Source organism: Girardinichthys multiradiatus, chromosome 17, assembly GCF_021462225.1.
Source record: "Girardinichthys multiradiatus isolate DD_20200921_A chromosome 17, DD_fGirMul_XY1, whole genome shotgun sequence".
NCBI classification, from domain to species: domain Eukaryota; kingdom Metazoa; phylum Chordata; class Actinopteri; order Cyprinodontiformes; family Goodeidae; genus Girardinichthys; species Girardinichthys multiradiatus.
The window spans coordinates 4,089,554-4,195,578 of record NC_061809.1 but is presented as its reverse complement, the minus strand read 5'-3'; the positions used below and the strand labels follow the sequence as shown (position 1 = coordinate 4,195,578).

Below are 106,025 nucleotides of genomic sequence, written 5' to 3'. Positions count from 1 at the left end.
GATGCTTCCCCAATAACAAACCTTGGATCACCAGTGACCTGAAGGACCTGCTTAACAAGAAAAAAAGAGCCTTCAGAGAGGGAGACAGAGAATTATTGAGGATTATACAGAAGCAACTTAAAGTCAAGATAAGAGACAGCAAGGAGGTGTACAAGGAGACGCTGGAGAACAAGCTCCAGCAAAACAATATCAGAGATGTGTGGACAGGGATGAAGAAGATCACGGGCTTCAGGCAGAAAGAAGATCAGACCGATGGAGGTCTGGACAAAGCCAATGAACTGAACACATTCTTCAATAGGTTCAGTTCAGAAACAAGCTTCGCATCCTCCTCTCCTGCTCACAGCCATATATATATTTATATATATATATATAGGTGGAAGATAAAAAATTTGAGGTGTTACTGGACAGCTGTGGGTCCTGTGGGTCAAAGGAGGGTGGAATGTCTGTATATATATATATGTACACACGTGGACAAAATTGTTGGTACCCCTCGGTTAATGAAAGAAAAACCCACAATGATCATAGAAATACCTTGAATCTGAATAAAAATTATATGAAAATGAACAAATAAAAGCCAGCCATTGCTTTTCAAACATGCTTCAACAGAATTATGTTAAAAAATTAACTCATGAAACAGGCCTGGACAAAAATGATGGTACCCCTGAAAATAATGAGACCAAAGGGACATGTTAAATCAAGGTGTGTCCATTAATTAGCATCACAGGTGTCTACATTCTTTTAATCAATCAGTGGGCCTATATATAGGGCTACAGGTAGTCACTGTGCTGTTTGGTGACATGGTGTGTACCACACTCAACATGGAGCAGAGGAAGCGAAGGAAAGAGAAGATTAGAAAGAAAATTATAGACAAGCACGTTAAAGGTAAAGGTTATAAGGCCGTCTCCAAGCAGCTTCATGTTTCTGTGACTACAGTTGCACATATTATTCAGAAATTTAAGATCCATGGGACTGTAGCCAACCTCCCTGGACGTGGCTGCAGGAGGAAAATGTATGAAAAAACAAAGAGACGGATAATACGAACAGTAACAAAAGAGCCCAGAAAAACTTCTAAAGAGATTAAAGGTGAACTTCAAGCTCAAGAAACATCAGTGTCAGATCGCACCATCCAACGTTGTTTGAGGCAAAGTGGACTTCATGGGAGACGACCAAGGAGAACACCATTGTTGGAAACAAATCATAAAAAAGCCAGACTGGAATTTTCCAAACTACACATTGACAAGCCACAAAAAGTTCACAAAACTGAACTTTTTGGCAAGGCACATCAGCTCTATGTTCGCAGACGGAAAAATGAAGCATATAAAGAAAAACACTGGTAGGGACAGTGGCTAAGAGGAAAACATTGGACTATTCTAAAGTGGCCTTCTATGAGCCCTGACCTAAATCCTATTGAGCATCTTTGGAAGGAGCTGAAACATGCAGTCTGGAAAAGGCACCCTTCAAACCTGAGACAACTGGAGCAGTTTGCTCATGAGGAGTGGGCCAAGATACCTGCTGAGAGGTGCAGAAGTCTCACTGACAGTTATGGGAATCGTTTGATTGCAGTGATTGCCTCAAAAGGTTGTGTAACAAAATATTGTCCAGGCCTGTTTCATGAGTTTATTTTTTTAAAACATTCTGTTGAAGCTTGTTTGAAAAGCAATGTCTGACTTTCATTTGTTCATTTTCATAGAATTTTTATTCATTATTACCATCGTTAGATTCAAGTTATTTCTGTGACCATTGTGGGTTTTTCTTTCATTAACCGAGGGGTACCAACAATTTTGTCCACATGTGTATATGTGTTCATTCACAGTTTTGATGCCTTCAGTGAAAGTCTACGTACAACGTAAAACATCATAACATCAAGAAAACCATTAAATGAGAAAGTGGTTATAAAACTTTTGACCAGTCAAAACCATAACCATTTTCTCATTTAATGGTAGATATATAGATATATATGAATATTAACAGGTACACTAATGGAGCAACAATGAGACAAATATTGGAATGGCTTTGGAGGTCATTTTCCCCTCATTTTCTTTAACTACTCTTCAGTAGTTTTGCATTTCACTAGGGTGAATATCTGGACCTTACAGACTGCACACACAGGCAGTCCAACCCCCACCAGAATGGCATTACCAGAGGGTTTGCTGTGTCTTCTAGCACAATCTCAAGGCCGTCGGAGGTCCTTAACCCATCAACAGAATCAATATTTGCTCCTTTGTCCAAGGAGGAACAGGTAGGCTGGCTCTGCAAAGAAGGATTCTTCATAAAATGCAGAACATTATGGAGAACCCTGAGCATCCTCTTCATCAGACTGTTATACAACAACAGTGTCTTCAGTCAGAGGCTTCTTCAGATCTGCTGTAAGACAGACGCTACAGGAGATCCTTTCTGCCCACAGCCATCAGCATCTACAATGGCTCTTTGAAGAAACCTTCATAATGAGCTACAACAACATTTAATTTCCCTTTGGGATTAATAACATTTTTTTTTTATTGAATTGAAACCAGGCAGAGCCCTATAAAGTGACTTCCATTGGGCCCCTGGCTTGAATGTCTGTCCAAACTATTAGAAACAGACTTCATAAGGGTGGCCTGAGGGCCCTGTGATCACTGCCTGGCATGTCTCAATGTTGTCAGCATGCCTACAAGCATGTGGGGGCCATACTAATTTCTAAGTACCATGCTGAGTTGCTGCAATGACATTTCAGCTAATCAGACTAGCCTGCAACAACAGTTTTTCAGTTGAAATTTCTCTGTGACTTCGGATCTGGCCCTCTGTGGGTTGATAATGCTCATTTTCATCAAATGATGTGGTATCCTTTTTTTCTAACACATTACTTATTACATATTCAATTCAGTTCAGTTTTATTTTTATAGTGCCAATGCACAGCACGTCATTTCAAGGCACGTCACTAGTAAATTAAGTTAATTCAATCAAATCATACAGATTCCAAGTCAGGGAAATGTATTCCAATTATTCCTAACTACCAAACAGTGCAGTCAGATTCAGTTTATTATTCAAATTGGTTAAAAGGTTTTTCTATCTAAGGAAACCCAGCAGATTGCAGAGTCAGAGACCTGTAGCAGTCACTCCTCTGTGATGAGCATGTAGCGACAGTGGAGAGGAAAAACTCCTTTTTAACAGGAAGAAACCTCCAGCAGAACCAGGCTCAGTGTGTGCGGCCATCTGCCACGATCGACTGGGGGTTTGAGAGAACAGAGCAGAGACACAAAAAGAATACAGAAGCACTGATCCAGGAGTACTTTCTATAGGAATGAAAACTGAAACATTAATGGTTATAGCTCCTTTAGTGGCTTCATCTAGGAAAGAAATACAGCTAAGCAGATGAACTCTGAGCCAGTTTTTAAGTTTAGAGTATGAGAGAGAGCACATAGAGTTAGTCACAGTAGAAGCTCAGGCAACAGCTATGTCTAGGAGAGAGAAAGGGTTAAACACTGAAAGACAGGGCCAAGAGTATCATCGGTAGAAGGTGAGCATTAAGTTGTTGCCAGCAGCAGCCAACAATTCCTAAGAATTTATCCAGCTGGAGACACAATTAATGAAGTGATTTATTAAAATCATACAGTTAGTCCCAGTAGATAGTATGTATGATTAGTTCCATTTTTGTGCTAAAAATTGGGACTAACTAATCATAGTTATTGCAGCCCACCATAAACTAATATCGGTGGGCTTCACAGTGGCCTTGAAGCAAGAAGGTCCTAGGTTCGACTCTGAGGTGACTGTGGCTCAGTAGGAAGAGTAGCCACAATCAGAACGTTGTGGATTCGATTCCAGCTTCCTCCTGCCATATGTCGATGTGCCCCTGGGCAAGGCACTTAACCTCAAGTTGCCTACAGATCTGCATATCGGTGGATGGATGTGTGGGTGTTAGTAAGTGCAATTGGGTGAATGTGGCTCTAGTGTAAAGCGCTTTGAGTGGTCTGTAGGACTGGAAAAGCGCTATATAAGTTCAGTCCATTTACCATTTACCATTCGACTCCCGGCCGGGGGCCTTTCTGCATGGAGTGTGCATGTTATCCCCGTGCATGCGTGGGTTTTCTCCGGGTACTCCAGCTTCCTCCCACAGTCCAAAGACTTGCCTGTTAGGTTAATTGGTTTCTCTAATTTGCCCTTAGGTGTGAATGAGTGTGTGCATGGTTGTTTATCCTGTGTGTCTCTGTGTTGTCCTGCGATGGACTGGCAACCTGTCCAGGGTGTACCCCACCTCCCGCCCATAGACTGCTGGAGTTAGGTACCAGCTTCCCTGTGACCCACTATGGAAGAGACGGTACAGACAATGACTGACATTTACATTTACATTGTAACCTTCATAAAAGGTATCTTAACTCGCTGTAATCCTTGATAGGTCTATATAGTAGGACAGTTCGATATGGCAACAAATGCATGATATGAAACATTTGTTTTAATGTAAAATCCACAGCCAGGTGAGACAGACGTCTTTGTCCCAACTTAGTGAGGAGAAAGTTTCTTTGGAAACATTTTCTTCACCATAACGCCCACATGCTTGCTCAGGGTGTGGGACACATGAGGATTCTGTGTAATATTCCATTAGACACTAAACTTCAGAATAATTAAATATGATTGTATTCTGTAAATATTTAATTGAAGCGGATCAGATGAAAACGCAGTTGATTCTGACTTTATGACTGTGTTGGATACAAAGGAGTAAATGATTTTCACTGAACTGGATGATAATAAATTTCAATATGAATTGTTTTGTCTTCTAAAAGTACTTTGAGATCATTTTTAAATGGTGACATATAAATTGCTTGAAATTCGGTTTTGACTACACTGAATCACTGCCTTACCCACAGAAATGGGTAAGGTAGGTGTCCTCATTCCCACAATGTCTGCAGAGGTTCTCCAGTAATTCAGCAGTAAAATAAAAGTTTTAGTCTCTTTCTAACCTTCAGGGAATGGTAATACGTTTTTGGTGCTTGCTTTTTTCCAAACTACCCATTTGTCAGCCTCATGCTGCATACAGTTCCCCTTTGTCTTATTATCCCTTGCTCTTTAGTTCTGGGGTTATACACAGATGCAATAAAAACTTTGCAGATGTAGCTTCTAAGTAATAAAAACTAAACACTATCTTTTCAGATCATGCAGGCTCCTGTTGTTTCTGTCATAAATCTTGCATTCAAACACATCTGTATTTACTGGTTTTTATTCAATCAGAGCTTCAGTATTTCTTTTTGTTTTTGCTCATTTACAGGAGAGAGAACAGGGCACTGTCATTCCTAGGATTTAGATAATGTTTCCAAATTAATGCATGTCTGTGTCTAGACTACACTACATGTGCCTTGTGTAAATGGTCAATGAGAAATTTCTGGTAACATTACAGTTGGTAAAAGGATGTTTTAATCATTAGACCACGTCTTCCTCTGTTGCACTGTGGACTTCGGCAACATCTCTATTTGGGGAGGACGAGGAGTAGCAACCATCTTTCAGTTCGATTTATTGACTAGTCCCAGACCAATCAATAGCTACAACTCTTTTGAATATTTAATCCTTAGTTTTCCTCATCCAAATTGTAAAGCACTAAAACCACTTCTGTTTGTTGTTTTGTACCGTCCACCAGGCCCTTACTCTCAATTTTTAGATCAGTTTTCAGACCTTTTATCTGATTTAGTGTTAAATACCGATAAAGTTATTATAGTGGGGGATTTTAACATTCATGTTGACACTGAAAGTGATAGCATTAAAGGCTATATTTAAGCTATCTTAGACTCAATTGACTTTGCTCGAAACGTTAACAAACCTACCCACCTTTGTCATCATTCTCTGGACCATGTCCTGTCAGATGGTATTGAGTGTAAAGACATAATATTTTCTCATAACCCTGTCCTGTCTGACCATTTTTTAATAACCTTTGAGTTTAATTTAACCGAGTACTCCACACCTGAAAGAAAATTTCATTATAGTAGATCATTATCAGGCGATGCTGTAACAACCTTTAAAGAACCTGTTCCACTTTTAATTTCCTCCTTATCACAGAAAAACACAGTAGAGGGCGATAATTTTGTTTCTTTCCCTTCACAAATTGATTCTTTTGTTCATAGTGTTACTTCATCATTGCATGGTGCATTAGACAATGCAGCCCCCTTGAAAAAGAAGGTAATTATTCATAGGAGGCTGGCTCCCTGGTTTAATTCAGAGCTGCGTACTTTAAAGCATAATGTTAGAAAATTGGAGAGAAAATGACGCTCTACACACCTAGAGGATTCCTACTTAATCTGGAAAAATAGCCTACAGTTGTATAAAAAGACACTTTGCCAAACCAGAACAGCTTATTTCTCATCATTAATAGAAGAGAACAAGAATAATCCTAGGTTTCTTTTTAGTACAGTTGCTAAACTTACACAGAGTCATAGCTCTGTTGAGTCATCCATTCCCTTAGCTCTCAGCAGTCATGACTTTATGGGATTCTTCTTAAATAAAATTGATTCTATTAAAAAGAAAATCTTTGACATACTCCCGAAGATGATTACTTCATCCTCAGCAAGTCAGACAACATTGGAAGTAACTGTAGAACCTGATCTGTGTTTGGACTGTTTTGATCCTGTGGAGCTTCGTGAGTTATCAGAAATATTAACTTCATCTAAACCTTCAACTTGTATTTTAGATCCAATCCCAACCAAATTATTTAAGGAAGTGTTCCCTCTGATTACCAGCTCCATTTTAGATATGATTAATCTATCTTTGGTGAATGGATATGTACCACAGGCTTTTAAGGTAGCTGTAATTAAACCTTTACGTAAGAAACCTTCGCTTGATCGAGATGACTTGAAAAATTACAGACCTATATCCAGTCTTCCATTCTTATCTAACATTCTTGAGAAAATAGTTGCTAATCAAATGTGTGAGCATTTACACAGCTATGACCTGTTTGAAGAGTTTCAGTCAGGCTTCCGAGGTCATCATAGCACTGAAACAGCTCTGCTGAAAGTCACTAATGATATTCTTATGGCCTCAGATAATGGACTTGTGTCTGTACTGGTTCTGTTAGATCTCAGTAGTCGATCACAATATTCTTTTAGAAAGGCTGGAATATGCTGTAGGGATCAGCGGAACATCGCTAGGCTGGTTTAAATATTATTTGTTTGACAAATTCCGGTTTGTTCATGTAAATGATAAATCATCTTTAAACTCCAGGGTTAATTGTGGAGTACCACAGGGTTCAGTACTTGGGCCAATTCTCTTTACTATATATATGCTTCCAATAGGTCAAATTATCAGGCAGCATAGGATAAACTTTCACTGTTACGCTGATGATACTCAGCTTTACTTATCCATGAATCCTGATGAGCCCAACCTGTTAGATAGACTACAAGCATGTCTTAAAGATATAAAAACTTGGATGACTTTAAATGTTCTGCTTCTAAATTCAGACAAGACAGAAGTTGTCATCTTTGGACCGGAGTCTTTAAAAAAGAAACTGTTTAGTCAATCACTTAACCTGGATGGCATTAAATTGACCTCCGATAATAAAGTAAAAAACCTTGGTGTTATTTTTGACCAGGACATGTCATTTAAATCCCATGTTAAACAGGTTTCTAGGATTTCCTTCTTTCGCACCCGGAACATTGCCAAAATTAGAAATATCCTGTCCAGGAGTGACGCTGAAAAAATAGTCCATGCATTTGTTACTTCAAGGCTGGACTATTGTAATTCTTTACTATCAGGATGTCCACAAAATGCAGTTAAAAGCCTTCAGCTGATTCAAAATGCTGCAGCAAGAGTTCTGATGAAAATTAAAGAGAGATCATATTTCTCCTACTTTAGCTTCCCTTCATTGGCTCCCTGTTAAATCCAGAATAGAATTTAAAATTCTCCTCCTCACATATAAAACATGGATCTAGCTCCATCATACATCAGAGATCTGATGGTTCCATATGTTCCTAACAGAGCACTTCGTTCTCAGACTGCAGGTTTACTGGTGATTCCTAGAGTCTCTAGAAGTAGAATGGGAAGCAGATCCTTTAGTTATCAGGCTCCTCTCCTGTGGAACCAGCTCCCAGTTTTAGTCTGTGAGGCAGACACCCTGTCTACTTTTAAGGCTAGGCTTAAAACTTTCCTTTTTGATAGGAAAAGTATTTGTATTTTGTGTTCACAACAAAGCTGGCCAAGCTTACTTTGTAGCCGAAACCACCTTTAAAACAGAAGCTGGGGATTACAAGTCACAACACACGTCTCAAGCCACTTTACAAAGTCAGTTCAATCAAATCATACAGATTTCAAGTCAGGTTCATACATTCCAATTAAACCTAATTATCAAACAGTGAAGTTGGATCCAGTTTATTATGTAAATTGGTTAAAAAGTTTTCTATCTAAGGAACCCAGCAGATTGCATCAAATCAGCTGATTGATGGACAATTAATGTGCTTTCCTTCCAATATACACTCTGCAAACTGTGAAAATACATAATTTCAAATATAACAACTATGACAATAGTAACAGTGGAAAGAGCATTTCCAAAAAATAGAAATAATTTTTCACATGGGATGATTGTGCCTTTCTTGCTCTATCTCAGAAGAGAGCTGGGAATCCTAAAACTCCTAATTCAATTTAAACAGCAAAGTACTTTTAATGTGACATTTTGTTAAAGTATTTAATATTCACATGGAAGTCTATATTCAATTGCCATTTATATTCTACTTTAAATATAACTTATGACATTAAAATGCATTTCTCTACCCCTCAGTTAAATATACATACAGTCTTGGGCAAATTACCATTGATTTCATTGTTTAATCTATTCAACAAGGGTTAACTAGCCGTTTCCAGTGCCAAGGATATTTTCGGATTTCCCAATTACATTTTTTATAAATCCACTAAAATGAACAATTTCTTTACTATGTACATTTATTCACGTTAATACTAGACCACTTTGTATACTTTTGTGAGGTGTTTGATCAACAAAGCACCAAGCAGTTTACTAATTAATATTTTGGAGAAAATGTACCAAGATTTTAATGTAAAGGTCCAACACTGATTCAATAGAAACATCAAGAAATGGCATCCTGTGTTATTTTCTGACCAGTGTGACCTTGAGGGGCTTGGATGAAAGTCCAATTAGATAGTGGTGTCCAAGAAGCAAGTGCTAACAACTTTTATTTTGAGATTTTTTCCAGGAAGACCAAAATGAGAAGCCTTTTCATTAAGTTGTTAAAAGAAAAATATTCTTATGCCCCAGAAATACACGGGCCATGTATGTAAACTTACAACCCTGCAGGAAGGTACACATAAATATTCACAATATAACAAGATGCACTTCTACAGACAGCACCTTCTCTGTATGAAGTTGGTACTTTGATACTTTTTGACAAATTCCAGACTTCTAAATGTTTTAACAACTTTGGTAGGATCCATGAACTGATTAATGGTCTAAGAGGTGAGGATCAGTTCATGACAACATTGACTAGTAAGAACAACCAAGACTAGTCACCTATGTACCATTTATGCCACCCTTACTGCGTATTCAGGAGTGCTGTTTATACCTCACCTTGTACATATATTTAAGATTTTTATTAAAAATGCAGCATACAAATGTTTTAATAATGTCAAATAATTCCAGGGACCTGACCTCCTCAGGGTAATGTCTAACTTTATGTTAGTAAAGATGTTAAGAAGTAAATGATTAACATCTGTCGTCTCAAGCCCCCAGCAGGTTGCTGTAGATGGCTGCTCACACTAAGCCGGGTTCTGCTGGAGGATCCTTCCTGTTAAAAGGGAGTTTTCCTTTCCATTGTCACCACATGCATGTTTGGTGAAGGATTGCTGTAAAGTCAATAAGTTGATGCAATTGGCTGGGCTTTTTTTAGATACAATTTTACCAGGTGCCATCATACAATTAATTTGACTGCATTATATCTTCCTGACTACCAGGGTAAAAATATTGTCCGTTCACATTTGTTTTTTAATAATTCCCCAATCTTTGTAAAGTAGTTAGAAAACTGAAAACATTTTTTGGGAAAAAAAAGTTTTTATTTTTAACACATCATATGTCTACTACAGTGGACATTGGAATGCAGTATGTGTGAAACTGAACCGTGACACGCCAACCAGTTTGTCAGAAAGAAAACACCAAAACAAAAAACTTATGAATGAGTTCAACATCCAGATTACTGTCCATCGTCACTTTTGTTTTGTTGTGCTTATTTGGTATGATACTCCAAAAAGCAATTCCGCTTCTTGGAAACACAAAGGAAAACCTTGCACTTCGTGCACTTCACATATGTTTTGCATCTGCAGCCAGATGTGTGACACCTTGATGCATATGTTTCATCCAACATCTCTGGAAGATGGATGGCACCATAGTGTCTCAGAGCTGCATTTGGCTGCAGTTTCCTCTTTTGACGAGGGGGAGTGTTGTCATCTTCGCTGTCGAGCCTCCTTGGGCCCCGAGTAATCAACTCTTCACCAGGAGCAGTTTCAAGTCAAGAAACTTCAGTGGTTTCTTTCCCAGAAATTGGCAGTCACCCTTATACTGAAGCCATGAGTTGGTGATTGCCAGGTCAAAAAAGTGGAAAACTGCATGCACTGTCCATTTCCAAGTGCGAGAGGCCATCCTGTAGAAACTCAATATTCGGCTAGCCAAGTCCACGCCACCCATGTTGGCGTTGTAGTGGCCTTGTCACCTGGACAGACCTTTTATCTTTCGTGGACCATCTTCTGGGTGTGTCTTGAGGTTCAATGCCATAGGCAGAGAATGCCATGTTCAAACATGGAGTCATTGATGTACTGCTCAAAATAATCCATTGGGGTCCAGTTTTGGTGTGTCATGGCAACACTGATCTGAACAATGGGAGGATCGAGTTGGAAATTTTAATCGTAAGGAAACCAATGAAGGGAGAGAAACAAAATCAAAATAAGTCGCAATTGTTAGAGAAAATACGTAATTATTTTTAGAATACAAACTCAAGGTGTACTTTGTATTCTTGGTCCACAGCAGACGCCTGCTGGACTTAGATGTGGACTGTTTTGCATGATCTGACTTCTCTGCATCTGCTTGCCCTGCCTGAATTTCATCCTCCGAGTTCTCTGAATCATCTTCCTCTGCCTTAAACACTGTATCTTGATCTTCTTCATCAGACATATCAGTATCTGAGTTTTCATCAACAAGCCGCATTAAAGGTTTTTTTTCCTCTGGGGAATGACTCCCTTTCTTGTCATTTGAAAAAACAGAACAAAATGGAGGAAATAACTACAAATGTCCACTATGAACGACATAGTGGACACTCAAATACTATGTTAAAGTTAAAATAATTGACAATAACAGTACTTGGGCCAATTCTCTTTACTATATATATGCTTCCAATAGGTCAAATTATCAGGCAGCATAGGATACATTTTCACTGTTACGCTGATGATACTCAGCTTTACTTATCCATGAATTCTGATGAGCCCAACCTGTTAGATAGACTAGAAGCATGTCTTGAAGATATAAAAACTTGGATGACTTTACATTTTCTGCTTCTAAATTCAGACAAGACAGAAGTTGTCGTCTTTGGACCGGAGTCATTGAAAAATAAACTGTTTAGTCAATCACTTAACCTGGATGGCATTAAATTGACCTCCGATAATAAAGTAAAAAACCTTGGTGTTATTTTTGACCAGGACATGTCATTTAAATCCCATGTTAAACAGGCTTCTAAGATTTCCTTCTTTCACCTCCGGAACATTGCCAAAATTAGAAATATCCTATCCAGGAGTGACGCTGAAAAACTAGTCCATGCATTTGTTACTTCAAGGCTGGACTATTATAATTCTTTACTATCAGGATGTCCACAAAATGCAGTTAAAAGCCTTCAGCTGATTCAAAATGCTGCAGCAAGAGTTCTGATGAAAATTAAAAAGAGAGATCATATTTCTCCTATTGTAGCTTCCCTTCATTGGCTCCCTGTTAAATCCAGAATAGAATTTAAACTTCTCCTCCTCACATATAAAGCCCTTAATGATTTAGCTCCATCATACATCACAGATCTGATTGTTCCATATGTTCCTAACAGAGCACTTCGTTCTCAGACTGCAGGTTTACTGGTGGTTCCTAGAGTCTCTAGAAGTAGAATGGGAGGCAGATAATTTAGTTATCAGGCTCCTCTCCTGTGGAACCAGCTCCCGGTTTTAGTCCGTGAGGCAGACACCCTGTCTACTTTTAAGGCTAGGCTTAAAACTTTCCTTTTTGATGAAGCTTATAGTTGGATTAGCTTAGGTTATCCTGAGCTATCTCTGTAGTTATGCTGCTATAGGCTTAGGCTGCTGGAGGACATAATGACCACTTTCACCCTCTCCGCTACATTCTCACACGACTCTCCAATTTTGCATTATTTGCTGTTATTTCAGCTTCTAACTTTATGTTCTCTCTCTTTTCTCTTCCTAGAAGCTACACCTGGCCTGACTCTGTGTCTACCTGTGACACGTTTCTGGAGAGGGGCATCGTCCAAGCTTCTGCTGGCAACAACTTAATGCTGACCCTCTATCGATGATCCACTTGGCCCTGTCTTTCAGTGTTTAACCCTTTCTCTCTCCTGGACATGGCAATTGACTGAGCTTTTACTGTGACTAACTCTATGTTCTCTCTTTCAGACTCTAACCTTGAAAACTGGCTCAGAGTTTATCTGTTCTTTCTTTCTAGATGAAACGACTAAAGGAGTTACATCCACTAACATTTACTTTTCCTTCCCATAGAAAGTACTCCTGGATCAGTGCTTCTTTGTTCTCTTTGTGTCTCTGCTCTGTTCTCTCAAACCCCCAGTCCGTCGTGGCAGATGGCCGCTCACACTGAGCCTAATTCTGGTGCTGCTGGAGGTTTCTTCCTGTTAAAAGGGAGTTTTTCCTCTCCACTGTCGCTACATGCATGCTCAGTATGAGGGATTGATGCAAAGTCAACGCCAGTGACTGTCCACTGTCGCTACATGCTCATCCGGGAGGGAATGTTACAAGTCTCTCGAAGTAACTCCATGCAATCTGCTGGGTTTCCTTAGATAGAAAAACTTTTTTATCCAATTTGAATTAATAACTGAATCTGACTGCACTGTTCGATGGTTAGGATTAATTGGAATGTATGTACCTGACTTTGTGAAGTGCCTTGAGACGTGTGTTGTGAATTGGCGGTATATAAATAAACTGAATTGAATTGAAATTCTTGGTCAGTAACCTTTCTGGAATGGGCATCAAAAACAAGCTCTGTACCAGGAAACCAAGCAATTTAAATAAACTCCACCAAAATTCACGAAAATATTCCAGAGAATTATTTTAAGATCTTAGGAATGGATATGAAGAGTGTGTGACAGATGTGCAATTTGTCAAAAGACATTTAGCCAAATATTGGGGGAGTATGTTTACAATTCAGCCTGTACAGCTGTGTTTAAAATAACAGCCGACCAACTAGACTAACCAGATTAAGCACAGGTTTTTCTAGAAATCATATTACCACATGGCAAATAATAAAATGGTAGGTGTGTACAGTCATAGAAAACCAACAGAACCAGCATTCATTATATGCATGTTCCTGTGTCTGTGTAACTGAATAATTGAAAGAGGCATGTTTAAAATAACAGCAGTGTGGAGTTCTATTACTGAGCTCATTGATTCTGTGAAGAAACATGCATCAATCAGGTGGTCCTCATTTAATTCAATTCAATTCAGTTTTATTTATATAGCGCCGATTCAAAACACATGTTGCCTCAAGGCACTTTACAAAGTCAATTCAATCGAATCATACAGATTTCAAGTCAGTATTTTTGAAATGTGGGTTAGTTTTTATGCCAGATGTAACAGTATGCACACTTCCCAAAAAGTTCCACTCATCAGTCCGAAGGATATGGAATATGGCATTTATTTAGTCTTTTTAGTTTATGTTTTGATCAGCAGCAGTTCTTTCCAAGGATGACACACGTGTTGCACAAGCATTTCTCTCTGAAAACCTGATCAAAATAGGTTGTTCAAGGCAAAAACCCAAATGGCTAGGCCTGAAGAGAAATGGAGAAACGCTTTGTGGACTGATAAAAGTAAGATTGTTATTTTTGGGTCAATGGGCCGCAGACCCAGATGACCCCCAAACACTAAATTAAAGTCACAGTAGTACACTCTGAAGACAGAGACGCATGGGGGCATGCATCATGATAAGGGGATGTTTCTTTACTATGATGCCGGGCATATTTATCGAGTACAAGGGATCGTGGATCAGTTTGCATATATCAAAGTACTTTAAGAGGTCTTGTTGCCTTATGCCGAAGAGAAAATGCCCTTGAAATGGGTGTTTCAACAAGACAACGACCCAATCACACCAGTAAGCGAGCACCAGCTTGGTTTCAGACCAACAAAATCAAAGTTATTGAGTGGCCAGCCCAGTCCAAGGACCTTAATCTGCCTGAAAACTTGTGGGATGACATGAAAAATGCTCTTTCAGAGGCAAAATCAAGAAATGAAGATTAATTGTGGAATGTTGTCAAATCATCCTAAACTGGAATACCTTTTCATTGGAGCCAGAAGTTGGTCGACTCCATGCAACACAGATGTGAATCAAAATCAGTGGTTATACAACTAAATACTTTAGTTATTCACAGGAATGATAAATCCTAAAGATTTTTTAGTTTATACACTAAATATTTGAGTTTGTGCTGCTATTTTGTTGAACAGCCGATGTATATTTTACTTAATTTCTGTAATGTGTTTAAAAGATTGATAGATTTCTTCATACATGGTTTGATTTAGGGCTGCACGGTGGCGCAGTTGGTAGAACTGTTGCCTTCCAGCAGGAAGATCCTGGGTTTGACTCCTGGCTGGAGGTCTATCTGCATGGAGTTCGCATGTTCTCCCCGTGTATGCGTGGGTTCTCTCCAGGTACTCCGGCTTCCTCCCACAGCCAAAAAAAATGACTGTTAACTGGTCTCTCTAAATTGATCTTAGCCATGAAGGGGTGTGTGCATTGTTGCTGGTCCTGTCTCTGTTGCCCTATGATTGACTGGGAACCTGTCCAGGGTGTACACTGCCTCTTGCCTATAGGCCGCTGGAAATGCAGTACTGTCCAAAAGTTTAAGGCAGGTGTGAAATTATGCTGTAAACAAAGAATGCTTCCAAAAATGGAAGTGTTAATCATTTAATTTCATCAATCAACAAAATACAGTGAACGAACAAAAGAGAAATCTAAATCAAATCCATATTTGGTGTGACCACCCTTTGCCTTCAAAACAGCATCAATTCTTCTAGGTACACTTGTACAGATTTTGAAGGAACTCGGCGGGTAGGTTGTTCCAGACATCTTGAAGAACTAACCACAGATTTTCTGTGGATGGAGGCTTTCTCGCATCCTTCTGTCTCTTCATGTAATCCCAGACACACTGATGATGTTGAAATCAGGGCTCTGTGGGACCATAACATCACTTCCAGTAAGTCTTGTTCTTCTTTACGCTGAAGATAGTTCATATTAACTTTGGCTGTATGTTTGGGTTTACTCACTTAGCATTTTGTAAATTGATCAAAATAAACAATCATTTATATTTCTGAAAGCATTCTTTGTTTACAGCATTTTTTCCACACCTGCCTAAAACTTTTGCACAGTACTGTAGACACCAGCTCCCCTGCCACCCTGTATGGAAGAAGCAGGTTTAGAAAATGGATGGATGGTTTGATGTAGAATATAATGTGCAGTGTCCCTAATGCATGAAAATAAAAACTATTTGAAGGATTTTGAGCTTCACTAATATTTTAAACACACTATTTACAACAAAGCTGTATGTATATTTAATATCTTTGTGGATTAGGGAAAGTTCAAACTATTTTCCTAAAATGTTGTTTAAATGTGTTTACTTTTGCTGTATGATCATTATAAATGGCTGTTCTAAACTCCATTATTACGTCAGTGTAAAAGTATATTTAAGGGGTCTACACAAGTGCTACAAGTGTTCAATCCAGTTACACCGATGTGTGTGCAAACGTCTGACCTGCATTGTAGCCTGCCTCCTCACTAACAGAGGTGTTTTATTGAGGAAGACCTTTTGTGTTAGAAAGTGAAAGGAAGCCTAGCATTTGTCTTCCACGTATTACAGATTGGGTGGGGGTAAGGCCCAGAGGGAAACCCAGATAGATATCCATCTACCAGCAACACTCCCCAGCCCATTTTGGGAGATCCCAAAGCGTTTCCAGAGTGTAAACGAAATATAATCCCTCCAGCAAGTTCTGACCCAGAACCCTGATTTATGTCTACCATTACATTCTTATTTTGCAATTCTCTCATACTGGTCCCATGTCTTCATGTAAGCAACTCACACTGAGATCCATTATAAATAAGGACCTAGATTGCAGACAAGATACAGGTGCAACTTAGCACATCAGGTTTGGTTTAATTCAGTTAATTCTGATGATTATGGCAAATAGTTAACCCAAAATATGAGAAACATGTTTTTTCGATTCAGAAATGCAATGACCTATGCAATCATAGGGAAACTGCTGACTTGACACTTGTTTAACGGTCACTGAGACCCAGTTCAATGAGAGCAAAGTGGTGAATAAAGCTCATTCTGAGAGGACACCACAAAAGGTAACTGCTGAAGACATTTGGCTGCTCAAAGTCCAGTATGCAAGCATTAAAGGCAGCCGTAGTTAAAAAAAAAAAAGATGTGCAAGCAATAGGGATAACCCTAAGCCTTGAGAGGATTGAGAAGCCCATTGAAAAGGTGTACGCTGCAGCTGGAGTTGATGCTTCAAGCGCCACTACACCCCAACACAGACTGAAACTGCTGCATTCCTTGTGTGAAGGACGTCCTAAACCAGAGAAAATGTCAGAAGCATCTTACCTGAGCTAAGGAGAAAAACAACTGTACTGGTGCCTAATGCTCCAAAGTCATTTTTTCAGATTAAAGTAACTTTTGAATTTCATTAGAAAATCAAGGTTTTAAAAACAAAAAAAGAGCGGAAACACTAAGTTGCTTGAGGTCCAGTAGGAAGTTTCCACAGTCAGTGATGATTTGGGGAGCAATGCCATCTGCTGGTGTTGATCCACTAGGTTTCATCAACTCCAAAGTCAGGGTCTACTAGTTAGAGCACTTCTTTCTGCTCCTGTCCACTCTGCAAAAAGTAGCAATACCTGCTTTAATAACCATAATATCACTCTGCTTGTTTGGCCAGTAAACAAGAAGACTGACCTTTACCCTCCAGGGTGAGACACCAGAACCAAAAAGGCAGACAAGCTGAAGGCAACCTGGGCTTTCTTAACACTCCAGCAGAGCCACAAGCTGATCCCCATGCTACGCTACACGAAGCGACGATTCATGCAAAAGGAGCCCCAACCAAATATTGAGTACACTTAGTGTACAGTACATGAGAATACCTTTCAGTAGGCTGTCTAAAATATTTTACTAGTGACCTGATAACCGTATCTTTATGAGAAACAGAACTTTGGATTTTAATTAAAAAAAAGCCATAATATCAACAATTCAGCTTCTGCTTTTTGAAATGAATTAGTACATCTAATGAAGATGGTATTTTTCAAGATGCCCATGTAATCCCTACCAGAGCACCCAAATGCCTCCAGTTCCCCCTACAGCTGCTGCAGCTGATCTGTAGCTCCATCTGACCTCTCTGTGGATTCATCTTCTCTGTCCTTGCAGCTTGAGGAATCTGATGGAAAGACAACATTCAAACTACCAGAGGAAAGCCTTTGGTATTATTGTGGTAAACCAGATGATTTTAATTTCAAAGTTTTAGTTTTGTTTTAGCCTCAATATCTGCAGACCAGCGCTTCTTCCAATCTTGTGGCTTAAACAGAAAAATCAAACTTAAACAGATAACCAAACATACAGCGTCAGATGCCCCTATTGCCCTGTGAAGAAGTGCTTGGTGGAGACGCACAGAGAGAGAAGAAACAGACAATAGATCTCAAAAAAAGCTTGTAAAATTACTTTTAAATGTAGATAATATTAGTATATAGGTAGATAATGTTTGGTTGATTTGTGAGGGATAGCAATCAGATTTTTAGATTCATTACAATCAGAAGGTCTGAGCTCACTAGCTAGGTCAACAGAGAACCTGAAATACATGCACTAAAAAGACAAAAAAGGAAAAAGATAGGATTTAAAAATCTGAAAAATAAGCTTGAGATTAGATCCAAATTTGTTTGCCCAATTCCATACCAAATATCACCATGGCTTGACTGTTTCTTAAAAAAATGCTCAATTTCTCTCTTTTTCAAATAAAATGGCAAACCAACATTATTGCACATGAGGAAAACAGTAATACTATTAGAGCACTGTTCATATCATTCTCCTCCTCCTCAACAGACCCCCTGAAACATGTCAGAACATTCAAACCTGGTGATGGATGACAACGTACGTTTCATTCCCAGCAACCAAAAAGATGGGAAAAAAATCCAAGCAATGAGTAGAAACACTGATGTGGATCAGAGGACAGATGAGACAGCCAGCAGAGATGAACATTGTGCTATTACATACAGCAAATGCTGACATAAGTGCTTCTGTAAGCTTAAAGAAAAATAGTATTTCAAAATAAAAACAGGTATTTCTGGTTGAGGCATTGTTAAAAGTTAGCCCGTGCTATCCATTCAGGCATGACCTTATAAAATCCCAATCAGTGGAAAGAAGGAGAAAACCGTCAGACTTTAAAAACATTAAGATGTTACCCTGCAGGTCATGTAGTCTCAAAGGTCGCTGCTACATTTAAACTGCACTGAATTATGTGCAACATCTGGGGGGGGGAAGCTGATTTCTCTGAACTTCGCTCTGTCTGTTGGGTTTTTCTTTTTTCTCTTGGTTTTAATGTTCCGCCTCCTCATTGTTGGTGTTGAGTGGCAGTGTCCAGGCCCAATAATGTGGCAGAGTGATACAGTAAAAACACTGGAGCTGCAGTGAGGCTGTTTGGGAGAGTCATTCTGGAGAAGGCTGACAGCCTGCGGCACCGTCGCTGATAGGGTTCTGTTGAACCTTGTCCTCACACCGGCCCATTGACAGACACTTCATGGGTCTGTGATGAGTCCTCTCTGTTCACACAACACACCTCAGTCAGTTAGAGCACTCAAATGTTCCCACTGCCCACATCCTCATTTTAACCACCATGTCTTTTGGCTGCATTAAAAACACTTACTTCCTTTCGGTCTGTGTGTTTACAGGTGAGTCTTCAGCAAGCTTGTGTGAAGGTGCAGGAGGTTCTGATAAAGAGAGTTTCTCCAGGGACACTGTACACTCCTCACTGCAGAAAGAAAATGAATTATGCTGGGATTTACTTCATTTAAATAACCAACTCACAAGCCATTCTTCAAATACTAACAAGCTGGGGGCGCGGTGCAGCCGGCCACCCGGGGCTTCCCTAGGTGGTTTTCTCTGGTTTTACATTTTCTGTTGTCTGTATGTCTGCAAAACGGGATATCAGATTTCTGAATAATGGAAGTTAACAACATTTGGATCCTGTTCCCCATCACGGTTTTGCTGTTTGGTGAGCAGCGTAGCTTCTAGTGATGGTGTCGCCTTTATTCCCTTCTCCAAAGAACAGCTGGTGACTTTGCAAACTCAAGCCGGGAGTTTTAAACATCAAATTCCGGCAGATTGTCAAGAGATTTTGAGGCACTGTGGCAAGAGAAAAGCTCAAGAGTTAAAACAAAAAGGAAGAGAGGAGAAGACGCAGCTCTGGGTTTCCTCTGCCTATTATTACTCTGTCAAATGGCCGATCTCTTAATAATAAAATTGAGGAACCGGCAGCAAGAGTAACATAAGAAAAAGAATTCAAGCTGTGTAACCTCATCTGCTTGACGGAGACATGGCTAAAGCCGTTGACATCGGTTTTTGTGGAGGGTTAGAGCAGACAGGGAGGAGCACCTGTCAAGGAAATCTGTTGGAGGAGGACTGTGTATATTTGTTTTCAATTATTGTTAGAAATCAAGTGGATGTAACAATATATATTTGGTGGTGGCTGGAAGCGAGACTGAAGACCTACTAATAGCATGAGAACAAAAGAGAACCATTTTAAGAACCGCCTTTGTTCACAGAGAAATGTGGTGACAGTGTCCACTCGCAAGGTGTTGACAGCAATTCAATTCAATTCAGTTTTATTTATATAGCGCCAATTCACAACACATGTTGTCTCATGGCACTTTACAAAGTCAAATTCATAATGACCTGAATATTTTCTATTCGAGGTTTGATAAGCCACCACATACTACATGCCAGGGGAATTATAGTTGCAACATTTTGAGTAACACCAAAGATCATTCCTTAATCATCATGTCTGAGGCACAAGTTGCAGCTAGTCTTGCAAAAAGTAAACCCAATAAAGACAATAAAAACATTTTGTTCCAAAAATGTGGAAATTTACAAATATAACTCCTGTCCCAAAGAGGCCCAAAGGGGTTGGATGATTTTCAACCTATAGCACTGACTAGTATTCTTTGGAAGTGCATTGAAAAGGTCACTGTTAATCATTTGTCTCTGAGTGGATGTTTGGACCCATATCAGTTTGCATACTAAAGAGGTAGAGGTACTACAGATGCTACATTGACTTTGATAAATACAGTCAGTAAACATCTGCAGCAGCCTAAGAGTTATGCCAGGTTATTATTTATTGATAATAAGTTCAGCTTTTAACTGTATGTAAACACATACATTGATTAAAAGGCTCAGTGATATTAACAGCAACATCATTCAGTGGATAAAGGAGTTTTAACAGATCGACCACAGAGTACGATGCAGTGACATCACCTCTGATATGGTCATTGTAAATACAGGAGCGACCCAAGGAAGTGTGATCTCTCCTGTGTTGTTCTCCTTTTATACGAATGAGACGCAACTTATGAATCCATACCGTCATCTTTATAAATATGCCGATGACATGGCACTTGTTGGTCTTATGCAGTCAAATGATTCTGGAAAATGTTCTGCTTATTTGAACCATATTGATGAACTCATTGAATGGTGTAAGACCAGTGATTTGTTTATCAATGAAAGAAAGACTAAAGAACTAGTGGTGGGAAAACATGTCTGTCAGCAGTTTTCATCAATGATCATCCTGTTGTTCATGAATTCATACATCTTGGAACCTTTATTGATAGCACTTTATGCTTTTCAGCTAATGTGGTCTACATTTTTTAAAGGTTACGCAGCGTATGTACAGGTCCTTCTCAAATAATTAGCATATTGTGATAAAGTTCATTATTTTCTATAATGTAATGATGAAAATTTAACATTCATATATTTTAGATTCATTGCACACTAACTGAAATATTTCAGGTCTTTTATTGTCTTAATACGGATGATTTTGGCATACAGCTCATGAAAACCCAAAATTCCTATCTCACAAAATTAGCATATTTCATCCGACCAATAAAAGAAAAGTGTTTTTAATACAAAAAACATCAACCTTCAAATAATCATGTACAGTTATGCACTCAATACTTGGTCGGGAATCCTTTGGCAGAAATGACTGCTTCAATGCGGCGTGGCATGGAGGCAATCAGCCTGTGGCACTGCTGAGGTCTTATGGAGGCCCAGGATGCTTCGATAGCGGCCTTTAGCTCATCCAGAGTATTGGGTCTTGAGTCTCTCAACGTTCTCTTCACAATATTCCACAGATTCTCTATGGGGTTCAGGTCAGGAGAGTTGGCAGGCCAATTGAGCACAGTGATACCATGGTCAGTAAACCATTTACCAGTGGTTTTGGCACTGTGAGCAGGTGCCAGGTCATGCTGAAAAATGAAATCTTCATCTCCATAAAGCTTTTCAGCAGATGGAAGCATGAAGTGCTCCAAAATCTCCTGATAGCTAGCTGCATTGACCCTGCCCTTGATAAAACACAGTGGACCAACACCAGCAGCTGACACGGCACCCCAGACCATCACTGACTGTGGGTACTTGACACTGGACTTCTGGCATTTTGGCATTTCCTTCTCCCCAGTCTTCCTCCAGACTCTGGCACCTTGATTTCCGAATGACATGCAGAATTTGTTTTCATCCGAAAAAAGTACTTTGGACCACTGAGCAACAGTCCAGTGCTGCTTCTCTGTAGCCCAGGTCTGGGGAATGCGGCACCTGTAGCCCATTTCTTGCACATGCCTGTGCACGGTGGCTCTGGATGTTTCTACTCCAGACTCAGTCCACTGCTTCCGCAGGTCCCCCAAGGTCTGGAATGGGCCCTTCTCCACAATCTTCCTCAAGGTCCGGTCACCTCTTCTCGTTGTGCAGCGTTTTCTGCCACACTTTTTCCTTCCCACAGACTTCCCACTGAGGTGCCTTGATACAGCACTCTGGGAACAGCCTATTCGTTCAGAAATTTCTTTCTGTGTCTTACCCTCTTGCTTGAGGGTGTCAATAGTGGCCTTCTGGACAGCAGTCAGGTCGGCAGTCTTACCCATGATTGGGGTTTTGAGTGATGAACCAGGCTGGGAGTTTTAAAGGCCTCAGGAATCTTTTGCAGGTGTTTAGAGTTAACTCGTTGATTCAGATGATTAGGTTCATAGCTCGTTTAGAGACCCTTTTAATGATATGCTAATTTTGTGAGATAGGAATTTTGGGTTTTCATGAGCTGTATGCCAAAATCATCCATATTAAGACAATAAAAGACCTGAAATATTTCAGTTAGTGTGCAATGAATCTAAAATATATGAATGTTAAATTTTCATCATGACATTATGGAAAATAATTAACTTTATCACAATATGCTAATTTTTTGAGAAGGACCTGTATATAATTAGGAAACTGAGTACGTACAATGTAAGGACTTGCATTTTGGATACAGCTTATAAAAATCTTATTGAAAGTGTTTTAACTTTTAACATGTGCACTTGATATGGACATTTGGGAGTGAGATCATTGGCACTAAGCAAAGGATGCTGAGAGATTTGTACAAAAAACAAAAGGGGAATATGTTAAGCTCCCCTCTGAGAGGAGATTTGGAGCAGTAAGAGCAACCAAGAACATCTATAAGAACTCTTTCTGACCAACTGTAATAATGTTCAACTGCTGACCATTAACTAGATATTGTGCCAGTTGTGTGTTCATGATTTTACTGTGCTTAGTCATTCAGTGTGAATGTTTCTGCTGTGCCTTGTTTTTTATGTTTTCCTTTAACCACCATGTGAAGCCAAAGACAAATCTCCACATATGTTGATAATAAAGATTAACTTCTCTAACTTCTTTAGCTACTGTGTTTAGGCTTGTAGCTCATAATAGTTCACATTAATAATATTCTAGCTGTTGTTATTGTTATGAGCAAAGACATAAGAACTCACATTTTCACAAACAACTTTTGTCACCACTTGTTCATACTTTTTGTTAGGGAGCCATGGAGTGATCATGAAGTCTCCCTTTCTCCATATAATCAGTTCATGTTTTACACATTGATGTTTATCTGCAATCCAGCAATGGAGCTTTACATGGTTGAAATTCTGTAAAAAAAAAAAGAAATCTCCTAAACACATTTTGTTATCCGAATATCAATCGAATAATCGTAAAAACGGTCGACAGATTAATTGATTAGCAAATGAATCAATAGTTGCAGCCCTACGGTGGATAAGTACTGTATATAACCATCGACAAGGCAGCGGTTGCCATTTGAGTTTGGTAAATGATTACATTTTTTATTTGCAGTTTTGAACATTTCTATCTATTGGCAATGTAAACATACCCAGATTATCATTCATTTTTTACATTCCTTTTAACACGACAGCTGGAGTGTATTATTTTAGTTTTTGTCCAACACAATGTTGTTTGATTTACCAGATGTAGAATTATTATTATTATTTTTTGAATCAACTAAATACTCTTTTGGGTATTATCTTAAAATCACTACATACCAAAAATCAACCAATATGATATTTCAGCATACATTAGGTCTTTTTTCTTTAAAATTAAAGTACTTTTTATTTTAATTTGAGAATAAAATGTAATGTTTCCTCAAATTATTCAATGTCATCTCAAGGTTGACATTCCAAAAAAACAAGAGGCATAAATTATGCTAAATTCTCTGTTTAGCTGTTTTTAATGGTAAACATATAGCAGTGATAAATGTGAAAAATCATTTGGCCAAATAAAATGACTGAGCATCTGCGGTTACTTGAAGTCAAGTATGACTGTCCTCCATCGTTGTTCTTGTGGGTCGTCATGTGTGTGAAAAGGCCAAATCCTGGAGCCAAAACGTTTTGTGTAGTGTGGACATGGGTGAATTGTTGTAGGTCGAGGTTGTGCCTTTTGGTGGTGGCTCTCTCCTGTGCTTGTCTTCTGCGACATGGTGGAGGCCGGCGTTATACAGCGCGCTGCCATGACGGACAATTCTTCTCCAGATCTCCTTGTTTGGTTGATGTTTCTTCCCAGCTCTTAGGGCCAGAAAGGCATTTTTTAATGTTTGTCTCGATGTTGCCCATACACCTTTACTTTTGACCTACCAGAGCACGTTTTCCAGTGGCTGTCATTTATCCTGTAAGGTCTATGCATCCCTTCATGGATATGCCTCTCCAGATCAACACTGACCCATCCTCAAGCCACTCATGCAGACATCATAAAGGCTCAGTTATAGTTGTGCTTCTGGGTGTTGCGCAGGACTGTGCTGACGGTGCGCGAGCCTGAACAAGTGCTGTAGGTGTTTATAGTGGAAGCTGCCGTTACTGCACTATACTCTGAAAACCCAGGGTGCAGTATGCTGGATAGCCAGTGGAAATGTAGTAAAAGAGTGAAGAAGAGCTTCATGTAACACCAAAAATGGCTGTGTGCACTATCGAAAACATTTCTCATCAACATGACATTGTTTCTTGCAAAGTTTTAGATTCATAGGAGTAAAACAATGAAGAGGAAACAGCTTTTTGACCTCTTTGTAAAGCATCTAAAACTGTACCTACATACAATTTCGGACTTTTACCAATAAAAAAGCTATAAAAACTTTATACACTGTTCATGTCGGGTATGAACAGTGAAATCTAATCTTTTTTCTGTTCATGAAGAAATGATTTATTTGTACATGAAATGTTTAAACCTTCAACTTCGTTCATTCTGAAAGGAAAATGGCGAGCGGTCCGCGGCAAGTTACAAAACCTCACGGCCAGGCGCCGCGACAGCGCACAGGACCCTCACGGAGGGGCAGAGATGGCGCAGTTGCGTCACTGTTGGTGCACGCACCCTCGCGCCATGTTCAAGGCGTCAAATATAAACCTAGCTTTAGCAGTAAGTTTTTGTCTATTTTTATTTACCAAGAGTGTTTACTGGTGTTATTTTGACAGAAGTTACATATACCTTTCGTATCAGCTGTTGCCATCTCTGTGATGTCATCAGCTCAGCTGTTGCTGATGACAGCCCAATGCAACTGGGAAAATATCTGGTGATTTTAACCATGATTCACTCTGTCAACCAACCGGTTTTCAACTACTCTACCAGGGAAACCAAAACACAGAATTTGCTTTATGCAAAAGTCAAGCATGCACACACCTCTGGTGCAAGACCTCTTCTTGGCAAATCAGATCACAATCATTTAAATAAAATAAAAATCTTATTGCTTTAAACGCAATTCCACATCTTCAGTGTACACTTGAACAAAAGATGCATCTGCAGCTAAAACAAAAAAAACCTCGGCATCCTCCTCATGAAACAGAAATTTACTTTTCAGTCGGAGGCTTTTCCAGCTCTGCTGTAACACAGACTGCTACAGGTCGGTACTGCCACAGCCATCACCATCAATAATTACTCTTTGAAGAAACATGGATAGTTTGAGTTACTACAAAGTTAATTTTCCCTTTGGGATTTGAAAAGTATCTTTCAGTTGAATCAAAATCACACAAAATCCACTGATATGACCAAATCACATTGAGCCTGCAAAACACAAAAGATCAACTGTTTGTCAGTGACAGCTTCCACTGAACATTTAAGTTTTCTGCACAGCTTGATTAACTGGAAGACATGATGTTTAATATATCCCATAAACTTACTGTTTTAAATAAAACCACGACATCCCAGTTGTTCAGAAGTGCAGCATTATTATATGGTGGATGTTGAAATGCACTCTAAAAGCTAAACAGTGGGATTCCTTTCTTGTTAAAAAAAAATATATGGCCCCGACCAGCTTTACCGTCGCTTCAGTATTTGAAATTTCCTCACTCTCTCTTTCATTTCTTGTTACAGACTGGATGGGATGGAGTCATGTGACTACAGACTGTACACGTAGCGCAGCGTCTTAAAGGGACATGAGCATTGCCTACCTATACAGAGCTAAAAAAGAAAAAAATGACTTCATTTTTTTTTAAACACCGAAAATACCAACATGGGCAAAATGACATCGGTCATTGTCGTAAATTTCAGTGTCTGTAAATATTTGGTTTATTGGCCGAGCCTATCCTCAACAACACTGTCTATGACTTGTTTGGGGAGCTACTTGGTCTTCATGGTGTGATGTCTCTTGCTGGGTGGTGTTGCAGCCTTTCAGAAAACGTGTGTTAATACTGACAGATCATGTGACACTTAGATTAGGTTATATGACGTTTGAAGGTAATTGGTTGCACTGGAACTTTTTATGGGTTCCATAGGAAAGGGGGTGGATAAATGGACTGAAATGCTAAACAGACTAAATTTATATATAAGCGCTTTAAACCTCAACACTCAGGAAAATTGAATTAACAGGCTATCAAAGAGACATAACCAGTCCTCATATGCGCTGTATGACAAGGTAGAATGGATCGACAGGTAGAGTATTTTCATCAACATACTAAGAATGTCTGTTAGAGCCAGGTGTGAACCAAGTACACAGTCTGCTGTTTTTTATAAATGTTTGACAGAAGAGATCCTCTTTTGAAACTTTAAACTGTTTGCAATATACTTGCATCATATATGATTTTGACCTGACCTATGTGAAGACAAATTTCAGACTTTGAGGTGAAAGGCACAAACCTTTTGAGGTCAGCTGTCTTGTTGCTAGGGGTAATTTCTGAAGTAACTGCTGAAGCAGGAGGAAGATTAGCATTTTTTTCCCCTCCTTCACTGTCGGATCCCCCAGAGGAACTGCTGTCTGAGGCCACATCTGGAGTGTTTTTTCGTTCTCCTGGTGGGGAAGGGCCTGAGAAAGCACGAATATCTGCAGTTACACAAATAAAAGGATTGAACTGTTTCAAAAACAGAGGAACCTGTACATTTTCTAAGTTGTACAGGTCCACTTAAAAAAATTTAAATATTCCAACATGATTGGTTCAGTAATTTAACTCTAAGTGAAACTTGTATTATATACGTTTATTGCACATAGAGTGGTATATTGTAAGGGTTAATTTTTATGATTCAGTGTAAGGGCTGAGGAAATCCCAAAGCTCTGTTTCTCAGAAAAACATCAATAGTGGTGATAACATCAAATCCAATTAAAGGCGCATTTGAAGGTGTAGATAACAGCTGAAGTTGCAGATGCTCACCCCCCTGCTCATGGTTTTGTCTGGCTTGTTTCTCAGTATCACTGTTGTCTACAGGAGAGCTGCATCTGCGATCAGTCTCAGTACTGGTGAAATAAAAAACAAAGAATCTTACCCTAACATGCTAATTTTGCCTATATAAAAAACGATTATTCAAAACAAGACTTCTTCATGTTAGATCAGTTTTGTGTTTTGTCTCTTTTCCATTTTCAAGCTGGGTCTTGATATTAACATGCTGGCTGCATATTAAATCAATTACAGATGAGTACTTTTTCAGATATGTTCTACTTCATGTCAACAGTCAGCTTCTCACCCGGTGAAAGGCTGGAACTCAGTGAAGTTGGCCCAGCCTTTTACTTGGTTTTCCCCTTCACCCCTGCCTGAGCTCTCCCACCCTGTTGGCACTTGGGACGGAACAGTCCCTCCAGAATCCCTGAAATTTTCCGTCCAGCCTAGAAGTATGGAACAAAATTAACTATTTTAATTAATAAGAAAGTTTTAGTTGTGTTCTACGGAGGGTTACCATCTTTTGTTATACCGGCATCTGATGTGCTCTGCTCAGAATCTTCTTCCTCATCTGATTGGGACCCATGGTCCTGCTCCTGACGTCCATTCTCCATGCTGCCCCTGGAGCCTCCTTCTGAGGTCTGAGACACCCCAAACCTGAAACATGGGAAACGAAAAGGTTACCAACCATCTGTGGCCAAGAAAAACACCTGTAGAGAGAAAACGGTTAGCTTCACCTTGTTCGGGATTTAGCTTGCGTTGCATAGTTTATCTCCTTCTCCTCCCAGATGTCCTCTTCCTCCTCTTCAGTATCATCAAACTGACGTATTCTCTCTTGACAGCAGGCTTCAAAAGCAGCTGCATTGGCCTGAAAAAGAAGCAACAGTTAAAACTGAATGGCAGCAGGAGTTCACAATGAACACACATTATATTTGTAGGATAATCAACTATAGATTGAAATTATTCATCACAATAAAAACTTTCAGACACTGACATGTTTTTTTTTTTTAAGTTTTCAACTAAATAGGAAATGTACTATTGAGTTTACAGCTAAAATTATTTCAAATATAGATATGTTACAAAACAGATTTCTTTCTGTTTGGACCTCCTGTTTCACAAAATGGATTATGTGGTGAAAAAATGTGTGATTTAAAGTTGAGAGTTTCTTAAAATTAATGTTTTGTGTATACATCTGAAAATCAGGAAATGAATGAAATGATGATCCAGATGTCCGCTTTGCACATGACAGTTCTGGCTTTCTGTGGTGGAAAAAGCTGCAACTGTGGAACAGACTTTAATTGACATGTGTCTCACTTTGTCCTGACTCTAAAACACTTAAGATCCAAGATAAAGAAGTTCATGACTGAGAAGAAAAGGTACATTAAATGAAAAAAGAGCTAAAACTGTTTTGGAAGAATCTTTAGCCTAGCACCACCTGAGGCATGGTCAGGATCATCTTTTACATTTTATTGTGGTTAAGGTTGGCGTTACCACCACCTGCTGGTACAGCTTTGATATTACTGCCTTTTTTTAAATGGGACTAGTGAAGGCGATTCATTAATAAACCACATTTTTAGAAAAACTTTACCGTGAAGGACTTTTATTCAATCTCTAAAAGCTTAATAACTATTGTTGATCAACAATAAAACAACTTACACTATTATCATCAGCATCTAGAGAGAAATTAATTTCTGTGATTCTGTCAAAGGCAGTGCTGTAAAAAGAGAACAGAGTTTTTACACGTGAGTCAGTATCAAGTAGCAGATAACATCGGAAGCAATACTGCTAAATGTCATTTTAGACGATTCACAAAAATCCACAAGGGTAGTATAGACCTGATGCTAAGATCCACTGTGAGGAACTTTGAATCCAGCTTACTTGATATTTTCATCATGTTCACTAAACTCCTCATCATTGAAACCAAACTGATCCACAAAGTTGGCAGTCATTTGTTGGATCTGATAGTCTGTGAAAGTCTGCAGAGAACAGCGAACATGTGATTTCACAAACAATGTTTAATGTTTGGAAGAGTGGGAGGCCTTTCGAGGTCTTCTTACCTGTTGCAGAGACATATCATTGGGGAAGTCGTCGTCCTCACTGGATGAATGAATGTTGTGGGTGCTTACCTGCAGAACAGAGCAGAAGCTCAGTGGCCTCACCTTTAGGGAGAAGACATGTTTCCACTATGGGTTCCAGATATTTTTTTCTGGCCTTCATTTCCCTGAACCTTTTTATCTTTCTTGGCAGGTTCTTGTGGGCCTTTACACTCTCTGGGACTAAGTGGCCTCTCCTTGGAGTAGTGTTGCTGCACACTGGTAACATAGATCTTTTACTTAACGCAACAGTAGAGCCCAAAATGCCATAAAAAACTGTAACATTAAACCAAAGTAGCAGTAGTTGTGAAACTAAATTAAAATCACTTCATTCTGACCAAGTTTTAAACAATCCCAGCTTTTTAATAATTAAAGCGTGCAAGATTTGTCTCGTAGAACCAGAAACCACACACGAGCGTGTCTGCTCCCTTCTAGCTTCTAATGAGCTATGACCAACAATCCTGGGCAATTGTGATTAGTTTTATCTGTATCTCAGAACAAAAATGCTGAAAAACATTTTATCCTCACTGGTCAAATTCTCTTAAAAGACTTTGATGAGAGCGTTATCCTCTCCATCTCCATGGGGACGCCATGACCAGAAGACTGTGCTGCCTTTATTTAAATATGTCCAATTAGGTTAGCTGACTCATCGAGTTCGAATGCAAACTATGCAAAACACTAATATTCAACATGGATTAAATGTAGTCTTTCCAAACAAAAGTCAGAGAATTACTCTTGTGTGAATCAAAGTAAACTGAAAAAGTGAATGGCAGAAAAATATAAACTGGGAGGTGACTGAAACAAAATGCTCAGGATATTTAACCAATAATAGATACTTGGTATCCTTTCACTAAAAAGGGCTGAGAAAACTGCCCCAGAAAAATATAATGGTTCTGGAAAAAGGTTGCTAGAGTGTTGACAAACCTATGGATATCTTGTTTAAGAAGGCATAGAACAAGAAAATAACACTGAAGCAATGAATATCTCCTTTTAAAAACATTCTATGAAGAAATACCTCTACTTAAACTGGATGGAAAACATCTTGTAGGTCAAATACCTTCAACTACATCTGCGTCAAGGCATGCTGCCAAGTGCAGTCTTCGACAAATACCATCCCTATTTTTTGTAATTAATGATTAAGCATACAAGTGCAGTATTTTTTATTCCATCTCGTGGGTTATCAAGTCATTTTTTACAATAGTGATCAAATTAGTTGAATAGCTGTTACTGCTGCTCTGGACTCCGGACTCTGTTGGACTGCATGGTCCTATGTCCTTCTTAACCACTGCTGTTATCACAACTAAGGCCAACCATAAAGGGCTTCAAAAACAGAAAAGAGGTTGCAATGAGGGCATATTCAAAGTAATTAATTTGAATGAAAACGGGAGTTCAGCTAAAAGATTTCTCACCAGCTCTATAGCGTTCCTCCTGTTGGTTTCTCTCAGCGTTTCATCAACAAAGCTCTCCCAGCGCCCTCTGCAGTCTTCCGGCAGCTCTGAGGTAAAATGAACACAAAGATGTTTATTTTCAATAATCTTTTAACCTAAAATGACAACTCACCGGCTTGTAAAAACTCTAAGGGGCATGGCCACCTTTGATAAGGTCAGTAATTTGGGCCTGTACTGGTCCCTTTTCCAGATTCTGGACCACCATGTTCGCAATCCTGGTCAGATGACCCATGTTGCCTCTTCTGGTGCCACCATCAGCCCTGACAGTCACATAAACACACTTGGATTGAAACAAAAGCAGTGTAATACACTACAGATTTTGCTCATTCTAAATCTCTTAAGGCAAAAAGCTAAGAATGTGTTTAATAAAAGTTCCTCACTGTATTTTATCATTCTCCTCCCAAGCATTCAGGATCCTCTGAACAAGCTGACACTTCTGGAAAAGCTTTGGGTCAATCACAAAAAAAACAAAATCAATACGTGGGAACAGACCAAACAAATACTTGGATTTTATTTTAGTATATCCTTGAACTGAGAGAGTCACTTACATGTGCCACAAGGGCATTAAAGACAGAGGATTTTAAGTCACTGTTTGTGCCCTTCTCTCCCTCCCTGTCAGAGTTGGATGCTGCTGGATCCCCGTCGTGGTTCTGGATGTCTAGGCTTGGCTGCTCCTCTGATGAAGGATGGTTCAGAATGGCTGCCACACACAGCTCCACTTGAAGGTGCAAAAAGTTATTCCAGGAATATTTGAAGAACAGATCCTATACAAAAAGCAAGAACGGTCCAAGTCAATGTGATACGCTATCGAAGAGGGCCGACAGGTCAGCATTAACGACTGGAAATGCACCAATCAATCATTCAGAGATTGATTGATTGGTGCAATTTTGCTTCTAGTCAGTTATTGGCAGGTCAAATACTAAAAGAATGACAAAATATGAGTTTTGGTTTCCTTTCCATTAAATGCATCTAAACTAAGAAAAGTAAGAACTCATTATTTTCAGTGCATACACACATTAAACCAACAGCCTATACTTTGTACTCAGCTTAAGTTTAATAAAAGGTAGCGGGCCTTATGTTTTGTTGCTGAAATGATATTCAAAGGCACTTCCTCTATCAAAGAACCATCAACACCTCTTTTTCTCTTATGTGTAATAGTTCTTAGAAAAAACAGAAACAAATACAAATCGGTATTGGGCAGGAAAAGCCTGAATGGTGCATCTCTCTCTACTAGTGTAACGTGTTTCTCAGTGTATCTTAAGATTCTTCACATAATAAATGTGATGAGAAAGTGTTGCTGCTGTCAACATGTTTTAAATAAGACCTGAAACTACCATATTGAGCCACAAATGAAATTATTTACCTACAATGAAGCAACAGACAACTTCTTTTGATTAGATAGTGTGATGGGGCTAGTGCTAGTTTAATATATCGCTCAGTTGGTCCCTGAAAACGTTTTGTATTTGTAAAAACGTGGTCTTCCTTCTCGAACTTGGACAATATTTGTTGAGTGGTATGCTGCCCAGATTATCTGGCCTTCTTGGAGTCTCTTAATGGTGTCCTGGAAGGGGTGCCACCTGGGGATTCAGTGGTGCTGCTGGGGGATTTGAGTGTCCTTGTGGGCAATGAGGGTGTTACCTCGACGGGGGTGATTGAGAAGAACAGCCTTCTTGATATGAACCTGAGGGGTGTTTGTTGTTGGACTTCTGTGCAAGGAATGTCCATAATAAACCCCACGTTTGAGCACAAGGTGGTTCATAAGTGTACTTGTTACCAAGCCACCTTGGACACTTGTTTTGGACACTCGAGTGAGGAGAGGGGCAGAGCTGTCAATTGATCACTACCAGGGAGGTCGTTGGATCCAGTGGTGGGGGAGGCTGCCGGAGAGACCAGCAAACCCACACGAGTGGTAAGGGTGAGCAGGGAATGTCTGGCAGAGCAACCTATCCAAGTGATCTTAAAGTCACAACTCCAGGAGAATTTCTATGTTCCACGAGATGTTGGGGATATGGAATCAGAATGAATCACGTTCTAGGCCTACATTGCAGCTTCAAAGAGCTGTGGCGTTATGGTTTTTGGTGCCTGTCGAGGTTGTAACCAGAGGACCGGCCGGTAGACAACAGTGATGATGAAAGCTCTGTATGTCCAGAGCTGTGTCTGGATTCTCGGAACAAAGTCCTAGTTCCGTCATCTGAGGGGAGCTTGAAGTAGAACGGCTGCTTCTCTGCATCAAAAGGAATAAGTTGATGTGGCTCGGACATCCTAATAAGATCTCAAGGTGTGGTTGTGCTGAGGGGGTGGTCTGGTTTGGGCACGTCAGGGTGAACTCCTTTCGGAGGTGTTCCGGGAATGTCTCGCTGGGAGGAGACTGGTGAAAACCCAGAACTCGCTGTAGGTACTATAAATCACCGTCTGGGCTGGCCGTCTGGCTTTGGGTTCACCAAGAATCAGCTGGAGGATGCTGTGAGGAGAGGGGTGTTTTTGGTTCCCTTCTGGACCGTTTGCCCCCGCGACACAGCTCTCTCAACTAAGCGGAGGACAATGGATAGACAAACAATTTCAAGGGACCTAGGAGGGTAAACCAATTTAACTAAAACCTGATGCACCTTTTTATCCCACATATTGACTTTTTCTTTGTTCCAAGGAATTTAAAAAGAGAAGCTGTAGAATACAAAGTCATGCCAGATGAAAAGTATAGCCTACCAGTAGTAGGTCCATGGTGTCAAGATTGCAAAGCTCCTGACAGATACTGGGTGCACTGGTCTGCAACAAGGCAGCCACCAGCCGCGCCACGTGAAGGCGGGCATTCCCCAGTGGCTGCTCCAGAATGCCAACAGTTGTTAATATTGCACTTTTCTGTGAAAGGAAAAACTAAACTGGTCAAAAATGTTTGTCATTCATATTTTTTCTCTTCCAATCTGTGCAATAAAAATGTGTAAGTTTTAATGTGGGTGATATTTTAGAAAAATATACTTAAATGTGAGTGTGGTTGTGACCATTTCTTCATTGCTCTCTTACCTTAGGGGGATCCAGAAGGAGCTGCTGGAAGTCCTTTAAATAGGGCTCAATGGCACTTAAAATACTGCTGCTGACAGTGTAAGACCTTTCGTAACCCTGAGAATACAGATCCATTAAGCCTTCCAACCTGGAAGAAACAAAAGGAGAAAAAACATAAAATCAGCTAATGCCACCATATTCATATAAAATAAAAGGCTAGTTTTGTTTTTCTTTATCTAAAAAAGGCTTTGAAGAAACTGCTGAAAGTGGAAGTTTGCACTTTCTTTAAATATTGCTACTAAGTTTGCCTGATCATTGTATTTGAATGTATAACCTGTAAAAACACTGATATTCAGCATGTGTGGCTGGATCTACACCCCAAATTTACACAGCATCCTGCTCAGCTCCACCCCAGCCGTCGCTGGCATTCATTTCCATTCTGATTTACATTGGAAGTGCTACGCTACAAAGTCCAGAGGTGCTATGGAAAGCATGCGTCAGACCAAAACACTCTCTGTTCATTCCTGGCAACATACTGCTTCATCACTGCCCTTTACCTGGAAGTCGGTGTACTCTTCTTCACTTGGAGGACGTCATGTTCCTTGCAGTCAAAGAGCAAGTAACTTACTCAGCTCAGCTACTATGTTTCATCTTATAAAATATTTTGCACAATCACAAGATATCACAATTATTCTTTCCACATAAGTCAATGTAATTTTTCCAGGTCCCTGTCACTCTAAACAGGTGACAGGAAGAAGAGGGGAGGATAGTGGGGACAGACAGCAGTACTGGGAAAGGATTTGAGCACAGGTGTGGTAAAGTGGCTTTTTGCTAAATTTGTGGGTGCAGCATAAGTGTAGTAGTTGTAAAGCGCTATAAATTGAGCTTAATCATTTTTTTTATGTATTTGATCAGGTGATGGATCCATATTTAAATGGTCTAACTGTCCAACTTGAAACTGGAGTTGTGGCTGCATTTAGGATACCTGGGCAACAAGAAGCTACCCTCCCCATCAACACTACACAGATGAGCCTAAAGATGCCTTGGGGAGAAGTTGTGTTCCCATGTAGATTTCACCAATACCCTGGAAAAATTAACCTCTTTCAAGACATGAGTGGTTTCTGGTCCATACAAGGTAACTTAAAAATGTGACATTTCACATTATCATGAAGACCTTACTATGTTAATGATATCATTTCTAATAAGACACAAGAAACAAGCCACAGCTGGAAATACTTTCTAACCTGGTCTCAAAATATGATGAGTTTGATTCACAACATCCAGCTCTCAACCTGCTGGCTTACATAGTCCCAATTAGAGCGTCAACTATGAGATGGACGTTTCCTCTATGAGCAGGGTAATTACTATTCACAATGACATTTGCTGCTTTAAGCTACCATTATTTGAAGCTATTACCCATCACTTTTAAGGCCTAACATTTAATGTATTTGCAGATCAAGACAAACATCTGCAACAGGCTACAGAGAGACCATTGTGCATTTTTATCATAAAGTTGCTGTTATCAGCATTAGAATTTTGATTTATTGTCAGAATGATAAACCTTCTAGAGATGCCAAGTTATTAGAGATGACTGGGAAGGTATGCTTGGACACAAAAATGCTTTTGGTGTTCAGATTTCTTTAAACTATGCTACTATGAGAGATATATTACCAAAATGGAACTGATAGGATAAAAAAAAAAACTCTTTAGTCTACTTACAGCAGCATGTAAGGAAACTACTACAAAAAAGGATTAAAAGTGGTGCCACCTACCATTGATTGTTATTGTACATGACCTTTACAAAATGCAAAAGATCCATTTATTTTTTTATTGTTCTTTCTGTAATCCCTTCCTTATTTAATATATCTATGTTCCTGATTTATTTATTGGCTAAAAATCAATAAAAAGAAAATTCAAAATAAAGAAAATAATGAATGTATATACAACAAAAGGTCATAACTGTCAATAGTCAGTCATTTTCTACCGCGTCTTCCATAGTGGGTCGCGGGGAAGCTGATGCCTATCTCCAGCAGTCTACGGGCGAGAGGCGGGGTTCACCCTGGACAGGTCGCCAGTCCATCGCAGGGCAACACAGAGACACACGGGACAAACAACCATGCACACACTCATTCACACCTAAGGGCAATGTAGAGACTGACTAACCTAATAGTGGTCGAACCCAGGAGAAACAGTGCTACTCCCGGCTGGGAGTCGGACCCAGGAGCCAACTGGGCCACCGTGCAGCCCCAATATAACTGTGCCAGAGTGAAATAGAAAAAGAATGCTCCCTGGTCTGATTTTATGTTGAATTACACTGAATCGCTTAACTTGGGAAACCATACGGTGAGCAGTGGGATTCTGGGAAAGCGTGGCTCTTTAATTATTGTTGTTAAGAACTACTTTGTTGTTTTTTGTAGTTCACACATGCCCATGTCAATGTGTGCTGATACACCAAAAGCCAGCATTGTGGGACAAACAAGTAGTTTTGTTTAAAACCGTGTGAGGCTAACATCACTTTACACATTACCGGCATCGTAACTCTACACCACAACAACTCATAGCTCCGAGAAGTATTGTTGGTGGATCAACACCTTTTTTTCATTCAGCCTCTGGACTTTTACACACAACAGCAAAAAAGGAGCGTCAGCACCGTCAGGTAAACTCCTTCAGGCACTTGATGGTAGTTCCTCCTTTCAGTGGGACAATGCTCCTTGCCACACAGCAAACACAGTTTAAAAACCAGCCATGCAAACAATGAGTTTAAGCTGTCAACTTTGATTTTAAATTCCCCAAACCACATCAAAAAAAAAAAGGGAACCACTCAACGAGAGGTGGTGTTATCACAGTATTATGGTTGACTGAAGGAGGAAAAGAATGGATATGGTACTCACGCAGACCTCCTGGTCTCCAATAAGGTAAGTAGCACTTGAGTTCCATTAACAATGGAGGCCTCACTCCTCTCACCCTCAAACATATTTTTGAGAAGCCCTGTTACAGTTTCCTGCCTGAAAGAAACAGAAATAGCAGGCTGAAAAAAGCAAGTACCCAAGCTCAAGTGTTTCAATGGCTCTCATAGCATAAAGAAACATTATGATGCAAAAATGATGCGTTCTCAAAATTAAAACTGTTGTCCAACAGACTCTACCAAAAGAATGCCCGTTACCCTTATTTACAGCTGTAACCCCTCAATAAAATATAAAGCTGCTTTTAAAAGTGAAACTCAGACTCATCACACTCAGAGATAAGTTTCAAGCAATTATTTCTGGTAATTTGGATAATTATGGCTTACAAATAATGAAACCCCTCAAACTTAGCTTCTAATTAAATTTGAATATTACACAAGAATAAAAAAATGCTTTATGCCCCCACAAGTATGGAGAAGTGTGCTGGCTCGACAGCTGTATAGCAGACATAAAAGCCATTGGTAAAGAAGTTGGCTGTTTCCAGAGTACAGTAGTAAACTGTTTAGTTACACAAGAAATGGATTTTGAAGCAAACCCGATTGAAAAGCAACTTTTGCATTCCATCTGGAAATCAGAAACTGGAAGACGAGTGGAGAGGCATAGAACCTCAGCTGCTTGAGGTCCAGTAGAACATTTCCACAGTCGGTGATAATCTGGGGAACCATCTCATCTGCTGGTCTATTGTGTTTTATTAAGCCCAAAGTATGTCTACCAGGACATTTTAGAGCTATTCATGCTTACCTCTGCTGGCAAGCTTAATGAAGATGCTGATTTCATTTTCAAGTAGGACTTGGCACCAACCCACATTGCCAAATTACAGCTTTAATGACCATGGTGTTACCGTGCCTCTACTGTACAGTGCATGGGCATACCTTTCAGTAGAATGACTATTAAGCATTAAAACAGTTTTTTTTTTTTTTTTTTTTTATCTGACTTTTGTGATATTCCGATTTCCTGTGGAAATTAGCTGAAAGCCATAGTCATCGACCTGAACAGAAACAAATCCTTTAAATATATCACTGTAAGGAATCTATAAATGGATACAGCATACTCCATTAGAAACAGTTATATTGAGGTTTAATTTCAAACAGTAGGTGACAAAACTTGTTTTATGATCTCTGGGATTTATAACACCTAGGGTTTCTACTTAATATTTGGTGATCACTACTGACATTGTAAGGTTTGTTTGCTTGCAAAGGCTAATTTTATTCAGTTAAATTAATAGTCATTAAAAACTTACGACTCCAGTACAGTCAATAGTGGGTCAGAATCCACATTATCCTGCATCTGATTGGCCTGATCTCGACTAAGGCGGATGATATCACAAAGTGTTTGGGACGCATTTGATTGTCTCTGAAAATAAAAACAAATGAATAAGAAAACTTCATTTCAGAGACTAACATTTCAATAAATACTGAAATAGTAAGCATTATTAAATTGAGTAGGTCTAGCTGAGTCAATTCAAAAACTATCCAGTTTTCCACTTACTTCTTCATCTTTACCAGTATGGATAAGTTCTATGAGTCTCTGCACCAGCTTCTCGTCATTCAGCCACTAAAAAGGATTAAATGCTTTAATAGTTTCTAATACTTTTACATCGAAAGAGTTTAATTAGAGAAATGAACAACTACTTTTGTTAACTTACATGAAGCACTTCCTGCCTTAAAGGGGCAGGTTCCACACAACTGATGAGGCGAAGCAACAGGTCCATCATGGCGGAGGCATCAATGTGTTTCAGCACCAAACTAATGAAGCCTTCTTTTTTCTTTAAAAACGCGATCACCTAAAAAAGAACATGAGGAGTCATATTTTGAATTTGCATTATGACCAAAATAAACTATTCTTAACTGTATTTGCAAACATGAATCATAATATTTCTTTAATGGACCTGTTCCGTTTTCCTGGCAATGAGATTGCCAATGGTTTTGCTGAAGAAGCTGGCAAGTAAAGGATTGAGGGGAGGATCCTTATCCAGGAATTTGTAGAGCATCTCAAGGAGAGATTCATCCCCACCAAGCTTATCGTTTATAATGGACACATCTGAGGTCAGGAGTTCACAAGCTATATTTGAAAACCTTAGAAGAAAAAACAATAACAATTAGAATACTTCTATGTGCATCACGATAAGAGAATCCAAGTAAACACTGTAATTACTTTAATCAAGTTAAATTAAATATTTGAAAGATTAACTGCTCACACAGAAATATATTTAAAGTGTTTATTCTGTCAATCTTGATAAAGAATATTTAATACTAAAAGCAAAATAAAAACCTTAAATTTAATTTTTCTGCTATTATAATACCAGCAAGTTAATGTTGTGGCCTACAATCAGGGCTGCTCAAGTCCAGTCCTCCATAGATACTATCTTGTTTTTTATTCTTTTGAGGTGCAGTTGAAGAGCTGTAGTTCTTATTTTAAACAGCGGCCGCCCATGCAGATAAAATCTGGCTGTATTCAACCAGAAGAAGCAGAAGCAGTAGAAGAGTCTTAAGAGGAAGTGCATTTCTAAGTCTAACTACATTGTTTGGCCTTACAAGTTTACATTTTTTGTTTTATCTTTACAAGTCTATCAAACATTTGGCAATAATCATATTCTCAGTGTTTATATTGAACCATGCATATGCTTGTAAAAACCGACTTGTTTTCAGACTCAGGCTGCTTGGTAAGCGCGGAAAGTGCACAGAGTGACCCCCCCAAAGAAACAGCCCACCTGAGTGCGATTCTGCAGAGAGTTGCCATGCGTGAGTACAGAAACAGCAAGTATTAACTGGTGTCAGAAGATCAGCCAGGCTGTAGGACGTGATGATGTGTCCCTCTCCACACTGTCCAAAGTACTCATACATGCTTTAATGACCATGGCATCACTGTGCTTGATTGGTCAGAAAATAGGCCTGGCCTATACCTTATATAGAATATAAGTAATACTCAAGAGAAACATGAGAGACACCAGAGCCAGCAATGCAGGCAAGCTAAATGCCACTATTAACACCTCAGCAGTGTCACAGACTGCTCACCTCCACACTATGCAGCACTGATGCAGTAATTCATGCAAAAGGAGCCCTGACCAACTTTGCAGCACATGTGCTATACAGCACATGAATATAACTTTCTTAGCAGGCTGACATTTCTGTGCTAAAAATGCTTTTTCTTTTTCATTGGGCCTATGTAATATTCATATTTTCTGAGAAACTGAATGTAGTTTTTATTTTCTAGTAGAAACTGTGGGCTGAACGGTGGCGCAGTTGGAAGCCCTTTGCCTTGCAGCAAGAAGGTCCTGTGTTCGACTCCTGGCCGGGGGTCTTTTCTGCATGGAGTTTGCATGTTATTCCCGTGCATGCGTGGGTTCTCTCCGGGTATTCCGGCTTCTTCCCACAGTCCAAAAACATGACTGTTAGGTGTGAATGAGTGTGTGCATGGTTGTTTGTTCTGTATGTCTGTGTGTTGCCCTGCGATGGAATGGCGACCTGTCCAGGGTGCACCCTGCCTCTCGCCCGTAGATTGCTGGACATAGACACCAGCTTCCCCATGACCCACTATGGAAGAAGCTGTATAGAAGATGAATAAATGAATATTAGTAGAAACCTACAAACTAAATTAAAGGAGACATATCATGTTTTTAAATTCGTTAATTTTTACCCTTAAATCATTCAGTTGTGGTCTAAATAAAGTGAAACTGCAATGATTTTGTCGGAAATTCTTGTTATTATAGGCCCCTCTTTTACCCGTTCTGAGGGGTCATCTGAGAGCCACTCGTTTTTGGTGCCGTCTCTTTAAATGCTGTTGAGACACTTCACACCCCGCCCCCCTCCACTTCAAAGAGCACTGCACTTTAACCCATTCAGCCATTTTTGTAGTTTGATAACAATTATGTAGTGGCGCAGAAACAAGACAGAAGGGCAAAAACAATGCAAAACTGTTTATGTATTAATAATATTCAAAAACACGAAGTACGGTTCTGTCCTCCAGGAGCTAAAAGGAGCACACAGCACTAACATCAGCAGAAGACACAATGGCCAGGATGTCATATTAATACACAATAAATTCATGTCTAAAATAAAGTTTGTTGTCCTTTTAGCGTTATATGCAGCTGAATGCTTTGCTGTGTCCGTCGTTTCCATAAACAGAAGGAACTGACCGCTTAATCAGAGGAGGTATTTCAGCAAATCCTTCTTGATACTGGCGGAGGTTGCTGAAGGCACTCATCCTTGAAGTGTGGAAATAGAAATTTCCCCACTGATGTGGAAACATTTCCATGAAAAATCAAATGTAAGCAGGTACTTCGAAGAGGTTCTGATGCTGGGGGATGATGTAATGAATTGTGTGGGTTGATACAACCAACAACCGAACCGAACTTATCCTCTTTCAGCGTAGGCATACTTGAGCTTGGACTATAAAATCGCAGCGAGAAATAAAAATGGTGGATACGCAAAATTGAACCCATGGCCGTATTTAAGTGTTCTGCAGCAAATACTGTGATGTAACAGCAGGAAAAAACGTAACAGATGACAGAGAACTGAACAGATTAAGAAATATGACCCAAACATAAAAAAAAAGAAATCTATGCAACACCTGGACAGACTAAATTAAATTGAATTAAATTTTCTGCACTCCTACAAACTCCAAGTACACAACAAAATGTATTTAAAGGCTAAAAATGTGGATTTTTCAATTATATGTCCCCTTTAAGAGAACTAAATATTTCAAATACACTGCTAAAAAAGATTAAACACTTTTTAATCAGAGTATAATATCAAGTCAGTTAAACTCCTCAAATGTTGATCTGATCAGTTCAATAGTGGGAGGGGTTGTTAATCAGTGTCAGCTGTTTCAGCGGTAATGACACTAACAACAGGTGCACTAATGGGGCAACAATGAGACCACCCGAAAAACAGGAATGGTTTTGTAGGTGGAGGACACAGACATTTTTCCCCATTCTTTTCACTGGTAGCATGAGGCCATACCTGGACCCTACAGAGGTTGCACAGGCAGTCCAACTCCACCAGGATGGCACATCAATACGTGCCATCGCCTGAAGGTAAGAGCTGTGTTTCCCAGCATAGACTCAAGAGCATGCAGGAGATTCCAGGAGACAGTCAGTTACTAGCTCTAGGAAAGCTGGACAAGACCGTTGGATGTCCTTAACCCATCAGCAGAGCCTGTATCTACCCCTTTGTGCAAAGAGGAACAGGCAGAAACCAGCCAGAGCCCTAAAAAAGTGACCTTCATTGGACCAGTAGCCAGAAGGTCTCTGACTAACCCATTAGACTTCATGAGGGTGGCCTAAGGGCCCAACGTCCTCTGGCAGGTTAGATCCTTTACAAAGAGGTCAAAAGTGGTTTCGTCTTCATTGTTTTACTCGTATTAATCTGAAACTGCACAAAACCAAATCACGTTGGTAAGATATGTTTTTGATAGTGCACACAGCCATTTTAAGCATTTTGTCCATCTTACTACATTTCCACTGGTTATCTAGCATATTGCCCCCTGTGTTTCCACAGAATACTGCAGCAATGTCAGTGACAAGTATAAACACTTGTTCAGTTTTGTGCGCCCTCAGCGTAGTTCTGCGCAACACCTTGAAGTGCGACTATAACTGAGCCTTTATGATGCCTGCATGATTGGTTTAAGGGTGGGTGGTCTGGAGAGGCATGTCCATGGAGGGATGCATAGACCTGTACAGGATAAATGACAGTATCCTGACCGCCATTAACTATCGAGATGAAATCCTTAGGCCCATTGTTTGAGCCTTCACTGGTGGGTCCTGGGTTCCTCCTGATGCATGATAATGCTGGATTCATGTGGCAAGAGTATGCAGGCACTTCCTGACCTAAATCCAACACAACATTTTTGGGATATTATGTTTAGGTCCATTCGATGCTACCTGGTTGCACCTCTGACTGTCCAGGATCTCAGTGATGCCCTGATCAGGATCTGGGAGGACATGCCCCAGGACGCCATCCGCCATCTCTAAGGTGCATGCCCCTGTGTTGACACAATGCATTCAAGCACATGGTGGCCTTACAAACAACTGAGGACCATGGTAAGTTGCTGCAATGACGTTTCAGCCAGTTAGACTAGCTAAAGCATCAGTTTTTCACTTTAAATTTCTCTGTGACATCAGATTAAGACCTCTGTGGGTTGATACTGTTCATTTTCATAAGATGATGAGTCATCCTTTTGTTTTGAAAACATTACCTAATCTTTACCAGTATGGATGTCCAGCATAATGTTTTCCAGTTCAGATCTGACGTGTTTTCAAAGCGTTCCTTTAGTTTTTTTTAAGTACTGTGAGCAATCATTCTTTATGAGTTTCAATTTATGAATTGAACTGAAATACAGAAATAAATTTTCAACATTTTTTTTTTTTTTGCAATGAGGATAATTTTCCAATTATCTGACTCTTTCCAAACAGACGCTTCTAATTGCACATAGATGTATTTTTCCCTGCTACCATTAGCACTAGGTCTTACTTGAAACGGCTTCTCTCCTCAAGGTCAGCAGGGGGCTCTGTCGTAATGAGGCTGACTAGCTCTCGCATGCAGTGGTCCTGGGATAGAAAGAGAAGCAGCCGTCTGTTTTGGGCCTTGCATTCCTGCAGGACGTCATCTTCCTCCATCAGCTCTCTCAACGTCACGTCTTCCTTGTCCAGCAACTGGTCAATGTGGGAAGTGGTGTGTAGGTCAAACTTCCAAAACATGTTGGCCGCTGGGATGGGGGGCTCAGCCCTTGACAATCGGAAACAACATAGAGAAGAAGGCAGCAGAGAAAAAAGAAAAAGAAAATAGTGGTGAATGCAGAAACCTAATAGTGGCCAGAAACAACAGGAGGATATAAGCATCCAAAGCTCAGATTCTACATGATAATCAGGAACAATAGGCATTGCTATATAATTAAAAATATGATAAAGATACAAAGTAAAATAGATTTAGAAAATAATAATGAGCGTCCCAGAAGACTGACAGGGATCCAGGACAGTTTACATTCCTTTTTATCTTTCTACAACTTCAACAGGCCGGGAATGACGCTATTAGGAGCTCACACATACCAGTGGACGAAATCTGGATCTCTTTAATCAGACCTCCCCCACAGGCAGGCAGGCATTGGTGTTTGTGCAGACAACAGAGAGTGTGGCAAGGTGTTGCATTATCAGCATGGGTCTTTTCTTAAAACACAGGGCTCTTTAGGAGATGACACACCATAACCTGTAAAAGACCAAAAAAATTCTTTTAGCACAACATTTGGAAGGGATTTTCAATTTGCGAATAAACGAGACATCAATAAGGAGATTGAGAGATTAAATATTTGCCAAGTCATGTTGTTTATCCTCTTGATAGCGGTTCAAAACAATAAAAGTCCTGGAGAGCAGCGGCAGCATAACGTGTCAGCGTTAACTGCACTGTGCTAGTCACTGCGTGTCAGAAGACATGCATCAGGCATGTTGTGGACTCTCCTAATCTATAACCTCAAATTTGGTAGAATGGGAGGAGAGGAGTGCTCAAACCTACGTAGAAATGATACTTCTAGTTTAATTCAATGGCATCAGTAAACCAGTAAATCAATAAACTTCAAAGTCTCCATGTCTCATCTCCTCTTCATGCACTACTTTCTTGGCGACAGACCTCAGGCCGTCAGATTCGGCTCTACCCCATCTCCTATATCATCACCAACACGGGTACACCACAAGGCTGTGTTCTGAGTTCCTTTCTGTACACTCACTATACAAATGTCCATCACTCATCACCAGGTACTTCAAATAATCAGATGACACTGCCATACTTACTCTGCTCTCAGACCAGGACTCAGTCACAGCTTGCAAAGACTCTGTTGCCCATTTTGCTCGGTGGGGCAAAGACAACCATCTTCTTCTCAATGTCACTAAAGCCAAAGAACTCATAATTGAGGACTGCAAAAACAACACCCCACATGATCCAACACACATCAACAATCAGCTAACTGAGACTGCAGATCACTTGATTCACCTTAGAATCAGTCTTGACAATAGACTGAACTTCAATCATCACACCATCGACATCATTTAGCACTGCTAGCAAAGAATCATCCGGAAGCTCAGATCCTTCTCTATCAAGCCACTCCTCCTGCTTCTTCTGTACCGTAGCATCATAAAGTCCATTCTTCTCTATTTCATGTTGCTCCCTCTCAACAATATAAACATATTAGAAAACACTCATACATGCTCCACAATAATTGGTCCGCCTACTTCCAGTCTGCCAGTCCTCATTGACCCTGCCATCCCCCGTAAAGTCCTATTGATTGTTCATGACTGTCATCATCCTCTACATTCGTGTTTCACACTCCTGCCCTCCAGTTGTAGATACAGGCAGATATCCTTACCCATTACAGCTCTTAATACCCTCAGCAGATGTTAATAACAATGTCTTGGAATGTATCATAGCAACTACCAATCTGTCAATTTTTTGTTAAAATACTTGTCCCCTTTATCTGTACTGTATGTTTTTGTGCACATTAGGGTTGTCAGGATACTAAAATTTCAAACTCAATACCAATACTAAGAAAAATACTCAAATCCAGTTTTTATACTGTGGCAACATTTTTTGAAGGCACAGAGGTGTTTTTAGTTGAGAGCAAGAAGTATGACTGATTACGAAATGCCAATATATGAACTTGTTTAGAATGTGGCATCCATCGGCATTTCGTTTTTTCCTGTCAGTCAAGTGTCAGGGGGGCAAGTGTCTCTGATTTTGTAGCGCTTCTCCCAGAAGATGTCAAACAGTTTGGGTAAATGTGAATGGATTAGTTTATATCGGTTCTGACGCAAATGAGTATCTTTGAAAAAAATCATTTCTTTTACTATCAATCATATCGATATTTGGATTATTTTGACAACCCTAGTGCACTATATGTCTTTGTGTTCTGTATCTTTTCGGAAATTTTGGAACAGCCTGTGAAGACAAATTTCATTCAATTTATACATAGCAATGCACATATCAATCACTACTGGAATAACAATAATAATAGGTATAATAATAATTTTCATTCATCCATACTCTGGTCAACAACACAATAAAGGCTCTTATTAGATTATACAAAGAAAAACTAGCAATAATAAACTGTCTATTAATTAAGCATAGTAATATGGACTGCTTAATGAAAAAGGAACTTTTTCCTTTCCTTTTTTTTTTAGGTATTGTAGCAACTCATCCAAACCCAGCACACTAGTAGCATGACAAAACAATCTAAGCTTTTTCTCTGAGCAAAAGGCTAAACAACAGTTAATAGTGGAAATAAAACTAAAGGAGGAAATCAAAATGCTTCCTCCTTTCTCTCTACAAGGATGGGTTTTTGCACACACCACAGCAGGGGTAACAGCTTCCATCTGACATACATTACAAAATACGCAAAAACAATAATAACCCACTGAGCACTTCCAGTGGACGCTGCAGAAAGCAAATGCTTAACTTTACATCCAAAGCAGTAGCACCCAGAAGCTTTCTCAAAACATTCGTATACAACTTTTTTGTTTTTAACGACATATTTCTAAATGTATTTATGTCAGCTGTATGTTTCTCTATGTGTAGCACCTTACCACTAAAGCAAATTCCTCATACATGTGAAACATTATTTGGCCATAAAGCTTTTTTTTCCAATGCTGAACAGTCTATTAACACATGAGGCAGATGATGAAAAGAGGAACGATGTGGACGTTTAGTGCCAAAGAAAACCTTAATCAGCTAAGTAAAAAACATTGAAATAAAGTACAACTTCCACTTACATTTGATGTAAATTCTCCTTTATTTGTGCTGCATAAATTTGGACCTAATAGCTACTGAATGGGTAAAATGTTGAGCCAGAAACCTACACATTATCAAATGTAGTATTTGTAGCATAACGAGAAGATGTGACGTTGATTTATTTACAGACTCAGACCAAAAAGAGACACATTACTCTTTTTTTACAGCAACTACATTTATAATGTGGTAGCATTACTTTTATGACAAGTTAAAGCATTAATTACACAGTAAATTATGATGATTTATTTCAGGATGCAATTTTGAACTGAAACATTCTTTTTAAATTCTCATACAATAACATTTATTGCTATGACAATTTTCATGCTTGAATGTTCTGTTGTTTACTGATTAAAGACTGCAGAGGATTTTCCCCTTGGCTTTGTGTGAGACATATTTTGATACAGTGAGATTTGATGGCTGTAGAAATCCAAACCACTACGACACCATCCGGTACCATACTCGTTGGCTACTGATTTGCTCCTGCTGTGATACGATAAGGACCTCTGGGAGGGAGAGCTGTTTCTAACTGACAAACTAGAGCTACATCATAGCGTGTCATCATAGACTTTAGCAGGAACGTGCCATCTGCTGGACACAGTTTGATCACTGGTTCCACAAGACTGTATTGAGAGACCCCATTTGTAATCGTCAGGTCTGTTTGCTTTATTCCTGCTATACTGCACACACACACACACACACACACACACACACACACACACATAAATATTTATAGAGGGATGGGTACCGCACTCGGTACTTTGCTAGGTACCTACAGAAAGCCATCAGTACTACTGAGTACATATATACATAAAATCAAACAGTATCATGTTTCGGTACCTAAACGCATCATTGTGACACTGAGGGAGTGGAAGACTGGGTGATTTTCCATGTCGGACATGAGCACATCACTGCACGCACAAGAGCGTAATGACGTCAGTTACTGCTGGTACTTTCAACAAAGCATGTCTGATAGAAAGCGCTTGAAAGTATGGGTCCACTTTTCAAAATGCAGATTATGCTCGCTGCAATATTTGTGACAGTGCAAGGCCAGCGGTGGGAATACTTCTAATCTGAGGAAGCACCTGGTTAAACACAAGATTTTTCTCATAGCTGAAGAGCACACAGGTTTCGTCAACCTCAGATCTACGGCTACAACTCCTGCATTCGGCACCGTTAACAGGCCTGCATCTGTTAGGGACTTATCATCTGCAGCCAGCAACTTGGGAGAAGAAACGTTTGAAACAACTGAGACGTTACAATACAAACAGCTGGATGTTGTTTTGATATATTCGTTGAAGTTTATATATTGAGAAGTTAATATGTTGAATAAAAAAAAAATTTTTGATTTTATTATTAAACAAATTAATATTTATTACCACATAAACGCACACAAATGTACCGAAAACTGGTAAATACCATTTATTTTAACTTCAGAACAAAACACCATCACTTAGTTAACGTTTACTACTGCTAACTACTACACATGTAACAGTAAAAAGATATCATCAACATTATTGTGCACAAATTCATCCCAGTAGTCAGAACAACTTCAGCATCAATATTACAATTAGTAACAGTAACTAATAGTTGTAATATTTATACTAATTTCATCACGCTCTCACAAGCACACAACCAATTACATGATATCTGTCAGGGGTAAGCTACAGCATGCATGACTGCACACACAATGCACACAGCATTCAGATTTATCAGTAGAGGATGCTGTAACAGTTTTAATTAGCTTTATGCTATCTATAGTGCAGAGAGCTTTATGCCTGGGTAAGGCTTTTATTGTGAAGGGTTAGCCATGCTGATGATTTAGAGCCATAATTTTATAATTTTGGTTGCTCTGCCAAGTGTAATCAGACCCTCGGACACAACACTGGTAGTTCAATAAATCTGATGAGCTGGTTAAACAAACCGACCGTCCAGCTTAATGTTTGTTCACACACCATTAGCCGCTAGGATGGTATTAGCAGCTGAGTGAGAGGGTTGCTTAAGTTGTTTCCCTATGTATGTAATAAAGACCTAAAAGCATCTTCTTTTAGGTCTTCCTGTCACAGTTGAAAAGTCCAAAGTACAGCTACATTCAACACTTGGTGCTGTTTGGTATTTTAAATAACCCTGCCTTCCAGTCACATCTGCTGCAACATGTCTGAGACGAGTTTGATGTGGACGATCAAAAGAGAGATTTCTTTTAAAGCGCTTTAACTAAATATAGTTTTCATAATAAATTTACTTTTAACAAACTGCAATATACGATTGCCATTTAAATCATTAAAAACAGAAAGCATTTCACCCTAGCTAGATATGTTTTTCTCCTGAAGATGAAGAAAGAGACGAAATGTTATTTCAGGAAATTGTGATTTCACTGTAAATAAAGATACTTTTTGTTATATTGCCCCTAGGTAGGACCCTAATATGTATAGGCTGATTACTGGTTCTAATGTATACCAAGTTTAAAAAAAAAAAGAAAAAGGTTTGGTTTCAACAATGTTAACATTTTCCTTCACACTGACCATAAGGTTTAAGGTTATTTAGACCAGAGAGGGTATCAGAGGAACTGGAGTTTTCTCTGGCTTTGTGGAGTATCGTAATTCTGCACTAGCCCTCCCTCACCTGCCAGCTAAAAGAACACTTCACCTTGCTCACAAAAGTCAAATTTGGCTGTTTCTTGAAACCAGAACTAAATTTACTGGATGTCTATTTAAATTTGTTGGCGTTAAGGTGTCTTTTGCAGACTTGAGATTAGACTAAAATAGTTTTAGAACATGGTCGAAAAATACAATTGAGATTTTTGAACACTTACAATTAAGATGCTAAATTGATATTGGTTTACATGTCAAATGCTGGTCATTTCCACTTCACAATTGTGTACCTTTTATTTCATAACCAATTTTTTCTGGTATGAAATGTAGCCATCAACCACACGACATCTGCGTTTCCCCTACCATTATCCAATATCCAAGGGGGCGGAGGAACATGCCTATTTAAGTTTTGATGTAAGGCTGCGCCATGCAGATGCACACACAAGGAGCAGGGAAGGGGAGAACATGGAGAAGTGTTTCCTTGGTAGTTATATTGGAGGGGCGGGGCGGGGCGGGGCGGAAAGGAAAATAGAAATCAACCGTAGTACAACCACACCCCCCAGGAACTTGGGGGACAAACAGGGACATGCTAATTTTTATCATAGGTACTCTTCAACTGTGAGTGACGGAATCTAAAACAAATATTAAGTCAGGTTATTCTGAGGTATCAAATACTTATGTCACGCAGTAGAATACAAATTAATTACTTAAAATTTTTTTTTTTTTAATCACACAATGTGATGTTTTAGATTCTTGTTTTAGATTCTGTCACTCACAGTTGAACAGTACCTATGATAAAAATTTAATACTTCTACATGGTTTGCAAGTGGGAAAACCAGCAAAAACAGCAGTGTATCAAATACTTGTTCTCCCCACTGTATCAGCAGATGGTCATTTGGAGTGGTTCTGGTTTGAACATGGGCCCTAATTAGAAATGCATAAATCAATTTGTTAGAGATCAGAATGGGAAAACTTTCTCTTGATCCACTCTGATCTGTGAACGGGTGACCAGCAAGTCGAATACTGAAAAATTTGTAAAATCTGTAAACAACTGCGCCACCAAGTCTTGATGTAACAGTGCTACCAACTGCCCAATGACAGGCTGCTTATTAATCCCAAAGGGGGGTTAATTTATTAATCCCCCCTTGGGATTAATAATGTATTTTTAAATTAGAATTTTCTGTTAGTCTATGGTCTCCATCAAAGTTCTTGCAGGACATGTTCCCTCTTCTATTTATTATAGTCCTCAGAAAACAAAAATCTAAACTACAAAGTAAGACCCCAAAAAACAAAAGAAACCATAAATTGGTATCAACCAGGAAAAACCTGATTGTTGCACCCCTAGTCCTAATCTATTATATTTCATATCCATTAACTGGCCAAAAACTGCTAAGAACCAAAATAAATAAAACCGAGTGCACAAAGATTTTAGAAAATATAGCTGTAGCCAAATTAAATGTAAACTCAGCTTGCAAAGCCTCTGGCATGAAATGCGCATCAACTGACTTGCTGTCGGAGCTCAGATTTCTGTTTACTTCAAACCAACCGAGGCATCGGTAGCAGATAACACTAGATGACAGTCAATGCACAGTATTTTGAAAACAGTAACCCTAAATAAAGCCCACAAACGGAACGTTTTCTTGAGAGAGTCGGTGTTCACTTTATTCCTGCACGATCAAGAAAAGCTTACTTAGTTCTGGCCTCGGCCAATTCAGACCGTGTGCAAAACAGCACCGAACAAACGTCTCCTTATTGGTTTTCTCATTAGTGACAATATACCAAAGAAAAACGTCAAACATTCAAAATGACTTGCATCACTTTAGAAGGAAAATCTACAATACTCTCAACAGCCGCAACTTTAATCAGTTAAACGAAACTTAGCTATAACGTTATGTTGCATGACAATAACTAATCTGAACACTTGAACAGATTTTCCAGGAAAGGCAAACCAACGGACCCATATTACTTTCTTAAAATAAGTCTATTAATTATGTCAAGGCTCTTACTAAAGCTCATGCTAACTAGTTCCTCAATTCTTCTGATTAGCATGTAAGCTAATTAGCCACCGACTGTTGAGCGAAGTTAGCAAACTTAACTAGCTTTCGAACTTAGGTTCAACTTTGTCGTCACTGTAATAGTCTAGCATTCGTCGGCCAATCGATTTAAATGAAGCTGTTTATATACAAACCTACCTTTGACCGAAAGCCCCGCGCTGCTCCTTCCTTTTCTGTCAAACTTTTGTGTATTTTATCGATAAACAAGCAGCTCTAGGTCACAAGCTATCCAGCTAACTGTTGGCTAGCTGTGCTGGCTAGCATTCGTTAGCCTGTGAGTGGTTTGTTTTGAAAATGGTTCAGTCTGAGAGCACAAGGCTAACATTAACTAGCTCAACTTGGCTAACGTTGGTCAAATGTAGATTTGGAATCAACTAAATCCTCAACTTCCCCGCATTGATGGCTTCTTGGCATTGACAATAAAACGTATTATTTTATGTGTACAAGATATGATTTGGACTCACGCACAAAGATATTCAACGCGCGGCTAAGTTTAGCAAGCAAGCCAGGAAAAACTCAAGTCATAAATTTTGAATCAAAATGGCGACGTTGTGACGAGAGCGCGCAACAGACGGGAACGTGCATCAACTACACACTGCATTACAGGACAGCGGGGAATCTCGTTTCTGCGACTTATGAGAACAGAATACACCAGTAAATTAGAATGTCATCTAAAACTTTATTTCAGTAATTTCATTCAAAAAGAGAACCCCATATATTTTGTACCGTCGTCACACGGAGTGATGTGTTTCAGGTGTTTATTTCTGTTAATTTGGATAATAAAGATTCATTAAGTTTCACATAATTAGGATATTACATAAGACTATAAAAAAGTATTTCTTATGCAAAATCGTCACCCTACTGAAGGTATGGCCATGTACTGCCCATGAACTCCATGATCCAGGATCGTTTTAAGCAGGTATTGGTATTTGTGGTGGGGTGAGCAGATTAAAACCTGCTGGAAAATGAAATCAGCATATCTGGAAAGCTGTTCACCAGAAAGAAGAATGAGGTGCTCTTGAACGTGCTAGTAGACGGCTGCACTGACTAAAAACCTCACACTGAGGATTTTGGACCAATGAACAACAGTCCAGTCCTTTTTCTTCCTAACTCAGGTTAGACACTTCTGATACCTCTGGTTCAGGAGTGGTTTAACGGAAGGTACGCAACAGGCTTTCTTGATATCAGTTTGTGTTTTTTGCAAGTAGCACTTATGTTTTTTTTTTTTTACATTGTTGCAAGTTATTTTTGGGTTAAACGTTTAAAATGTGGGATGCATTGTGGAATTGTGGTTAACATTATGGCCTTACAGTAAGAAAGTTTCGAGTTCAAGTGCCGTCCTGGACTCTTTCCGCATGCAGTTTGCAGGTTCTCTCTGGGTAATATGGCTTCTTCCCACAATCCAGAAACAAGAATGTTAAGTTAATTTGGTTCTCCAAGTTGCCCTTAGGAATGAATGTTTGCATGCAGGATTTTTTCCTGTGTTGCCCTTTGATGGACTGGCGACCTGTCCTGTATCCCTTTAATGACCGTGGGGATAGGAGGGTACCACAGACAAGTGAACTTGAATACCTCAAAAAAATTATTGCTGATGCTGCTTTGCCCTGTAAATATTAATTCAGTATGGCAAGAGAAGTATGTTTTTGGCATTGTCTTAGCTGTACCTATCTTTTATTGAATGAAACTGAAATTCTGTATGACTTACTTTAAAGGCATACTTTAAGTAGCTGCATGTTTCAACTCTAATTTACATAAAAAAATTACATGTCAAAACAATATTTGTTTTCATAATATATGTCTTTTTTAAATAATTTGTTATATTTCAAAATTATTCAAAAAAATATTTTCAAACATTTTATGTATATTTTGTTGTTTGATTACATATAATAGTTGCCTTTGAGTAATATCATAGTTCAATTCAGAAATGCAAAGATTTTCAGCTTTTTAAATTCATTTACAATTGAATAACTTTTCTGAAAATGAAGGGGTCACTGTGGGTAACTGTGATGGCACATTTCACTTTATTCAGAATTTTTAAAAACCAAACAGTCAATTGAGAAAACAACGAGAAGACTGACTCATAATAATATTAAACATTATGTTGAGTTCTTAACAAAATAAAAATAATCTCCATGTTACCTAGTATAACAGTACAAACCTGCATTTACAATACAGCTCATAAAACTGTATAAAAGTGTCTGAACAGACTGATTTATAAAATATGAAGATGGTGCTAATAACTTTCAAAACTATACTCTGTGACGGTTTATTTTTCCTTTAAGGTGGCAGAAATGCACCTCCACATAATGAAGCAAGTAGAATGATGAATGTTCAAGTTCAGCTGGAAATCCAAATTCAGAAGTTAATTAACTATATCAAAATGTATCCTATCAGAAAATTACAACAGTTGAGAATTGCTATGTTTATACTGTGTTGTTTCACCTAAAGGCCTTTCTTATTCAGTGGTATGTGAGGAAACTATCTTCATCAGCAATTCCATCCCTAAAATTCAATGTTTTTTTTATCTATACAAAACTGCTTAAACCTGTGTAAAGAAAATATTTCTTTCAGTTTCCTTTCATCTTTATTACATCAGTGAAAAGTTCTGCTTTTTTAATAACACACAGATACAAATCAATTTGGAAACAAAAGGAACAATAAACCTAAAGATACAGAAGCTGTGTGATTTTCAGCTCATTTAGTCTACAGCAGCTTCTCTCCAGGGTGAACATATTAGGATGTGGTCTACATACTAAAGGACACTAAAGTTAAATGTTCTTCAATTCTGTCTTAGCTGATATGCAGGGGTTGTTTCCTTTGATAGTATCATTTTAACCTTTTAACAAAAAAAACAAAAAAAATGTAGAAATGCTTTTCTTACATCTGCACCTCAGGTGAAACCTGTTGTCAGACTAGATGTGGAGTGTTTTTATCAGTAAGTGGCAACAAAGCTGAAACACTAAGTACTAAGGTCAGTGACGGACCAGTTTTCTCCTGCCGCTGACGCGTGTCCACAAACTCCTGGCTGTCTGGGCAATTGTGACCCGCTGGGGCAGACGGAGGCCCCTCAGAGGCTCCCTGATACATGACAGGACCCCTGGCTCAAGAGGGGCCCCCAGGTGCTCATGGGAAATGTAGTTTATTCTCTTGAGCTGTTTGCTGTAGTAGTTCCTGAGATCACAGAGCTCCTCAGCTGCTGTTTCAGATATGACTGAACCCTGGGAAGGAGAGCTGGACACAGTGAGGACAGGGCTCTCCCTTGGAAAGCTTGGATCTGCTGCTCTGATGTTACTACAACGTTTTCTCCTCGATCTCCAAGATGTACCTACGGTTTGCTTGGAAACAAATTTATTTTGAATCAACTTTGGCCCATCGCTTACATCCACTTTGTGTACTCTATGAATTTCTACATCAACATTAACTACATTTTGGGACATGAACGGCCTCCTCTTATCTTTTTCTTCCTCTCCCTGTCCGTGAGAAGGTTGGTTTTGTGCTCCCTCTGGCTGTCTGGTTGGTTTCAGGTTGTGTTTCCTCTGTTCCTTCATTAGTTTCTGTTTCGTTTGTGGGGGACTTCTGTTCTTAAGGACAGTGGGATCAAGGCTCATACAGACCACCGCCTCACCGACTTCAATGGCTGATGTTTTCTGTAACAATGAAATACAGAGAATGAACAAATAAAGGGTTCAATCTGTAGAAAATAAATAAAGAAGCAAATAATGCAGATGAGTTTCATTCAGATTTCTAAAGCATCAAGCAGCAAAAGCAGATTTTATGAGTGTTCTCAGTGAGCGCATACTGACCAGTTATATAATAATGGGAGGGCATGTTAGTGAGAATTGAGGCATGATGAGTGTGGGGTCAGAGGCACCAGGAAAAATAAGATTCAGGCTTGGACGATGACAAGTTTGACCATTTTAGTCACATGGAATCATTTATCAGTTCTAAGAGTAAATTAGATTCTTGCCTCGCATTTATAATTCAAACTATTACTCCTAAATGTATTAATTCATTTCTATTCAAAATTCAGTGTTTATTTATTGAAATACTTTGCTTGGAGTATCTTGAAGAATGATACCACAGGGTTGGTTGGATCTAGAAAAGCAACATTCTTAAACTTGAAGGTTTAGAAGTAGCAAACATCAGACACGTAGGAATCTGAGCAACAGACCATGAATCAGAGTGTCTGGCAAAAGAGTACATTCCTTCTCTTTAAAGTTTAAAGTTTGAAACATTGCTTTAAGCTACAACGACTTTCTGTGTACTTCATTGGGATTGTATGTGATAGAACACAAAGTAGTGCATAATTGTAATGTGGAAGGAAAATGTTGAATGTAAAAAAAAATTAACAAATAAAACTCAGTACTGAGTGGCGTGTATTTGTATTCAGTCCCCTTTACCCTGATACCCCTAAATAAAAATCCACCTATTCTCTGAGACTGGACAGGGAGAGTATTAGACAGAGAACCAGCCCATGGTAACTCTGGAGGAGCTGCAGAGATCCACAGCTCAGTTGGGCATATTTGTCAATAGGACAAATTTTTGTCTGCACTCCACAAATAATGACCTTTATAAAAGAGAAGCAAAAAGAAAGTCATTGTTTCTATGTGTAATGGAAAACTAACACGACACATCACCCTGAACGCACCGCATGGTGGGGGCAGCATAATGCAGTAGGTGTGTATCTTTTCAGCAAGGACAGGTAAGCTTTATAGGAGTTTATATCGGAGTTTACAGGAAGATTGATGGAGCTAAATACATGCCAAAACTGCAAGAAATCTTGTTAGAGACTGCAAAAGACTGGAGACTTCCAGCAGGACCTGACCGTAAACATACACCCAAAATTACAATGCAGTGGTTCAGATCAAGTTCAGACAAAACCAATTTAAGAATATGTGGCAAGGAAAATTGCTGTTTGAAGACACTCTCCAACCAATCTGACTTTTGCATTATGTACTATTTTGTATTGGATGAGCAAATAAAATTCAAAAAACAGACATTGACATTTGTGGTTTTAATGTGGAAAAAGTTAATAGGTTAAAGTTTGTCATGGTGACTTTTACCTTTGTTGAGCTTTTTGCCATTTTTGCACAATTTACAGACTTAAGCTGATGATCTTACATATTTTCCGTTGCTTTCAGTTAACCACTGATGGAAATCAGCCAATTTTCCTTCAATTTGCTTTTGTCGGTGTTGACCGGACCAATTACTTAAGAAAACACATAAAGACTTGTATGGATCAGGGCACCGCGCTGGTGGTGTAGGGGTTGAGCGAAACCATATACAGTGAGGAAAATAAGTATTTGAACACCCTGCAACTCTGCAAGTTATCCCACTTAGAAATCATGGAGGGGTCTGAAATTTTCATCTTAGGTGCATGTGCACTGTGAGAGACATAATCTAAGATCCAGAAATCACAATGTATGATTGTCTAATAATTTATTTATGTGTTACTGCTGCAAATAAGTATTTGAACACCTGCCAATCAGCAAAAATTCTGTCCCTCAAAGACCTGTTAGTCCACCTCTAAAAAGTCCACCTCCACTCCACTTATTATTTTAAATTAGAAGCACCTGTTTGAGGTCCATTAGCTGCATAAAGACACTTGTCCACCCCACACAATCAGTAAGACTCTAACTACTAACATGGCTAAGACCAAAGAGCTGTACAAAGACACCAGAGACAAAATTGTAGACCTCCACAAAGCTGGAAAGAGATACGGAGCAATTGCCAAGCAGCTTGGTAAAAAAAGATCAAGTGTTGAAGCAATTATTAGAAAATGGAAGATAAACATGACTGTAAATCTCCCTCGGACTGGGGCTCCATGCAAAATCTCACCTCGTGGCGTATCAATGATCCTAAGAAAGGTGAGGAATCAGCCCAGAACTACACGGGAGGAGCTGGTCAATGACCTGAAGAGAGCTGGCATCACTGTTTCCAAGGTTACTGTAATACACTAAGATGTCATAGTTTAAAGTCATGCATGGCATGGAAGGTTCCCCTGCTTAAATCAGCACATTTCCAGGCCCGTCTTAAGTTTGCCCATGACCATTTGGATGATCCAGAGGAGTCATGGGAGAAAGTTATGTGGTCAGATGAGACCAAAATAGAACTTTTTGGTCTTAATTCCACTCGCCGTGTTTGGAGGACAAAGAATGATGAGTAAAAAACACCATCCCTACTGTGAAGCATTGGGGTGGAAGCATCGTGCTTTGGTGGTGTTTTTCTGGGACAGGACGACTGTACTGTATTAAGGAGAGGATGACCGGGGCCATGTATTGCGAGATTTTGGGGAACAACCTCCTTCCCTCAGTAAGAGCATTGAAAAATGGGTCGTGGCTGGGTCTTCCAACATGACAATGACCTGAAGCACACAGGCAGGATAACCAAGGAGTGGCTCCGTAAGAAGCATATCAAGGTTCTGGAGTGGCCTAGCCAGTCTCCAGACCTGAACCCTATAGAAAATCTTTGGAGGGAGCTCAAACTCTGGGTTTCTCAGCGACAGCCCAGAAACCTGGCTGATCTGGAGAAGATATGTGTGGAGGAATGGGCCAAAATCCCTGCTGCAGTTTGTGCAAACCTGGTGAAAAATTACAGAAAACGTTTGACCTCTGTGATTGCAAACAAAGGCTACTGTACCAAATATTAGCACTGATTTTCACAGGTGTTCAAATACTTATTTGCAGCAGTAACACACAAATACATTATTAAAAAAATCATACATTGTGATTTCCGGATTTATTTTTAGATTATGTCTTTCACAGTGGACATGCACCTAAGATGATGAAATTTCAGACCCCTCCATGATTTCTTAGTGGGAGAACCTGCAAAGTCGCAGGGTGTTAAAATACTTATTTTCCTCACTGTATATATAGAGGCTATTGTCCTCGAAGCAGTCGTCCCCAGTTCGATTCCCAGATCTGGCGACCTTTGCCGATTGTCTCCCCCTCTCTCAGCCTTTCCTGTCTCCCTACTGTCGAAAAATGAAAAATAAACGCCGAAAATAATATCTTAAAAACATTTAATGGATATATTATAATAAAAATTATTATTAAAAAAACGTATATGGACCAAAAACAGAAAACGAATAAAATTTTGTTCTGTAAATGCATCAACAAACAACATATTGTTTAACGCACTTTTTCTTCAAGTTGTCAAAATCCACTAAAGGTTGGGGACTTTTGCCTTAATGCATAAATGTAGAAAAACATATAATCCCTTCATTTTTTAAACCTCTTGGCATATTTTTTCCTTTTATGATCAATTTACATCTAGATGCAGAAATGAAATAAAATGAGAATAGTTTGAATGTGTTTTAGATCGTAGAAAGAAATTCAAAATCAGCCAAGGCCAAGATTGGCCTTAAAAAGATCGATAGATAAATACATTTATAACATAATTATAAACAGCTGGTCAGCTTTTTCTATACAAATACAGCAATGACGTAATTAACTGCCCAAGCCTGCTGGTTAGAATGATTAGATTATGTATTTTTTATTGATTTAAACTTTAGAAACCTGTTACCATTAGCCAAGAAGTACCTTCGTACCCAACCAGCTTTTAACATTCAGTTTCAAACATCAAGCAAAATCATCAGGGTGGTCTCATGCCAATAGCAGCAGAAATGAACAGAGTAACAAATGATGGACTGTACTTTTTTGACTTGTCTTCTTGGTTGGGTGGGGGGGCTAGGAAAGCTCTCTCTTGACTTTCTTGGACACATGGGAGTCTCCGGAGCTTTGAACTGATCTCTTTCCCTCTTTGGATTTTCCCTTGCCAGAACCAGCTTTAACCTGCAAGTCATTAACAACAGTCTTTATCTGAGACAGTCCACAGATACAGAGAGTGAACCGAAGGAACACTGCAGTCTGTGACAGAACTGTACATGACAGCATTCTTATATTTGATATGCAAATATCACAACAGAATATGTTAATCTCTGAGACACAGAATCTATCTTCTTCCTGAAAAGTATGATGGCTGGACATTCCCATGGTGTTTGTTTGAACAGAAGGCATAGGATGCAACAGACCTGTGAAGGTCTGGTATTTTCTTCAGTTTGCCTGATCTTGGATGATTTCTTTCTATTTTTCCATGATGTCACACAAGGAAGCAAAGTGGATTAGCGCCATTTAAAATCAAACACTACGCTATATTTATTTTTATTATGTAAAAAAACATCAAATTATTAATCTGATGTGAATTCTTTCATATTTTTTATACCTTCAAAAAAAACTATTTCATGGCCCTGTATCTTGTTTTTATAAGAGATAAGAATATGGTACCCAAGCTCTATAAGAAAAATCACCAAAAGGTACTGCTTGAACCAAAGCGTAAATTGATCATTTAAACTCTAAACTTTTTTTTTCTGTGTGGGTAGGTCTCGTTTATTCTGTTGTCTTGTCATAAAACAAATGCTTCCACATTATGAATGTGTTTGCTGGAAAGAAAGAGTGATGTGTCTCTTTAGGGTCTGAGTCTGTAAAGAAATTAATGTCACGTCTTCTTCCCATTATGCTACAAATACTACATTTGATAATGTGTAGGCTTCCAGCAAAACATAAAACCGATTAATCCAATATTACTTATACTTAAATACTTAAAATAAAAGAGAATTTACAAACAATTGTCAGTGGAATTGTACTTTATTTCAATGCCTTTTAATTTTCTAGTTATTGTTTCCGTTGGCACTGAACATCCACATGTGGGCCCATTCTTCCTCTGTTTTGGATGTGAAGTAAAGAATTTGCTTTTCTGCAGTGTCTGCAACTCTGTGTGGGAAAGTGTCCTCGTCTTTTTTGCTCTCAAATGATGGGATGTAGGGTGAAAAAATGAGGAAAAAGAGCTCTGCATCTCATACTTACTGTGACTTTAAATCGTACTGTGGCCAGTAATATAAAAAAGCCTGGGTTGTAGAAGGCTTCAGTCTCTCTCACCCAGGGCTCACACAGTGACAGCATGATTCAGTATCTGACCACAGTCTCTCTCAAGGCTGAGCAATAATGGCACAACGTTCTTTCATCAACCCTGGTGATTGTTTCGAACCGAGGGCCAACCAAAGCAGTACTCTCTATCAGCACAGGTGATCGTGGCCGCGGCTCCTGCATGAGCTGAGGCAGCTATCAGCAACATGGGACGATGTTTTGGCAAAAATCTACTCTGCATCAGAATTAGTCTCTTTCTCCAGGATGGCAGAAGTTAGGGAACCTGACAATACACTAAAGTGTCTCTAGTTTGTCACAGAAAACCGCTGTCTTCCAGAAGTTCATATCACATCAGCAGGAGCACATCAAATGAGCAGCCAACAGATAAGGTCCTTTTCCATTAGTACCTACTCTACTCGGGTCGGGCTGACTCTACACAGTTTGTTTTCCATTACAATTGAGCAACATCTCAATGTGGGAGGTATCGTCAATAGCAAGATGGCCCCGCTGTCCAAAAAAAGTAACGTTGTGTGACTTGTATGTGACATAAACACAACAGCAGTCTTGACTGCTGCTCAGTCTAGGGCTGTAGTCAGTCTCATGGTATGTTCAGACCAAACACGATTTGAGCCTCAGGGGCGTCTGGTTTTCATGCAAAGTCTATGGTGGACACGTGTGTAAAAATAGTAACAGTTCTAACGAAAAATCCTAAAAAACTAGTAAAGCTGTACCGAACCACACTGAGTAGGGACCAGTCGAAAAGGAGCATCAATGTACTGAATAATGTCGTAGGGTGTTGAAGCTGCAAACCTACCCTTATCAAAAAGGGAGATATATCAAAAAGGGAGATATATCCCACACAGACTCAGGGAAAAATCCTTTCTTTAAATGTTAAACGATAGCACATTTCAACGTGAAAATGTTATAGCAAAGAGATCTGGCATGGGGATAAAAAAAATAGAATCCTTTAGTCCAGAATCACATAATTAATTAAAACGCATAACAATAATTTACTGTGTAACAAAAGCTTAAACTTCTCATAAAATAAGTCATTCCACACTCTGAATTTCTCAGCTCGCATAAAAGAATAATGTGTCACTGTATGAGCTTAGTATGAGTCTGTAGAGAAATCATAATTCGTATGTTGCAAAACACAATGTACTGCAGGGGACACTGTGTATGTACTGAAAAAAGGATTTATTTCTATAAATTGGGGGTCAATCTATGCTACACCTTAAAATACATCCACAGGTGTGCCTCCAATTAACTGAAATGTGGTGAATTAACCTGATGTGTAATCAAAAGCTTAATCTAAGGTATTATCATCTGGGTTTTTCCAAATTGTTTAAAGGCATAATAAACCCTCCATATAGCGTCAAGCTCTGTGTCATGATCCTCATGCAGGCAGGGTTTCCAAATGCATTCAGTCCTTTGAATACAAGCAAAGTTGGTATGTGCCATCCTTAGCAAACTATCATCTGCATAAAGTATTATATAGTTGTGTTGCATGAGTTTTTACATATGTTCTAACAGGTCTCTCTTGTAAAGGAGAACTCTGGTCTTCATGAGACTTGTATAAATAGGTTTAACAATAGGTTTAATAATAAGTTATTGAAGATGTTGATATTGAAAAATGTCTGTCCACCTTAGCCCCTATTTCTTGTAGTGTTCCTAAGGGTTAAATTTGTGGTCCTCTTCTTTTTTCTTTATACTTGCTCCCTTTGAGGTCTATTCTCTGAAAACATGGCATCTCCTTCCACTGCTACGCAGTCGATTGTCAGATTTAACTGCCTCTAACACCCAATAATCCATGCCTTATCCAACCCCTAGTAAGTTGCCTTGAAGATATCAAGGCTTGGATGGCTTTACATTTTTTGAACTTTAATGAAAGCAAAACAGAGGTTCATTTATTCAGGCCTAATAGTACCTTTTGTGACCATCTTATTATTTTGGTTAACTCTAGTCATACATCAAACAGCATGTAATAAATTTGGCTGTAATTATGGACTCAGATTTTAATTTTAATGAACAGGTCAGTTCTGTTTTGATAAAAATTTTCTTTCAGTTAAGTCAAATAGCAAACGTTAAGCCAGATTTGTCGAGGCATGACTTGGAGAGAATAATACAGGTCCTTCTCAAAATATTAGCATATTGTGATAAAGTTCATTATTTTCCATAATGTCATGATGAAAATTTAACATTCATATATTTTAGATTCATTGAACCCTAACTGAAATATTTCAGGTCTTTTATTGTCTTAATACGGATGATTTTGGCATACAGCTCATGAAAACCCAAAATTCCTATCTCACAAAATTAGCATATTTCATCCGACCAATAACAGAAAAGTGTTTTTAATACAAAAAACGTCAACCTTCAAATAATCATGTACAGTTATGCACTCAATACTTGGTCGGGAATCCTTTAGCAGAAATGACTGCTTCAATGCGGCGTGGCATGGAGGCAATCAGCCTGTGGCACTGCTGAGGTCTTATGGAGGCCCAGGATGCTTCGATAGCGGCCTTTAGCTCATCCAGAGTGTTGGGTCTTGAGTCTCTCAACGTTCTCTTCACAATATCCCACAGATTCTCTATGGGGTTCAGGTCAGGAGAGTTGGCAGGCCAATTGAGCACAGTGATACCATGGTCAGTAAACCATTTACCAGTGGTTTTGGCACTGTGAGCAGGTGCCAGGTCGTGCTGAAAAATGAAATCTTCATCTCCATAAAGCTTTTCAGCAGATGGAAGCATGAAGTGCTCCAAAATCTCCTGAGAGCTAGCTGCATTGACCCTTCCCTTGATAAAACACAGTGGACCAACACCAGCAGCTGACACGGCACCCCAGACCATCACTGACTGTGGGTTCTTGACACTGGACTTCTGGCATTTTAGCATTTCCTTCTCCCCAGTCTTCCTCCAGACTCTGGCACCTTGATTTCCGAATGACATGCAGAATTTGCTTTCATCTGAAAAAAGTACTTTGAACCATTGAGCAACAGTCCAGTGCTGCTTCTCTGTAGCCCAGGTCAGGCGCTTCTGTCGCTGTTTCTGGTTCAAAAGTGGCTTGACCTGGGGAATGCGGCACCTGTAGCCCATTTCCTGCACACGCCTGTGCACGGTGGCTCTGGATGTTTCTACTCCAGACTCAGTCCACTGCTTCCGCAGGTCCCCCAAGGTCTGGAATCGGCCCTTCTCCACAATCTTCCTCAGGGTCCGGTCACCTCTTCTCGTTGTGCAGCGTTTTCTGCCACACTTTTTCCTTCCCACAGACTTCCCACTGAGGTGCCTTGATACAGCACTCTGGGAACAGCCTATTCGTTCAGAAATGTCTTTCTGTGTCTTACCCTCTTGCTTGAGGGTGTCAATAGTGGCCTTCTGGACAGCAGTCAGGTCGGCAGTCTTACCCATGATTGGGGTTTTGAGTGATGAACCAGGCTGGGAGTTTTAAAGGCCTCAGGAATCTTTTGCAGGTGTTTAGAGTTAACTCGTTGATTCAGATGATTAGGTTCATAGCTCGTTTAGAGACCCTTTTAATGATATGCTAATTTTGTGAGATAGGAATTTTGGGTTTTCATGAGCTGTATGCCAAAATCATCCGTATTAAGACAATGAAAGACCTGAAATATTTCAGTTAGTGTGCAATGAATCTAAAATATATGAATGTTAAATTTTCATCATTACATTATGGAAAATAATGAACTTTATCACAATATGCTAATATTTTGAGAAGGACCTGTACGTGCCTTTATCTCAACTTGTCTCAATTACTGCAATGCACTGTAAACTGGTGTCAGTAAAGCATCCTCTTCAGCTGGCGCTGCCAATCTTTAAATTAGCCCAAAAAGACATAAGCACATCTCACCTATCTTGTCCTCCTTTCATTGGCTTCCTGTGCATCATAGAATTCATTATAAAATCCTAATGTTGGCTTATAAATGCCTAGTCTTGCTCCTCTGTACCTCTCTGATTTATTGCAGCCTTATCTTCTTGACTACACAAGAACATGTGTAGATCATGAAAGAAATGGATGATCTAAAAGGGCTTAATGGAGAAAAAAAAAGGCTATTTTCCTGTAAACTTGCTGTTTCAACTCGATTAGATCTTATTCACTTTATTCCAATGATTCTCAAAGTGTGGGGCAGGAGGGTGGGTCATGACGGGTGGGTACAAGAACATTCCTGACACCTTTTTCGTAATTAGTATTTTTGTTAGTTTTTGCAAGCAAAACTAATATATAGCCTGTGTTGCGACCCAAATTAATTTACTTCTTACGCATTCAACAAATCAGCATTCTTATAGTGACAGAACATGGCGCAACAGCAAAGGCTCATGGCTGTAACTGCCAGATCGCCAATCATGTCAGACTGTGACAAGGTGAGTCTGTCTAACTGCAGCCAAATGTGGAGCAGCATGGGAAGATTATATTTCCTCAACAGCAAAAAGTGCTTCCTCCTCACATGAAAGGGCACAGTTACAGCTGTGGTCTGCCTAATGGTGGGAGTGAAACACGGTCTGACTCAGTATACTGTAAATGTTTTGAACACGTTGAGAGAGAAAACGGTAAGAGATGAGAAGTTCAGATATGAGGAGAGATACCTGTTGTTAAAGTAAATTGTAATAATTAGAACAGAGACCTAATATATCCAGCACAGACCTGTTCTGGGTTTGAATAAGTAGAGGCTGATGGAACAGTCAACTTGATTTTATTTTTATCCTTCCTTGTTTACTCTTAAAAAAAAAAGAAAAAAACTGTGCTAAGACAAAACAACATAAGAAATAGTTGACATGAAAAAAACACAATTAGGGTAAACAAAAACAAAAAAATTGAAATATATATTAATATATAATATATTAAAATAATATTAGAAATTGGGATTAGAAATAGAACATGATCCATAGTGTTTCCTACATATGTTGTTAAATTAAGAATTAATTTCACTTCTCATTTCTTACTTATTTTAAGTCAGATCTTTTTAGTACAGGTCATCTCACTGAGACATAATGTATTTTCAATACAGACCTGTTTTAAACAAACACCTAAAACAGATGATCATATGATGAAGCAGTTTATTACTGTTGCTTCATGCTTTCTCTACAACGTTTGATCACTGCTACTTTAATCTTTTTTGAGTCTATCTGTTCCAAAAATGTTCTCACTGAAAGTTTTGGTTTTCCTTTACAAAAAATGCCACCTTCTAAACAAAAAGCTGAAATATTGATTTGTTTTCAAATATTCATATTTGGATGTCAAATTCAAATGTTTGCAGTCTACAGCAAAAATTAAGATACTTTTTTTTTAATTACTTATTTCACAGAGACTATGTGTAAACACATTAATCTTAATAAAAGAAGAGATGCTTTACACCAGATTTAGCTATAACTAATTTCCATTTGCAGTCCCTGGCCCCATTGGCCCCACTGTCCCAATTGTCGTTGTATTAGATATGTTGTTGGACTGGAGATTATCATTGCACTGTGGTAAAATTATCCATTTTCTTTCATACTAGCAGTGAAGAAATGCACACACTATAAGGATCTATGATTAATTAGGCTAAAAAAGACATGTTTATGAGATGATCAGTTTTCTTCTACGGGCTGGTGAACTGAAATGTAATGAAAAGCAAGGTTATCACTACAAGCAGGCCTCACTTACCTCTTCAAATATTGTAAAAAATATGCAGAAACATTTTAAAACGGCAGACTAAACACATCAGCCAGTGAAAGAAGAAGAAACAAGTTAGATTTCACAAAGAACAGACAGAGAATGTAAGTGAGAAAGAAAACATTCAAATTATTACAGAAGAGACACAAAAGAGTCCAGGCTAAAATCTGCTGAAGCAATCTGTGAATTTTGCATGACCGCAGCCTGAAGCATCTATGATGTAGTTGGTAACCACCTGTCAGCTGGAAGAGAAAGACATCAACTTGGCTTCAATCATCTTACATTTATTAGAAGGTCTCCAGCACCAGACAGACTTTTACTATTACCTCTTTGTACTGAAGTGCCTCTAGTACACAGGCTCAACTTTAGGACACCTTCAGTTTATGTGTGACTTTAAAGAATTATCCTTAACAACTGTCCCTAAAAAGTATATAAAACAGTAAATATTACCACAAAAGCTTATATTAAATATTGAAGAGACTGAATTCATATATGCTACACAAATAAGGGCTGGACAATATTATAGTTTTGTGCCACCTTAAGCATGCGTATTAGGTGGATTGGTGATTACTTATACACTCAGACCACTTCACTATGTACCTTGCTAGTAGCGGGCGGACCACCTGTTACCTTCAGAAATGCCTTCATTCTTCAGAGCAAAGGTGTCAGAGACATTTGTCAGATATTTTGAACCATATTGACATGACAGCATCGTCAGTTGCTGGAGATTATTCAGCTGCATATCTATGATGTGAATCTCTTACTTAAACACATCCCAAAGCAGCAGATCAGGTGGCTGTGAGGGAGACTAGAGTAATGTGAACTCATTTTCCAGTTCAAGAAACTAGCAGGAGATTATTTAATCTTTGTGACATTGTGCATTAGCCTGCTAGAAGTAGCAATAAGAAGATGGGTAAACTAAGATCGGAAAGGGATAAAATGTAGGCTGTGTCATTTAAACGAGGCCAGCAGCACCACCAGCCTAAACTATTTATCAAAGGTAGACTGGATCCATCTTTTTATGCTGTTCACACCAAATTTTGATCCTACCATCAGAAAACTGAAGCAATCACAACTCATCTGACCAGTCAATGTTTTTCCAATTTGTTATGTTTCAGTTTTGGAGTGGCTGTGAGAATTTTAGCCTCAGATTCATGTTCCTAATTGATAAGAGTGGAGCCACGCTTGGTCGCCCATCTGCTTTAATGTTCCACGGATGTGAGTACACACAATTGCTGCTCACTGGAAACTCCAGAAATGGCTGAGCATGAAAGTCCCAGTAGATCAGAAGTTTGTGAAACACTGAGACCAGCTTGACTGGCAACAACAACCATGTCATGTCACTTCAGCCAGCCGTAACTTGCCCACCTACCCTGGCTCATTAGATGACTAAACCAATCTTGCAACAACTCACAGCACAAGAGAAAGTCAATAAAAAAGAAAACCCCTATCTTGCCAACTGTAGTATAAAAACAGCGTTAGCTTAGTAAGAGTGACGGGTCATACTCTTAGTTTCCACATCATGAAAGCCTTTGTTTTTCACAGCTACAAATATTTCCAAACAGCCAACTTTGTCTTTTCTGGTAAGGGATGAAAAAGATCAGTAGCCTTTGTTCAGTTAACTGACCTGCAGTGCACAGTAACATGTGGGGGAGGGGGAGAAATGTGTTACTCAAAGTGCTGGACAAGTTTTAAAACCTTTGTATATCTGAGCGGTAACCGGCCCAAGCCTATTCTAACAGACCTTTAAGACCTTCTTATGTTGCCCAGGCCCAGCCCAAATAAAGGAGTGTTTTCTGAACCTCTTACCAAATTCTCCTCTTTCAAAGCTACGACATAAAACAACTAACTGGAGAAGTGAGAGTACTTTTTATGGCCATGGATGGGAAAACTTTCAGAGATTTGTATTCAACTGTAGCCTTTGACATGGACCTTTAAAACACTCTTCTTTAATGACAACAAGACACAAAGGCACTAAATAACTTCTGCTTGCCTTCTGAATAAAACACTCACCGCAGAAGGTCCAGCTTCAGCTTTCCACATGTTCATGTTGATTGTGTGAGTCTCCTTCTTTAGGAGAGGAGCTTTGCGGCCGAGCTTCACATAGAAGTAGGTGGCATATGGAGTGAAGCTGTAATCCTCTCTAAGTTCAAAACAGAGAAACCAAACAAAGCTGTTTTTATGGATAGCTGAATGGAAGTTCGATTAAAGCCAAAAGCATTACTGCTACCCGCTTGTTCTACAATGTAAGGTGCAACATGGGCAGCTGGAACAGTTCACTTGTGAAAGGCCAAGGTGGTTTAAACAAGTGCCATCTTTTAAAAAGATCTATTATTTTTACAAAACTGATAGAGCACTAGTTTAATTGGCTGCTAGAACTAAGAATGAGCTAGACAATTTGTCTTACATTAAACATATATTAGATATACTGTAATCCTTACATATTACAATGTTTTGTTTTCCTGAATACCTATTAACTTTAATCTTTACAGTCAAAATACAGTGAAAACAGGTTTTAGGTATGATGACCCCTCCAAAATCATCGTTTGAGGAATACACCCTAGGGTAGAAACATAGAAATAATATAAGATTACAAACAAGTTCCCACTGAGCCAGATATAATAATGCACCAAAATTAGGGCTGTTACCACTGGTAAGACTGTATAGGTCTGAAGTAGGTCAAAAGATGTGATATGTTAAAGGTAGAAAAAAAAATAATTATCACATTTTTATAGGACAGACTATTTTGGTCCAAGTGGTAAAAGTTGTAACAATATTTTAAAGCTGCATCTGGGGTTAAGTTGGATCCTTCAAACTAACCATGCAGAGCCAAAGTTTTTTCCTTCTTTTGTTTGAATGACATAACAACAAACATAACAACAAACTACAAAGTTCAAGTCCTGTTGTAATTTTTAAACTTCATTATGGTGATTCATGGAAAACTTGGAAACAGAAACAGAATGAGTCACCTGAGGTACCCCTGGAGAAGCAAGGAGATTATTACAGCTTCAGCCTGCAGCCGAGACAGAGTAGTGGTCTGGATCATCTTCCTGAGCTTGGCTGGGCCCCTGCCCATCCATGTCTCCACCAGCTTTAGCGGAGTCACTTTTTCATCCATGGACCCTGCTTGCTCAACAATTAGCACCACTTGCCTTGCATGCTGAGTAATGTCCACACTAGCATAGCCTGAAGGGGTATAGAGCTGATGATTATATTTTATACACACGCACACGTAATCATATATCTATCCAAAATCTATCAAAACCTTTTGCATTGCAACATGTGTCACACATTTGGTTGCATCCTTCATCGTCCCACACCTCGTCAAAGTGAACAGCCATGAGAGAGCGTCGACACCTTCACACAGCAAACATGGCAATCAGGTAACTGGTGTGTAAGCCAGTCCACGCCTAATAATGCTGCACATTACCTATCAACATTCTGACAGTAGGCAACCATTTGCAGCAGCTTTTGGTGGCCAACATTCTCCATGACCACCATGGTACTGATCCTAAAGACATCAGGAAAGCCAAAATAGACGATGCAGTCTGCTGAAAGATCATCTCGACCTGAGGATTCAGAAGGAGGTAGCCTTTTTATACATTATAGTATGTATTTTCAATGAACAAATGAGGACAGAAATTGCAGTATTAGACATTAAAGGTATGATGATGTGTATACCTGCACGCCCACTCTCTTGGTAGTAGTTCTCGATGGACTTGCTGATAGTGTGGTGGATAACAAACCTGACATCTGGTTTGTCAATGCCCATGCCAAACGCCACTGTGGCTACCACAACCTGAACACCAGCACAGTCATATTCAGCTGATTTATTTCTACTGTATTCCATGCAATCAATGCCTGTTTCATAATAAAAATAGAAGAATTTAGAGGATTAACTGAGTTTGGTGAGGTTTCAATATAAATAAATACAAATATAATGTTTTTAGGACCCAACAATTTAACCAACATGTCAGAACATCAACTTTATAACAGCATAATTTTTAAAAATTTAAGAAATTATGAACATGGAGGCTGAGGAGTAGAACACTTTCATGAGGCAATAAAATTAATGATGCAAGACAAGCCTGTGATACGCTTTTCCCACAAATGCAAAATTGAAAGAAAACATCTTAATATTGAAGGAATTGGGAAGTAATTGACATTATGTTAGGATTAAAGATGTGATAAAAGACAACTGTGACACAAAAAAAGCATATTTTGATGTTAAATTTTGCAAGTCCAAAGTCGCCTGGAAATGACGTCTAAGTTAAACTGCTTCATTTAATTTCGTTTAATTGTCTGGCTTATAATATCTTAGTTAATCCAGTAACTGATCGAATTGATCCAATGTTAACAACTGTGTGTATTTATTAATATAGTGAGATCTAGTCTGTCTTTGATTAATTATTCTGAAAATCTGGATGTTGCGCTCGTTCCGTTTCCTGGTGGTGTGGTATGATTCATGCTGATTGACTCCGGCAATGCTACGGCATCCGGCTAAAATAGACTGTGGTGAAATTAGATGGCCGTCAGGACGTTGCGGCACTTGTGCTCTGCCATCTGATGACAGCTGACTTTCTTCTCCTGACTCTGCTGTGTTTCTCTCTGATAGTGACTGAAATATATCTAGACACATATCAGAGTCTTTGCTGCTGTCTGTGTCGCTGCCACTGTAGCAGCAGTCAGTTTACATGCCGGGGCTCCACTTTTACATCATAAAAGAGCGCCAAGGGGTAGTCTGGAAAAGCCTTTTAGTGAAATGTATGACCATATATCTCAACAACTGTTCATTTCAGTGGCATGAATTTACTTTTTGAAATATTTTAATGTTTACTTTCCATAAATATAATTTGATTTATCATAAAAATTCAATGTCACAGGAACTTCTAGGTAATTTATGTAGATGACAAAATATAAAAAAATTTTCAGACCCAGAGTGAACATAGTTTGTCTGAGTTTAAGTAAGGAATTCAGTTTTAGTTTTTTGAAGCCTCACAAATTGTTGCCGTTATCTGGTTTAGCACAATGTCTTTTTCATCAGTCATAAACTGTAAGTTTCTCTAGTTTTTCTTACTCCTTCATTTCAGCTGCTAACAGAAACATCTCATAAAATAAGGTTGTACATCTTTTTGTTTAATTAACAATAAATCTCATTCATTCACAACCCAGACTAGGCAGAGAACTGGTAAAACATTTCCTAATTTACTGTAAATGACCTTTTAAGCTAGGCTGCGGTCATGCAAAATTCAACTATTTTTGGCCTGAGCTACGACCCCAAAGTTTCAGCAGCTCTACCCAATATAGTACATTTGGATTTTACCTGAACAGATTTATACAAGGCAGCTTGTATTCTAGAATTGTGCCGCTCAAGGTGGCAGCAGGTTGGAGTAGTTCTGTTACTTTTCATTCTGATATATTCTTTTTAAGAACTCTAATTCCTGTGATGGATAGAAATTGATAGTCTTGGACAATTATCCTCTCCGGTATAGGATGCTGTGCAGCTGGAAGGATTTTTGCTGATACTTTTTTACTTTTGTACATTTGTTATGATGCATCACCATAGCAACAATACTTTAACTGCAACCCCAAATCCCTGATAAGTTGAAAAGGAGGCACCGTGGATGCAGACCAGGAGCAAAGAGAAGAGAGAGAAGGAGGAAGTTCAAACCATCTGTTCCATCGATTATGATGGGTAATGTGAAATTGTTGGGAAACAAGTTGGATGAACTCCAAGCCCTACGAAGGACCCACCCAGAATGTTGGGAATGCAGTATAATGTGTTTCACTGAGACATGGCAGCAGGATATCATCCCTGACTCCAACGTTTTTCTGCCAGGCTTTCTGACCATACGAGCAGACAGAGATTTAAAGAGGAGCAGCAAACACAAAGGAAGTGGACTAGCAGTACTTGTGAAAAATAGATAGTGACATCCAGGACATGTTACTGTGATGCGTTGTCTCTGCAGTCCAGATATTGAACTGTTAGCAGTATGTTTTCGTCCATATTATTTACCCAGAGAGTTCACCTGTGTTATTTTGGCAACAGCTTACGTTCCACCATCAGCTGTTGCCAACACCGCATGTGATGTCGTCAGCTCAGTTATTGCTAAGCTACACAAACAACAGCCCAATGCTTTGGTGGCAATTTCTGGTGATTTTAACCATGCTTCACTCTCTGCTACACTTCCAACGTTTCAAAAGTTTGTCAGCTGCTCTACCAGAGAAAACAAAACCCTGGATTTGTTTTATGCAAATGTCAAGGACTCATACATCTCTACAGCAAGACCTCCTCTAGGCAAATTAGATCACAATCTTGTTTTTCTCTGCTCGAAATATAAGGCCCTTGTTCAGAGGCAACCTGTAATAAAGAGGACTGTGAGAAAATGGTCACAGGAAGCTGAAGAAGCCCTGCAAGGTTGCTTTGAGGCTACAGACTGGGACGCACTGTGCCAGCCACATGGAGAGGACATCAATGCCATGACTGAGTGTGTAACCGACTATATAAACTTCTGTGTGGATAACATCATCCACACCAGAACCGTGAGATGCTTCCCCTATAACAAACCCTGGATCACCAGTGACCTGAAGGACCTGCTTAACAAGAAAAAAAGAGCCTTCAGAGAGGGAGACAGAGAATTATTGAGGATTATACAGAAGCAACTTAAAGTCAAGATAAGAGACAGCAAGGAGGTGTACAAGAAGAAGCTGGAGAGCAAGCTCCAAAAAGAGATGTGTGGTCAAGGAAGCAGAAGATCACAGGCTTCAAGCAGAAGGAAGATTAGACCAATGGATGTCTGGACAGAGCCAATGAACTGAACACATTCTTCAATAGGTCAGAAACAAGGTCAGCATCCTTCTTGCCTGCTCATAGCCAAACAGACATCCGACCCTCCACCCACAGCTTTCCTGTCACACTTCTTCTACCTCAGCCATAGACCCTTCGGCTTCTACATGTTTGCCTTCAAGCATATCAGAAGGTGCTGATGCTCCCCCTTCCACCTGTATGCCTCAAGAAGTCAGGTGAAGAGACAACTGGAGAGACTGGACTGGAATGGGGCTCCAGGTCTAGATTGTGTCAGCCCTATAGTCCTGAAGGCCTGTATAGAGCAGCACTGTGGGATTCTGCAGAACCTCTTCAACCGAAGCCCAGAAGAAGGTTCCAGTGTTGTGGAAGACCTCTTGTCTTGTTCTAGTACCAAAGAAAATTCACCCATCAGTCCTTAGTGACTTTAGACCTGTTAACCTGACATCTCACATCACGAAGGTCCTAGAGATACTCCTGTTGGCCCACCTGAGTAAGCAAACAATGAACCGTCACAACAACAGAGTGTCTTCAGTCAGAGGCTTCTTCAGATCTGTTATAAGACAGACGCTACAGGAGATCCTTCCTGCTTACACCCATCAGCATCTACAATGGCTCTTTGAAGAAACGTGCATAATATGAGCTACAACAACATTTAATTTCCCTTTTGGATTAATAAAGTTTTTCTGAATTGAATTGAATAATACACAGTTGTCTTTATTTTATTTTAAATGAACACCAGCTCAGTGGTGTACATTTCCAGACTTCGTTATAATCACCTAACTGATGCATTTTCACTGCAGCAAATCTGGCCCAAATCTGATCTTTTTGCCTATATAAAGACCCAAGTCATAACAGCCCAAATTTAAATTTATTAAATAAGACAGAGTCCACTTTTAAATGTGGCACTAAAGTGGATCAGATGTTTTTCAAAGCAAAATCCGTCTGTACTGTCATGTAGCATTTAATCTGATCTTTACATCGTTGATGAAATGATGTAAAAATTGTTTTGGAGGTTAAAAGGTCAATTGTAAACAATGAATGAAACAACACAGACAAATGCAACATGAGTTGTAAGGTCACTACTACTTCTGCGCATGCATGATGGAGTTCTGATTGAGGTCACATTAACATGATAATTTGAACCATTCAAAAAAATGCATGCCACCAAAAACGTCTGAACTGAGCATTAAAACCTGCAGTGGATTGCAGTGGTGTCTTCGTCACTCAGCAGAACATTTTTGTGCTTCAGCTATTCCTATTTTAGTAAACGTGATTTGAATGACTGGATCATCACTGGGCATTTACAGAACCTGATGATATGCTAAGAAGGTAATGCAGGTGATGGATCCAGGACACAGCTAAAATAGAGATTTACCCATCAAGCTTTTCCTAACCAATACAGATTTCTGGTTTCATTTGGGATCAGATCTTCCAATTCCAATTTTGACCATAGAAGCACATGATGTTGTTGATGTGTTCACAGACAAAAATAGGTAGAATGTTTAGCTTTAATAAACATAATAAATAGAATAAAACAAAAATCATATTTAACACACCAATCCCCAATCAGAGCTGATCATGGGACAACTGTCCGATTCCAATTTCTAGCAGATAGATTCAAAAAATCTAAAACAAGCAGAACACTAGCCCACAGGGACCAGAATTGGAATCCAATGATTGAACAAATCAGACAAATCATCAATTTATCAGAAAGAAGCAGGAAAACGTAGTCAAGAGTAAAACTCTAGCAGTTTGCACTGTTCCTGTTATTCTGTTAAAAGATGAAACTATAGAAAACTATAGAAATTGAAAATTATAAAACATTCATGTCTAAGATTACTTAAACAAAATTTTTGTAGGATTAATCAGGTCTAAGATTGTTAACATTAAAACAAGTACCTGGATTTTGTTAGAAGTCCATCTGCGGTGAACCTTAGACTTTTCTTCCGGGTCCATGTTGGCGTGATAGGGATATGCTGAGATGTCTCTTTTCTTGAGTTCAGACGATACCATCTCAGCATCCTTCTGAGAGAACACGTACACAATACCTGTGGCAGATGCATTAGCATCACAAAGTGGCTGCTTTGTATGGAAATGTGTGTTCAAAACCAAGGAAGTAATTACTCTGGTTTCAAAGCACATTGGCATGTTATACCTGACTGGTCCTTGTATTTGCCTTTAATTAGAGATGTAATGTCACTCATTAAAGCATCATTGTTAGAGTCTTTAATGCGAACCTAGGAAAAAAACAAAAACTAAGTTACACAGAAGAACTGTTAACGTTTTCACATTTTTTTTTACATCCCGTTGGATTCGGCTACCATGAGATGAAACACTTCTAGCCTCCCCTTTTCTCCCCAGGCTAGTTCAGACCATCAATTTTCAGCTTGTATGATGTCTTGTTATTCTTACCCACACAACTGACTGCCTGTCATTTAATTATTTTAAATATTTTTATGATTACGAAAGATAATTTGTGAAGTGTTTTGAAGATTTTCCTTAGATTTTTGGCGGAAATATCACTGGCTTTAATAAAGTTAGTTGAGGTATTTCCACACATAGATATGGCAGGTAGCCCCAGGAAGTCAGAAGTATTTTTAAAAAGCTGAACAGCTGAAAAACACTTCTGATAAAGAAATTTGAAAGAGCACAACAGCACAGATACAGAGTTATGGAGCCGCCACACGGACAAGCAAAACCCACAAAAACATCGGAAACTAAGACAAGACCCAAATAATGTCTAAAATGTGGTAAATCCCCCTCATTCATCATTTGGATGCCCACCTAAGAGTGCATAATGTGGTAAAAGAGTACATTCCATCAAAGTCTGCAGGTCAAACAACACAGTAAATAGGGTTGCAGCACACACCGTGAGACTATTTCCAGGGGATCAGATTACTGATTAAAAACTGTGGAACATCCACCTAAAGTGTAGCAAGGTAATGGTCAAGATAAACATGGGGGCCGATGTTACTTAACAGGTTTTCCAACAAGTCACACATGGAAATGAAAAGCTATGCATGAAGCAGATTGCTGAAGTGTGTTTGTTGGTACAATGGTCATAGTTTACCTCATAATAGAGATTAGTTCGATTAAAAGAAGAAGTGATTGTGACTGGCTGCTGCACACACAGGATCTTCTCACAGTCCTTGAGGACGCTGCTAGTTGCTGTGGCTGTGAGCCCAAAGAGTGGCACCATGGGAAACTGCCTCTTTAAGATGCCCAGGAGTTTATAATCTGCAGAGTAAACACACAGATATAAATCATACAGCATTTACTACCTTGTGACATAAGGCATTAAACATGAATTTAATATATGTTAAATGGTTTCACTGACAATAACACAATGTAATAATGATATTTAAATATAACAATTGGCTAGTAAAAACACTTCCTGATTAGATTTTCCAAAAATTCCCACCTGGTCTGAAGTCATGTCCCCACTGGCTACAGCAGTGTACCTCATCCACAGCTATACGACTCAGCAGCTTAGCGTTATAGGCTTTCTCCAGGCGAGACATCAGCAGCTTGCTCTTGGCAATCTTCTCTGGAGTTACATATACCAGCTTGAAAGGGGCTTTCGGATCCATCATTCCAGCCATAACAAGCTTGGCATGCTCCTGAAGTTGTTAAAGGAATAAAATATATCAAAATGGACATTCTGCCCAAATTTAATATCGCCTCATTTCTCTGTCTTATATTTTAGAGGCAGAGTAAACATTAGATTGTGTCTCATACTGTAGTTTATTCTGTTGTGAAGCCTTTTGTGAATTTTATTCAATAAAGATAATGAGACACAACCTTTACTTAAATTTACCTTATCAATAATCTTTTCAATATTCTGGTCATGGTTAACAGTTTGTTTAAAGATTATTAGCCTGATACTCCTAAAACACGATCAGATCTAAAGGAAGCATTTTGTTTGAGAAGTGAAACAAAGTTTAGAACACGAGACAGATTACTGAAACACTAAAAGGGTCAAAGCAGGAACTGATCTGTATGTGCAGATTTCTGTAGAGAATGTAGATCCATATGGAGGCCTTAGAACCACAGACCACCCCCAACCGTTTGAATCTCCCCACCCACTATCAAACAAGGAATGAAGGAAAACAAGACACTAAAAACAAAGGGAGGAAGGACAAAGCCGCGAAATAGGAATAGGGGTGCACAATATCAGGAAAATATTCAATTGCAATTCTATTGTTCTAAACTGCAGTGACGATATTTATTACAACTGACCCACATATTCCTGTTGATTTTCTTTATTTACCATTACACACCGTCGACACCACTCTATGAGATTGAGCATCTCAGGCACTAAAGATATAAATGAGATGAGGAAATATATGCGGAGCGTGAATCTATGGCACTTAAAATGTGATGTCCAACAAAATGCTGGATCCAAGCAGTCCTTTGCGAAAGCAATATGGCACACACTGATACTGCCATGATGGCTCAATGCAGAAGAGCTGGCTTAGTGGGTCAAGACTCAGCAATTTATCTCATTACAAGGGCATGGGACACTCTTTTAAAGACATCAATGTACACAAATTGGACAAGGCAGACAGGTCGTTCAAGAGAGGAGGGACATAAACCATTTATGTTCTACAAAACAAAAAACACATGTCCAGTTGCCTTTTATTTAAGCAACTATGATTGTCATTTTCTGGACTGACTGAGAATCTACACTAATCATTGGCCAATCAATAAGAGCCATTAAACAACATAGCTAAAGAAAAATGACTGCCAGTCATTACCTTACTGCTCGACGCATTCAGCATGACTGCCGAAATATCAATAGACTTCAGGTACATGATCTGATCCTCCATCAGAGACACAAGAGGTGTGATAACCAATGTGAAGCCTGCAACATTATGACAAGTTAATCAATCAAATTCATACGGTTTGATGGAAAGGACATACCTAATAATGTATAAAACAGGGTGTGTTCAAATTCTTCATTAGTATTGCATGTACACCCCTCACATTTCTGTAAATATTTTTATTATATCTTTTCATGTGACAATACTGAAGATATGACACTTTGATACAATGTAAAGTAGTCAGTGTACAGCTTTTATAACAGTTTAAACATGCTGTTCCCTCAAAAGTACTCAACAAAACTAAGTGCACCCCAAAGTGAAAATGTCCAGATTGTGCCCAAAGTGTCAATATTTTTGTGTGGCCACCATTATTTTCCAGCACAACCTTAACTCTCTTGGCATGGAGTTTAATAGAGCTTCACAGGTTGCCACTGGAATCCTCTTCTACTCTTCCATTACGACATCACGGAGCTGGTGGATGTTAGGGACCTTGCACTACTCCACCTTCTGTTTGAGGATGCACCACAGATGCGCAATAGGGTTTAGGTCTGGAGACATGCTTGGCTGGTCCAGCACCTTTACCCTCAGTTTCTTCAGCAAGGCAGTAGTCGTCTTGGAGATGTGTTTGGGCTCATTATTATGTTGGAATGCTGCCCTCTGGTCCAGTTTCTGAAGGGAGGAGATTGTTCTCTGCTTCAGTATGTCACAGTTCACGATGGCATTCATGGTTCCCTCGATGAATTGTAGCAATTCTAGTCATTGAGTGCCACTGTTCTGCAACTCTTGGATGCATCCCTGCTCCTGTACTCACTGTCGCTGCCAGCAATTTAGAAATGAATGGCTGTGTGTTGAGTTATTTTGACAGGACAGCAAATTTACACTGTTATACAAGCTGTTTACTTACTACTTAACATTGTATGAAAGTTTCATATCTTCAGTGTTGTCCCATGAAAAGATAGTGTGAGATACTGTGCATTAAGCAACACCAGATGTACTTTAAAAAAACAAAAACAAGAGCTTAGAAAGAGCTAGAAGAGAAAACTGAGTGGTGGTACCCTTGGAGCAGACTGCAGGCAGCTGGAAGCAGAGACTTTTTCCTCTTCCTGTAGGCATGACAAGAAACAGATCCTTGCCTGCCATTGTTAGATTGATGGCTCTAAGCTGCAGTGGTCTGAACTTGGAGAGATGAAAGGAGTTCTTCAGATGCTGTTCCACGTCTTTGGACCAAGGAAAATCTATCAAGCACAGGTCAACAAAGACTTATTACACAACCCCCACATCAAACTGACCTCCAATCATGCACCTTTTACAACTGTTAGGGCAGACCTCTATAATGAGCTTATTGTGAAACCATGGCTGTGTACTACCTGTGCCATCATACTGCTGCAGCTCCTGCTTGCTCATCATTGGCTCAGGGCCTAAGGACTTTGAGGATGATGGTCTGACAGTGCCGCAGGCCTCCTCCAGCTGTAGCAGCAGTGCATTCTTCTGAGAAGTCAGTTGGGCCTGCTTATCCAGGAGCTCTGTGATCTGAAGCTCCACCAACTCCAGCTCAGCCTCCACAGAGTCAAGCTCTGCCTGCACATCTGAACACAAACACCAACAATGGTGACGTAAGTGTTAGCACATTAAGAACTATTCATTCAGCCTGTCTCTGCCTGTAATATATATGATGACTCTTGTTGTATAATGCGGCAGGCATACATGTTTTAGAAGGGAAAGAGGTGATAAGGTGCGAAAGTAATTAAGAAACTACAACTAACATGTATTTTAATGCCAAAACAGCAGACTTCAGTTGGAAACAACTTTTGACATGGAAATATAAAATTTTATTGTATTTTCTCCAGTAGCTGGATAGACTTATTATCTGGGATCCATGTTGGCTCTGACCCAGAACAGAAAGACATTGCCGCTGTTTGTTTATTTCTTATTGCAAGTCATATGGTTATTGGAGAATTCAACTGTATTGTGGCATATCACACGTTTTCCTAATATAGTGCAGCCCTCATCTGCAGTCTATTTAGAAGTGTCACTGATAATTTACTCTAATCTCCACAATTCAAATACAGATTTATTCAAGTACCTGTATTAACAACTCAGCAGCAGGAGTTAAATACATATTATCACATTAAAAACATGAAGTACTTCTAAATTTTAATGAAGATGAACAAATCAGCCTTTTCTGGTTGACACCAGTTTCAGGCATTGCTGAGTTTTTACCTAACAGCTAGCATTCTAACATGCAGAAATGAAGTGCAAGTGCTCATTAACACATCGGCGATTTCCATTCTAATTTAACTTTAAATGTTCTCAGAGCACTGCCATAAACAAAGATCAACAAATCGGACATGGATCAAAACGTTCTGGGTGAGTAAAATACATTTTATAACCAATTTTTTTCTGCTTCTCTGCATTTCAGCATTTTTTGTAGTTGTTAGCACGGATTACATTGCTCAGTTTTTTCTTTCAAATAGAAGAGATACTGGTAGAATGATTCTTTAACCATGTCTGGAGAGCTTCTTTAGTGACAGACTGCTGCATCCATACGTGCACAAAGGTTCATCATCACAGATCCTTCAGCTGTTGAAACTATTTCCCAACAAGCCCAATATGTGTTTATCGTGTGCATCTAACCTTTCTGTTATCTGCACATTTTTTCATTTCTTGTAAATAGTATGTTGTTGATTTTCTTATGCACAAATATACATGCCCGTTTTGTACATTTTTTTAAATCACCCTACTCAGCTTTAATCTGGGTATGCTATTTGTAATAACTGTACGGGTGTTTTCATATACAGTAAATAATCCCTTTCTCTACAGTCTGTTCTTTTTTGTTTTTATATTTCTTACCTTTGTGTGTATCTGCATGCCTGTCTTTCTCTTTGCTGCTGGTACACCTAAATATCCCCGCTGTGGGATAATACACGATATTACTATTTTCTTGTCTTTCCGGGACACAGTAATTGAAGGAGGTAATGCTGCTATCGCCTACAGCAGGCAAGTGATAAACACATTCAAATTTTTCACGTCAAGTAAATATATTTCTAATATTTCGATTCACCTGAAATTCACATCAGATATCAGCAATAGCCTAGGTAATCTACACATACAAAGAAATCTAAGCACATTAATTAATAAATGAAGTTATGGGCAACAAATAAAACAGGGAATAAGTACTGAACACATGTGCATCAAGGCATAGGAAGCAAAGAAAGCAGGCAAAATCTTTCAGTATTTTGAAATCATTCCAGTTTATTGGCTGACTGAATATGAAATGATGCCTAATAAAAAATGCTTCTCATTACTTAAGTACTGCACACAGTGGTAAAAGTGGTAAAAGCAAAGATACCTTTCTAAAAATCTCTTGCTGTTGCAAATTATGCTAATGGAAATGGTTACAACTGCATTTTTAAACTTGAGAATGTTTCTGTGAGACCAGAGTGATGAAAAACACTCATTATCGCACATCAGAAAACACTTTATGGCAGCTGTTGCTGCCAAGGCCGGAACAACTAGTTATTAGCTTTAGGAGTAATTACCTTTTTACTTTTTTTTACCATACAAAATGAATTTGTAATTTGAAAACTGCTTTCTCTATTTACTTATCTTTGTCTGATATTAATGTTTGTTTGATGAGCTGAAACATCAAAAAATAGCAAAAACAAAGGAATCTGTAGAGGGGTAAATATTTTTTTCCAGCACTGTATCTCAAAGCTGCATGGATACCGTCCTGTATACTAGCTGGAGCTATCTGGGCCGTGTTTTCTGCCACCAGTTTCCTCTGTGATAGAACACAACTACCGGACCACACAGACAGACAGAAGACCACTTACAGGTCCTTCTCAAAATATTAGCATATTGTGATAAAGTTCATTATTTTCCATAATGTGATGATGAAAATTTAACATTCATATATTTTAGATTCATTGCACATTAACTGAAATATTTCAGGTCTTTTATTGTCTTAATACGGATGATTTTGGCATACAGCTCATGAAAACCCAAAATTCCTATCTCACAAAATTAGCATCTCATTAAAAGGGTCTCTAAACGAGCTATGAACCTAATCATCTGAATCAACGAGTTAACTCTAAACACCTGCAAAAGATTCCTGAGGCCTTTAAAACTCCCAGCCTGGTTCATCACTCAAAACCCCAATCATGGGTAAGACTGCCGACCTGACTGCTGTCCAGAAGGCCACTATTGACACCCTCAAGCAAGAGGGTAAGACACAGAAAGAAATTTCTGAACGAATAGGCTGTTCCCAGAGTGCTGTATCAAGGCACCTCAGTGGGAAGTCTGTGGGAAGGAAAAAGTGTGGCAGAAAACGCTGCACAACGAGAAGAGGTGACCGGACCCTGAGGAAGATTGTGGAGAAGGGCCGATTCCAGACCTTGGGGGACCTGCGGAAGCAGTGGACTGAGTCTGGAGTAGAAACATCCAGAGCCACCGTGCACAGGTGTGTGCAGGAAATGGGCTACAGGTGCCGTATTCCCCAGACCTGGGCTACAGAGAAGCAGCACTGGACTGTTGCTCAGTGGTCCAAAGTACTTTTTTCGGATGAAAGCAAATTCTGCATGTCATTCGGAAATCAAGGTGCCAGAGTCTGGAGGAAGACTGGGGAGAAGGAAATGCCAAAATGCCAGAAGTCCAGTGTCAAGTACCCACAGTCAGTGATGGTCTGAGGTGCTGTGTCAGCTGCTGGTGTTGGTCCACTGTGTTTTATCAAGGGCAGGGTCAATGCAGCTAGCTATCAGGAGATTTTGGAGCACTTCATGCTTCCATCTGCTGAAAAGCTTTATGGAGATGAAGATTTCATTTTTCAGCACGACCTGGCACCTGCTCACAGTGCCAAAACCACTGGTAAATGGTTTACTGACCATGGTATCACTGTGCTCAATTGGCCTGCCAACTCTCCTGACCTGAACCCCATAGAGAATCTGTGGGATATTGTGAAGAGAACGTTGAGAGACTCAAGACCCAACACTCTGGATGAGCTAAAGGCCGCTATCGAAGCATCCTGGGCCTCCATAAGACCTCAGCAGTGCCACAGGCCTCCATGCCACGCCGCATTGAAGCAGTCATTTCTGCAAAAGGATTCCCGACCAAGTATTGAGTGCATAACTGTACATGATTATTTGAAGGTTGACGTTTTTTGTATTAAAAAAACGTTTCTTTTATTGGTCGGATTAAATATGCTAATTTTGTGAGATAGGAATTTTGGGTTTTCATGAGCTGTATGCCAAAATCATCCGTATTAAGACAATAAAAGACCTGAAATATTTCAGTTAGTGTGCAATGAATCTAAAATATATGAATGTTAAATTTTCATCATTACATTATAGAAAATAATGAACTTTATCACAATATGCTAATATTTTGAGAAGGACCTGTACATCCCAGCACTGCATTGCTACTCGGGCAATTTTCAAGACAAGGAAAACAGGTGAAAAAATATTTAGTAACTACAAGCATGAAAAGAAACACTAACCTTTAGTTCCAACACCAACATCCATCTTTCCACGAGTGTTTCAATCTTCAATCTAATAAATAAATAAATAAGTAAATAAGATTTCCCATTGGAGTCAAACATTTTTAGAAAGCAAAATTAACTTTGATTCTAATTTCATAAAATGATCTTAAGTCATTGTTTAAAAAAACAACTATAGGGTTTTATATTCATAAAGAAATAATAATAATAAAAAAAAGAGGTTCCAACATTGTTTAAACCTAACCTCAAGTGTATAAAAATACTCCAGACAACACTGTCATGATTTATGACAGAGATAAAGCCAAATGGAAAAACTGTGGTAAGCTAAGTAAACCTTTGCTACTTCTATGTCATTCAAGAGGGTCAGCAACAGCAGCAAAATGATATGATTACCTCTATCAGAAAAGGATTTTGGGCAGTTGGGTGGTCTGGAACATACAGGTGTTGTTAGCATGATGGATGAGGAAAGACATTATAAACATGGTTTATATGCTCTGTGTTTAATGAAAAAATAACTAAAAGGAAATAAGTTCAAATACAAACTAGCTATCAAGCATGGTGGTGAAGGGGTGACAATTTGTCCAGTAGGGGCTTATAACCTTTTTTTGATGCATCAAGATTTGGACATGAACAATGTATTATAAATTCATAAATTCACAATAGAGTTCACAAAAATTCCCTTATCTTAAAGGAAAAGGTGACGCTCACAACCACAGCACCCAGTACTAGTAGTAGTGGTGGACTGGTAGGTGTGTGTGTTTGAGTGGTTGCACCATATTGCGCCAATAATCTGTTTGTATTCAACGATCCTAGCTCGCTCAGCAGAGTCATATTGTGCAATGCCCCTAGATTCCAACCACTAATGATTGGAGTTTGTTCTTGCAGCTAGAGGGCAAGGGCATATACCCAAATTGTCATTAACAGGACAGTGACAAATACAAACCCCGCAGGAAATCTGCAAGAGTACGGCAACAAAACATGAAGGTGTTGATATGGTCCAGTCCAAGTCCAGACCTCAACCTGATTGAAGTGCTGTGGTAAACCTTAAAAGAGCAGTGTACAAATTAATTTCTCCAAACTCGAGGAGGGGTGGAACAATGTATGAAAAGAAGAGAGGGGAAATATCGTCTTAACAACACGAGAGAAAACAGCTACTTTAGCAGCATTACTGCAAAAGGCTGTTCCTAATACAAACTGAACCATGGGGTGTACTTACATTTTCAACATCTAGTTTTTATTTTGGCTTTGTTTTTGTTTGATAAATACTGCATGAGCATTTTCATTTTGTTCTGATACATAAGAGGTGGACCTTTCATAATATCAAAAGAAATACATCTTTCAATGTCTTGCAAAAGTACATATACCCCTGACAACACATCCTGTAAAGTGAACAATTTTTACAGATAAAAATCACAAGGATTGGCATGCATTTGTGTTAATCCCCCCTGAGTCTATAGTTTGTAGAACCATCATTCACTGCATGCGCAGCAGGAAGTCGTTTGGGGTATGTCTCAAATGGCTTTGCACATCTAACTTTTGCTAAATAGCTCAAGTTCAGTCAGACCCAATCGACAGTGTCTGTAGACATCAATTTGCAATTCTTACCACCAATCCTCACTTAGATTTAGGTGTGAACTTTGACTGGGCTATTTCGCACATGAATATGTGTTGAGTGTGTTAGGCGCCTTATGTATCTGGAAGCCACGACTCATCCTTATGATCGTCAGCCAGCCACACAAACAGATGCTCTTTGAATCAGTCTTTGAGTTACAGATATTCCTGCTTTTTGGTACTTACATAGGCAGGGAAGAAGTCTGGATTCGAAGGTTTACTGCATAGGTGGTCCAAGACTTATTTATTCTTTTGTTAATTTTGGCCAGGGCTCCCATCTGATTTTGATTTTTTTTTTTTTAACATAACATTTTGATTACACTTCAGTTCAGCTATTACCATATGGTGGCATTATTGCTGAACTGAAATGTTCTAAACTACAAACGTTATGTGTCCTTTGAGCCACTTTAAGTTATGGACTGTGTAGCTCCTCCAAAGTTACCATGGACTACTTTGCCACTAGGTTTAGTGTTGTCATGCTCTTCTCAGTTTCAGATCACAGATTTAACAGAGCTCTATGTGAAGTCCAAAGTTTGGGATATTATTTCATAACGTAAACCTGCTTTAAACCTCTCCACAACTGTATCCTTTTTATTATTAATTATCCTATTATTAGCCTTCCGCTTCGCAGTTATACGCGTTCTCTTGGTCTATCACATTAAATCCTAATAAAATACACGAATGTTTTTCACCATAAAGTGACAAAGTATGGAAGTGATTGAATACTTTCGAAAGACAAGTTTTATTTTCCCTAGCAATAGCACCATGCAAAATAGTCAACAAAAAACGAATACTTACAGTTTTTAAGTTTACTCTGCCTTATTTTGGTTCCGTTTAGACTGCGAAGAGTGGAAAACCTTTGCTTCCATGTAAATAGAGCTCTACCTGTCCCAGTTTCAGAGACTGCACATGCTGAGTGGGGTCAAGCCAGCCTCCACTCAGACACGGACGAGTTTGTTTGGGTGGGATAATGATGATGGTTTGTTCAGAAAATCAACAGGAAAAACTAGCTATTCTCCTCGTATAAAATATAAGCTGAAGCTTGGCTTAGAATGGCTCACTTACTTCGTTCTGAGAGCAAAGAAAAGTCCAAAACCTCAGTGCATTTACTCGTTTTGTAGCAACATCCACTTCTGCGTTGCTACAGCAGCAAGATTGAATGCACCGGAAAAAGCAAAAGAGCTGAAAAGGGAAATTTCACCCCTGAATTTTATCTGCTAGGTTGGTGAGAAATTTCAATTCCCTTCCATAAATCTTACAGCTTCTTTGGCCTGAGCTCGTTTGCGTGTATTTTCTAAATGAATATAGTTAAGTTAGAGTTTATCTCACAAAAAGTAATGTCTAGTCTAAAAACACATTTCACATTGCTATAGCTCCACGTTAGTGTTGCCTGTCCGAATGTTCGCAGGGTATAATGATTCAGAGTCTTGTGTGAGTCGCATTCAAGAAACTAGTTTAGCACTGCTTGGTTTAGTGCGTTCGAACGTTGCCTAATTTGCTCATGTTTTGCTAAGTTTTTTTTTTTTTTTTTTTTTTTGCTTTGATATGCGTGTGGCAAAGAGGAATAGGCAAGTCTGCTCAAATAATGGCGGAAGTAGGCAGGTAAAGCGACGCAGGTGAAAGGTTGGTGTGTGTAATGTAGCTCGTTACGCTGTCCCGGAAGATTACCTCTCAACAACGAGTGTTTCCGGAAGACGTGGCTGTTAATGGTGTGGCAACTGTCATCCAAGCCATTAGAGGGATTTAACCATTTTTTTTTATTATTATTATTTTCTTCTCTTGTTTTTACCTTAGGTTATACCTTGATTGAGCATCAAGATGATTTCGCTAACAGACTCACAAAGTAAGATTTCAGTTGTTTAACAGAAACTGTAGCTTTCAGCCATGTCAAATGCATGGTTTCTAAAAAGGGGAGTTTATCAGCTCCATTTAAATACCTTTTAGTATTGCTAAGCAATTTTTGCAACCCTCGTACTCTGGCCATTGTCTTGGTGTTTTTATGACTCGTAAGTTAGTGAAATGAAAAGGAAAAAAACAGCGTAAACGACGATGCTTTTAAGCAATAATTGTAAGATTGCTTGAATATTAATTATTACCGATGACGGTGCTGATGATACGGCTTTTTTTCAAAAATGTTAAAATATTACAAAGTGAAACGACTAAACGGCGAATTATTAAAAGTAAAAATATAAAAGTTCCTACTGTTGTTAATTTGAAAATTACATTAACTGACATCTTAGTATACAGACATATCAATGGAACGTTAAGTGGAGGGAAAAAGTGTGCTACAAGCAACATAGATAACTGCATCTTTGAAAGGTTTGTGTTGCAAAGCTACAAGAGTTTGAAAGAGATTCACAAGGAGGCTCGAGTCTGAGCTTCAAGAGTCAAGGTGCACAGAAGTTAGTGAAGGCATTCTCCTTGAAATTTGTAGAACTATGCATGCTTTCCTCTGCGGACAAGCTTTATCAAGATGCTGATTTCATTGTTCAGCAGAACCTGCCCACACCACCAAATGTACCAGTACCTCCTTTAATGGCCATGGTATCTCAGATTGTCCAGCACCCTGACCTAAGCCCCATGGTGTATTGTCAAGGAGACGAGAGACACTAAAGCCTTCAGTCATTCCAAATACTGAGTGAATTTATCATACAGTAAACTTCTCGAGGGGCCCACATTTCTGTACAAGAAATCCTTTCGATTGTTCTGATGTAATATAACATTTTTTTGAGAAGCTTAATTTGGTTGTCATTAGCTGGAAGCCAACAACCATGTAAACAGAAATAAAAACTGGAAATATATCACCCTATGTGTAATGAACCAATAAAATAAATGTTTTCAGATTTTGAATTGGATAATTAATTGAAAGAAATCAACTTTTCCATGATATTTTAATTATTGAGGTACACCTGCATATAATGTACTGATCGTGGTGGACCAACACTCAGTCTGTTCCACAGTTTCTCTGATGATTAAGATATCCAAAAAGCTTTAATGTTGTCAGGACGCCAGGCTGTTTTAACAACATTCAATGTGTGTGTGTGTGTGTGTGTGTGTGTGTCAGAGATTGGAATGGGATTAACAGGTTTTGGCGTGTTTTTCCTCTTCTTTGGGATGATCCTGTTTTTTGACAAAGCACTTTTGGCCATTGGAAATGTGAGTATTGCTTTCTGTGGTGTGACACGATCACGCTGCAAGATCAACATGTGTACTTTCCTCCATGGTGACATTGCAATGGCACATTTATGTTCATTCACCAACCAATCAGACAGGTCAAATGCTGAAGAAGCCAACTTTTTTTTTCTAGTTCATTCAATTCGTCAAAGCTATGAAACAACAACATGCATGTACAATACAGACAAGAAATTTGGACACACCTCATTCAAAGAGTTTTCTTTATTTTCATGATTATGAATATTGTAGCTTCACACTGAAGGCATCAAAACTATGAATTAACACATGTGGAATTATATACTGAACAAAAAAGTGTGAAACAACTGAAAATATGTCTTATATTCTAGGTTCTTCAAAGTAGCCGCCTTTTACTTTGATTACTGCTCCACACACTCTTGGTATTCTGTTGATGAGCTTCAAGAGGTAGTCACCTGATGGTCCCAACCCCATTTATGAGGCTTGAAATCCCACTTATTAAACCTGACAGGGCACACCTGTGAAGTGAAAACCATTTCAGGTGTCAGCCTTAGTGCTCTATGTATTATACACACATGCATACAAGTAAATATAGAATTTTTCATTTTCAAGGTTATAGGTGGATATTTGGAAATTAAGAGACATTTAGACCGTATGTCGTCCTTACAGTAGATCAGTTGAGCTTCAGATGAACAACAGCACATGACATGCAGAAATAACGTCTGGGAAACAAAAGTCCAGCCTTTGTTCTTGAATGAAATAAGAGGTAGTATTATTCAATTCCCTTAAGTTCACAACATATTGGCACAAACACCAACTGTCAAGTACGGCGGTGGATGGCTGATTGTGATTGTCTTTTTGTGGAAAAAGGAGGGAAAAAAGCCTAGATGGTATTGGTTTACAGTTTGGGTTCTTTGTAGATGTTCTGATTGAACGGCAGGGTTTCTTTCCTGGTCTGGATAAAGGCAATTGTATCCATTAATTCTGTTTATCTGTTCCTCCAGCCATTTTTGCAGGCTTTATAACTACTGCTTGACCACCATAGTAATGTTTGCTCTAGATGTACTGTGACTTTTTCTGTTCCTATTTATTGTTTTAAAATAGGATAAAAACCTAGGGAATTTGAGTCTGAAAAAGTGTAGAAACCAAGGAAAAAGTGTGAACAGGGTGGGAATCTGTTATTTACCATTTGGAACAGATTTTTAGTTCTTTAGTCGCACCTTTCTGCAAACACTGCTAACCATTTTGTGCATCGTAGATCTTGTTTGTCACTGGCCTCGCTTTCGTCATCGGGCTGGAGAGGACGTTCCGCTTCTTCTTTCAGAAGCACAAGTTGAAGGCCACCGGTTTCTTCCTGGGAGGAGTGCTTGTAGTACTTATTGGCTGGCCTATTGTTGGAGTCGTGCTGGAGATCTATGGATTTTTCCTCTTGTTCAGGTAAGAGGAAGTGAAGATAACTAAAACTGTAACATGTTCTCATAATGCTTTTTTCAAAACTCCGATCTCTTCTCTGTATTCGCTTCATCTCTCCTGACTCCATCTCTTCCTTTGGCTTCATGTGCAGGGGCTTCTTCCCAGTTGTTGTAGGCTTCATCAGAAGAATACCAGTTCTTGGCTCCATCCTAAACCTGCCCTTCATCAGTACTGTAAGTATTGCCCAGCGCTACAGCAGCCTCTGCAAGTCAAGTTTTATAGCCTTTTTCAGCAACAAGGCACTCAAGGCGCGTACATAAGGAAAAACATTACAAGGATACAGAAAATCAAACAACAGAGGTAATTTAAAAAAAAAGAGAGAATAGAATGATGGATAAGAAAACGAAAGGAAAATTGAACTGAAAACGTAACTAATCATGCCTAGATGGCCCAGTCAAAGGCCACTCTAAACAAATAAGTTTTTAATCTTGATTTAAAACAACTTAGGGTTTCGGCGCTTTTACAGTTTTCCGGGAGTTTATTCCAGATTAGTGGAGCATAAGAACTAAAAGCTGCTTCTCCATGCAGCGTTCTGGATCAACTGCAGCTGTCTGATCGACTTTTTCTGCAGTAGAATAGCCGTAAAAGACTTGTGTCCACATCAACATTTACAATCTTCTGCAGGTGTTCTGTTAACACAGAGCCTAAGAATACAGAATGAAAATAAAATACCATCTCAAAATAAATACGGTGTTAGGGTGAGTCATGTGCTCCTTTCAAGGTATACCAAGCTTTTTTATTTTTTGGATTTTAGAGTTTCAAACCAGCTAAAGTTTTTCATCCTATTGTTTAAAGTCCTTCTTGAGGTGCCAGAGAAAATGCTGAGGTGATCTGAGTGTTCTCTGACTTTTTGGAGATAGTGCTGCTTGCTCCTCCCACACCTTTTACTGTACACTGGTGGTCAGCTGTCTGAAGGAAGTCAACTAGAAATCAAATGCATTTTCTTTCACTTGCATGAAAGACAAATCTCTTTTTGCATCTCCAAAGTCGGTGGGCTTAACCTTGATGGGGGTGTTTCCCCCCTTTGCCTTTGATTCACTTCCATAATTTAATTTTACTCCACTTCTGTACCCACATAAGGAAACAAGCAGGCAAGCATGCACACATACACAAAACATACACTCTCTGGCCACTTTTGTTAGGTGCTCCGGTTCAATTTCTGGTTAACACAAAAATGCAATCAGTCAGTCAACTTGGAGGAGACTGATCCAGTCAGGTACTTTTTTTTGTGGTGAAGACGACGTACTTAAATTCAAAGCAAGCTTTAGAATGGGGCAAAAGGGGGATTTATGTGACTTTGAACACGGGGTGGTTGTTGGTGCCAGACAGGCTGGTCTGAGTTAGGGTGACCAGATATCAAAAAACCGAATGTGGGACAACAAGGATGAGAGACGTTGTGGGACACATTACCAACACTATGATGACATCATAAATTTGAATTTGACAAAGATTCATCAATCTCTGTTTTATATGTGCAAAACAATGAATTAGCACAAGTTTGAAAAATACAAGCTTTTAAAGTTTAACACTGGTAATCTCGGCTGCTGTTACCTTGTCTGTCTTGACACACTTTCATTGTATTCTGTATAGCCTACTAATGTAAGCTATACAAGAAAATCCTTTTCTTGTTTTATTTTCCCAGCATCGTGGCGCGCAGGCTGGTCATGACGTGGGACGCTGATGCATATTTTGATTGACAGCTGATGCGGCGCTGTGATGATGACAGCAGCTCTGCTTTCTTTACATTTCAGAAAAGCTCCAGTCGAATAGTTTTTTGACTTATCAGAATTTGACCCAGTCAAATGCGGGACATTGTTTCTGTTTCGGGGACACCGGGACAGGAGTGAAAAATGCGGCACGGTCCAGCACAAATCGGGACATCTGGTCACCCTAGTCTGAGAGTCTCGGAAGCAAATGATCCACTAGGCTTTCAAACACAACCATCTCTTGGGTTTCTAGAGAAAAAGGGTAACTATCCAGCATGCAGAAACTGTATGGGCAAAATGTCTTGTCAGAGTTGAATTGCTAGGCTGTTTCAAGATTATAGAGTACTACATCAAATAATCACTTTTTACAACCAAGTTATGCAGAATACCTTCTCTGTAGCGGAAAGTGTCTGACTCCATGTTGTATCAATCCCATCAAGAATTACAGCAGTTCTGAAGGGCAAATTAGGTCCAACACAGGTCTAGCAAGGTGGAGCTATTAAAGTGGCCAGCAAGTGTATAAACATGGACACAGGCACATTACATTATTATAACTTTAGCAATCAATGTGGTATAGTATTTTTGCAGCATTATACATATTTGGATTTGTTTTGTTTTTTGTTGTTTTTAAATAAAATATATTTTTTTTTACTCTGGGACTGGCAAATGCAACATTTTACATAATACAATTTTTTTACATCATAAATATGCTATTTTTCTGCTGTTGTGTGGAAACTGATGATTTAAGGTGAACATCTGTGTGTGTTTTTACCTGTTTTTAAAGCCTCCCTAAGTTTCTGAGGATAATCAGCAGTTGCGGTTAGTTGCAGCGATTTTCCACTGCATGCCAATCCCACACAAGGATGGTTACCAGCGCTTTACAACCTCTTATTATGGACCCGAATGTCATGACAAAAAAAGAGCATGGTCAGAAGTATTTTAATGGCCACTATTTTTCATGTGCTTTTATTTTTTACTTGCAATGTCTATGAACCATCTCTCAATTATTTATCATTTCCTACCAAGGAGCCAGACTTTCTTCAGCTGCTTTCTGACTATGTTTTCAACTGAATTGGTTTGTTTGTTAAGCCATATACGGCAGGTTAACGAAGTGTTGTACACCAACATTTTCTCAATTTTTTCTATTGAAATTTGCACTAGATGTTGCAAACAACACAAGTAATCCACACATACAAAGACATGAATGCAAAGCATTCCACAAATAAAGCTATAGGTAAAAATTAAAAATGATATAGGAAATAAGTATCGAACACACTTTTGTGTGCAGTTTTGTACAGTTTTGTAAATACTTTGTGGACAAGATGTTTTTTTTTTGTTCATGCCAACTTCAAGATGTCTCCTTGATGTGGAAACGAGTCCAATACATTGCTCAGGCGTGATCCAAACTGGCCTCAGAAGGTTCTGGGGCTCCTTTCTATGCACTTTGATCTTTATTTGTTTTCCATAGATTTTCAATTGAATAAAAGTCAAGTAATTAACTGGGCCATTTTAATCAAGTTACTCTCTTTCTTTGAAATCAATTAAGAGTTCCTTGGCTGTGTGTTTGGGACTATTGTCTTTCTTAAAAATCCACTCTGATTTCATCCTCTGAATCTGATCATGAATATCTTCATCCTTTCAGTGATGTGAAACAGCCCACAACATGTTGTTTCCACCTGCAAACTTCACTTTTGGCATGATGTTTTTGGGGTGATGTGTATGGAGTTAAATTTGTCTCAATATTATTCAATCAAACAAAAACCTAATCTCAATCAAAAAAATAATATTCAATAAAAAAAAACTAATCTCAACCAAAACATATTAAGTTGTTATCAAAACTTTCAGAGTATTTTCTCACAAAGAGAAAAAAGTTATTTACAAAACATAAACTTTTATTTACGCAGGTCAAAAATCTTTGGTTACGAGTCTCGCTTTTTTGATTTTGACGCTCTCTGTTTTTGGTTGAATTCAACGAATTTTGAGTTCTGGGAACATGAACATCCTGGGCGGGGCCTAAAGACGAACGCTGTAAGACGTTTCCCTATTGGTTAGCGCTGACTAAAGCCGCAGACTCTGATCCCCTCCATCTCTGAACTTCTGCTCGAACTGCAGGGCTTGCAGCGTCGCTTCAGTGAGGAGACATCAACTGTACAGAAGAAAACTGCGGTCAAGTGAGCCGAAAGTCAGAAATACGCAGTCACGCCAGCCGACACTAGCTCTCTCTTAAAGATTAGCGTCACACATACAAGGCGCATTATATATACTACACTTGGGGTAGTTGTGTATTTCTCCAGAAACCTACAGTGAAATTATGAAATACTAATTCTGGTTATAATATAGATGACCCTCTAATATAATCTGAAGAGATTGTGTTGTCACCTCTCATGGTTTTGGAGAAATAAATTCCTGAAAGTGGGACAAATGCATATAATGGTTGAGCATTTTGAGGTATTTTGACAAGATATTTCTCCAAAACTGTACAGTAAAATATTTATTCTTTTACATAAAACATGAATGTGAAAGTTGTAAAAATGTAATTAATATAAATGTTCTGTAGGTTACTTTTCTGTTTTCCTCTTATTTTCTCAACCGCTGCCAGGATCGGGTCCTTTCTGCTCCATTACTGTAATGCACCTTGTATGCGTGACGCTAATCTTTAAGAGAGAGCTGGTGTCGGCTGGCGTGACTGCGTATTTCTGACTGTCGCAGTTTTCTTCTGTACAGTTGATGTCTCCTCACTGAAGCGACGCTGCAAGCCCTGCAGTTCGAGCAGAAGTTCAGAGATGCGGGGGATCAGAGTCTGCTGCTTTAGTCAGCGCTAACCAATAGGGAAACGTCTTACATCGTTCGTCTTTAGGCCCCGCCCAGGATGTTCATGTTTCCAGAACTCAAAATTCGTTGAATTCAACCAAAAACAGAGAGCGTCAAAACCAAAAAATCGAGACTCGTAACCAAAGATTTTTGACCTGCGCAAATAAGTTTATGTTTTGCAAATAACTTTTTTCTCTTTGTGAGAAAAAACTCTGAAAGTTTTGATCACAACTTAATATTTTTTGACTGAGATTAGTTTTTTTTTATTGAATATTATTTTTTTTATTGAGATTAGTTTTTTTTTTGATTGAATATTATTTTTTTGATTGAGATTAGTTTTTTGTTTGATTGAATAATATTGAGACAAATTTAACTCCATAGATGTGCAGAACCATTCTTCCTCCAAACATAGTGCGCTGTGGTTGGTTTATTGAGAAATAAACCAACCACCTCTGGATTATGGATCAAATTGAAAGCTTTAAAAGTTTAGAAATGCAGCTGGAACCATTGCCATTTGTATGTTTTGCAACAGAAAACAAGCCTTTTTTAACGGTCTCTTTGCTTTAACCAATCGTCGTTCTTTTTTTCATAATACTTCATCATCAGTTCATATTAAACCAGCTAATATTGATTTGCCCAAACCAGCAGAAACACTTTTTTAAATACTGAAATATTTTAGTTGGTTTCTTGGCTTTTTAGTCTTTTTCACCCATCCTTCTCTTTATGTGATCAGTAGTTATTTCCTGCCATTCCAGTTTTTTCCCATAACTTAAATTGTGCAATACTTTACTTTAAATTCTTTGCATATTTGGATTACTTGGGGTTTTGCCAACACCTGGTGGGAATTTCATGCCAATTTAAATATTGGAAGATATTTACTGGAAAATTATTTGACCTGTTCAAAACTTATTTTACCCACTCTAGCAAGAATGCAATGTGGAGATTTGGAAGCAATTCAGTGACAGAACAGGCTGGCAAAAGAACAAAAACAGCCTTTTTGTTTGTGTTATGCTGTAGCAGGTTACAGATTCCACAGAGGTCTAGCAACTGTGGGAGTTGCAACAACTAAAAAAAGCATTCCTTGGATTTTTGCATAAACACAAGCTGTTCAGGCTCACACTATCACACTCAACCAATCACAGCGCTCGCATTTCTAATCTGTACAAAACATCAAACAGAGCTACTAACAGGAGGTCAACTGGATAGATGATAAACAAAATTCAGACAAAAGTTTGATATTATGTTCATAGCACCGGTAGCAGGCTGTTGTAGTTACACATTTCTTTTTCTTTAGGCCAAGTATTTAAATGGCACGGTTTTAAAACTGGAATATATCCTTCCATATCAAAAATGATAAATCTAATAATAATATAAAAGCAGATTTACTTCGGGTAACAAATCACTTTGTTCATAGATACAGCGCCTTGCAAACCTTTTTACTTTAATACCCTTAAATGAAATAAAAAATACTTTAAAATTAAATAATGAGTAAATACTCCAGCTGTGTATAATGTAATCTCAACATAAATCCAACTGTTCTGTGAACGCATCAGAGGTTTGTAAGAGAACATTAGTGGAAAAACAGCATCATGAAGACCTAAGAACACAGCATACAGGTCATTGAGAAAGTTAAAGCAGTTATATTACACCACAATAATCCAAGCTTAAACATTTCACGTCTGCCATATTTGTTTCTGAAAATAAAACAAATATGGCACAAGGGCAAACCTACTAGGACATGGTTGTCCACTTAAACTAAACATGTGGAAGATGATGTGGTTGGATGAGAGCAAAATTAAACTTTTTGGAATAAAAAAACAATGTGTAAAAGTATGATGGAGCATCATGCTGTGGGGATGGTTTTCAGCAGGGACAGATGAGCTGATTAGTTGGACAGATTCATGGTACTAAAGACAAGGCAATACTAGAAGAAGACCTGATACTTGAGACTGGAGCGGAGATTTGCCTTCCAGCAGGGCAATTTCCCTAAACATGCAGCCGGAGCAACAATCAGATCCAAGCATATGTTTTTAGAATGGGTTGGTAAAAATCCACAGGAAAATATGCGTCAAGGCTTGATAACTGCTCTTTACAGATGCTCTCCATCCGATTTGACTGAGCTTGAGCTTTTTTGTAGAGAAGAATTGGTATACGTTTCCCTCTCTACTGTAGATGTGCAAAGTTGGTAGAGACATTTTTTTATTGGAAAAAAGAAGAAAATCTCTGATATGCTTTCCCCTTCACAGTTTTGCGTTTCTTTATTGGTTGAACACATAAAATCCTAAAACACACTGAAGTTTGTGGCTGTAAAGTGAACACATTTAAGTGCTACAAGTATGAATGATTTTGTTTTCAGACGTCTGGAAATCAGACAATTAAAGGGGAGGAGGGTCTGTGACATTGTTGAGGCCCAAGCAGCAGAGGGACTTGCTGTTCTCAGCAGCAGTTGGCGGTGCTCCTCTTTCAGTAACATCTCTCCTCCAGCCTGTATCCATCTCTGGTGGCCTACTCCTGTATTGGCTTCTGGGTGGCAGCAATGCTCCGGTTGAGACAGGCTGAATGCACCGTATCTTACATTTCTTTATCACTTCTATCACTGCACTGGGGTTCCTTTCAGAGGACATTATGCATAGACAGAACAATGTTGGCATGACTGCTCATCCAAAACATAAAACACAGAAGTCTCACATTTTGTGCCACGTCTAAAAGAAAAATCGATCTTGTTTTCCAATAGATAAACATCTTGAAGAAGTAATTGTTTAGTTGAATTGCAGGTTAGATTTAAGCTGCCCAGCCTCCATCTCCTAGCACTCTATTTTTCTGTGCATCCATATCCTATCAGCTGGTCTCCCCACAGTTTCTCCATCCGACAGCTCATATTTTTGTAAATATTTTATTAAAACTTTTTATGGAACAACACTAAAGATATGATGCTGTGTTACAGTGTAAAGTAGTCAGTGTACAGCATGTATAACAGTGTACATTTACTGTCCTCTCAAGATAACTCAACACACAGCCATTAATGTCTAAATTGCTGGCAAAACAATTGAGTACACCTGTAAGAGAAAATGTCCAAGGTCTCAGTTGGGAATGTGGAGCGGAGTGTTAAATTTGGTGTTATCTCTCTCACACTCTGGTCCCTGGAAGTTCAACATGGCACCTTATGGCGAAGAACTCTCTGAGGATCTGAAAAAACAAATGTTGCTCTACATAAAGATGTCCTGGGCTGTAAGAAGATCACCAACACCCTGAAACCGAGCTGGCATACAGCAGTTTACCAGGACAGGTTCCAATCAGAACAGGCCTCACCATGGTCGACCAAAGAATTTAAGTGAACATGATCAGCATCATATCCATAGGTGGTCTTTCAGAAAGTTTAAAATGATTTAAAAAGGACCATACAGCCTGAATGTGGAGTATCCCCTCCTGTCATGCATGCTCTCATTGACACACCCTACTGTGGAACATCCAAACAGTGCTATCCAGCAGGTAGTTTAATTATACAAGTAAGCATGGGCCGGTATTACATTCTCACGGTATGTTAACCTTGACAAAAAAATCCTTGGTTTTGTGGCATTTACACACACTAAAAAATCACATGATCTGATGGTTCCAATCCAACAAATAAAAGACCAATGGTAGACAAGAACACAATTACAAAAGATTACAATGGCTTTTAATGAAATACATATTAAAATACAATTCTAGCAGACCTGCAGAAATCCAAAATTCTGATTAAATGGGATCCAGAGATGAATTTCTATAGAGCGCATTGACATTATGGTAGGTACACACAAACACATAGGCATAAATACATTTTGGAGAATTACACATTTTATGTAAAGTTTTTTGTTCATCCAAAGATGTTCTGCTCATGTGCATCTAATCGAGCAGCCTATAGTCCATGATACGTTTAGTGTTGCTACATTAAATGACTGACAATGCAAATATTTTAACCACAACAGATTGATTTTGACACACAGAGCTGAGCAAAAATATGAAATAAACTACTATATTTTGTTGTTAATTTCAGACAAACATACTTGTGCAAATTTAAAATCATTAGTCATTCTTTAGAATAATAAAACCATAAGAAGCTGATATTTAGTCAGAAAGTTGGTCATTTAATCAGGATATCATCAAATGTGTTGGGATCCTTTAGGTTCCACGCCATGCCTGTTTTTTTCATGCTAGAAACAGTATAACTTGTCTTTCCTCTTAATAAAACGAAAATTTAGGAGACTTACTTCAGCCAGCTGACCAGAAGTGCACAGCAACAAATGGGGTAGCACTGCATTACCCTGCCTTTCATATAGCTGGAGAAACTCCAGCCAGTCTAGCATCAGCTCTATCATCTAACTAGAAGGACTTTTGGAATGACATAATCATGAAACTTACCTAGCTATCCGTGGTGGTGCAGCCTGCTTCTTTGATATGAGGGACCCAAGTTCGAATCCCAGTTGTGTTAGAAAGGGCATCTGGTGTAAAAGCTCTGTGTGTGTTGCATTAACTTGCTGTGGTGACACCTGGATAAGGAGCAGCTGAAAAGGATTTACTATAATCATGGAACTAGCCTAGCACCTATGAAACTGGAACTTTGTAAAACCTTGGTGAACCTTGATAGTGGTTACTGGCCCATGCCTACACACAAACATGCAGCATGTTTTTCATATATTCTGTCCATTTTTCCCATTGTCTTTTAGACATATTGATGACACTGTCTTTTCTCTACTTTCTTTCAGTACGTGGACAATGCGAGTGAGGGCAACACGATGGTATAACTAAGACTTTTTGTACCCCATACAACCCCAGAAGGTTTTATAACACAGTCCCTTCTGTTCCTGAATAAAGCGGCTGTAGTTAAATGTTTCGATTTATCTGTCTAGCAGACAAAGACTGCCTCCCTTTTGTAATATCGCCGGGCTATACCACCACTCTGTGGCTCCTTAGCTCTGCATCACTCACGTGTCTTCGAAAGATGGATTCATTAAAGACACTACAATATTATCATAAATCCTATTGATTCCTCTGCCAACTGTTCACTGACTTGTTTAAGAATGTTGGAGGTAGACCTTGTTAGCCTTATTGATCATCAAACGTTATACCAGATGCCTCGAGGAGTGGGTCCTCAGCTTGCCAAATTTGATTTCTGTGCCACAGTTTTTCCCTCATATGGATAAGTCTTTTTTTCTTATTGCAGTAATTCTATCACAATGTCATTGTTTCTTCCTTTAAACTGTCATTTGTTTTATGTCATGGTTAACTGATACTGCTTGAGTATAAATTATTTAAAAAAAAATGAGTGTTCCACTTTATTTCATACTTATGTATTATTTTTGTTCCCAAACTAGTAATAAATTGGGTTTTTCCAGGGTGGTGCCTCTAAGTCAAGTGCTAAAAGCTTGGAGATCTACTGGTTAAAAAATAATCCAAGTCATATTTCATCGGTGTACATAATATCATTTGTACCTGTGTAAAAGTAGATAGACGAATACTTCACAAGGAGTGGACTGAGGCTGGAGTCGCTGCATCAAGAGCCACCAAACCAAGACGAATACTTGACATGAGCTACCAATGTCATATTCCTTAAGTCAAGCCACTCCTGAACCAAAGACAACATCAGAAGCATCTTACCTGGGCCAAGGAGAAAAGGAACTAGACTGTTGCTCAGCGGTCCAAAGTCCTGTTTTCAGATTAAAGTAAATTCTGCATTTTATTTGGAAATGAAGGTCCCGGAGTCTGGAGGAAGAGTGGAAAGGGACAGAACCCACATTGCTTGAAGTCCAGTGTGAAGTTTCCACAGTCAGTGATGGTTTGGGTGCAATGTCATCTGCTGGTGTTGGTCCACTGGGTTTTCTAAGGTCCACGGTCGATGCAGCCATGAACCAAATTCTAGAGCACTTCATGCTTCCCTTCTCTGACAAGCTGTATGGAGAAGCTGATTTTATTTTCCAGCAGGACTTGGTACCGGCCCACACTGCCAAAGGTACCACAAGCTGGTTCAATGACCATGGTGTTCCTGTTCTTGATTGGCCAGCAAACTCCCCTGACCTGAACCCCATAGAAAATCTATGAGCTGTTGTCAAGAGGAAGATGAGAGACACCAGATCCAATAAGGCAGTTGACCTGAAGGCAGCCATCAGAGCAACCTGGGCTTCCATTACACCTACACAGAACCACAAGCTGATCACCTCTAGGCTACGGCGCATTGATGCAGTAATTCATGCAAGAGGAAGCCCAACCAAGTACTGAGTACATAGAAATGGACAAACTTTTCAGAAGCCTGACATTTGTGCTTAATTCATCCTTTTTTGATTGGTCTAATGTGATATTCTAATTTTCTGAGACACTGAATTTTAGGTTTTCTTTACTCGTAAGCCATAGTCATAAAAATTACAAGAAATAAAAGCTTGAAATATTTTACTCTATGTGGAATGAACCTTTCAAAAATTACTGGCAAAAAAGATTGCACTTTTATGCAATATTAAAATTTTTGAAACCTATATAATCATTATCCATAACACTATGACCGATGACAAGTGAAGTGTATAACAATGACTGTTGCTTCATCATTGCACCTTTTAGTGGGTGGGATATATTAGGCTGACAAGTTTGTCCTCAAAGTTGATGTATTAGAAGCAGGAAAGCTTGGCAAGTGTAAATGATTTGAGTTAGACTGACAAGGGCCAAACTGTGATAGCAAGATGACAAAGTATCTCTAAAACTATCCAATAGATTAACTTCTGTCCCTAAATTAGCTGAAGAAGTTAATGCTGATCCTGTTGTATATGGGACTGCATAGCTGCAGACCCGTTCAAATGCCCATGCTAACCTCTTTCCGTGTCTGAAGGCACCATTAATGGGGTTTGACAACAGAACTGGTGCAATGAACCATTGAAACAGGGTAAACTGGTTTAATGAACCACATTTTCCTTCATTATACCCGCATGACTGTGTTTAAGTGGAAAACCTATCTATGGAACATATTGCAACGTGATGCATTATGTTAAATACACCCAGAAGAGGCAGCGTTAGACTACAGGCAATCTTCAAAGCCCTTGGATCCTGCTGTATATGTTACTTTGACATATCCCTACCACCTTCCTAAGCATTATTGCAGAATATGGGATTTACTAAAGGCAGGTTTGTATAAAAACATGCGCTAATTTGATAGCACATGTAAAGCTGATCTAGTAACCAGGTGGAACGACGATTGCATCTGTCAAATGAAAAAAATATATAATTTTTATCTTTTTAAATGTTTTTAAAAAGTGTATTTTAAAATTTATTTAATTTTTTATTATTATTACCTTCAGCTCCTGGCTTTGAATTTCATCTTTCTTATACAATCACTATGCTCTCCCAAAATGTCCATGATGACAGCCAAGTACACACAAAATCCTTCAGCCATCTTTTTGATATTGCCTTTTTACTTGCGGCCAGAGTTACCTTTGTAAATAAATCTTATTTCCTCACCAGGTGTTTGGAATTGTATAGCCCAAAATGTTGGTCAACATTCACTTATTATTGTGCAGCCCCAAAAAATATTTGAGTGACTGGCATCTAATTCTCCACACATTCTTCAAAATTTTTGTAATGTAGAAGTCTGTTTGCTTTTTATTTTAGGTGTTGGTAAAAATCGTGTTAAGTTCTTCCAGCAGAAATCCCTCCACGATAATTAATTTGTTGTGCTTTGCTGTGTTTCACATATTTGGAACCATTCCTCATCTGTTATTTTAACTTTCAGTACTTTTTCCCATTTCTTTTTTGGATGCAATGTTAAATCTCTGCACTCCCCCAGAGTTGTAAAAAGCTGAAATAGTTTTTACCCTTTTTTTCATCCGGGACCGGGTCGTGGGGGCGGCAGACTCAGTAGAGACACCCAGAAGTCCCTCTCCCTAGACACCTCCTCCAGCTCCTCCGGGGGGGAGCCCAAGGCATTTCCAGGCCAGCCGAAAGACATAGTCCCTCCTGCGTGTCCTGGGCCGTCCCCTGGGCCTCCTCCCGGTGGGATGGCCTGGAACACCTCTGGATCCGGTATAGCTGCCTGAGGCACCTCAACTGGCTCCTCTCAATGTGGAGGAGCAGCGGCTCTACTCCGAGCCCCTCCCGGATGGCCGAGTTTGTAACCCTATCTCTAAGGGAGTGCCCGGCCACCCTATGGAGGAAGCTCATTTCAGCTGCTTGTATCCTGGATCTTATTCTTTCGATCATGACCAAGTGCATGGCCATAGGTGAGAATAGGAACGTTGACCAACAGGTAAATCGAAAGCTTCGCTCTTCGGCTCAGCTCTCTCTTCACCACAACAGACCGGCACACCATCCCCATTACTGCGGCAGGTGCACCGATCCATCTGTCGATCTCCCGCTCCATTCTCCCCTCACTTGTGAAAAAGACCCCAAGATACTTGAACTCCTCCACTTGAGGCAGGAACTCCCCTCCAACTTCAAGAGGACAAGCCACCCTTTTCCAGTTGAGAACCATGGCCTCGAGGTTGGAGGAGCTGATCTTCATCCCAACTGCTTCACACTCGGCTGTGAACCGCCCCAGTGCATGTTGTAGGTCTTGGCTAGAGGGGGTCAGCAGGACCACGTCTTCTGCAAAAAGAAGAGACAAAACCCACTGGTCCCCAAACCAGACCCCCTCCGGCCCTTGGCTGCACCTAGAAATGCTGTCCAAAAAAGTAATGAACAGGAGAAGTGACAAAGGGAAGCCCTGCCGGAATCCAACATCCACCGGGAACAGATGCGACTTAGTGCCAACAATGCGCACCAAACTCCTGCTCCACTTGTACAGAGACTGGATGGCCCCTAATAAAAGGACCCTGACTCCGTACTTCTGGAGCACCCCATAGGGCACCACGTGGGACACAGTTGAATGCCTTCTCCAGGTCCACAAAACACATGTGGACTTGTTGGGCAAACTCCCATGAACCCTCGAGTAGCCTGTAGAGGGTGTAGAGCTGGTCCAGAGTTCCACGGCCGGGACGAAAACCACACTGTTCCTCCTGAAGCTGAGGTTCGACTACCAGCCAGACTCTCCTCTCCAATACCCTGGCATAAGCCTTACCAGGGAGGCTGAGGAGTGTGATCCCGCTATAGTTGGAACACACACTCCGGTCACCCTTCTTATGAAGGGGAACCACCACCCCGTTTGCCAGTCCAGAGCCACGTGATGTTAAGGAGGCGTGTCAACTTTGACAGCCCCACAACATCCAGAGACTTGAGGTACTCAGGGTGGATCTTATCCACCCCCGAAGCCCTGCCACCGTGGAGCTTTTAACCACCTCAGTGACTTCAGCCTGGGTGATAAAAGAGTCCAACCCCGAGTCCCCAGCCTCTGCTTGCACCAGGGAATGCGTGATGGCAGGATTGAGAAGATCCTCGAAGTACTCCTTCTACTGCTCAATAATGTCTCCAATCGATGTCAATGTAAGCAGTGCTGGAGAAGCACTGCTTCCCCCTCCTGAGGCACCGGATGGTTTTCCAGAATCGCTTCGAGGCCAACCAGTAGTCCTTCTCCATGGATTCACCGAACTCCTCCCAGGCCCAAGTTTTTGCCACAGGTTCTCTGCCACAGCCTGGGCTGCGGCACGCTTGGCTTCACGGTACCCGTCAGCCGCCTCAGGAGTCCCACAAGCCAAGCACAGCCGAAAGGACTTCTTCAGCTTGACAGCCTCCCTTACTGCCGGTGTCCACCACCGGGTTTGGGGATTGCTGCCATGACAGGCACTGCAGACCTTACGGCCACAGCTACGGGCAGCAGCATCGACAATAGACGGGGAGAACATGGTCCACTTGGACTCTATGTCTCCAACATCCCCCAGAATCTGGTCAAACCTCTCCCGGAGGTGGGAGTTGAATACATCCTTGGCCAAGGGCTCTGCCAGACGTTTCCGGCAGACCCTCACTATGCGCTTGGTCTTGCCAAGTCTGTCCGACTTTCTCCTCTTCCACCGGATCCAACTCACCACCAGGTGGTGATCAGTGGACAGCTCAGCCCCTCTTTTCACTCGAGTGTCCAAAACATGCAGCCAAAGGTCTGACGACACGATAACAAACTCGATCATCGACTTCCTGCCTAGGGTGTCCTGGTGCCAAGTGCACTGACGAACACCCTTATGCTTGAACATGGTATTCATTATGGACAATCCATGACTAGCACAGAAGTCCAATAACGAAACACCACTCGGATTCAGATCGGGGAGGCCATTCCTTGTGATCACGCCTCTCCAGGTGTCACTGTTATTTCCCACATGGACGTTGAAGTCCACCAGCAGAATAAAGGAGTCCCCTGGAGGGGCACTATGCAGCACCCCTGACAGGGACACCAAGAAGGCCGGGTACTCCCCACTACCGCTCAGCCTGGAGCCGGAAACAACAGTCAGAGACCTGTCCCCAACTTGAAGGCACAGGGATGCAACCCTCTTATCCACTGGGGTAAACCCCAACATGAGATGGCTGAGCTGGGGGGCAACAAACAAACCCACCCCAGCTCGCCGCCTCTCCGCGTGGGCCACTCCAGACTAGAAGAGAGTCCAGCCCTTCTCGAGGAGATTGGTTCCAGAGCCCACGTTGTGCATAGAGGTAAGCCCCACTATTTCTAGTTGATATCTCTCGACCTCCTGCACAAGCTCAGGCTCCTTCCCCCCCAGCAAGGTGACATTCCACGTCCCTTGAGCCAGCCTAAGCATCCGGAGATTGGGCCACCGAGGTCTCCACCTTCGTCCTCCACCTTCGTTCCTCTTTATACCGGCCCCTCATGGTTCCCCCTGAAGGTGGTGGGCCCACTGGGGGATGGCCTTGTGTTTCTCATTTGGGCTTGGCCCGGCCAGGTCTCGTGAGGAGTGTTAGGGTTTTTAAAACTTTTGTATTGTTTATCACTCATGTGTGCTCTAAGTGCTTTCTTCCCCCACATGCCATAGACAAAGAGATAAGAGAGAAGGGTGAATTATGCTTTTATCAGCAACATCTAGGGACTGGCACCGAATCCTCACTCCTTTCTCTCTGCTTAAAATCAAGACACATGAACCCTAACCTTTCTGACACACACACACACACACACACATACACACACACCCACCCTGAATGTTGTTGAACTATGTGTGAACCAGCATATATAAATAAAAAGACAGGGGTGCTAATACTTTGTAGTGTGTACTGCACAGCTACCCTTGCCGCAAGTGAAAACTGATTCTGTGTCGTTCCTTACCTCTGAGTTGACTAAATAATACCTAACAGGAGCAACCTGGTCACCAGGCGTTCTCTGACGAGTCCCGACCCTATGCCTAGATCCAGGGTGGGACCCCGGGTCCGCCGTACAGGGCAACGTCACTTGCCTCGATTGTGTGGTCCTCATGAAGGTGTCTTGAACTGCTCTTTGTCTGACCCGTCACCCAGAGCCTGTATGCCATGGTAGACCCTATCAGGGGGATTTAAGCCCCAGACAACATAGCCTCTGGAATCATTCGAGCACTCAAACCTCTCTACCTCATTAAGGTGGCGGTTCAAGGAGGGGACCACAATTTGTATTGAATATTTTTGGTTTAATTTGCTTTGTGTAATAATTTCTTATTTGTAAATACCTAAAGAAATCTCTGTCCTCTAAATTATACTTTGATTTTAATTCTCGAATGAGTCAATTTTTTTGTCCATTTTTCAAAAGAGTAAAACATGTTACTGGAATTCTAATTTCCCCTCGGGGATCAATAAAGTATCTTTGAATTGAATTGAATTGAATTTCAGTGATTCCTCTTATTTCCCATTGTTTAAAAGGTTGGTCAATTTGTCCTTGACCATTTTGGCCTTTTCTTTTAAATTCTATTTTCTATTACAGAGTACCATGTTTCCAGTGTGAATTTCACAATTTGATTAATTTCGTCCTTGAATGATGTTGTCAGTTGTTTATCAAATACAAAAATTTGGAATCTGTAACCATGTACTTTTTCAATTTCTTTACAGCAGGCCTTAATCCAGCCTACACTAGCAAGCAAGGGGATTTAATTGAGCTGCAAGTAAGTACTCTTTTAAAACGGGCAGGGCCATCCCTCCAAAGTTTTTTGGGAGCTGCAATGTTGTGGACTTTATAGCTTTTATCCATTCCATATAAATCTTGAGATCATTTTATCCCACGTTTTAAATTTGCTTTGAGGAACAGGAAATAGAAGCGACTGGAATAAATACAATATTCTGGGAAAAACGTTCATTTTTATAATTTGTATTCAGGAACTAAAATCTGTTGGCAATGT

General features: G+C 39.5%; 3 protein-coding genes across 18 annotated transcripts; 1 reads left to right on the top strand and 2 right to left on the bottom strand.

Annotated features, from left to right (window-relative positions):
* Positions 1–17,692: 17,692 nt before the first annotated feature.
* LOC124883355 (serine/threonine-protein phosphatase 6 regulatory subunit 2-like) lies at positions 17,693–51,893 on the bottom strand. Its single transcript, XM_047390453.1, has 24 exons — positions 51,458–51,893; positions 43,953–44,109; positions 43,378–43,632; positions 38,796–38,982; positions 38,553–38,690; positions 38,396–38,461; positions 38,148–38,260; positions 36,836–36,949; positions 33,966–34,092; positions 33,651–33,803; positions 31,496–31,711; positions 31,328–31,392; positions 31,092–31,207; positions 30,909–30,994; positions 29,464–29,532; positions 29,285–29,382; positions 29,063–29,120; positions 28,144–28,274; positions 27,939–28,063; positions 27,714–27,852; positions 27,404–27,486; positions 26,895–27,078; positions 19,126–19,230; positions 17,693–19,021 (listed from the first exon to the last, which is right to left on the bottom strand). Exons 3-24 carry the CDS (start codon positions 43,602–43,604, stop codon positions 18,973–18,975), a joined length of 2,649 nt encoding a protein of 882 aa, XP_047246409.1. The 5' UTR covers positions 43,605–43,632; positions 43,953–44,109; positions 51,458–51,893; the 3' UTR covers positions 17,693–18,972.
* A 1,424-nt stretch (positions 51,894–53,317) lies between these two features.
* On the bottom strand, positions 53,318–85,857 carry recql (RecQ helicase-like). 12 transcript variants are annotated; one of them, XR_007042171.1, is made up of 18 exons: positions 85,436–85,857; positions 83,027–83,078; positions 80,386–80,445; positions 78,903–79,121; positions 78,591–78,770; positions 77,470–77,576; positions 76,134–76,332; positions 75,783–75,949; positions 74,868–74,949; positions 74,612–74,760; positions 69,586–69,703; positions 69,335–69,473; positions 69,170–69,261; positions 68,874–69,090; positions 67,918–68,047; positions 58,974–59,112; positions 58,184–58,292; positions 54,837–54,966 (listed from the first exon to the last, which is right to left on the bottom strand). XR_007042171.1 is itself a non-coding variant. In XM_047390445.1 (17 exons), the coding sequence occupies exons 2-17, from the start codon at positions 83,049–83,051 to the stop codon at positions 54,292–54,294; spliced, it is 2,469 nt and encodes an 822-aa protein (XP_047246401.1). In that variant the 5' UTR covers positions 83,052–83,078; positions 85,436–85,857; the 3' UTR covers positions 53,318–54,291. The 12 variants fall into 12 exon arrangements, 10 of the variants coding, with proteins under 10 accessions (XP_047246401.1, XP_047246397.1, XP_047246394.1 ...); XM_047390445.1 differs by lacking the exons at positions 58,184–58,292; positions 58,974–59,112 and adding an exon at positions 53,318–54,654 and having other exon boundaries at positions 54,745–54,966; XM_047390441.1 differs by lacking the exons at positions 58,184–58,292; positions 58,974–59,112; positions 80,386–80,445 and adding exons at positions 83,420–83,454; positions 83,970–84,069 and having other exon boundaries at positions 53,318–54,966; positions 85,436–85,856.
* A 44-nt stretch (positions 85,858–85,901) lies between these two features.
* On the top strand, positions 85,902–99,150 carry golt1ba (golgi transport 1Ba). Of its 5 annotated transcripts, none has more exons than XM_047390450.1 (6): positions 85,902–86,260; positions 86,432–86,480; positions 87,702–87,793; positions 89,046–89,224; positions 89,352–89,433; positions 98,520–99,150. In XM_047390450.1, exons 2-6 carry the CDS (start codon positions 86,456–86,458, stop codon positions 98,556–98,558), a joined length of 417 nt encoding a protein of 138 aa, XP_047246406.1. In that variant the 5' UTR covers positions 85,902–86,260; positions 86,432–86,455; the 3' UTR covers positions 98,559–99,150. The 5 variants fall into 5 exon arrangements, with proteins under 5 accessions (XP_047246406.1, XP_047246404.1, XP_047246407.1 ...); XM_047390448.1 differs by having other exon boundaries at positions 85,903–86,346; XM_047390451.1 differs by lacking the exons at positions 85,902–86,260; positions 98,520–99,150 and adding an exon at positions 90,903–91,616 and having other exon boundaries at positions 86,296–86,480.
* The last annotated feature ends 6,875 nt before the right edge of the window (positions 99,151–106,025 follow it).

What these genes read in the sequence shown, in the direction of transcription:
- recql (XM_047390438.1), bottom strand. Translation starts at nt 83,051, where the DNA reads ATGGATGTTGGTGTTGGAACTAAAG. An exon ending in CAAATACAAGGACCAGTCAG is followed by an intron (nt 74,761 to 74,867) that starts GTATAACATGCC and finishes CATCTGCCACAG; the next exon opens with GTATTGTGTACGTGTTCTCT. An exon ending in CACATGTTGCAATGCAAAAG is followed by an intron (nt 69,091 to 69,169) that starts GTTTTGATAGAT and finishes ATACCCCTTCAG; the next exon opens with GCTATGCTAGTGTGGACATT.
- golt1ba (XM_047390450.1), top strand. Translation starts at nt 86,456, where the DNA reads ATGATTTCGCTAACAGACTCACAAA. An exon ending in TTCGCTAACAGACTCACAAA is followed by an intron (nt 86,481 to 87,701) that starts GTAAGATTTCAG and finishes TGTGTGTGTCAG; the next exon opens with AGATTGGAATGGGATTAACA. An exon ending in CACTTTTGGCCATTGGAAAT is followed by an intron (nt 87,794 to 89,045) that starts GTGAGTATTGCT and finishes TGTGCATCGTAG; the next exon opens with ATCTTGTTTGTCACTGGCCT.
- LOC124883355 (XM_047390453.1), bottom strand. Translation starts at nt 43,604, where the DNA reads ATGTTTTGGAAGTTTGACCTACACACCACTTCCCACATTGACCAGTTG. An exon ending in AATTACTGACCTTATCAAAG is followed by an intron (nt 30,995 to 31,091) that starts GTGGCCATGCCC and finishes ATTTTACCTCAG; the next exon opens with AGCTGCCGGAAGACTGCAGA. An exon ending in GAGTTCCAGCCTTTCACCGG is followed by an intron (nt 27,487 to 27,713) that starts GTGAGAAGCTGA and finishes TTATTTCACCAG; the next exon opens with TACTGAGACTGATCGCAGAT.